This window comes from Dipodomys spectabilis, unplaced genomic scaffold (genome assembly GCF_019054845.1).
Source record: "Dipodomys spectabilis isolate Male_0828 unplaced genomic scaffold, ASM1905484v1 ptg000053l, whole genome shotgun sequence".
NCBI classification, from domain to species: Eukaryota; Metazoa; Chordata; class Mammalia; order Rodentia; family Heteromyidae; genus Dipodomys; species Dipodomys spectabilis.
In genome coordinates, this window is record NW_024870730.1 from 4507009 (window position 1) to 4651187 (window position 144179).

Consider the following 144179-nt stretch of genomic DNA (forward strand, 5'->3'; position numbering starts at 1 on the left):
GCAAGGGTGTGAACCCAGGTCCTGCTTAGTGCTCTATAATAGGAGTGATGGCATGCTCTCAGAGAGGCACTGGACATGGGTATATAGTGAAGGAAGTCTTATTTCCTGCAGAAGACAGATGAGAAGGAGCCAGCCAAACAAAGAGAGAGAGAGAGAGAGAGAGAGAGAGAGAGAGAGAGAGAGAGAGAGAGAGAGAGAAGAGAATAGATGCAGGAAGAGGGCTTGCCTGCAAGGACAACTTCAGAGGTTAGAGAAATATATATACACATATGTATATATGTATATATAGAATTCATTAAGTCTGTCTTTTTAGCATGTTAGGGATTCCATGAGAAAGTACTACACACTACAGACCAGGGTCCCTAAACAATCTGAAGAATTTATTTCTAACTGTTGTGGAGACTAAAAGTCAGTTACACTGATTTCCCCTGGGGCCTTTCTCCTAGGCTGCAGATGGCTGGCTTTCCACTACTTTATGATGTGGTCTTTTCTCCATGTACATTCATGCCTAGTGTCATTTTTTTGTGTCAAAATTTACTTTTCTATAAGAAAATCAATCAAATTGGATTAGGGCCTCCCCCAATAGCATCACTGTAACCTGATCGTTATTTTCAAGGACGCGTCTCAGTGGTGGAGGCATGGCTCTTGTAGTAGATTGTCTGCCTAACAAATGCAAGATGCTGAGTTTAAACGCTAATACATCAGTTTAAAAAACAACAAACAACAACCCTATCTTCAAACACAGTTCCAACATATTCCTTTTGGAAAAAGGGTCACAATTTAGCCGATAACAGAGCATAATGAAAATTCATTATTAGCCTAACCCCTATAGACAAACCACAATGTCAAAAACACAATGTCAAAAATAAGAATGTCTTATTTGAAAAGTAACTGTGAGACTAATTCTTCTCCTTTCTAAATTGCCCTAAAGACAAGATCTTACCCACATAAGTTGAAGATTTGGGCTTAAACTATCTCTTGATTACCACTGTCAAGTAGCAGAGTTTGTAATATTTGTCATCGAAATAAGCAAACAAACAAAAACCTCTGTTTTTAGCACATGATACTGTTTTGGGTTTCTGGGCAAGAACCGACTACAGTACCATACAGAACTCTTGTCCAAACATATCACTAAAAGACTGGTTTGCAAGAGTTGATCTTGTTACTTGATGACACGGTGTATCATTTCTATTAACATAAAAATGAATGCATGCCTGTGTGAACATGTAATCATAAAGGTATGCACAAATAAGATTTTGTCCTTTGAGAAACATAACGATGGTCTGATAGATGATCAAATGAAGAAAATGACCACTGTGTAAGCTGTCAAGAAACTTGGATACCAGTACAAGCTCCACTGTGGTCCTGACATCATTTCTAGCACTAACATTCCAGGATTCCCTGTCTCTAGTAGACCAAATCATGTCTGAAAGGGATCACAGCTAAAGAGCTAAGGCTGTACTTATTCTTTGTCAACATCTTCGATCATAAAAGATGATTCAATGTCAGAAAGGTGTCCTCATGCGCCCCTAGCCCTGAGATTGTGAGGATGGCACTATTAATGGTAGGATGCCTGCTCTGCTTTTCTGGGCCTCTGGGCACTAGGCAGTGAAATCATGCAAAACTTGGAAAGCTCTTGCCTGCATGATTTATGGCTATAACCATTTCTTTATTCCCTTACTTTCATAAGTACCAAATTCCGTTAGAAAACTTGGGGGAGAAATCTGCCAATCCTGGGCTATTTTGGGGTTTCTTCATCATCTCTTGACCTTTGATTTGACAAGCCAAATAACAAAATGAAAAATGGGCTGTGTCGTCTTGACCACGATTACCAACCATAACAGGCAGCATAAGGGAAAAGAACAAAATTGCTACCCCATTTGGAGTATAAGCTCCTGAGCTAATTGCAAAGGAGAAACTTGAGATTTTTGGACACACCATCCCAATAAAGCAAATTATTTTAAGTATGACAAATTATGCTTCTAATTTGCATCTATCTTTGTGAGATAGAAATGGAAGCTTAAGAGATTTCCATGCCATTTTAAGTGGTTGCCTGTATTGGGCACATCTTGAATGGAAATTTTGACATCCTTAAAAACTGTGAAAACTTGCAAAATGGTGGCTAAAGGGTCTATGTTATCTAATCCATTCTAATATAGCTGCAAGATAATCTGCAAAGGTAGTGTTTAAAAATGTTTGCTTCCTGATGGTCATGATTTCCCTGGATCGTGTTGTAATCTGATATGCACATCGAGGAATTTCAGTATAGTTGCTAGTTTTCCATTCTGGCTATATAGAGCAGTGTCTAAATTTGAAAGTGAAAGCAAAGTAACGAGGAAATCTGTAAAGCATAGAAATCTTTCCCACTTATCCCCTTCTGAATTTCTCCTTACAGGTAAGGAAGTAGATGCAATATGCAAATTAATCTATTTAAATGAAACCATAGCATTTTAAGATTTGAGGGAAAATATTTTCTACGGATGTGTATATGCATAAACACTCTATGAAAGTTAAACTTAGTCATTACAATCTACCTAGATCTTTAGAACATGCGCATGCATTAAAGCCATTTCAAAATTAATAAAACTCTCTAAATTATGCATGGTGCAAAGGGTGAAAAAAGTTGGTAACAGGAACTGCTGCCTGTCTAATGTTATGAACTTGATGATTCAGAGCTGCCCTATGGCTATACACTAGAGGAGATCATAAGGTTTAATTGTTGCTTGTTCATTTGTTTGAACTCTAAAACTATATCAACTAGCACTTAATTATACAGGTAGAATACCACTACAACAGAGAACTTGCACTTGAATGGCTCAGTATAAGTGAGGACATTTAATATTATTTGGCTTTAATAGGTGCAAAAAAGGATACAAAGTAGCAGCTGCTAATTAATTTGAAGTTCTAGGTTTGCAACCCCAAAAGAAAAATCTAAAGAATATTTCCCCGAGTTTGAATATGTAAAGTTTTAACTGCTCCATCTGGCATATGCCCTCTGATTACCCAGAATGTTGGCTGGCAGTTTGAGGGACCCATTTGATAGCCAGCCAAGTTTAAAGGTCTATTGGAGGTAAAACAATGCCCACCCTACAACAAGAGCAGCATTGTTCCTGAACAATGAAGCTCTCTGGCTTATTTGAATGTCAACAATTCAGAAAAGTTGATGTTTGGAGCCATCAAATAAAATGTTTTTGTGAAACAGTTTATTATTTCAGTGGTAATTATTTGAATCATTCATGGTAAAGGATGTTTGCTAATGAGAGCTTGGCTGCTGTAAATTCCAGAGAGACTGAATGCTCTTTGTGCTGACAAAAAGACCCAAATCACTGGAGAGCGACTGACTGGACAAATCATTCATCTATGCAAATGCCAGCCGAAATGGTCAGATGCATTTATTACCCTCCTCATTATAGTAAACAAGGCAGGAATCGTGACTGGCAGTTATCAACTTGCCCTGAAGTATGATTTGTTCTCCTACCACTATTTAAATGAGAGGAAAAAAGGCATGCCACCAGGGACTTTGTTGGTTTATAAAAGAGTAAATGTCACATAGCCCAGTGCTTAAAGACTTTTGATTGACAAATGTTTTATTTGACATATCAAACAATGATGGCTTTCATATCAAATAGTCCATATTTGTTAGCAAAAATCTTAACCCCTTGAAGTTTGGCCAATGCTTTTAACTCATTTCTGCCAGTGCTCAGAAACTAGAACACAGATGGCAAGTTACATTAAAGGCAATACCAAATATCTCTACACATAATGTGCAAAGACCTAAAAATACTCTGCATTGGGTGACAGAAATGACACAGTGTTTTATCACAACACATATAGTGTAAAATGTTCTTCTGAACTGATAATGCAAATTAAAGTGATGTTGACCTACTTGCACTTACTAAGTATTCTTCTGCTGTTTAATGCAAGATAAGCTAAACATTAAGGAATTTATACAGCATATGTCACAGTGAAATCTAAATTGTCTGGTGTAACTCTTCTTAAATGTCACAACAGTGTCACAATACTAGGTTTCGAAGCTTACAGTTAAAGCCACAGTACCCTTATATAACCCCTTACACTTATGTGCTCAAAACTTTTCCCTTCTTGTGTTTCTTTGACTTATATTTTGTATGTATGCTTCATCTCAGTATGATTAGTACTTGCAAGTATAAGGGACTGGGGATGTGGCTCTGTGGTTGCACAAAGTGGTATATCAGAGGCCCTGGATTCAATCCCCAGAACCATAAAGGAAGAAAAGAAGGAAAGGAGGAAAGAAGGAAGGAAGAAAGGAAGACACGGAGGGAGAGGAGGAAAGGAAGAAGGGAAAGAAGAAAAAAAGAGAAAATAATTACAAGTATATCTTAGAATAGTGAAGCATGACAACATTTACTTGAGCTGATAGAATTTGTAACCAAGGTTGTGATTTGATAATCCTCATACATTAATTTGCCTTGAGACACTTAAGGTAATACATTCCCATATATCTTTTTCTTCTTTTGTTGCTATATTATTAGTCTGATATTATTGCTGGCATTTCGTTCTTTTTCTTTCTCCAAAATGAGATGAAACTGCTCATTTTGAAAAGCCAGAAGCAACTACAATCACTAGAGGAATGTCTCAATAAACTCCACATTATCAATCCGTTGTATTTGATTCAGTTAAGTTGGCATATTTTCAGGTTTGAATGGTATTATCCAACACAAGAATAAATTCGGTCATTTTTACTGGTATAATTTAAGCATTTCAATGTGTATTTTATTAAAAGGAGTAATAGCGTGTTTCCTTTAAATGTATGATTATAAAAATTTGCTGGGTTCTTAAGTAAAAGCATATCACCTTATCTAAATTTTCTCTGCAGAGACACTTGCAATGTTACGAGAAGTTATAATCCTAGAGGAGAATGCTATCCCCAATGCTGCAACTTCTTTTCTACGGGAGGCCATCCATTCAGAACTGTTCCTTCTTTTCTTCCCCAACACTGTGGGCCTGCTGAATTTCTGAGTAGTGTCCTTGAGCTGAATCCCTTTCTCTAACTCTCACTTTGGGGTGCATCTGCCTGGATAAAACACAGGCTCTGATCTGTGCTTAGAAAGTTGGGTCTTCAGTTTCTCACGAGACAGTAGATGGGTTTGCCTGGTTCTGAGTGTTGCATCAGAAGAGTACAGTTGGTACACGGAATGGTATAGCTTTCAGTAGTTCTTTCAGAAGTGTGATCACCATCGCCTTGACACCTCTATTGGTAGGTTTAGAACTTAGATGAACAATGAATTTGGCGTCATTGACCAAACATCAAGAAAACATTTCTTCTGTACAAGACTGTACAAATACACTTAGAAACTCTGGACTCAGAGGGATTTGGTAATTTCAAAGATTTTGAAAGTAAACTAGGAAGAGATCATGAAAAACAGTAACACAGAACAAGCTTTATTGGACACTGATTGTGTATGAATGCACAAGAAAAAAAAATGTTCTTTCTGACAAGGGACATTTTAGAGACAACTGCATGAGAGCAATACCTTAAAGTGGAATGAGGAAACAGAATCCCCAGGAGGGAAAGGAGCATCAGAGAAGAGCTTCTGCACTTAGGTGATACTTCTTAACATGTAGGTGGGTATTTCTGGTTCAGGCAACTCTGAAAGCCAACAGTGTTTGTTGTCTTATAATTACAAGCTTTGTCTTATGCTAGCAGATGTTGGGTGCAGTTTCATGGGGTATATGGAGCAAGAAAGCTATAAATTGAAAATATGTGCACTTGGACTATATTTAAAGCCATTAGTCATGGGAGATTTTGAGTTTGACATGGATAGGCTTTGAGCTTACTGTGAAGAAGTAAATATTATGTGGGCCATTTTAGGATAATAAACAGGAACTGTCTCTGGATTGTTTACATAACACTGATTTAGTCAACTTTCATTCTTTTAGAGATAAATATACATATAAAAATAGAAAGTGGGTCTGGGAAGGTGGCTCAGTGGTAGAACGCTTGCCTTGCATGCCTGAGACCCTGGGTTCGATTCCTCAGCACCACATAAGCAAAAAGAAAAAAGCTGGAAGTGGCGCTGTGGCTCAAGTGATAGAGTGCTAGCCTTGATCTGAAGAGCTGAGGGACAGTGCCCAGGTCCAGAGTTCAGGCCCCATGATCGGACCCAAAAAAAATTAAAAAAAAAAAAATAGAAAGCACTTAGCCTAGTGCAGGTGGTTCTGAGATCTGAGGACTGCAGTTTGAAGTCAGCATGGGCAGGAAAATTCATAAGACCCTTATCTCCAATAAACTGCCCCCTCAAAAGTAGAAAGTAGAACTCTGACTCAATTGGTAGAGCACTAGCCTTAAACAAAAGAATCTCAGGGGCAGCACCCAGCTCTCGAGTTCAAGCCTCAGGACCCACACAAGTGTGTATGTGTGTGTGTGCATGTGCGTGCAAGCAAGCGTGTGAGCATGCACCAGTGCACATGTGTATATGAGTAACGCAGCAGGGTTTTATGTTTGTTTTTATATACACTTAACAAATTTTAATTTATTTAAGTAAGCAAAGTGTATGTCCTTACTGGATAAACCATGTTATAGGAGCTGAGGAGCCTGATGAGATTGTGAAACTACATACATATTATCCGAAGAAGGGTATCTGCTTCTTGTCTTAATGTTGATTTTTAAATATAACTCCAATTTCAAAATCAATTCAGAATTATTTTGATCGAGGACATCTTGGAACTGTCACACATGTAAAAAACTTGACTCTGAGAGCTTTTCCTACTCCTCTCATCACAGGTCCACTGCACAATTCCCAACTGCTGCAGAATGACGTTGCCCCCAACAAAGAGAAATCTAGGAACTTAGTCCCAAGACCACTAGCACTGTGGGGGGTTTGCTTGGCCTTTGATGTATAACTACAGCTTTTGGTGCAGGTACGAGGGCAATCAAAATGCATGAAGAAACAGTTCAGTAAAGCAATTCTTGTTTGTTCACAGTAACAGTTAAAATAAACAGTGATATAAAAAATAATTAACAAACCAAATAATCAAATACCACTTTGCATTTCCAGAACTTGGTTTTAGACCTGCACAGTGTCCTGGGTCAACCATCTGCTGACATTTTCTGCACCCGTATGAAATACTTTTCTTAAGTCATTTAAAAAAAATGCAGTTTTGACCATAAGTCATGTACACTTTGATGACTAGGAAATCGATTTAGTCAGTTATTTACACTGCGCAGCATATTTGCCAACCTACCAAATAGAGAGGAATTAAAAGCGGCATAGAAGAAGTCTTGCTCTTTAAACTGGTCACCAGTGTTCTCCAAACCATAGAAAAGAAGAGGAGGGGAGTTTCCTGGCATGGTGAATGCTAGACACCACACAAGACAGTCTCATTGTTTGGTCAGAACTTAGGAACTCTATTTCCTCAAAAAGTTTTTTTTTTTCTTTTTTAAATCTAACCACTGCCAAAGTGGTGCAGTGAGTACAACACTAGGTGCACTTCCACAGCAGCCACTGGTGTTCACAGGGATTCTGCCCCAGGGATGTAAGCTCAGTGTTGCCTCCCAGGCCAGGGGTTCTTGTCCATCCCTTCACCTCTAGCTGCAGACAATTGTTTCCAACTGCTGCTGGGCCTCGGCCGCTATGAATGTGGCCTGCAACCATATGTCTTGCTCTGGAGGACACTGGAGTGACTTGCTTCCTTTCACTGTGCATGTTGATCTCGTGCCTCTTCAGATCTGAAGCCCTGGCCAAAGGCCTTGGTGCAGGAGCCACACACAGAAGACTTTTCCCCTCTGTGCCTTGGTCTCTGAGGTGAGACATGTGTCACGCTAATGGCCTCTCCTTACGGTTATCTCTCTTATGCTTCTCTTAAGTCCGGGCTACGGATAAATGATTTCCCACACACCTGACAATGGTAGGGTTTATACCTAGTGTGGATTTTTAAGTGTTCTTGCAGGTAGGCCTGTGTGGTGAAGCCTTTGGTACACATTTTACACACAAATAGACTATCAGCAGTGTGGAGTTTTTCATGTCTTCTCAATCTGCCTTCATCGGAAAATGTCTTACCATTGGCTTGGCAGGCGACATGCTCCCTGTTTTGTTTGTGTGTCCCTACCCTCCGCTGCCCCCCCTCATCCCCTGCCCCTGAGTCCTAGGGCTTGAACTCAGGGCCTGGGTGCTGTCTCTGTACTCTACCACTTGAACCACAGAGCCACTTCTGGCTTTTTCTGAGTAATTTATTGGGGATAAGAGTCTCATAGACTTTTCTGCTAGGGCCAGCTTCAAATCGCAATTGTCAGCTCTAAGCTCTCAGCCCACTGAGTAGCTATGATTATACGCACCAGCAACTAGCTAGGCTTTTTTTTTAAACTCACTGAAATTTTTCTAGGGTAGGAGTTGTTTTATTTTTTTTTAATTTTTGGTTGCATTGTGTTTGAACTCAGGGACTTGTACTTATTAGGCAGGTGCTCTACTGATGAGCCATGTCTCCAGTCCGGTTTTACACTGGTTATTTTTGACATAGGTGTCTTACATCCTGCCCAGGTGCAGGCCCAGTTAGCAACCTGCTTATTTTAGGATTGGGGTCCTAGCTGGGTGAAGAGCATGAGTACCACACCCAGTTTTTTTCCTGATGAGACAGCAACAATGATGCTCACTAGACACTATGTTGGAAATGAACTTTTCAACTTGGGGAGGGGAGAGGGCTGGGCAGTGGTAAGCGGGGAAAAAATGAGGGAGGGGATTTAAAAAGAAATGTACTCATTACCTTACCTATGTAACTGTAACCTCCCTGTTCATCACCTTTACAATATTTTTTTTTAGAAAGTTGGTCTTTTCTGCTTAGACTGGCCTGAAACTGTGATCTTCTCAATTTAAGTCTCCCACATAGCTTAGTATGACAGTTGTGTACCACCACAACTAATTATGGGTTGAGAAGGGGGGGTTTCTCAAACTTTTCTGTGCAGGGTGGTCTCAAAGCATAATCCTTTTGAGCTCAGCCTTCCAACCAGCTAGGATTACAAGTTTGAGCCACCAGCGCCAGGCTTGAGAAGCACATTTTTTGATAAGGGGCCTCCCGAGAACATTCCCCTTCAGAGTGATGACCTTTGTTTTGGCTTCTACTATTAAATTTGCAGTTTTCCACATGCAAATATGACTAATCAAACCTGGGTTTGACTAGGTTTCTTGTTGCCTACAGTCTAAATCTATCTTTTTTGTGCATAGAGATAGTTACCCCTTGAAGGCATTTTGACATAGGACTTTTGCTGAAGATCTTGCTCCTTCTTACATGGCCATTTCTGTGTATTGCCATTGATGATAAATGTGATACGGTATTTCTCTTCTGGTCTGCTTCATAAATTTGCTCCTTGTTTGCTAGTGATAAGCATGTCTTTGTGAAGTAGACTCTACTGACTGGATTTCTGCCCTCTAAAAATTTAACTTCATCACTTTTGGATGATAATATTATGGGCAATGTGATTACTTGGTTCTTTAGCGTTGTTTCTATTGTCTTTGTTCTTTACCCTATTTGTTTTATAATTAGGAAAAAGACTGTGCAATTATAAATAGAAAATACCCAGATTCAAATACTCATATTCAGTTGCAGTGTAGGTTATCTTTTTCTTCACTTAATTTTATTTTCAAGGTGATATACAGCGGGGTTACAGTTACATGTGTAAGGTAGTGAGTACATTTCTTGTCGAATTTGTTACCCCTCTCGCATTTTTCTCCCACTTTCCCTCCCTCTTAGTCTTCCACTCAATAAGTTTTCTTTCTTTATTGCTGGTCTGTGCTTTACTGCCATTGACTTTTGTTCCCAGCTTTGCACACTTCTTGTGGTCAAAACATGGCTGACATGTGCCCATGGAGTCATGGTCTTTCCTGGCTCATGCCCAATAAAAGTGTTTAAAAACAGTTTGTGCCAGCATTTTCATCAGAAGTCCAGAATTTTACTTTGATTGGACCAGTTTAGGTCATAAGCCTAATTATTATAGTCATGAAATTTGACGCAGTGATTGACTTGAGCTTCAATCGATTGCTTAGGGCTAAGTAGGAACCTTATGCCAGTAGCAATGAGAACTAGGAATGAGAGAGTAGTGTATCACTAACCAGAAGTTATCCATGCATGAAAAAACCAAATGTCCACCCTGTATGTCTGGATGGGTTATCATCTCCATATGAAGTGACCAAGAGAACACTTCTTAAAGGTACAAGGTGGGCAGTAATCTTGCAACTCTTTTAGCACATACCTAAGTCACCTTTTCTTATTGGATGCTGTGATTTTTGCCATAAAGATTTTTGAAGTGTTCATTTACTAGAAATTTTATTTTAATGAGCAGCATATTGAGTTCCAGTTATAGTTTCTCATTTGTTTCTTTTTCATATTCTTTGAGAGTTAGGGACACAAGGTAAATATAATGGTATGCATTGCTAGTTCTAGCTACTTGGAAGGCTGAGGTAGGTGAATCACTTGAGTGCACACATATACATGCACACAAACATACACATATTCACACACACACACACACACACACACACACACACACACACACACACACACACTGGTCTGCCTAAATATCCAGAAGAATAACAGTAGAACAATGTAATCATAAAGTCTTTAGAATCTAACTTTTCTACCACTCATATATCATCTATTAATTCAAGATGGAAATTTTAGGTCACATTTGGAATATGTAGCTGAAAGAAATTAACTCAAATTATTAATATGCACATTTTAACAAAAGAAAGTCTTTTAAATAGTGTAAAGAGTTTGGCTCTACAACTAACTTAAAAATAGCTGTTCATTAAAGCACATATAAAGATCCTAAGTTACAGACACCCACTAAATCAACAGTGGATAGTGTTTAGTTATAGGGTACATACTCAAATAGGCAATGACCAAGCATTATGTAGAAATAAAACTTGTAGCACAGTAGCACCCACCCAGAAAACCAATTCATTATCGCAATAACCAGACCAGGCAGTGAGCACACTGTATTCCAGACTTGTAAACATTCAGAGCACCAGCACTAGCAACTGATCAATAAAGCAAGCCAATAATCTTTGTAGAAATGGCCCCAGATGGCCAGAATTTGGTTAAGTGCCTCTAGTAATAATAAGTGTCTCTAGTTTTTGTTTCTCTTCTCAGCTTAGGACCTATTAGAGAAAAACAAACATATTCCCTTATATACTATTTGCATATGACATCCCACTTCTAGTCATTCTACCTACAGCTTCTGCATGCCAATAACCATCCATCAGGACATACCTGAGAATTCTCCTTTTACTACTACAAATTTTTCCCATGCCTCTATCTTTCTTTGAGTCTTTGCCATAATGAAAACAATGATGGCCAACTCTCTTACTACAATATACAGGAATCTCTGAAAAAGAAGTCTTGATTTTTCCCCATTTGGATGGCCTTCCTTTGTTTCCCTAACAGTTCCTTGAGAGGTCATTCAATAATCTAACACAAGTTTCCTATAATTGTGTGTGTGTGTGTGCGTGTGTGCATGTGTGCACATATGCATGAACACACTAGTCCTAGGGCTTGAACTCAGGGCTTGGGCACTGTCCCCAAACTTTTGTGCCCAAAGCTAGTTTTCTACCGCTTGAGCCACAGCTCCACTTCTGGCTATATTTTTGGTGGTTAATTGGAGATAGGATTCTCATAGGTTTTCCTGCCTAACTGGCTTTGAACCATTATCCTCAGATCTCAGCCTCCTGAGAAGGCAGGATTACAGGTATGAACCACACATGCCTGGCTCTATAGTCTCTTGTGTGAATGCAGAGGAATCTATAATTTTTTTCACTAAACTATTTTCAGTCATACATATATTGGTACTTTACCATTGAACTGTATCTTAGATCAAAATGTTCAAAATATACAGTAATTTTTTTAATTATTCTGCCAGTGTGTTCATAATGGCATCTCTATTTTATAAAGTAAGCAACTAAAAATCACTTAATTTTAACCTGACATTTTCATTTCCTTACTCATCTTCAAACAAACATATATTAGAAACTGTAACAAAAATATGGCTACAGCTAGATTTCATTTTTTTAAGTCAGTCAGGAGAGACAAGATTGAAGTTTATAATGAAGAAATGTGTGTTTACTATGGGTGTCCTCTGCTATTTGAAAGTCAACATAAAGACAAATGAAAGAAATCACTATTTTATTTAGCTGATATAGAACATTTTTTTTGCTATATTCTTGGGCTGGTAAAGAATAATAGGCAAGTAGAAAAAATTGTACAGGTAAGCAAAAGCCAGAGGTATGGATCCTGTCTTGGGAATGATTCTATCCACCTCAGCAATTGTTGTCGGTTTACCTTTGGACTTTGTTTAACTCATCTCCCTAACATATAACTTCTGTCTGCCACACTATTATAAGGGTTGACACAAGGTGTTGTGAATATGCTCAGGAATTGGAATCTAATATAAGTTAGCTCCCTTTGTTCACGATTCACTATCAGAGTCATACCTGTACGTTTATTATCTAGGTTCATCAAAATTGAGTTACCAGTCATTCTGTAGGGATAAAGATGGAAATCTTCCTCATCTCTGTATAATCAGTGGCTGGCCTGACATGTATACTTTGCGTAGATCCGCTTATACAGATGAAGTAGATGTGGATTGCGACTTCAGGAAGATTCTATTCTAAAAGAAAAGGGTAAGGTATGATGTAACAAAGTAATGATGATATATGATAGCAAGTTAAGTAAATTGTAACAAACGGGTAAATAAAGTTGGAGAAAACATCACTGGAGATGGATGAGGGCTGGGAAGGTGACTCAGTGGTAGAGTACTTGCCTTGCATGCATGAGGCCCTGGGTTCGATTCCCCAGCACCACATAAGCAAAAAGAAAAAAGCCGGAAGTGGCGCTGTGGCTCAAGTGGTAGAGCGCTAGCCTTGAGCTGAAGAGCTGAGAGACAGCGCCCAGGCCCAGAATTCAGGCCCCACAACTGGACCCTCCAAAAAATTGGAGATGGATGAGGTCTAAGGTAGACCTTGGAAAAGAAAATCATCTTGCCATCAGGAGGAAAGTATAAAACTGCAGTGCAAGATGAATATGCAAAGGCACTGAGAGAAAGAGACAAGCCTATTTGGAAAAGATGGTGAAAAAAATAGCTTATCCAACAGAACATTCCTTTGAAGGGGGAATAAAAGAGGATTCCATATTTAAGGTTAGATTAAAAATGACCTGAAGTTTGTCAACATGTGTGTCTGAATATTTAGAAATTCTTAAGTTTGTGATCACTTACTTATATCTTCTGCTAAGGCAAAGTATCCACAATGAAGACCTTTAAAACACTAGAAGCAAAGAGTAGCCAAATACTTGGAGACTGATTGATCTATATGAGTCATTAAAGAAAGAAAGGGAGAAAATAAACACATTTCTAGAAACAAATGAAAGGAGAAGCACAACATACCAGAACCTGCAGAGTACAATGAAAGTGGTCGTAAGAGGGCTATTCATAGCTAAGAGTGCCTACCTTAAAAAGTCAGAGCTATTTTAAATGATCCCGAGGTTTTAAGAAAACATGAGCAAGTCAATCTAAAAATCAGTAGAAGGAAATAAAAGGATCAGAGATGAAACTAATGAAATGGAAATGGAAATAGAATCAACAATAAGAAAGATCAATGAAAGAGTAAAGGCAAAGTCCTTGCGATGATTCACAAAACCCGGCTGCGTTGTACCTTTCCTGCTTTCCTGATACTTCTCTGACCTCTTTTGCTACCATCTCTTTTTTTTGTCCCTTTTCCTTCTAGTCATACTGGTCCATTTGCTATTTCTGGATTGTTATGGGCACTAAGCTGCTGTAGAGTCCTTACTTTTGCTGCTTCATCTGCATGGCATGTTCTTCATATACTTTTTCTTTTAACAGGATCTCTTTATTTAGCCCAGGCTGACCTTGAATACTCCATCGTCTTAGCCACCCAAGTGCTGGGATTACAAATGTGTACCACCATACTCTGCCCCCTGAATATCTTTTGGGCAACTTCCCTCACCCTTCAGTTTTTTCTTGTTTTCTCACCTTCTCCCTGAGATCTGCTTGACCTTAATACTTAATATAGAAGCTCCTCTCTGCACCTCGCTTTGCCTTATCCTTACTACCCTGCTCAACATTCCCCCCACCCCTTGGGCAGCTAATCACCTGCTCTAAATACCATTCACTTACCTTTTTATTGTAGATATTGTTCTACTTGCCACATTAGTGTACTTTCATGAGTAAAAGATCTTGAATTTGTTTGCTGATGATTTCTAACCACTTGGCACAGGGTAGACCCCAATAAGCAGTACAAGAAGACACAAGTGTTCAGATTCACTAAAATGAAGACAAGAGTGAGGTTCCAAATCAAAGGAAACTCCTCCCCGCTAGTGTTAGGATTAGTGAGATCTAAATTCCAATGTTATGGAGGCTAGAAGCGAAAAGGGAAAGTAATGAATGGTCAAAACACTGGTGTTGGCTGGAGCAAAGGAGGCAGATGCTGAACAGAAAGCCCTCAATCAATGAATTCAGTTTCAAATGTGCATTAAGAAAATCCAAAGTCTTAATTTCCTTTCTCAGAACTGCAGAAAGGTCAAGAACCTTAGTGACAGAACTTTGATCTTTTAGCCAAAGTTTCTAAATGTTTTTCAGGTATTTAAGTGTCGATAACAGGTCAAACATCTTGAACTAAAAGTTCAAAGGTTTTAAATCTCCTTGCTTTATACAGTAACACAAACAAAATCACCACAAAGAGCAATGACAACTTATACATAAAAACTATGGCACTTAAATATTGACAGCACAAATGGTAATTTGGCAATTGGTTTGATTCTGGGTAAGAAAACGATTCCCCTCCTCCCCCCTACCCTATAGGGATACCAGTTTTAATATAATGAAAATTTTGTGCCAAATGGATAATTTACCAGCACACTAATGATTCAAATACATATTTCTTACTAGAATTAAAAACATTACTTGTTTATAGTACTATAGCAATTTACTGTAGTGTTAAAAGTTTGAAACACACCATCTCTAGTTCATTTTTTTTACTTAATACATTGAAGTCTATTAATATGGATTTTCTTTTGCAAACTCATTAGTACAATTCTTATTTTCCTTGTCATATTCTCACAGAGATCTCTGTAGCTTTTTGTTTCTCCTTTATCCAGTGCCTATTACTCATTACTTAGAATAATCTTCTTAAAACTCTTTTAATATTTAGTTCAGTAAAGATGTACAACTCCTTGAATGTGTCCTCTCATGCTAGGTGTTGCTCACTCGTCTGGTTTCTCTTCTAGAGGCACTTAGCCATGCTTTCTCTGTCCTTCTTTTACCTAGCTCAGAATATGGGTGTCATGGTAGATTCTTTCTAGCAATGTCACTTTCACTTGCTGAATATTTTTAAATCTAAATTTCTTTCTATTTCCATGGATACAGAGTTAGCTCAGTCAGTTTTTCTTTAATGAATGTAGCAGTCTCCAAAACTAGTCTATTCTTGACTCTTGCATTTCTTATTGTATTTTGAACATATTTTGAAATAAATCTAAGCTAGCCTTGGTCCATGTCACTTCTTTCAATAGCATCTTGTTGCCTTGAGAATGAAGTTCAACTTCTTTAACATGGTGTGGTACTGTTTTTCCTTGTCTGGCCTTGTCTTAAGCTGTGAAAGTAGGTTCTTGAGTATCATTAGAAACAACATCATTCTCTCCTCAGTCCTCTCTATTCCAGACCACAAAATCCTGGTGATGAGAGAAATGGATTGTTGCTTATCTACAACATGGCTTCGTTCTGTAGGGTAGAATTCCAGTCTTGTAAAACATTGTCTCCAAAGCAGTCTAAAGTTCCAAAAAAAAAAAAAAGGACCTTTGGATTTTTTTCCTCCTAATCAAATGGATACCTTCACAAAAACTCACGCTTGCCAATTATCCAGACAAGTTTTATTATGGGACTTAGTCTCCATCTCTCTAGGAAAAGGGAAGTGGCATAAAAATAAAATGTAGAGGGGCTGGGAAGGTGGCTCAGTGGTAGAACGCTTGACTTACATGCATGAGGCCCTGGGTTCGATTCCTCAGCACCACATAAGCAAAAAGAAAAAAGCCAGAAGTGGCGCTGTGGCTCAAGTGGTAGAGCGGTAGCCTTGAGCTGAAGAGCTGAGGGACAGTGCCCAGGCCCAGAGTTCAGGCCCCACGACCGGACCCAAAATAAATAAATAAATTAAAAAAATTTTTAAATGTAGAGCTTAGAGTGCTAATTATTCCAGAAATTATTCTAAAATCAGTATAATATAGAAGGTTTAGTTTCTTGTCTGATTCTCAGTCTACTTTGTGAGCTTATCTTACGCTCAATTCAAGGAACGTTTATAGTGTTTCTTCTTGGCTAAACATAACAGTTAAAAAAAAAAAAAAAGCAGTAAATATAAGTATCTGAGCAATAGTTAGTCATGTAAGAAGAAGGGGAAAGACCTGTCAGGCAATGAGGAGAGCCTGAGCCAGAGTACAGATTTGAAACAGTGAAGTATGGATGAGGGCTTCAAAGAGGTCAGTATTGTAGAGTGGGCTGAGTGGGAAATGACAGAATCCAACTAACAAGTAGGTCACATTTGCCTTTTTCCATCACAGAGAGTAGAACAATTATCCTTATGGGAATAGACGATTATTCCGAATTTGGATTTGCTTTTCCTGCCCAGTCTGCCTTTGCCAATAACTCTTTTCACTGACTCACTGAATACCTTATTAACCTTCACTGCCTCCTACAAAACATTGCGTCCAATCAAGAAGCTCACTTTATATCATTAGGGTTCATGGGAGTCACTGATATCACCTCATCATCCCGAACAGTTGTTTATATGGAATAAGAGCATGGCCTACTGAGGACTTACATACAGCCCATCTGGCTGTGCTTTGGGGAATAATACTGAAAGCAGATGCCATGTCCTAATGATATTTTGACTTTTTGTCTGACTGTCCCCTAAATTTAGATTAAGCATATGGCATTAGGTTAATAGTAGATGAGGAAACAGTTGATAATACTATAAACTTACATGAAAAGATAGTATTTGAAATCAAAATTTGTGATCCATTTTTAAAATTTTACTCTGATCATTTGTCTGCATAAGAACCTGTGTCAAGAGTCAAAATGCTGTTTTACTCAAAGTTATAGTTAATTGTAAAAAGAAAGATCAAAAAAGTGAAGAGACATATAAGGTAACTGAATAATCAGCCACAAGCTGATAGGTGCCATCTTTGCCTTACTGGCATTGCACAGGGACACACTTCTATGTCCTAGCCACAGTGCTTGGCAACACATACAAAGCATGACCAAACAAGCAACTTCATTGAATGTTGGGGGGGTTGTAATTAGCTCACTCTGCTTGTTTCCCTACAGCAAAACTACCACAAACTGACTAGCTGATAAACAATAGTAATTTCTGGAGTCTCATAATTTCATCATGAAGGAACCAGCAGATATGGCATCGTGAGAGAGTTCATAGATGGCACTTTTCAGTATGATCTCACTGATAAAAGAGGCCAGTACATCCACTGCTCCTTGTCTCTGGGGTGTCTTTTATGATGGTTCTCTATTCATGGGGATTCCATTTGGATTATGGAGAGAGGGAGATAAGCCAGCAGAAGATTTTTAGAGTAAGGATATGATATATGCTGTGTTTGATGACATTTATGATGTAGAAGCCAAGGAAGAGAGGGTTAGGGAAAAGGGGAGAATGGCTTATCAGATGTTTCAGCTTAGGGTACTGAATTGGGCATTGCTCTCAGATGAACTCCAATTCCACATTTATATCCTTTAGTTTAACAATTCCAGCGAACCAAACAGCAGCGTCTCTACTAACGACGCCAACTAGAGAGCTAATTCTGATTATCACTGACTCTGGCCGGCCAGTCACTACAGAAGAGACTAGGTCAATCCACACCCAGGGGTCCAGCCCAAAAGTTTGGAAGTGGGATCAGCACCTCAGAAACCCTGAGATTGTGGGAGGAAATACTCTAAAGAAAGTGAAAGTAGCCTGAACCGGAGTGGCAGTGGCGATGGCCACAGCTTCAGTGGCGGACCCGAGACCCACGGTGCGTGCCTGCAGAAGCAGCCTAGGAGGGAACAAGCAATCTAGGCTGCTGGTCCTTGACTGAAGTCGGGAACTGCCTGGAATCTCCAGTAGGCAGTTGAAGGAGCCCTACCTGTGTCCCAGGCAGAAACTCGAGCTTTCTTAACCGCTTGTCCCTGACTGGTCAGGATCTGAGTGCTCACTGCAGCAGAGGGTGGAGTGTGTCTGCCAAACAAACAAGCCCTACCTATGTCCCAGGCGGTAGCCCAAGCCGTCCTAACCGCTTGTTCCTGACTGGTCAGGATCTGAGCAGACACCCCAGCAGAGGCCAGAGTGTGTCTGCCCACCAGATTCTCGCAAGAATAAGCCCTAGGTGGGTCAGACCAGCAGCTGGAAAGCGGCCCCTCCCCCAACAGAACTGAGGCCAGGTAAAGTACTTTCAACCAGCCTACATCAATTCATCCAGGAACAAATCCAGAATCTAGCAAAGGTAGCCATCGACTGACCAAAACATTCAGAGTCTGGAATAGGTCTCCAATAATCCCCGAATCCACATGAGAAAATTACAGCGAAAAATTACAAGATTCAGCAACGGCCAAGACAGCAAACCAGACCCAAAGGCCAGCAACCACCCAGGGAAGAATGCCAGTGGAAGCAAAAAAGAAATGAAAGACAAACACTACATCCAAGAGATGATAGAGGCAATGACTCAAGAATTAAAGAGATAAATAGGCCAGAAATTTAAAGAACAAAGGAACGAAAAATCAAGAGATCTAGGATTTCAAACAAGAAATGCACTCAAAAATAGATGCGGGACACACCTCACTTAAAGATTGGATTAATAAAATCAAAACAGAACTTAGAAAATGGGAAAAACTCCCATGCTCCTGGATTGGAAAGATTAACATCGTGAAAATGGCAATACTTCCCAAGGCTATCTACAAATTTAATGCGATACCTATCAAAATTCCAACCTCATTCTTCAAGGAAATAGAAGAGGCAATCCAAAAATTCATATGGAACAATAAAAGACCCCGAATAGCAAAAACGCTCCTCAACGGAAAGAACACTGCTGGAGGAATATCAATACCAAATTTCAAACTCTACTATAAAGCCATAGTAATCAAAACAGCTTGGTACTGGCACAAGAACAGACCTCAGGACCAATGGAATAGAATTGAAAATCCAGAAATGAACCTACAGACCTATAGCCATCTAATCTTTGATAAGGGAGCTAAAAAAAATAGAATGGAAGAAAGACCCTCTTCAGTAAATGGTGCTGGCAAAGTTGGTTAACTACTTGTAGAAAACTAAAGCTAGATCCTTATATATCACCCTGCACCAGTATCAACTCCAAATGGATCAAAGACCTTGAAGTCAAAGCAGACACTCTGAAAACATTACAGGATGAAATACGAGAAACCCTAGGTCTCCTTGGTGAAGGTGGAAATTTTCTCAATAGAGACCCGGAAACACAACAAATCAAAGAAAGGTTGGACAAATGGGATTGCATGAAGTTGCAGAGCTTCTGCATGGCAAAGGACATAGCTAGCAAGATCAAGAGAAAGCCCACGGATTGGGAGAAGATTTTCACTAGCCATACAACAGACAAGGGTCTCATATCTAAAATATACTTGGAACTCAAAAAATTAAATCCCCCAACAACAAATCCTCAAAGAAACAACTGCCCAATAAATAAGTGGGCTAATGATTTAAAGAGAAACTTCTCTGAAGAAGAAAGAAGGATGGCCAATAGACACATGAAGAAATGCTCAACCTCCCTAGCTATAAAAGAAATGCAAATCAAAACAACATTGAGATACCACCTTACCCCAGTTAGAAGGGCAAAAATCAAAAACTCTAATAACAACAGATGCTGGAGGAGATGTGGACAGAAGGGAACCTTACTTCATTGTTGGTGGGAGTGTAAACTTGTTCAACCACTTTGGAAAGTAGTATGGAGGTTCCTCAAAAGAATCCATATAGAGCTCCCCTATGACCCAGCAGTCCCACTTTTGGGCATTTACCCAAATGTTTACAAACAACACCACACTAAAGCTACCAGCACAACTATGTTTATTGCAGCATTATTTACCATAGCCAAGATCTGGAACCAACCCAGATGTCCCTCAGTAGATGAATGGATCAAGAAAATGTGGTATATATACACAATGGAATCCTATGCCTCCATCAGAAAGAATGACATTGCCCCATTTGTTAGGAAATGGAAAGACTTGGAAAAAATTACATTAAGTGAAGTAAGCCAGGCCCCAAGAAACATAGGTCCCATGGTTTCCCTTATTTGCTATAACTAGTATATGTCTGAGTCAAGCAGAAAAGGTCAGATAAGGTGATGTTAGGAAAATGAACCCTAAGATATGTATTTTAAATGTTTTTTTTCTTTCATGCATTTGTTTCTAATGCAATTATAAGATTATTTCTTTGTTGCTTTGTATGTCCCTCCCCCACAGTATAACCCCTGCTTTCACTGTATTTGATGTCGGTATAATTTGAGGAGGGGAAGGGGAAAAACAAGTCGTTTAAATGAGGATATAGGTGGACCTGTTGCAACAATGAGAAGTACAAGTTGTTATGTCAAAAACGAACTTTACAACTTGGGGGGAGGGAGGATTGGGTGAGGGGGAGGGAGGATGGGAAGAGATGGGAAGGGTAAACAAAGGAGGAGGCTACAATGCTTGATAAGAAATGTACTCACTATCTTGCCCATGTAATTGTAACCCCTCTGTACAGTATTTTCACAATAAAAAAAAAGAAAAAAAAGATTGGATTAATACTCTGAGAAAAGACATAGAAATTATAAATGGCTCAATTTCCTCCATGCAAAATTCAATTACCTCTATATATACCACAATGGAAGCCATTCATAGAGTGAATGAAATGGTAAATAGAATATCAGATACTGAAGACAAAATGATGGCACTGGAAAAAAAAGTTAAAGATATGGAAAAAACACACAAAATATGCCAAAGGGGTATCCAAGAACAAGCAGATAGTGCCAAAAAATTTACCCTCCATATAATTGGGGTGGATGAAGGGGAGGAATACCAGAATAAAGGAATGCAACACTTATTCAATAAGATCATCACTGAAAATTTCCCGTCTTAAAAGAGAAAATCTTACATATATAATAAAGGCCTACAGAATACCTAACAAGCAAGATCCCAGGAGGAACACTGCAAGGCACAATATAGTATAAATGCTAGATTTTAGCAATAAAGAAACAATCTTGCACGCAGCAAAAGCAAAGAAAGAGGTATATATACTACAATAGGAAAAAATTAGAATCACTGCAGATCTCTCCACATAAGACACTGAATGCAAGGAAAGCCTGGGAAAGTACCATCCGAGCCCTGAGAACCAATAACTGCCAGCCCACACTGGTATATCCAGTGAAGCTAGCATTCACATTTGATGGAGAAACTAAAATTTTAATAGTAAAGAAAAACTGAATGAATTCATAAACAATAAATCAGCATTACAAAGAATATTAAGAGGGGGATTACAATTTGAAGAAAACGATCAAAATCAGGGATCCATACCAGATAGATATCACTAGGAGACCAACTTGGTAAACACAGGAGGAAAGGAAAGAAGAAAGACTTAGGAAAGTAGGAAAATGACAGGAAGTACAATACACCTCTCTAGAATAACTATAAACATTAATGGACTCAATTCTCCAATCAAAAGAAAAAGAGCTGCAGTTTAGATCAGAAAACAAAATCGATCAATTTTCTATCTTCAAGAGACCCACCTCACAGCCAAAGGAAAAAGCAAACCCCGAGTGAAAGGATGGAGGAAAATCTACCATGCAAATGCTCCCAGGAAGAAGACAGGAGTTGCTATCCTGATATCTGATAAAATAAACTTTACATTAAAATCATTACGAAAAGACAATGAAGGCCACTACATATTAATACAGGGAACAATCCAGGAAGAGAATATCACCATTGTCAATCGATACTCCCCAAAGACCGGTGCACCCAAATATGTTAAGCAAATACTCTCAGACTTACAGGAAAAGATAGATCCAAATACAATAATATGAGGGGACTTTAATACTCCACCATCACCAAAGGACAGATCTACCAACCAAAGAACTGGCAAAGATGTCTCCAAATTAAGTGATGCCATATCTCAAGTGAACTTAACTGAACTTAACACCCAACAACAACTCAATACACATTCTTCTCAGCAGCCCATGGAACTTTTTCCAAAATAGATCATATCTTAGTTCATATAAGGAATTTAAACAAATAAAAGAGGATTGACATAATCCCCTGTATTCTATCTGACCATAGTGAAATCAAGCTAGTTCTCAATAACAAAGCATACAGTAGAAAATACTCAAAAACATGGAAATTAAACAGCACACTTTTGAGCAACACCTGGGTCACAGAAGAAATCAAAGAAATTAAAAATTCCTACAATTCAATGAAAATGTATATACATCACAAAGAAACCTGTGAGATACAGCAAAAGCAGTCCTGAGGGGCAAAGTTATTACTCTCAGTGCACACATCAAGAAAATAGAGACAGACCAAGTAAACAATCTCATGATGCAACTAAAATTGCTAGGGAAACAAGAAAAAGTTGAACCTAAAGTTACTAGACAGAGAGAGAGAAACAAAATAAGAGCTCAAATTAATGAGATAGAGACTAAGAAAACTACAAATAAAATTAATAAAACAAAGGGCTGTTTTTAAAAAAATCAATAAAATTGAATGACCTCTGGCAAGGTTAACTAAATAAAAGGAGACCCAAAATCAATATGATCAGGGATGCCACAGGAAAAATTACAACAAACATTCAAGACATCCAAACAATTATAAAGAACTATTTCTAGACTCTATACTCACTAAGGAAGGAAAACCTAGCTGAAATGGGCTAATTTCTAGAGAAATACAAATTGCCAAAACTGAACCAAGAAGAAATAAATCAATTAAATAAGCCAATAACCTACAATGAAATAGAGGAAGCAATCAGAAGTCTTCCAACAAGGAAAAGCCCAGGACTATATGGATTCACTAAGGAATTCTATAAGACCTTTAAAGAGGAACTAATACCCATACTCCTCAAGCTCTTCCAAGAAATAGAAACAGAAGGAGCAATCCCAAACTCATTCTGTGAAACCAATATCACAAACCAGGCAAAGACCCAACAAAAAAAGAGAGAGAGAGAGAAAGAACTACAGACGGATCTATTTGATGAACACAGATGCAAAGCTCCTCAAAAAAAAATTAGCCAACAAGAAGCATAGTTGTGCTGGTACCTTTAGTATGGTCTTGTTTGTGATCATTTGGGTAAATGCACAAAAGTGGGATTGCTGGGTCATATGTGGAGTCATTTGAGGAACCTCCATACTACTTTCCAAAGTGGTTGAACAAGTTTACACTCCTGCCAACAATGCAGTAAAGCTCCCTTCTGTCCACATCCCCTCCAGCATCTATTGTTATTAGAGTTCTTGATTATAGCCATTCTAACTGGGGTGAGGTGGTATCTCAATGTTGTTTTGATTTACATTTCTTTTGCTAGAGAGGTTGAGCATTTCTTCATGTGTCTATTGGCCATCCTTCTTTCCTCTTCAGAGAAGTTTCTCCTTAAGTCTTTAGCCCACTTATTTATTGGACTGTTGTTTCTTTGAGGATTTGTTGTTGGGGGATACCAAAGCTAAGATATGGAACCAACCCAGATGTCCCTCAGTAGATGAATGGATCAAGAAAATGTGGTATATATACACAATGGAATCCTATGCCTCCATCAGAAAGAATGACATTGCCCCATTTGTTAGGAAATGGAAAGACTTGGAAAAAATTTTATTAAGTGAAGTAAGCCAGGCCCAAAGAAACACAGGTCCCATGGTTTCCCTTATTTGCAATAACTAGTATATGTCTAAGTCAAGCAGAAAAGGTCAGATAAGTTGATGTTAGGGAAATGAACCCTAAGAGATGTATTCAGATGTTTTTTTCTTTCATGCGATTGTTTCTAACACATTTATAAGATTATTTCTTTGTTGCTTTGTATGTCCCTCCCCCACGGTATAACCCCTGCTTTCACTGTATTTAATGTTGTTATAATTTGTGGAGGGGAAGGGAAAAAACAAATGGTTTAAATAGGGATTGCAACCATGAGACGTATAAGTCGTATGTCAAAAATGAACTTTACAACTTTGGTGTGGGGGAGGAGGGTTGTGTAGGGGGGTGGGAGGAGGATGGGATGGGAAGGGGAAACAAAGGAGGAGGTTATAATGCTTGATAAGAAATGTACTCATTATCTTGCCATGTAATTGTAACCCCTCTGTACAGGATTTTCACAATAAAAAAAAAAACAAAGCTAGCTTGGTACTAGCACAAAAAGAGACCTGAAGACCAATGGAATAGATTAGAGGACCCAGATATAAAACTGCATACATACAGACAGTTGATATTTGACAAAGGAGCCAAAGGCATACATACAGTGGAAGAATCATAGCCTCTTCAACTACTGGTGCTGGGAAAACTGGATGGCCACATGCAGAAAAATAAAAGTGGACCCTAGTCTGTCACCATGCACTAACATCCACTCAAAATGGATTAAAGGCATTAACATCAAACCTGATGCTCTGAAACTACTGCAGGACAGAATAGGAGAGACACTTGATCTTAGAGGCAAAGACAGGAACTTCCTAAACAGAGTCCTAGGGTCACAAGAAATTGGAGAGAGACTCGAAAAATGGGACTACCTTAAAATAAAAAGTTTCTGCACAGATAAAGAAATAGCAACTAAACTAGAAAGAAAGCCAACTAATTGGGAAAATATATCAGACAAGGGCCTAATATCCATTATATACAGGGAACTCAAGAAACTAACCCTTCACAAATCTAACAAACCAATCATGAAATGTAGCTAAAAGAAACTTCTCAGAAGAAGAGATAGAAAAGACAAAGAAATACATGAGGAAATGTTCATCATCCCTGGCTGTAAAGGAAATGCAAATACAAACAACACTGAGATACCAGTTTACCCAAGCCAGAATGGGCCACATCCTAAATTCATCCAATGACACATGCTGGAGGGAATGCGGAGAAAGAGGAACCCTACTGCATTGCTCTTGGGAATGTATACTAATACAACCACTTTGGAAAGCAGTCTGGAGGTACCTCAAAAGCTAAATATAGACCTTTCCTATGACCCAGCCATACCACTCCTAGGCATCTACCCTGAGCAACAGGAACCAGTGTACAAGGACACATGCACCTCCATGTTTATTGCAGCACTGTTCACAATAGCCAAGATCTGGAAACAACCCAGATGCCCCACTACTGATGAGTGGATCAAAAAACTGTGGTACCTATATACAATGGAATATTATGCAGCCATTAGAAAGGACAAAATAATGGCATTTGCAGGGAAATGGATGGAACTAGAGCAAATCATTTTGAGCGAGGTAAGCCAAGAACAAAGACACAAATGGCACATGGTCTCCCTGATATGTGGAAGCTAAAGCCAAAATGCAAGGAGATATGACAAAGTAAACAGGACTCTAGAAACAAAGGACTACTACTCATTTTGTTGTATAATTGCTAAATGACTCCATGTTATTGACCACATATAATGGTATGTATAGTGTGTGTGTGTGTGTGTGTGTGTGCACGCACGCAACAGAGGGAAGCTAGGAGGAGGACACAGAATCAGTGGGAAATGGGAAAACATACAACAGAGAGGCCCATCAGCTACACTGGACATAGAAGAAAATGAACTAAGCAACCCAAAGACAGTAATGGGAATGGAGGAATGAGAGAGAAAGAGGGAACAGCTTACAAAATAAGCAAAAAGAAAGAAATGTAAATATCACCTGATGTACAAGAAATAATTGTACTGTCAAAGCTCATAGAATTCACAAATTTTATAGACCATGATAATGACAATTTGCCTTGTGAAGGTTAAAATGTGTTTGCGACTTTAAGTATCACTATTCCATAATACTGTGAAATATGTGAAATTTATGTAATCACCTAATCTCAATTTAAAAAAAAAGAAGAAGAAAAGAAAAGTGAGAGAAGGGATGGGTTAGGAGCGATGGGTGACAATGTTATCAGACACTGTATTCATATACTGGTTTGTAGAATGGAAACTTCTTTGTATAACCACTTAGAGATAATAAAAAATTAAACAAAGAAGTATTAATAGAAGAATAAAAAAGTATATCTGCACTTGGGAGTTTGAGGCAGGTGGATGACAAGGTGGAAAGGCAGATGCATCATAAGCCAAAGGACAGCTTGGACTACCATGGAGTTCCAAGCTAGCCTGGCCTGCATTGTAAGACTGTCTCAAACAAAACAAAACAAGGGAAAGTAGCAGCAGTAATAACAACAACAAAAAGCATGTATAGAAATTAAGGTTACTGGACTTTCCCCCATTCTTTGTAGTTTTACTGTAGAGCAGGAAGACTTAGGTCTGCAACTGTGCTTTTGTTACTATAGCCTTTTTCCTAGGTCTTCTTGTAAAAATAAATAATACTTGTTATATATACATTGAATTTTGATATATGTAGTTTGATCAAGAATTCTGAACTTCATTTGAGCCTGCTTCCTAAGTTGGTAGGGACCTAACAACTGATCTTAAGTCCTCTTATCTCTTATTCTTTAGACTGAAATTGGTTTTTTTGTGGGTTTTTTTTTTTTTGTTTTTTGTTTTTTTGCCAGTCATGGGCGCTGTCTCTAGGCCTGGGCGCTGTCCCTCTGCTCTTCAGCTTGAGGCGAGTGCTCTACCACTTGAGCCACAGCGCCACTTCCAGCTTTTTCTGCTTATGTGGTTCTGAGGAATCGAACTCAGGGCCTCATGCATGCAAGGCAAGCACTCTTCCACTGAGCTACCTTCCCAGACCTAGACTGAAATTCTTATGATCTTCTTGCTTCTAATTTTCTCTCTCTCATACATACACACACACACACACACACACACACACACACACACACACACACACACACACACACACAGAGTTTAGTTCTTTAATAGCTCATCACCCTAGTCTCTCACTTTTCTCTGGTCATTTCCATGCTACTTTTACTTGATACATCCTCCTGCTACTCACAGCTATCTATAGATTGTTCTTCCTTCTCTGATTGATATCTGCCTATGTGGTATGCAATGTGAGGACAGGAATACCTCTATGGAGAAGTATAGTAGTGATAAGCGAGAATAGTTTCTTTTTATTGTTATTATAAAGATGATGTACAGAGGGATTACAGTTACCTAAGTTATATAAAGCATACATTTATTTTGGACAATGTCACCCTTCACCCCGACTCTCTCCCAGTTTTTCCCTTCTGTCCCCAAAGAGTACATCTTTATGTTTCAAAAATCATTGTGCTCAGAACAAAACTTGTACTGGTAAGAGATGGTTGACTCTGCGGGTTTGGCACAGTTCATGGTAATACCATACTCAAGCAGGGCTTAGTTCCACTTCAATGCCCTTGCTTCATGTAACAATCTCTTCTCCAAATGTCAGTGGCTAATGTCAGAGAACTGGAAGCCTATGTCAGCTTTGAAGTAGTAAGGGACACGATTCAGGAAAATCCAAGGAGTGGTTATAGTCCTCAAGGCTCTTAGTTCTTCAAGGAATAACATACACTACTTTTCCCCTTCAGATTGTACAATAACCTTACTAGAAATAAATATCTAAAACAATAGTGCATGCCCAGGGCCGGGAAGGTGGCTCAGTGTTAGAACACTTGCCTTGCATGCATGAGGCCCTGGGTTCGATTCCTCAGCACCACATAAGCAAAAAGAAAAAAGCCGGAAGTGGCGCTGTGGCTCAAGTGATAGAGTGCTAGCCTTGAGCTGAAGAGCTGAGAGACAGCGCCCAGGCCCAGAGTTCAGGCCCCACGACCCAACCCAAAAAAAAAAAAAAATAGTGCATGCCCAGTTCAGATCCAGATGTGGCTAAGAATTCCTTCCCTGCCCCAGCTTGTTGTTCTTTATCTTTTGAACTGGATTAATGATTTCCTTTCTTGGTCCCACACTGTTTAAGTTCCCTATCATCTGTGTTTGGTGATTGTTTCTTCACACCACAGGTGTTAATGCCAGCTCCAGCGTTTGGACAGTCTTTCCATCAGCAATTGCTTTTCCACTGGTTGTATTTCTCTCTCACAATGTACTCAGGGAAATGCTTGCTGTGGGTGCCTGCTTTCCTAGGCGTTTTTACATCTGTGCAATGTTCTCTGCTCTCCACCCTGTCTGTTTGTGGTCTATCTATAACTTCTCCATTCCAGGGTATTGCTGTGGGAAAATATTGCATCTCACTCTGCATTTCTTAAAGAAGGGAGTGAGTAGAATGGAGTAGACTCCGCCAACATACAGAAGGTCTGGAGTTTTTATATCTATGGTGCCTCAGAGTTTATTATATAACATCTCATATCATTTTAGAAGAAGGTATAGTTACAAGAAAACATATATAAGTTATAAGAAAACATATATGTTTATCAAAACAAACTGTTTTTGTTCTGCAGCATGCTGTGTTGATATAGTTTTTCCTCTTCTGCTTCATTAGTAAGTTTTCTACTATTGAATGATCTTTGTATTTTTGAAATTAACTTATTCAGACTTCTTTAACACTTGATATTAAAAGTAATTAGAATTCTCTTTTATTTAGAAGTTTTGTGTTTTTCTTCCTTCCTGCCTTTCTTCCTTTCTTTCTCTCTTTCCCTCTCCGTCTGTCTGTATGTCTCTGTCTCTCTCTGTCTCCCCCCTCCTCCTCCTCCTCCTCCTCCTCCTCCTCCTCTTCCTCCTCCTCCTCCTCCTCCTCCCCCTCCCCCTCCCCCCTCCTCCTCCTCCTCCTCTCTCTTTTTCCTCTTGCTGGTCATGGGGCTCAAACTCAGGGTCTAGGTGCTGTCCCTGAGCCTTGTGCTCAAGGCTAGCACTCTACCACTTGAGCCACAGAGCCACTTCTACTTTTTTTTGAGTAGTTTATTGGAGATAAGAGTCTTATGGGGACTTTTCTGCCCTGGCTGGTTTTGAACCACTATGCTTAGGCCTCAGATTTCTGAGATCTGAGGATTACAGGCATGTTCGTTTTCTTTTTTAAAGAGTGGTCAGACTGAAGTTTATGCTTATTATATTAGATGGATACTGACTTTGAAACAGGAATACAGTTTCCTTCTGTATCTATGTTCTGAACAAGTTTATATAGCATAGAGACAACTTGTTCCTGGAAAGTTTGAAATAATTCATTTCCAGAACCATCTGGACCCTGCACATTTTTAAGAGTTCTTCTATGACAACTTTTTTTTCTCATGAAAATTGATTTATTTAGGCTTTCTACCTCTTTGAAGGCCAATTTTGGTAATTTATATTTGTTTAGACTACTGCTCATTTCTTTAAGATTTTATTCATATAGATGTATGCAAAGTATTTTGTAGAGCTTCTTTAAATATTCTCTGTACTTTTTTCATTTCTAGCTTTGTGTATAAGATATATAGGACTTCATGCTTTGTTCTTGTGCCATACAAGCAAGTCAGGTCATGCTTAGACAAATTTTTTCTATCTTATAGACACAATGATATAAATTAGAGCTTTGATCTTCTATATGCTATAATAATACCAACAGTATTCTTAGAAGTAAATGTAAGGAAAAACAGACTATGCCTGCTAACTAGAAACAAATATTTATAAATGCATCAATGGAATATTTAGAATAAAATAAAGATTTCAAACATTCCTCTTGAAGACTTTTTCCCTCAGAAATTATACTAAATAAATTTTCTTCAAATGAACTCAGAAAGTTTAGATCAAAGTTGTTTAGGAGATTCTTTGAAACAAATAGAGACGCCCTACATTGATCCAGCGGTGATTTCTTCTTCCTTGATCTTCTATTGTGCATGCATTAAATAATAAATTCTGGGTGGTGGAGTAATTTTGGTGCTAATTCTGTATCTGAAATTGCAGGGGATGGAAAGTAGAGTTGAATCTGGAGACAGGGGCAGAAAGCAGAACACAATGTGTCATGGGTATTATTGTACCATCTGTAGAAATTAGGGCCATAGTTTTAGAAAGGTTTTAGTCTTTGTGGAGCAGGGTCATATTGTACTTTGTAAATACAACTATGGTGGTGAAGTGAGGTGTAGATTAGAAGGCAGAGAACATGAAGGCAAGGATACCTGTTATGCGATTAGTGCAAGGAGTTTGGAGGACAGAAACATCAGATTAAAAATTACTTTGAATGATACTTTAAAAGAAGAAAAGAGAGATAGGTAAAGGGTGATATTCAGATTGGTTTCTAGATCAAGTGTTTTCTGAATCTTGAGGTGAGTAATGGCATCATTACTTAAGATCATTTGGAAAAGGAATAGGTGGTAGTAGGAAAATGATTAATAGCTTTTAACAGATTGAAAGTTTCATTCTATGAGCATTCTATGGAACATTGCAAGAAGGTTATGTTTGAGAGTCAGCTGTATATATTAAAATTTTATGGAGAAGTTGGAGCTGGGTTAGACACTTTGGTATGATTAGAATCTGCTAGCTGTATTCTAACTTATATATGTGTTTTAGACAGGACAGAAAATGGGTTTAGGGTCAAAGACGTAGAAACATTGAAGTTAGAAAAGAAAAAGGAAAAACTATATTAGACGGGTGTCAATCACTCATGCCTGTAATCCTAGCTATTCAAGAGGCTGAGATCTAAAGATTGAGGTTCAAAGTCACCCCACGCAGGAAAGTCCAGGGCACTCCTATCTTCAATAATCTACCAAAAGAAAAAGCTGAAAACGGAGTTGTGGCTCAACTGGTAGAGCACCAGCCTTGAGCATAAAATCTCAAAGACAACAACCAGGCCCTGAGTTCAAACCCTACAATGGCGCAACAACAAAAACTCTTCATTTAAATAAAAGCATTTTTCTAAAATGCTTAAATAAGGATACAGGTTGACTCATTGTAACAATGAGATGTACAAAACACTATGTTGAAAATGAACTTTACAATTTTGGCAGGGGGTGGAGGGAAGGTGGTGGTGGTGGTGGTGGTAGTTGTGGAGGTGGGATGGAAGGGATGGTAGGGGGAAAGCAAAGGAGGAGGCAACAATGCTCAATAGGAAATGTACTCATTACCTTGCTCATGGAACTGTAATCCCTCTGTACAACATTTTTACAATTAAAAAACATACAAAAATATAATATATACACATCTGAAATATCATGATAATGGAGCATCTTGGTACAATTAATGCATACGACAAAAATGAGTGATAAGAAATTAAAAGTTTTTGTTGAATAGGTACAGCAAGAAAGGAGGATGGTGAATAGAGTGGATGAATGAGAAAGAATATATCTTTATATGTGTATAAATTAAAATATATATTTCTATTTCTGTATTAGAACATAAAGAAGATTATTTGCACATATGAAAATAATACATGTTAGAATTGTTTTAGAATAAAGAGAAGGTAAAGGGGCTGGGAAGGTGGCTCAGTGGTAGAACGCTTGCCTTGCATGCATGAGGCCCTGGGTTCGATTCCTCAGCACCACAAAAGCAAAAAGAAAAAACCCGGAAGTGGTGCTGTGGCTCAATTGGTAGAGCACTAGCCTTGAGCTGAAGAGCTGAGGGACAGCGCCCAGGCCCAGAGTTCAGGCCCCACGACCGGACCCCCCCCCCAAAAAAATAAATAAAGAGAGGGTAAAGGAGAGAGATGGAAAGTGTGAGTTTGATCTGTTTATATATAGATAGTTTATATGTATGAAAATATCACTCTGATAACTCCCTTGTGCAACTAATATATACCAATAGAGATCATTTACAAAGAATTGTTATCCTAGTAGTAAAACTTTAATCACGACCTCTTTTCAGGGTCGGCTCAGATCCACTCTGGTATTTTTTTCCAGTTCTATAATATTTTGGTATGCGTTAGTTTACAACAGGGTGGGGTTATTGAACATTTTTGTACATGCATACAATTTATCTTGATCAAATTCACCCCCTCAATCATTCTTTTTTTTCTCCTTCTACACTGCTTAAAAATGTCAGCAGGTTTCATCGTTCTATTTTTGTACACTTTTATATATTCATCTTCATTTCTTCCTGTATTGATACTTTTTCCCCCCAACACAGCCTGTTTTAACTTCCTTTCATTTTCAGTGTGTATCAATTGCAGCAGGTTTCTCCATGGTATTTCAGATTAGCATGTATTTTCATCATAAAACCTTTTCTATTGCTTCCTCTTTCTCAAATTCCCCCAAACCTCTATTGATCAACAGTTTTTATTGAGATTCCTACATACATAGTTATAATGTATTTTATATTTATCCCCCTCCACATTTTTCCTCTCCTCCACCACCATTCTCCTAAATAGTTCCAGTTAGCATTATGTTATAAATACATCTATCTATCTATCTATCTATCTATCTATCTATCTATCTATCTATCTATCTATCTATATGCATGTATAGGTATATATGAACATGTTTAGAATATGTGCCTCTGAGGTCAAGCCACAATTGAATGAAAACTTACATTTGATCTTTAAAGCTTGGCTTAGCTATCTTTAGATGGTATTCTACTAAATTATCCATTTTCCTGAAAGTAACATGATTTTTTTTCTTTATGACTATATAATGTTCCTTAGTATTCAGGTATATTCCTTACAGATCAGAAAGCTATGATCTGGCTATTGTTAACAATGGAGATCTACTCTTTGCAGTATAGTAACTGATGTAGCTTGCGACTAACAACTTATACCATGGCAAAAAATTGTTATAATGTTAGAATTCCTAACTTAAAAAATTATTTTTTCTACAGTTGTTTTCAATTATCCATCCTTTCAAATAATTCTTTTCTCAGGCAAGAAAGTAAATCATCTGTATCTGAGGTTTGTTAAGTTCTAGCAAATAACTACACAAGAATTTGATTTTCTAGATTTAAATACCAAAAATTCTCAGTGTCCAAATTCTTTGTCCCAAGTTCAGTTCATTTCACTATTAATAGAAAAATTTCAGAGGGGAGGAAAAAGATGCAAGGATCTATATTTTTAGTTTCTTGAGCTGTATAAAAATGATCATGTTGCCTTGAAGCTAACTTTCCTTGGTAAGTTTTGCTATACTTTCTCATGACCAATAATGCCATGGAAAATTATTGATAGTCATGACACATATTTTCTACAAAACATTCTAATGAAACACATGGATAAAGTTAGATTTGAGAATTTAAGTTATTAGAAATCTGCCTTTGAAGTCTTTGTTAACCATGTGTGGAAAAAAATAAAAGTGTTTTCATCATTCTTTTTCAAACTGGGGCCTCCTTTCTGATGAACACCTTTTCAATAAAGTATCGTTGAATCTGTTAAAGTATTGTTGAATATTTTTTCAGCAACTCTTTCTCCTTGCTCTGACTTTCCATTATCCTTATCTTTGTCTTCTATCTACAAAATCATCCACTTGCCCTGAACCTTCAAGACTCAGAAGACTCTCTTATCCAAGGCCATCAGGACCCATGACTGGTCCATTTTGTTTTCAGATTTGGGAATTACAACTCCCTGTTTTTCATCAGGAAATTACAAAAATCATAACACATGTACTTACTTATAAGCACATTAATTGCATTCTCTTGTTTATCTTTTACTAGAACTATAACTTTTTCTGGGCTCTTCACAGTTGTTTATTGGCATTCCGCATTTTCCTTTTTTTAAAAGTCATATCTAGAATACATAACAATAACAGCTTTTGGATAGCATTTTCTATTTGGCAGATAATCTCTTATGTACTTAAACATTTTAGCTATAAATCTTGCCTACATATTACAAAGTTGCTAGTATTAGTTTTGCAGATAAGAAACTGAGGCACATAAAGACCCTGGGAGAACAGATGATAGACTTGGACTTGGTTTCACTAAATCTAGTCCTATGGGCTTTAACCATCTGCTCTAATTGTATTACTTATTCTAAAAGCATTACTATTATGAAATAATTCTTACAAAGGTCCAGAGAATCCTACTTGGTCTTCATTTTTTCCCTTAATTTTTGCCCTTGTCTCTCTCAATCTTAAACCTACTACAATTATTAAACTTTTTTCCCCAAAGGAGGTAGTTTGATTTTCTCAAAAACAACCATCCTCTTTCTTTTGCTTTTAAGATTTTTAATTCAACTATGTAAGTCTAACTAAAGTTGATAAACATATTTGGGAATAAATATCCTGACCATTGGTAAATGAATGAGTCACCTGAATGCAGCAGGAATTCAAGGAGTATTGAGTGTCTTACCATCTCAGCAACCAGAGGTCCTTATATGGTAGTCTGTGGATTTTAGTTCAGTTTTTGTCTGCTGTTTTTGTGACAGGATGTTGCTATGTATGCCAGGCTGGTCTCTAACATACAGTCCTTCCTCCTCAGCCTCCTAAGTGTTGAATGTATGCATATGCACCATGACAGGCCTAGTCTGTATATTTTAGCAATAACATTAAGAACAGGGGCCGATAAGACATTTCAGTTAAGTGGAAATCAGTTAAGAGAAGCTCTACTGTTTTTTGTTGCCAAGCTTTCTGCTCTGATTCATCCTGCCCAGGGCCTTCAAAATGAGGCGTTTTCTTAAATGATTATGTCATGCACTGATCAAAGACATGCAGCCATTCCTTCACTGCCACAGAACAAAGTCCTGAGGCCAGTTACAGACTTAAATTCTCAGCATGGCATTTAAAGCCTTCAATGATTTATCACAAACCACCTCTCCAAAGACATTTATCACTTATCTCTTCCATGCTTCAAGAATATTAATCTACATTGAGTTTGAATTTTGAAAGCTATAATAAACTTTATTAATAATTTTCCTAAGCAGAGAATAGGCTTCTTGTTAAATCCCATTCTCTCCTCATTCAAGAACAAGAGATACAAAGAATGTGTGAGAGACAGAGAAAAGGAAAGAAATAGATACACATAGTATTTGCTTTATAAGTCCTCCAGTAACCTATAACAGATTGTATTTTCCAAATATAGCTATTATGGAAACAATTCTGGTTCTACATATATTTCAAAACCTTAGCATGCTTAGTGAGGTATATATTTTCTTGCCGTGACTCTGGAACTTGTAAACATATTTTCATAAGAAATATATGACAGAAGTAGCACTAGATGACTTCCAGAAAAAGGCCTAGAAAAGACAGGGCTATTCCCATGGCCCTTATGCTTTGAATTCTGCTACCTAATTGTAATGAAGTCAAAATGGAATTTTTGGAAAGAACACCAAAAGGAAAAGGCTACACAGAGAAGAATTGAGGCTCCTAGCTGACAGTTCCCAGTGAAAGATGTGTGAGTGAATTAGCCCTCAAGTGAGCTCAGCCATTGGCTTTCAAATCTTCCTGTTCATAATCCAGGCAGTCTTATTTGCAATAAGTAGTATATGTAGTATATGTCTAGGACAAGCAGAAAAGGCCAAAAGCTATGTACATATGACCATATCAGATGATCTTAAGCTAAATGAACCCCAAGATGACACAAGTGGTTTTTTCTTTCTTACTGTTGTTTTTGATGTATTTATAATATATGTATTTATACTATGTTTTTTTTGTTTCTTTTGTATGTTCTTCCCCCACAGTATAACCCCTGGTTTTTATTCTGGTGCCCTGCATCTTGTATATACATTTTTCTAATGGGGGGGTGGATAACAAAATGCTAAAAGAAGGATACAGGTTGACCCATTGTAATAATGAGATGTACAAGACACTATGTTGAAAATGAACTTCACAACTTCGGGGGGGGGGAGGGGAAAGAGTTGGTGAGGTGGGGAGGGAAGGGAGGATAGGGGAAGAAGAAAGGAGGAGGTGACAGTGCTCAATAGGAAATGTACTCATTACTCATGTAACTGTAACCCCTCTTTACAGTGTTTTTTTTACAATAAAAACATATATATAATAAAAATTAGAAAAAAAAGAATCCAGGAAGTAAAGTACAAAGACAAAAACCAGGAAATGGTGACTCACACCTGTAATCCTAGATAATTCAGGAGGCTGAGATCTGAGGATGGAGGTTTGAAGAAATGTTATTTTAAGGTAGCTTCCTTTAAGAAATATGTGAACATTTTGCTATTTCAAAGTATTTGCTACATATATCAAGTAGCTTCTACTTTGGATGTAAAATAAACTACAGCAAATTACTATTTAGAACAAGTACGCATGAATTATACCTTACTGACAATATGTTATATACCTTCCATTCAGGGATATTAATATCAATCCTTTTATTATGCAAGATTTTTTGAGCTACAGCTTTCCAATTAATATAACCATTTATTTCCATATGAACTGGAATCTGTGCTAATTTTATACTAATTCCTAAAATGAATAATTGAGGTATTGGATGCAATGACTCAAAAACTGAATCTGGTTTGGTACTTGAAGTAATATCCTGAGCCATGAGTTAATCAAGAAAACTATACATAGGTCTTCATTAACATACCAAGAATCAGACACCAGTAACAAAATCAATGAACATGCACATTTAATGGTGTAAAATTCAATCACACTTAACTCAGTCTGAAAATATCACTATCTTAATAATACTTTCTGTTTACATAGACTAGAACCTTCCCTGTGGAGAGAGCACAGTTCTTTTGCATATTTTCTTTGATTAACCACATTTAAGAGCAGATATCATTATCCACATTTGACAAAATATCAAAAAAGTGAAATAATTCAGCCAAGGTCACACTACCATGCATAGATGTAAATCAACTCCAGACATCCTGGCAGCAATTAGCACTCTCCTGAATCCAGAAATATGCAGAACAAAATATCCTTCTATACGTGGACATTTCCAAGTAATGCAAAGGTCTCAGGGGTGTTTTTACCAACCTCTGCTTCCTTCCTGATGACATATGTAATGAATGAGACAGAATAGAAAGTGAAAGATGAGATAACTCTGCAATAGTTTTGGCACCCCAATTCTATAAAAGGATATAGAAGGAAACTTGGGGCTCATTTTTGTATCCAACCATTTTGAGTGGTGGCTTGATAATAAACATTCTAAAAAATTGATGCAAAGGTTTCTAATCCATGGTAGTTAGAAACACTGAACATAGGCACAGAGTACTCACTGGTAATATAGCTTCTCTACAAAAATGGGAGGGTAAAAGTTTTGATAGATGCTATTTCTGGAAGTCCTAGGTGCTTGCCAAAAATGAAATAAGGGGTAGAGGGTGCTGACAGTGATGTAAAAATGACAGAGTTGTCTAGGTTCTTAGCCTAGACAATAACTTTGGTGTCTAGTGAGTTCTTGAGAGGAGGTGCCAGATCAAGATAAGAAAAGGAATACATATGCTATAAGTCAGAGTTAGTATTAGACCTGGAATGGAAAATAAAAGGCAAGCCCATCCAAATAATTCTGCCCTGGAAAAGCATATCATTTGCCATCCTGGACTAGTTGCATTTTAGGTGTCCTACCAGTTATATATTGTTACCTTTCCCTACTTAAGCAACGAGACTTTGAAAATGACAAAAGAATATTTATTTCCTCAATGCTATATTCTGGTCATCACTTTTCCTGAATGCACAAAAGTATAACTGGTCTTTTAAACAGAAAATTAAGAGAAGTAAAAGTAGTACAAAGTCATATCAACAGCAACAGGTAAGGGAATAAGACACCCTCTATTTAGATATGTAAACAGCATAGCTTACAAGGGAACGTGAACTGACTGATTCAACATGTTTCCAAAAGATGAAGGCAAATTAGATTCCTGAAGGAAACAAGACTGAGAAAACTTTCCCCATAAATCAGCAATTACTGGTAGTTAGTCAATATCAAAGGTTTGACAAAGTGCCAGAGCCCACTAATGGTATGAGAACATTAAGTCTTTGGTCACAAAGTCACAGAAAGACCTTGCTCAGATTTACTTTAGAGCTGTCTGGACTTTGAGCTATTGCTCTGAATAACAATTCTAATGTTTTTCTTTTGCCCTTATTTCCAAGGTATTGTGCTTTACTCACACTTGTTGAGAACAGAGTCAGGCCAGACTAGAAGAACAGCTGAAGATGTGACAGACTGCTTGGAACTTTGACATATAGAAAATTAAACTCATCAAGCTCATGCATTTCTAGAACCTGAAAAAAGTCTATCCCCTAATCCTGCTCCTATGGACTATTGGATAGCTCAAATAATTGTAAGATTGGGCCATTGCTAGTCCTTTGATACTAAAGAGATGGACTTGTGCCATCATTTTGTAGATTTTATCTTGCCTTTGTAGTAAACTGGAAATGGAATACAACTTACCAGTTCCACTCCCAGGGAAATCAAACTCTAAAGGAATCAACATAAATGTTCAATCGTTTATTCATCTGTCTTGCCTAGGTTTCCAATTAAAACTTCAATTAAAGTCAGCACTTGCTCATTATAGTCTTTTTGTACTTCAGATATGATTCTGAAAGTGAAAGGGCCTTAAGCTTTTGGGAGATAAAATTACAGTTGCATCTGTATCATTTGGAAAGTTATTATAAACTCAGAACTCAGGACCTAACTAGAATCAGAATCTTCATTTTTAACTTGATCTGCAGCAAATTCATAAGCACATTCAAGTCTGAGATATGTTGGCCTACAAGACTTTTACTCTTTCTACTACATATGATATTTTTTCAGGTATTTCCTGTCACAGAATATCAACTTAGATGCATATCTATAGATAGAGACAAAACTTGGAACAAAATACTCCACCAAATAATCTGAAATGAGATCCACAGCTCAGTGTAAGTAAAGATAAACTCTCATTAGTAAGAGACTAAATGACTGATGTTGTAATGATCAAAAATTACCTATCTCATACTCAAAATATGATTTTTAAGGAAGTAGCTCAGATCTTTATTCTTCTGAATTCTAAATCTTTGTGTGGGCTTCCTGAAGAGGTACTTTTGGATGACTGCATTGAGGTGTTCCTTTAGCTGCACTAAAGGCTATGGAAACATATTCATCATTAGGGAAATAAGATACACATAAATAAAATTAGCCCAAGGCTTTTCATCCTATAGTCTAACAATATATTAATGGTAATGTATTCAGTAAGTAAATAAAGTGCTTGATTCCATAACAGATTGATCCCAACTGACCATTGTTAAACCTTGTCTGGTCCATTTCCAAGTTGTTTGTACTATCAGGGGATCTCTAGGCACTCTAAGGGGCAGGAGGCCAGGAGGCACGCAGAAGTGGGAATGCTGCCCGCAGCCCATCCTGGCTTCTCACCCTTTCCTTCTATTAGTGGCCTGGTCTGTGAGTCATTTGATTTGAAGGGAAACATTCTTACTCCAAAACAATCAAATTGCTCATGCGATGGAAAGCAAGACCAAAGTAGCAAGAGAATAGTGTATCAGAAAGGAGGTTTTTCCTTGGCAATATTTGGATAAAAGAATTAAAGTGAATTTTTTCCTAAAAATTCTAGCCACTTTTTACCAATTTATAACCAGGAAGTAGAAAATTATGTAGTGTTTAAAAAAAATCACTTTCCAATCATTTTAAATGACTTTGAAATAAGAGATTTTGGTTGTTTTTCTTAAATAAAAACAAGGCACTAAAGTGACTGATTAAGAAAGAAACTGAACTGTTGTAATATCACCAACAATATTTGGAGATGTTCTTTTTTTCTTTTTCCTTTTTTTTTGTTGGTTGTGGATCCTGAACTCTGGTCCTGGGCACTGTCCTTCAGCTCTTCAGCTCAAGGCTAGCACTCAACCATTTGAGCCATAGAACCACTTCGGGCTTTTTCTGCGTATGTGGTGCTGAGGAATTGAACCCAGGGCCTCATGCATGCAAGGCAAGCATTGTACCACTGAACCACTGAGCCACCTTCCCAGCCTTGGAGGTTTTTTTTTGTCGGTCATGGGGCTTGAACTCTGGGCCTGAGCACTGTCCCTCAGCTCTTCAGCACAAGGCAAGCGCTCTACCACTTGAGCCACTGCGCCACTTCTGGTTTTCTGAGTGGTTTATTGGAGATAAGAGTCTCATGGACTTTCCTGCCCGGGCTGGCTTTGAACCGTGATCCTCAGATCTCTGTCTCCTGAGTAGCTAGGATTACAGGCGTGAGCCACCGGTGCCCGGCTTGGAGATGTACTTTTAAGGAAGCTCTTTGTCAAGTTATTGTTGTCCCTTCACCAAGATTTCAGGAGAGATATGGAGAAATATATATATATATATATATATGATTTCATTTTATACTTCACAAATTATTGGTCATTTATGTTTACTGTATAAATTCTATATAAAATATTCATGGCTCAATAACAAAAACAGGATGCATTTATTCATTTTTAGAATAAGCTGGAAAATTATTATCACCAGATATTTGTTTTAGAAACCTAGGCTGAGTTAGCATGAAGAAAGAACAGTAATGGTTGTGGAAATGTAAATAGGTAATTTAGCCACTTAAAATCACCACTGATGTGCTGGCATGTAGTTCAGCAATTGAGTCTTTCTCCACTATATATAAGGCCTTGGGTGTGGCCCAATACATTAAAAAAAAAAAGTATTCATTGAGAATAAAAGTTAACATTGAAAAGCTTTTATTACATGGATGATTTGTACTGAAACTCTCTGATAGTCACAACACTTTTGGTTTGCCTGTATAGATGCAAAATCTATGTTTTTTTGTTTTTGGGGGGGTTCTTTTGTACAGTACCATGTCACTGAATAGACCCCTAACAGTTTTTAAAGAAGCTTATACCTTTCAGAAAGGAAAAAGTAGGAAGGAAAATAAGTGTACCTCACTGAGACCTGAGTTTCTGACCATGAATAAACTTTCTATTTTCCTCGCTTTGGGTTCCTTCATTTTAGAAATGAAGTCACTCAGAAAGATGACTAGTCTATCCTCTATCTCATTGTGATAGTTCTTCCATTATTCCCACCAGACAAACTTTCTTATTGCTCATTTATCAAATATATGATCCAAACAACAGAAAAAGAAACTGCACAAATGAAAACAGCACCAAGAGAATTGGTTACATGTTCATTTATTTAACTATACTTCAAGATACTCTGCAGGCCTTTAAAATCATTTTACTATTTTATCATATTATTTTAAGCCAACTTAGTAATTTTATTCCATATTCACTAATTGAAAAGATTGGAAATTGCTCATTGGAAGCTATAGGAGACTTGCATTCAAGTTTTGGCTTTGAAAGTCACTTGCCATTTATCTTTGGATGAATTATCCAGTCTTTCTGGGCTTCATTCTTTTCTGGTGATAATTAAAAGTTATACTCACATGAACTTGAAGGTCCTATTCTGACATTTTGCACTGGAAAGGTTCAATTACTGATCTTCGACATGTTTTAATAATCTTCATACATTTGCATACTATTTTATCACTCATAAAGTACTTTCACATACATGATTTCATTTAAATCTCTTCAGTGGCTGTGAGTTAGGCATATTTCATAGAAGTGCCAACAAGCTCAGAGAAGTTGTAACTTATACAATATCACCAGCTTATTAACATGGCAGGCTAGATAGACAGATCTTCCTACGATCAAGTTCAGTTTCCATATACCATACTCAGTTCTTTCAAAGATATGGTAATATAAGAACATGATTAATTTTTACTGAATTGTAAAGTAATGCATTATGATTAAAACAAAACCCTCTGATTTAAAAATGGAGAACTGAGTTTGCTTGACAGCTCTAACTAGGATTTAAGGAATTGGCTCAATCTCTTCTTGAATCTGTTTCCTCGTTTGCATAAAAAATGAGGGGGAGTTTGGATTTCATGAGTGTGGGCCTTTGTACCTGTTTAAAATTTGGATAATTTTTGTCATCAAGGCTGTGACTATTTTTAGAACAATATCATGAACTATTAACGTTAAAATGAAAATAAATAACTAAATAAAATTATGGCCTATAATGGGATCAAAAAAGAAACTCTGATCAGCTATTGTTTATGCTCTTTATTAATTTCTTATTGGCCATTATTTATGCTTTTTGCCTATTGGCATGTCAAGATTTTTGAACTCTACTTTCCATCAAAGTAGTTCCTTTGAAAATTTCTTAGAAAGGTCGGGTATATTGGGTGAGTTAGGTTGAAAATGTATGGAGTTACTTTTTCTTTTTTTTCATTTTTGGTGGTCATGGGGTCTGCACTCGAGGTCTGGGCACTGCCCCTGAGTTCTTCAGCTCAAGGTGAGCATTCCACCACTAGAGCCATGTCATCACTTCCAGTTTTCTGGTGGTTTATTGGAGATAAGAGTCTCATAGACTTTCCTGTCTGGGCTGGCTTTGAACCATGGTCCTCAGATCTCAGGCTCCTTTGTAGCTATGGTTTACAGGCATGAGCCACCGGTGCCAGGCTTGGAGTTAGATTTTCTAAGAAGTCTTGAGTAGAGACTAGAGAGAAGAACTTATTGGGAACTTACGGGAACTCACTGTGAAGACGTTTTTAGGCTTCTGCAGTCTTCTGAATGAGATCTCAGCCCTTTTGATAAGGTACTTTATTTTCATGCAGGCTCATAACCCTTAAATCTTACAACTTATAGATATGTCATTCTAAGATAAAGAAAAATCACTTGAAAATAGTGAAGGGGTTGATATGTTTCAAGAGTTTGGGACAAAGTATTGAACCTGCTATTTCTTTGCCCACCTCTTCATTTAAGTAGCACATTGGGACTTTTGAGGCTAACATAAAATGGATCATAACCAGGTTGCTGAGTTGGTGACTTTAGGCACAATTAAGCCTTGTTGGGGCTTTCTTTATTTGTAATAGTGCTGATACAGTGTGGGATGCTATTCAGCCCCAAACAACATTCCATTTAATAACTAGGCATTAGTTCACCCATTATATCAGGGCCATTTGTGAGATAGGCATCACTCTTTTCTTTGGGCTCACTTGGTTTTCCTTACCAGCAGAACAAGTATGTCCACAGTGTGGACCTTAAAATAAAAAGGTTGGAGGAAGGGCTATTTGGGCAGTCATGACTAACCTTTCTTTCATTTGTCACAAAAATGGAACTTTTCCCTAGGCTTTTTCCTTTTTTAAAATAAGTATTTACTTTCTGAGCAGTTAATATGTGTCATTAAGAATAAAAATACTTGAGGCCTCAAGTTCAAATTCTAACAGCTCAAACAAACAAGCAAATAAACAACAACAAAACCACTGACCAAAATGAACAAGAGCACTTGTTATGCCTCTTAAACACTGAGATGAAAGTATATAGAAATCTTTCAAAAAAGATGAACAAGAATGTGAAAAGCAGCAGCATATGCAATTTTAGAAACTATTTTTTAAAAAAACCCAGCTCACTGTACATCAAAAGCAGAATAAATTTTGGCTTAGTAATAGAAACTGAAGAAACAACTTCTACCCTCAATAATGTGAGTGACTCTTATAAACATAATTTGATAGAAAAAAGACAGATTCCAAAGAGTGGATAATATAAGATCCCATATACTTAAAGTCAAAACTTAGCAAAATTAAATTCTAGTGTTAAAAGTCAGGATCATGGTTAATTTGGAGAAGGAGTATTGGGAAGAATTTAAAGGGATCTATAAGGGACTTCCCAGTGCTAGTAATTATCTTTTTCTTAGAAGAATGCTGAATACATAAATATGTTCCCTTTTCATCAAAGCCTATGCTCATATTTTGTGTCATATTCTGAGTATATTTAATACTTCAGTAAAACATTTATTTGGAAATTACATTAGGAATGAGAAACTCCTGTAAACAGGATTTGAGCTCCCCATAGCCAGCAATGCAATTAGGCCTCACTAGCAAGTATTAAAAGGGTCAGTTTTATTTACTCATTAATAAATCAATTTATTTTAATCAAATTTCTGTTTAAAAATAGATTCAGATTCACAGAAAAGTTACAATGACAGTACAGAGAGTTTCCCATTACTGCTCATTTGTTCCCCTTACTGCTAACAAGACAATGCCCTTTACATTGCACCATTTCAGGGTGCTTGCTATTGACATATCACTGATGGTGTTAACCTTTGTCTGGCCAGAGTTGTATTTATGTGGTTCCCCCCATAAAGTTGCTCTTTTCCCCTCTCCAATACTCTATTCTTAAGAAGCAAGTAACTAAGCAATAGCCAACTCAAAATTGAGGGATATGGATTAAGTTCCAATTCCTTTATCCGTATTTCCATTTTTGTATATAAACTACCTTGCACATCCTATATTGGCTTCATCTATGTGCTTGTATGTATATAATAAACATTTTTACTATTTTGCCTCTGTGAGCAATTAGACAGGACATAATGTGACTCGACTTTTTTTTTTTAAGTTTTCCATTTTAACAGAAACCTTGTAATAAGATGAATATGATTTAGCCAAGGAAAGGATCATACCCTACCTACTCAAAATATTTAACCTTAACTAACAGAACAGTGGTGGCATCTTCATCAGATGTAATAAACGGTCTTGGGCTTTCGAATGTTAGATAGAAATGCTCCTGAGGGGTGGCTTTGTATGTGAGGCTGCAGTGGTTCGCTACAGTGCTGAATTATGTCTTCAGAGCGCATTAGGCACATGCTCCATAGTTTCTCTGCAGAGGGGTCCCAGGCCATAATCCACCACCTGAGTCACCAACTTTGAAGAAGCCTCAGCAGAGGACTACACTGCAGCTGGCAGGCTGGTGCTCAGAGGAGATGAGGCAGAAGATCTGCAACCAACGCCGACTACAGAGTAATGAGGCCATTTACAGAGTACCTACCACTGGCTCAGCACCTTCTAGAATAGGGCTGCCTTCGGCCTGGGCGTGCCGCCTTCCTGGACTCGCCCACGGCCGCCCCCAAGGCAAAGCCCCGCCCACCTTCCAGCCCCACCCACTGAGAAGCCCCGCCCCTTCCATCCGTCCCGCCCCTTGGCCTCCGCTTCTTCCTTCCGGGTCGCGCCCGTCCGGGCTGGCCGCCGTGGTGCCGCCGCGCCACAGCCCGGCAGCCGCCCTCGCGCCCAGGCCTTTCCCGCGCCGCCGGGTCAGGGCGGGGTGAAGCCCTCGGCGCGCGCCTCTCCCGGACCCCGCAGGGTACGGCTCATTATTTCCTTCTCCCTCCTGAGCGTCTGTCTTCCTCCGTCGCCGCGGGGGCGGGGCCGGGGCGCCGCGGTTTGGGGAGCCTGGGAGCAGGGCCGAGGCCCCCCCCACCTCCCCCCTGCGGGCTCCTTCCCCTCGCCCGCCGTGCTGCGCCTGCGGGGCTTGCGGAGGGGTTGGTGGGGGCCGGGGGGGGTGCCTGGGCCCGGGCGTCCGCTGGGCCCGAGGTCCGGCTTGAGAAGGCGCAGGGTTGAGGCCCGCGGGGCCCTGGCCGCCGCCGCGCGTGCGCGTGCGCCGCTCGGGGCCGCGGACTTGTTGCCCGGTCCCTGCTACGCGGGGACCCACGTGACAGCTGGGGCGCGCCGTCCGTCCTTCTTCGGGACTGCCACGGCGTGCTCGGCGGCGGCCTCCTTCCTGGGTTTAGTGAGGAGGACCATCGATCCATCCGGGTCAGCCTGTCTGCAGTGGGGGGGGTGGGGGGGGTTGGCAATTTCCAAAGGGACGGTGGAGCCCCGGCGTGCAGTCGCTCAACCGAACTCGGCGAGTACTCGGGAAGATTAAGGAATAGGAAATCGTGGTTATCTGTTGCCTTCGACTGTTCCTTGTATGTGACTTCTGGTCCTTGGAGAGCTCTCGGCCCGCAGGTTCAAAGGTCTCTCCGGTTCTAATCTCTTTCCAAACCACAGTTCCATTTTCGGCGTGCAGTCCTTGGTTTAAATTCAGGAAAATGGATACATTTCCCCCCCCCCCCCTTCATGCTTCTGTGGCCCTATTGGTAGAGTAGAGGGGCACCTCTTCTTTATCGAACGCGACGTTCTAGGGACAAGGAGCACTGTCGTTGTCCTTCCAGTTGGCAGTGTGGGTCGCCTCAGAAGATGCGCACTCTTTAAGTGTTGAATTGACTTCTCCCCACTCTTCTGCGTACTAAATTAAAAACAAACAAACCACCTGCCGTCCCCAAATTTGACTATTCTAAGCCCTGCACTTTCATGTTCTTCCTTTCAGTCACTGACTTGACAACCAGAGGGGTCAACGCCATGTACAAATGATCATTTCTTTTACTGTATCGTGATCAGTCTAGGCCCCATACAGTGGTAGTTTAAAATATCATTTCCTTTACAGTAGTAATCCTATTGTGCTCATCCTCTTTAATTTTGCCCTAGTCAACATATGCCAAGCTAACCATGGATCCTTTGAATAAGTGGTTTGTGAATGCCCTCATTTTTTTTCTGGTACTATTAATAGTCTTAATCAATTTTGGTGTGAGATATGAGGTAAGGTCTACCTTTTTGTTGTAGTGGTGAGCAACTCCATCATTTGTTAAATTCTGCTTTTCCCTGGTATAAGGATCTATCTAACCCTATAATCTGTCTGTTTATCTGTCTGTCTATTGTCTATCTATCGATCAATCCATCTATCCATCTACATACTACCCCCACCTACCTATATCAGGAGCACTAATTTCTGTAATTTGAGGCTCTTTCTGAACTATTGATCAGTTATATCTGACTTCTTGTGATGATACCATACTGCTTCTGTTACTGTATCTTTATAATATGTTTTAATGTCTACTGATGTTTTACAATGTCAGGCATTTTGTAGAAATCACTAAATACATTTGGAATGAATATTAGTGAGCACAATTTGAATCACTTTCTCACCTGGTGTCTTGTCCTCCACACCTCTGCTTAGGTTTTGTACCTCTTCATTAGGTTTTGTACCTCTTATTTATTTAACCACTGTTAAATAAATAAATCCCCTCTGTTACTTACTCAGAACTACCCATGTAGAGTTGCTTCCCAGCAGCTTAGAGAAGCTACCTGATTTTGTGTGTTGTGTGTGTAGTGTGTGTCTCTTCCTCAGCCCCAGTACAAGTCATTCTGTACTTGTTTCCAGCACTGATGGGAGATAAATGTCTATTGAAGTGATTGGTCAGATGAGAGCCTCTTGCCCATTTGTATTTTACCATCCTAACTGGATATCTCAGATATAAATTTTCAGATATTGTTAATTGAGTTAATTGACACAGATCTTACAAATTCATGAAGTAAGTGTATACATTAACTGTGTGAAGCAGAAATTGTTAAAGGAACAAGGGAAGGTGTTACGTGCCCATGAATCAGCAACTCAGTTTCACAAAGATCATCACTGTATGAACTAGGTGTTGGTGGCTTGTACCTGTAGCCCTAGCTACTTGGCCTGGGAGTGGGAGGGTTGGGAGGGGGAACCACTTTTCCAAGCCAGCTTAGGCAGAATAGTGTGACTCCATTTCTACAAAAGGAAGCTGGATGTAGTGGTTCATCCCTGTGATCCCAGCAAAGATAGGAAGCCTATAGTAGGCAAATCATAGCTCAAGAGTGTATATAGGTAGAAAGTGAGATTTGATGTCAAAAATAACCCACAAAAAACAGGACTGGAGTCATTGTTCAAGTGATCAAACCCCGTACTGCCATTAAAAAAAAATCATGATAACTTTCTCACCATCCAGATGTCAGTATGTATAAATGTACATTTGTTTCATAAATGATAGTTTACCATATATCATTTTCTGCAGCTTCTATTCACCACAATAATTGGTGAACATCTCTTCACATCAGTGTAAGTATATTACCTTTTTGAAAGTTCTTTTGGTGTTTTATTATAGGAATAGCCTACAATTTGTTTTCTTTTTTTATTTTTATTTCTATTTTTTGTCAGTTGTGGGCCTTAAACTTTGGTCCTGGGTGCTGTTCCTCAGCTCTTCAGCTCAAGGCTAGCGCTCTACCACTTGAGCTACAGTGTCACTTCCGGTTTTCTGGTGGTTTATTGGAGATAAAGAGTCTCACAAACTTTCCTGCCTGGGCTAGCTTTGAACCATGATCCACAGATCTCAGCCTCCTGAGTAGCTAGGATTACAGTTGTGAGTCACTGGTGCCCAGCTTTATTTTCCTCTCTTGATATTTAGGATACTTCAAATTTGTTTCTATAACAAATGAAATTCTGTACAAATGAATTATAGAATCATTTCTGTTTGTTCAATCGTTTCCCTTGTCTTCAATTCTTTCTATGATTTTTCTTATCTATAATCAACTTCATTTTAAAAATATTAAATAGATCCCAAAGCTAAACAATTCATAAATTTTAAATAGTGCACTATTCTGTATAGTATATGCATTGTCATACCTTTATGCTCCATGAATCACATATTGCCCAACATATTCATATTGCTTTTGCCATCTACCTGTCACTTGGGAGACACATGGTTATCAGATTAACTGTCATGATTTTATAAGGCTTAAGTGAAGTCTCCCTTATTTATAAGTGGATCCAAAGTTCACAAGTAGTGATGCTGGAAAGTCAGATATGCTAAATACAATTAAAGCTGTCAAGTGTTTCCTTTAAGTGAGAGGTCAAAGTTTAGGTATATATGTACAGTAGACCCTTGGTATCCATAGGTATATGGTTCCAAGGAGACCAATGAGGAAAAGTCATGAATGTTCAAAGTTCAATGTTCTAATATTACTCAAATTTACCTATGCCATACATCTGGCACCCATAACTTGGAACCACATGGAGTAGGCTACATTATTGTCACAGAAATTACTATTGTATACAGAAATTACTTCTGTATACACTGATACTGCTCACCATGTTTTTATGCCCAACACTGAAGATATGTGATTCGTTTTTCCCCATAACATGGCCCAACTACTGCTAAAAACATAACTGCCTTTCAAGAAATCTAAAAAATTCACTTTATCACCTTAAGCCATCATAAAATATGGGTTTGGGAAGCTTGCCATAACTTTTACTTTGTTTTTTTTCGGGGGCACATTTACTTTTTGGGAGGCATTTTTACAAAATCAAGGACAAAGAAATATCACATGATAATTTTAACACAACAGATGATATTGTTCATATAACTTTGAACTCTACATCAACTGAGATGCATACTGTGTACATTCAAATTAAAATTTTTTGTTTTAAAATGTTTAATTTTTTTGACCATGTGTGTTCAAAGCCAGTTAGTCAATGAATAATGTATGCTTATAGACTTCCCTACTAACCCCTACTTCAGTCATCCACAGATGGGGGGGTGTTGAAATATATCTCCTGGAGAGGAAGGGTGAACTGCTATGTACTACTGTACTTGCATGTTTGTTTGTTGTGTTAATGTAGATACTTAAATTGCTAGGTCAAAGGCTGTATGTACATTTTAAATTTTCAGAAATTCTGCCATAGTTCTCTTTGAGAAAGATAGTTTCTAGGAGTAAAGGTTTACACAATTTGTAAGAATGCTGCTTTTGCCATATTGCCATAATGGTCAAGAGTTTGAGATTGTATACTCAGAAAATAAAAGAGATTCATGGATGTTAGCAGATGTGAGAACTCCTAAGTCAGAGACAAGTACAGCAAGGGCAGTAACCAGAGAATATCATCTTCTGAACCCTGGAGCCCATTTTCCACAGAGATGGCACAAGGGCAAGATAACAGTAGCACATGAAGTAGGTTGTATTACAAGAGAGGGATTTCGGGGCTGGGAAGGTGGCTCAGTGGTAGAGCGCTTGCCTTGCATGCATGAGGCCCTGGGTTCGATTCCTCAGTACCACATAAGCAAAAAGAAAATAGGCCAGAAGTGGCACTGTGGCTCAAGTGGTAGAGGGCTAGCCTTGAGCTGAATTTATGAGGGACAGTGCCCAGGCCCAGAGTTCAGGCCCATGACCAGACCTCCCCCCCCCCAAAAAAAAAAAAAAAAGAGAGGGATTTCGAATTTAGGGAACTTGAGTCTTCAGTACTGAGCTTGCTATGGGTAACCTGTCTGACATTGCCCTAGAGGGAGACATTTTCCTGTATAGGAAACAAGCCTGCCTTCTATCCAGAGGGAGACCATCTAGTGAGGTTTTGTGATTATGTATGTGTGTGTGTGTGTATATATATATATATATATATATATACACAATATATATACAATATATATATATATACACACAATATATATAAGGATATATATATAATTGAAAAGATAATTTGAAACAAAGATGGTCAGTGGCTCTGTTTATAAGACATGCAGAAGTTGTAAATCCTTTTCAGTACATGTAATGTATTGTCTTACAGTTACTGCTGTGAAGATATGGCTATTTTCTACATTTTGTAATTTTAGATATGAATGAAAAATGCTATCTTATTAATGTTTTAATATCACATTTGCTCGCATATTGATGGATTGAATACCTATTTTTATTGGCCATTTGTTTTTTTCTTGTTACATGATCATATCCTTTGCTTATTTTCTATTGAAGTGCTCCTCTTTTTCTTATTGATTTGGTACAGCACTACTATTGTGGCTATTGAGACTCGGCATAACTATTGCTAGTGTGCAGCAGGGTACATTTTTGGAATGCAAATTGTACCTCAAAATTAGTTTAATAATGTTCCATCATTTTAGTTAATTCTTGTTTTAGCTATAAAGGCTAACCACAACAGATCTGTATATAATATTGCATTTGGATTTTTGTTAGGCAACATAAATGAATCCTCTATATTTCATTTAATAGATGTTCTCTATGTTAGTGTACAGAAGTGTATAGACAGTATTTGGCTACAGTAAATTCACATCATTACTATGGCTTTAATAGTTGAAGATACTCTTTTTGTTTGGCATGGTATTTTACTCTTTTAGTTAAATGTAGGCTATTGGTCTGGAAAAGTTTTAAACGTATAGTTCTTTCCAAAAACTGGTTCATTCATACCCAACATTAAACAGTGAAGGAAAAGGCAAAATGAAGGTAATAAAATAGGAAGGTATCTGTATTTAAGATAGTTTGTATTATTTGCGTAACTAGACATCTGTCCACTTTTGTCACTGGGTGAGATAGCACCTTGGGCAAGAAACGGGTTTTCAAATGCCTCATATCAAGAAATCACCAGTCCCTTCATCTTACAGTTCTGCTGTAGGATGTTGATTCATCTAATTCATTTTTCCTGTTTTTCTTGCTACCAAAATTTGATGGGAAAATATTTCAGAAGTTTATATATTAAAGAAATTTAGAGAAAGGAGAACAGTGTCTATTAAACTAATTGCCAGTTCCTAGTTTTAAATTCTGAGTACTAGTCCTTGTTTTTTGATAAATCCTTTGTATTCTGGTTTTATAGACACCTCTTGCTTAGTGGCTACCATTTGTTCTTTGTTACAATACTAGTTTTTGAAGAGTTTGCTGTGTTCCAGATTCTCTATCACACTTTTGCATTTTTGAGGGCTGTGTTGCTAACTAGAAGAGAGTACTATTTTCATATGATTTTCAAAATTTTTCCTTTACCTTTACTTTTTTTGTTGTTGATTGTGGGGCTTAAACTCTGGGCCTGGGCGCTGTCCCTCAGCTCTTCAGTTTAAGATGAGTGCTTTACCACTTGAGCCACAGTGCTACTTCTGGTTTTCTAGTGGTTAATTGGAGATAAGTCTCATGGGCTTTCCTGCCCAGAATAGCTTTGAACCATTGTCTTCAGATCTCAGCCTCCTGAATAGCTAGGATTACAGGCGTGAGCCACTGGTGCCCAGCTACTTTTTTTTTTTTTTTTTAATCTTGGTTGGTTCCTTTACTTTCCTCTGCTTCATTTGGCCATATTTTCAAGAAATTGTGAAATTGGATAAGAGTCAGTTCTTCATGTTGACCCATAGAGTTCAGTTAGAAACTCCATTTGTGTTTGGGCCTTTGTTAGTCAGCTTCCTGTCATTAACAAAACTCTGGTGATAACCAACTTAAAAAGGACTTACTGTTCAGGGTCCCAGAGGTTTCAATCAGGGTCAGTTGGCCCTGTTGCTTTGGGCCTGTGGTGGCATAGTACATTGTAATGGGAGCATGTAGTAGACTAGGACTGTTCACCTCTTGATAGCCAGGAAGCAAAGACAGAGGAAGAGAGCCGGAGTCCTGATGTCCCCCTAGAGAACATGACTCTCCCTTCTTCCATGATCCAACTATTTCCCACTAGGCCTCACTTCTTAAAGGTCCTGCACCTCAAAATAGTGTCATGGGCACACAACCAAGCCTTCAACATTGAGTCTCTGGGAGACATTACCAAAACAATAACAGTCCTTGTGTAAGCATTAATAATAATAATGCTTAACTAGAGAATTTACTTAGAAGAAGAAAAAGATATAATAATGTTTTAAAATATCATGCCCAGTGTTATATTTTTCTACAGTTACATTTTTCTAATCTGTTAGTTTTAAACATGTAGTACAATTGGAATGTAAATAATTGTAATTAAGAAAAGGGATGCTTATTTACTATAGCTAAGATATGGAACCAACCCAGATGCCCCTTAGTAGATGAATGGATCAAGAAAATGTGGTATATATACACAATGGAATTCTATGCCTCCATCAGAAAGAATGACATTGCCCCATTTGTTAGGAAATGGAAAGACCTGGAAAAAATTATATTAAGTGAAGTAAGCCAAGCCCAAAGAAACGTAGGTCCCATAGTTTCTCTTATTTGCAATATGTAGTATATGTATGAGTCAAGCAGAAAAGGTCAGATAAGGTGATGTTAGGAAAATGAACCCTAAGATATGTATTTAAATTTTTTTCTTTCATACATTTGTTTCTAACTCATAAGATTATTTCTTAGTTGCTTTGTATGTCCCCCACAGTATAACCCCTGCTTTCACTGTATTTGATGTCGGTATAATTTGTGGAGGGGAAGGGGAAAAACAAGTCGTTTAAATAAGGATACAGGTGGACCCATTGCAACAATGAGAAGTACAAGTTGTCATGTCGAAAACGAACTTTACAACTTGGTGGGGTGGGGGGGGGGGGAGAGGAGAGGATTGGGTGGGGGTGGGGGGGGGGAGGCTGGGAAGGGATGGGATACAATGCTTGATAAGAAATGTACTCATTATCTTGCCCATGTAATTGTAACCCCTCTGTAGAGTATTTTCACAATAAAAAATAAATTAAAAAAAAAAGAAAAGGGATGCTTTTGCTAATACTGGGTCTTTGCTCCCCTGTAGCATATCTAGTACAGAATATTATTAATCTTTTTACTCTCAGTTGCTATAGGCTCACTTCTTTTCATAATCTCTCATCGTTTAGATTTTGCTTTTTTTTCCCCCTCTTTTTGTAATTTTATGGAGGCTGGGTCTCTATATAGCCCATGTTGGCCTAGAACTTGCTATCCTCCTGCATCTGCCTCCTCCTAATTGTGGTTATTAGTTTTTAAAAGAACTTTTTCATCTGTAGTTTTCCTAGAAAACTGTAATCAATGGTCTTACAAGTTAGGAGTGATATATATATATATAGTATTTGAGAAAATGCGTTCTTTTACCTCTCCAATCATGTCTTTCATGAATCTTTCTTTAATTTCAATCAGAGTTTCTTTGTGGTCATAGTCAGTTTTCTTTTATATATTCAAGGGCTGCTTTTGTACTCACAGAAATCACCACTTTTTTTAACCTTCTCTTTCAGTAGTAAAATTTCAATATGGATACTATTCCATCTTGGATGGCTTCAAAGAAGTTCATACATTTGATTCTTACTCATTGTGTTTCCATTTTTACCATCCATTTTCTTTCTCTTTTTCTTTGTATCAAGATACAGAAGTTTTTTTCCTACATGTACCTTGTCTTCAGGAGTCACTGGTTTCATTTCTATGTTTATTTTAAGTTTATTTATTATGATTCTTTTGGCCAGTTTCCACAAAAGAAAGAAGTGCTTATTAAGCGTTTATTAGCATGCTCTGGGCCCTGAGGGTATAGTTATAATTAATTAAGACACATTTCTTAATTTATAAATACCTTGGCTGGTAAGAAATAGTATTGATATCTATCTAATAAAATACAGAGAAATGATGGATGATGGATAACCTCTGAAACTGGTATTGAAGTCCAAGCTAGAGGGTATCGTATAGGAGGGGAGAGGGCATTACAATCAGCTTTGAGGTAGGTGCCAAGGCATGAAGTCACAGTGCTGTTGAGGACATGGTTGGAGTTCTGAGGGGTCTACAGTAAGAGTTGTGCACACATCGAAGTGCAAGGGAGGGGGCAGAGAGAAGTGAAGGTAGCTAGAACTTTTTACACTGTGTTTCCTTGAGAAGAATGAGGAAGAAGTAGATCCAGGAGAGGAGACTGACAGGTACCAGGGAGGCAAGGTGTATGAGACTATGTGTTATTGTGGAAGTATCCTGGGAATAGGCAGGAAAGAGGTGAGAGGTGGAACAGTTTTTAATATAGTTCTACCTTTTTCCCATTCCCATGTATTTGTGTGTTTTTTCATTTTGTTTTGTTTTGCTTTGCTTTTTTGCCTGTCATGGGGCTTGAACTTAGGGCCTGGGCACTGTCTCTGAGATTCTTTGGCTCAAGACTAGTGCTTTACCACTTGAGCCACAGCACCACTTCAGGCTTTTTTCTGTTATGTGGTACTGAGGAATTGAACCCAGGGCTTCATGCATGCTGGGCATGTTCTACCACTGAGCATGTGGCTCAACCACTAAGCCCCATTCCCATATATTTGGATTTCTAAATTTGACCAAAGAACTTAAATGAAAATAGTCTTTTTTTAGCTAGTATCAGTACAAATAGAAATAGTAAATGTTTAAGATTTTGAGGGGTTTCACTATATTTTGTCACTCTATTTTGTTACTGTATTTTGTTTGTTACTATATTTGTTACTATACTTTGCAGTCTACTGAGTTTCAGTCTGTGCCTCCTTTTCTTCTCTCACTTCATTGACATGTTTCTGTGGTTATTTTGCAAGTATCTACGGTGCTTTGAATTGTCTGCAATGTGGCTTATTGTTTATCATTTTCACCTTTTTCATGTCTTATACTTTAAAGTTGAGAACCCTCTTTTGAGTTTTAAACTTGTTTTCCAGATCTTCTATCACACTATGAGCCCCTCCTTTGCTTTGCTCCAGCTCTAAATTGTTCAGTTGCTTCATTTTGTTTATTTCATGCCATCCTTTTCCTTCCTCTTTCTCCCTCTTCTAGTGAGTGCATTCTCTGCAGTGCCTGCCATCCTGCTTTTCTCCGCCTCATCGACTCCCCATCTCACTCCAAATCTCAGTAGTAAACATATGTTCTCCCTTGTCTATACCTCTTAATTTTGCTTTTCCACTGTTACTGCTTTCTCTGTAATTGTATTATTTAACTTCGTTAAACATTTTATAAAATGAAAGATGTGGTTGAAGCTGTATTATAATAAAAATCATGTCATATAAAGCAGGTTGTTTCCCAAGGAATATGAAAGTCTCAAGACACAAGTTAAAATTGCTGTTGTTTGTATTTCTTGATTGTGTGTGCATATAAAAGTTCAGTGTGTCAGTGGAGAATTTCCCACCTCATAGTCACTGTTGACAAGTGATTGGTTAAGCCACAAATAGACTATTTTTATCTGTTACTTTAAAATTTAGGTAGCTGTTTAAATGAACTAGAAAAGAAAATGTCTCCCTAATGCTGTATTTAATAATCAACCTTTTTGGAAAACCTAGTGTTCCAGATTAATATTTGTTTGTCCAAATGGGAAAAATTGTTTGCTTTTGAATCCTATTTGCTTCATAAGATCAAATTATTGTATCTTTTGCAGTTGGTATATTGCCCTTTGGAGGTTTGTATTGCCCTCCAGAAGGTTCATCGCCTCCTTGAATGTTCATACCACCTCTGTGCCTTGGCAATGTTTCTGATAGTCAATGGAGAGTGCTGACTTCTGCATTGGTGGAGGCTACCACACAAGTCCTAAGACTTTTCCTTTCTTAGCTTCATTCATTTCTCAGGGAAAAGTGGAAAGAAGCTGTCCTTTCTTTTGCATGTGTTCCTCTCTATGCCTGAAACACTTTTATGTGTCATCTTAGTGTGTTGGAAAGGGCTTTAGAATCAACTAGGTTCAATAAGTACATTGGCTTTGACATTGTACCAAACATTACTTTGTTTCTTTAAAAACACATTTAAAGCTGAAGAGCTGAGGGACAGCGCTTGGGCCCAGAGTTCAGGCCCCACGACCAGACCCCCCACCAAAAAACAAAAAAAAACACACTTAGAACCAGGTGCTGGTAGCTTATACCTGTAATCCTGTCTACACAAGAGGCTGAGATTTTAGGATCATGGTTCAAAGCCAACCTGGGTAATAAAGTCCTTGAGACTCTAATCTCCAATTAAAAGCCAAAAATAGAGCTTTGGCTGAACTGGTAGAGTGCTAGCCTTGAGCAAAAAGCTCAGGGGCAGCCCCTCGGCCTGGAGTTCAAGCCCCATCACACGAACATGCGTATTATGAGCTGGGGGTGTAACTGTTTTACACTTGGAATTCTAACTATATAAGAGGCTGATATCTGAGGGTTGAAATTTGAAGCCAGTCTGGGCAGGAAAATATATTAGACTCTTACCTCAAATTAACCAGCAAACATCTGAAAGTGGAGCTATGATAAAAGTGATAGAGTACCAGTGTTGATGAAGAAGCTAAGGTACAAAACATTGTCCTGAGTTGAAGCCCCAGTACTAATTGGCACAAAACTTAATAAATAAATAAAAGATGTTTAATCATTTTAGTTTTAGTTTTCCAAGGATTAAATTATTTTTATTTAGTGTTGGAAAAACAGCATCCATTTTACTTTGTGTATGAACAGTTTTTATATATGTTTTCTTAATTTTACTTAACTTTAATACATCTTAAAAAATAAGATAGGCCATATGACAGACTTGCTGACCTGCCATGGTGAAAACTTGTTAACAAACAGTTAAAAGTTTGTGGCTTTGTTACTTCACAGCTTGCTGTGATCTTCTTTTTTGCCAAGAATAGTTGTGATGCTCACATGAGTGATAATATCTTATTTTGAAGAGGTCTTTTGTTTTATTAAACTGTTTCTGCTTTCTGATAAGTACTTTTTTTTTTCTTTGAAAGTAGAAAGATTTTTTTCCCTTAGGTCTGAAAGATTGAATTTAGGTCCTGGGTGCTATTTCTAAGCTTTTTGCTCAAGGCTAATAATGCTCTACCACTTTAGCCACAGCTCCACTTCTAGCTTTTTTGAAAATTTATTGGAAATAGTCTCAGGGACTTTCTTGCTCAGGCTAGTGTCTCACCTTGATCTTCAAATCTCAGCGTTCTGAATAGCTAGGATTACAGGTGTGAGCCATTGGCACCCAGCTAGAAGGATCTTAGTTGTTGAGTGAGAAGTGATGTCCAAAAGTCATACAACTCCATCTATCCAATGTCAGTATGCAGCATGTTGATAGTTTTAATAAGTACTTTCTTTTCTCCAGAAATTCCAGGTTCTTATGTTTCTTGTTCTTTGGGATATAAATTCCTCCCTTTGGTCCATCTATCGAGTGACTTCATTGTAGTTTATTTTTGTAGTAGTATGTGTGATGAATCTTTAGTAAGGGTTTGATCTATTAAACATCCTTGCAAAGAGGTTTCACATTTGTTCCTACTACATCCTAACATTGTACCAACTAAGTACTCAGTTCCTTTTTCCATTTTTGGACTTCAGAATACAGTGATTCTAAACCACAAATGTAGTGTGAATTTTGGCCTCAGAGTATCTAGATATTCTCTGGTGATTTTCCTTGGATTGTTTTAGTTAATATCATACCTATTCAGGCTTCCTGGGAGTGAGCTAAGTTTTCACAATCTAGGTTTTGTGGATAGGGTGATCTTTGCTGAGTTTTAGCTTTATGAAGGTCCTTCCAATATACCCTGTGTCTTGAGATAATACCCTGTATAGATTTACTTGAAACCATTATAACTATTACTAATTCGATGACTCAGGTTAGCTTCTGCTCCTGTTTCCTGCTCTTGACTTTCCTCTTCTTATAACTGTGTGTTCTTGTTTCAATCTCATCCTTTTACTTACAGTTTCATTCATATGTTTTTAGCATATTAGTGTGTTGGGACTTAGGTGGCATTGAAAGGAAGAAGGATGTAGATTGTAAAAGTAAGACGCATACATTTTTTTTTGCTTTCTCACTGATATTCTATCAAGCCAACTAATTTGCATCTACACTATACAGAGTGCTTGAAGAAAGCAGGGTGCCAGTGGCTCATGCCTATAATCCTAGCTACTCAGGAGGCTGAAATCTGAGGATCACAGTTCAAAGCCAGTCGGGGCAAGGAAAATCCATGAGACTCTTATCTCCAATAAACCACTAGAAAACCGGAAGTGGCTCTGTAGCTCAAGCAGTAGAGTGCTCACCTTGAGCTGAAGAGCTGAGGGATAGTGCCCAAGCCCAGAGTTCAAGCCCTACAACCGACTGACCGACAAAAAACAAACAAACAAACAAAACAGAGTGCTTGAAGAAAAGAAGATGTTTCACTGGACTCTCCTTAATCCTAACATAGAATTTGGTAGAACTAGGTCTGATACAAATGCAGTGTCATTTGGTGCAGTGTCATTATTAATATAGAATGAAATGGTTCAGAAAGAAATAATAGAGCAGGGCTGGGGAGGTGGCTCAGTGGTAGAGCACTTGCCTTGCATGCATGAGGCCCTGGGTTCGATTCCCCAGTACCACATAAGCAAAAAGAAAAAAGCTGGAAGTGGCTCTGTGGCTCAAGTGGTAGAGCTCTAACCTTGAGCTAAAAGAGCTGAGGGACAGCGCCCAGGCCCAGAGTTCAGGCCCCACGACCGGACCAAAAAAAAAAAAAGAAAGAATAGAGCAATAGAAACTTAAATTAAAAATGTGAAGGGTTGTTGGAACTTCACTGGGTTTTCTGGGTTGGGAGAGGCTTAAAATACCAAATCAAGGAATTTAGATTATATTTTGTATGTCAGAGAAAACTATTGTAGGTTTTTGAGTGGTAGAGGCATTGATGGGGGTAACAAGTTTTGTGCTAAAGTTTTGAAGTTGAACCCTGCTTTGCTAAATAATTTTCTTTTTTTATTTAGGAAAAGTTAATCCCAAAACTTTACAGATACCAAAATAAGTATGCTTAATTTCCTTCTTTATGTTGACAGGAGTTTGCCTACTTAGGGCAGGGCCCAGGCCTGCGCTGTGAATGAATGGAACAGGCTAGACAGAAGCGCAGCCTGTGGGGAAGCTGAAGTCTCCTGGGGGTCTTCTTGATTATCACAGCTTACAAAATAGATCAACTCAGCAAAAACTCAACAGAGAAACTGCACATCTAAACCAGAATTTTTTTTTTGGGGGGGGGGTCCTGTCGTGGGGCCTGAACCCTGGGCCTGGGCTCTGTCCCTCAGCTCTTCAGCTCAAGGCTAGCGCTCTACCACTTGAGCTACAGTGCCACTTCCAGCTTTTTTCTTTTTGCTTATGTGGTGCTGAGGAATCAAACCCAGGGCCTCAGGCATGCAAGGCAAGCGCTCTACCACTGAGCCACCTTCCCAGCCCCTAAACCAGAACTTTAAAAGCACTCTTGGCCCCAGAAAATTTTGTCTATAGACATACTTTGAAACAAGACTATATAGGTCTAAAACCTCTTTAGAGACAGGATTTATTTTTGTATTGTATTCTATCACAAAAATGTTTAAATACAAATGTAAGGGGAAAAAATAGCTTGTTTGATTTAAAAATTATGCATCTTATAAGTGTTAGTTTGCTATAATATTTGGAGGCATGCTTGGCTTTCAGATTTAGAAACTAAAAAGGTGTTTTCTAAAACTTTTGTCTTATAGCTAAAAGAATGCCACATTTCAGCATTTATACCTAAAAGCAGCATGCAAATTTCAGGTCACATGGATGAGTGCCAACTTCTGTATTTCCCCTGTGTATCCCGTGACCACTCTATCTGGGGTGAGTGATTTCCAAGAGTTGCTGGCAACCAACCAGATGCCAGCCAACCGAGAACTGCCCTAACAAATAATGCTAAGAGTTATAAATTAAATACTGTCTGGTGATCTGTGATGTGTAAGGCAGTTAATTTAGTTGGTCTGAATTAACTGTCAGCTCACAAAACTCTTTTCCTATAATGTAGAATCTGTACTTAGCATGTTGGGAAGAGAAGAATAATTAAGAACAGGGAATCATTTGTTAAAATAGGAAGTTATGACAATGCATAAGATTTTGTTTGGATTCACAGCAGTAATTTGGTGATCTGCCACATAGTTTAAATAATTGTAACTTTCAAAGTTCAAGGACTTGATGGTTCTTGAATAGTTGTTATAAATTTGTATAATATAGGGCTTTGGGGTTCATACATCTTTCATTGCCTTAGAATATCACTTTTGTTTTCCTTTTGGCATAAAATTAGATAGATATTTAATATTTAGTGTATTAAACATCTATTAGATAAATTGTTCCATAGAATCACCTTTATAGTTTAACATTTTTTTTTCAAAGTTTCACTCTGGGAAATTATATTGGGGATTAAGCTGCTTTGTTAGCTTATCATGCATTTTTCTGCTTATTTAAATCATTTTACTTCACCACACCATTCATTTTTTTAGAACATCCTTCAGAGTTCATGCGTCTTACTGAGGACACCTGACCTTTTGAAGCTTCATAATTCACGACTAGATGTCACCAGTCTTTCCCATGTTAACAGTTCTGACTATGTTTTATTATATGTGCCTTCGGCGCCGAGCCATGACAGCTACAAGAGGAGAAATGATGAACAGCCATAGAACTATAGTATCAAACAGCCGGACTTCCCCTCTTAATGCAGAGGTGGTCCAATATGCCAAAGAAGTAGTGGATTTCAGTTCCCATTACGGAAGTGAGAATAGTATGTCCTACACCATGTGGAACTTGGCAGGTGTTCCGAATGTATTCCCAAGTTCTGGTGACTTTACTCAGACAGCTGTGTTTCGAACATATGGAACATGGTGGGATCAGTGTCCAAGTGCTTCCTTGCCATTCAAGAGGACACCACCCAATTTTCAGAGCCAGGACTATGTGGAACTTACCTTTGAACAACAGGTGTATCCTACAGCTGTTCATGTTCTAGAGACATATCATCCTGGAGCAGTCATCAGAATTCTGGCTTGTTCGGCAAATCCCTACTCTCCAAGTCCCCCAGCTGAAGTAAGGTAAGAGTCCTTTATCAGTAACCTAGGTTATATGGCTTTAAATGTTTTGGTGATTTTAATTTTTGTTGGAAGCATTTTCTTAAGTTATTAATCAACTTTGGTTTTGAACTTTTCCTTAATTTTCCAAAAGGGAAAATATAATAATGCATTCTTTCTACCCTTAACATCTCACATTATAGTATTCTCAGATTGTTACTTGTTTGTCATAGAATTTACCATAGGTCAAAGCACAATTTGAGTTAACAGGGCCATAGGCCAGTCTGAAATGTTAGTAAAGAATATGACTTGTAAAATAGTTTGAAATAGGAATCATGTTATTTCTTTTATATACTTCAAACAACTCAAAATTGGACTGTTGAATGATACTTTAAAGGAGGTTATAGAAAGCTTAGTTTTAGTGCTAAGTGGATGATTCTGTAATAAGCATATGTATTGAAAAAATAAGTATTCCTTTAAGTAATTTATGCATTCTTCCTATAAGTTCATTAATTTGCATAACAGCTTCCCCCTCTGTCTCTTGTTTTTGTAGTTCCATATTACGATTTAAAAAAATAACAGTATTTGGTTAGTTGATATCACATAGGCCAATAATCTAAGTACATAATGCAGCATCATACATACCTTGTTCTTTGTCTGCCTAGGACCTAAACTTTTCCTCAAGAAATTGCTTTTATCAGCTTCACTTTGTTTTTTTACAGTTCCTTGATACAGATGTGTCTATTTTTTGTTTCATTCACAAGATAAACATATTATTCACATTGTTTTGTGCCTTGTTTGCTTCTGTTAGTAGTATATATTGCATCCAGTCCTATAAATATAAAAAGAGCTTTCTCATTCTTTCCTATAGCTACACCTAATATATAGCATGGGAAGACCCCCATTTATTAACTAGTCCCCAATCGATTGGCACTTAGCAGTTTCCAGCCTTTTGCTATTATAAACATTAATGCAGTAATCACCTTAGCATAGGTCACTTCACCAGTTCTCGAAGCTTATCTGTGAGATGAGCTTCCTAGGAGGCTTGCTTGGCCAATGTATGCACATTTGTAATTTTGATAGATAGTGCCAGATTTCTCTTCCAAGTTTCTGTACCAGCTTATGTTCTCATTGATAATGTAAGGATGTATGTGTTTTGCTAAAGCCTCACCCACGGTGTATGTTAATTGTTATTTTTGCAAATTATTTGGTGAAAATTGTTACATTAACTTCGTTAAATTATTATCTCTTTAAGTTACTAATATTTTCTTTTCCTTGAACTATCTGACCGTGATATTTGCCCATTTTTCTATTGTTAATTGTCTCTGTTTTTAGATCTTTTATCATCATAATTTACTTATTTGTTAAATATTGTAGTGTTCACTACGTTCTGGGCATTGTAGATATTGAGGACACATTGATGAATAATGTATAAAAGAAATAACTCTGTCTTTATGAGCTTATTTAGCCATGGGCACTAACAGATGCCCATGAACTATGGGACCCCAGCTGCCAATGTAGGAGGACTCAGTTAGAGAATGACCACCACTCCTAGGGCACACTGCTTCTTGGGTGTTTCTGTCCTCAGTCCTAAATGAACATCTGTTTAGCTTATCAGGACAAAAACACAAAGTATAGCTCCACTCAGCTTTGAGACTGTTTACTTGTTCCTTTCTGAACAACTTTGATAATTTATTGTGCATAGTGTTATACATGAGGAAAAGCACAACAAAAACCAGTATCCTTCAGTATACAGATTTTCCCTCCAGAGGAAAATTGGACAGTATCTTCTCTTATATGAAAATTGTTTTAAAAGCACACTACATTTTTTTGATTATTTTCTAAAAGAACACACACTTTTTTCTCCGAACTGAACAGATTTGAGGATGAGAGCTGTGAAACATGTAATGTTTTTAGTCCATTCTTAAACTTAATGACCACGTAACTGATTTTGCATATAAATCATGTTTATTGGTTTGTCAAAGCTATTAACATATGATTGTGATTAATCTTAAAATATAATTTACAGATGTGTCTCTAATTTGCTTTGATGATTTTTAGCTTTATTTCCTAGGAGCAATTAAATTTTAAGAGAAAAGCAGTGTAGGGAAAGGTATATATAAATTTCTGATTATGAATTGTATGATTTGGTATTGTGAACAATACCATATATATGTATATATATGTGTGTATGTGTGTGTATATATATATTTCTTCTGCCCAGATTCAGTAATTGTTAACATTCTGGTGAAGTTATTTAGACAATGAGAAACATTCATTGAAATCCTTTCTGACAATTCAGTGTCGGCAACAAAACAGAGAGTAAGACAGAGATGGCTCTTGTTTTCTACACTCATAAGCCAGCCTGGAAAAGAACTGTCAGATTATGGTGAACATGTGCTGGCTGAGGGCAGAACTTGATCTGTGGGGCACAAGGGAGAAATAATTATTCACTGAAAATGAAGGAGGCTCTAGTGTTGGTAAGAAAGGTGGAAAAGGTGAGAGCATCATGTTCAAAGAAGTGAGAAAAATCCAAGAGCATAAAGAGTAAGCTATGAGGACTGCAAACGTGAGAGGATCTTATTAAGGTCTAAACTAGTGGTTTTTGTGAAAATACTACACAGAGGGGTTACAATTACATGAGCAAGGTAATGAGTACATTTCTTATCAAGCATTGTTGCCTCCTCCTTTGTTTTTCCCCTACCATTCCTTCCCTCCCACCTCCTCAACTACACTCCCCCCCTCCGCCCCCCCCTCCCCCCGCCCCGCCTAAATTGTAAAGTTTGTTTTTTAGCATAGTGTCTTGTACATCTCATTGTTGAATGGGTCAACTTGTATCCCTATTTAAACGTTTTGTTTTTTCCCTTCCCCTCCCCAATTTATACCAACATCAAATACAGTGAAAACAGGGGTTATACTGTGGGGGAGGAACATACAAAGCAACAAAAAATTCACATGGTCCCTTATAAATACCTTAGAAACAATAGCAAGAAAGAAAAAAACCACTTATGTCCCTATCTTGGGGTTCATAAAGACATCTTGCATCTAAACTTTTCAGAAGCAGAACTTGAAATTACCATTCCTGTGCAGCTATTTATTAAAGTAATGCTTGAGGAGAATAATGTTATTACTTTGTTGGTAAAGCATAGTAGTAGAGAAAAAGAAGTCAGACAGAGATGCATTTTTCATTTGACATTTTATTCTCCTATACCAGTCTGTCTGCCCATCAGCTTTAGGCTACTATGGGCTTGAGGGGTAATAAGGGGAACTAAAAAGCTTTAGACACATATCACTTTCTAGATGGAGAAGCTCTAGGAGCCCAAGGTAGTTCTGTGAACCATGTTGCAGCTGCCAGCCTCAAGGAGTGAAGCAAGCCCTTCTAGAGAGTGGGCACAGGAACTTACAAGGGGATACAAGTGAGCAGGGAGCTGAGCCAGCCATTATAATCTAAAAAATACAGTATTGTTTACAAAATATAAAAAAAAAAAAACTTAGTAAACTTGTTGTTTACTTTGCTAATAAATAAGCAGACATTAAAAAGACAAATGAGGGCTGGGAAGGTGGCTCAGTGGTAGAGCACTTGCCTTGCATGCTCGAGGCCCTGGGTTCGATTCCTCAGCACCACATAAGCAAAAAAAGAAAAAAGCCGGAAGTGGTGCTCTGGCTCAAGTGGTAGAGCGCTAGCCTTGAGCTGAAGAACTGAGGGACAGCCCCCAGGCCCAGAGTTCAGGCCCAGAGTTCACGACCAGACCCAAAAAAAAAAAAAGACAAATGAAATAGTAACATCTCTTATTATCACTATCATTTCACAAAAGAAACCTCAGTGTATATCAAGAAATTAGAATGGTCAGAGTCTTGAATAAACAGTTGGAATTTTTATAATAATGGGTGTGTACATGTGTGAATGTGTGTGCCAGTACACATTCCATTTTCATATTTAAGTATGAAAAATTCCACCAGGTTCACTGTGTAGGAACCAGTGGGCTATACTGCCTGTCATTTTAATTGAGCCTACAGTTTTCTGCATGTTTTAGGAGTTATCAAACAAGTGTGCTCAAGAATTTGTTTGCAGGAAAAGTATTTGTTAGAGTCCCAAACATTCAAAATTTAAACATCATTGTTTCTTTTTATGTGATTGTTGAGCCACTGAAGTACAAATTACCAGTACTATTCTTCCAAGAGTGTATCTATACTGCTTTCTTGGTCTAATGACCATTAGGGTAATTGTGTGTTTAGTGGCTTCCACTGTTTCAATTTGTTTCTTGAGTTTCACATTTTTTTTTTTAATTTCAGTTTCTAAATTCCTTACTGTAGTAATCAATTTTTATTTAGATCTCAGAAGGTCATTTTGTCAAGGAAATGAGCCGGTAGTTTTCTTGGGTAAAAACCTCATTATTATTAATAAGTATATAAAAATTGTAAAGCAGAAAAAAATAAGACTTCCATGAGCACTTACCTGGCAAGCGCAAGGCCCTGAGTTCAATACCTAGTACTGCCCCACTTCAAGATATCATGAAAGTTTTAAGTTTGTGTGAAACCAGTAACAGGAATGAAAAAGCTGGAGTAGGAGATCTTTGTGAGGCATACATGATCAGTTTTGTTTCTAAAGTTGGTTAAGGATATGCTGCACATAAGAGAGCTTTATCCTGTGCACTTAGGATTTACTTTGGCTTTCTCACTTAGAGTTTACTTATTCTGTCAAACTGAATGCTATTCTTCAGGTACCTCTGCCTCTAGTCTTGAAATTGATGAATGTAAAATGTACAAAAAATGAGATTATATTTTGGGGGGAAATTGTAAAGTAATTTAAATAATAGTGTCTTTGATACTTTGCTTTTTAAATATTTTCTTATCTTAGAAACGATTCTTGTGTTTAATCTGTTCACCTTATTGGTGCCTTTGTTTTATAGTGTAATATATTAGGCATAGGCCATCACTCTAAGGTACAAGTAGACCTCATTTTAAACTATATTATAGGGTAGTTTCTCTTTTTGGCAGATGGGAGACCCTTTGGTCAGAGAGACCTACGAAGGTGAATGCTTCCCAGGCTCGCCAGTTTAAACCTTGTATTAAGCAGATAAATTTTCCCACAAATCTTATACGGCTGGAAATAAATAGCTCTCTTCTGGATTATTACACTGAATTAGATGCAGTTGTGCTACATGGTATGAAGGACAAGCCACTGCTTTCTCTCAAGACTTCACTTATTGACATGAATGATCTAGATGATGATGACTATGAAGACAAGGATGGTTGTGGAATGGACAGTCTAAACAAAAAGTTTAACAGTGCTGCCCTAAGGGAAGGGCCGAATAATGGATATTTTGATAAACTACCATATGAGGTAAGCCAAACAGTCAGATATAATTCAACAGATTTTTAAATTTTAGTTATTGTATTTTTGTTTGATATCAGGAATAGCAGTATTGGTAAGGTGTGTGCAATCTGATGTCTTGCATATTTTGGTGCTCAGAAAAAATAGACAAAATTATGTTAATTAAGTTCACCACTTTGTATTCCACTGATGTTAATTATTTGGGGTAAACTATGAAGTATACACTATTTTATTAATAATAACCAAATATGCAAATAGATAACAAAACCTACTTCAGTTGAATTCATAATTATACAGTGTAAGTATAGGCAGTATTTATATTCTTTATGTTAAAGAGTATATGCTGCTAAAAATGGAGAAATAATATTATAAAATGAGTGCTCATATTACTTAATAGTCTGTAGTTTTGTCATTTGTTCTTATAACTTTTTTACTTAAGTATTTGTACAAAAGGATTGCTATTTAACAAAACAATATATGAATACAATACATCTTTTTTTTTTTTTGTCAATCGTGGGGATTGAACTCTGGGCTTGAGCGCTGTCCCTCAACTCTTCAGCTCAAGGCTAGCTCTCTACCTTGAGCTACAGTGCCACTTCCGTTTTTTTGGTGGTTTATTGGAGATAAGATTTTCACGGACTTTCCTGCCCAGGCTGGCTTTGAACCACAATCCTCAGATCTCCGCCTCCTGAGTAGCTAGGATTACAGGCATGAGCCACCGGTGCCCTGCTACAATGCATCTTAATGTTACCTCTTTCAACATTCTCACCCATCATTTTCTTACCCACCTCCTCCCTTACTCTTCTTAATTTTGTAAGATAGACATTGAATTCTCTTAGAACCAATGCTAGTCTATATTTGCTTAACTTTAATTTTTGGACTAGGCCAGTACTGAGTGCCTAGTCTGAAGTCTTGTTTTCAGTGTGTCTCTATGGAAGTGCTTCAGTAGTATATTTATCACTCCTGTCTCCAGGACATCAAATGTCAGTAATATTCCTTAGTTATGTGTCTCCAAAACCTCTCCTTACCCTTTCTAAATATCCAGGAAGGGGCAAGGGGAAAAAGAATCAAGCATTTATGTCTCCCACTGAAAACTACCGTGTTGCTATAGATGATATAATCTCATTTTTAATGAGAAATTTATCCAAATTTTAACCAACCTAGAAATCCCCTTCACATTTTACTACAGTAACAGTACCTTAACTTGCATGAAATGATAACAGTTTGGACACTTAATGGGGAGGAGGAAAGAAGGAGAATTGGGAGAGAGGATTATGGGACACTGATAGTGTAGTTTCTTGGGGTCTAGGATCTAGCTTAGAAGTAGTAGAAACAGATCACCTGGAGAATGGATCACTTCTTTGGAAGCTTAAAAATTTGTTAAGCAGTAAGTCGTACTATATGCCCTTCAGTAGCAAGACACAGTAAAACAAAAGTGTTAGTTTTCCTTAAAGTAACTGTATATTCAGTAAGTTCCAGATTTAAACGCTAGCAGAATTTTTATTGAAAAATTAGCCTAAAAAGTTAAAATAATCAAGAAAATTCTGGAAAAGAATGATAGCGTGGTGGTGGTATTAGTCATGATTCTCATTTGTAGTCAATCAGCATATTCCAATAAATACAATGTTAAAAATTTAGAAATTTATTTTACATAGATTTTGAAATGGTAGAATTAATTCAGGCGCTGGTGGCTCACGCCTGTAATCCTAGCTACTCAGGAGGCTGAGATCTGAGGATCACAGTTCAAAGTCAGCCTGGGCAGGTAAGTCCGTGAGACTCTTACCTCCAATAAACCATTGGAAAACCGCAAGTGGCGCTGTGGCTCAAGTGATAGAGTGCTCGTCTTGAGCTGAAGAGCTAAGGGATAGTGCCCAAGCCCAGAGTTCAAGTTCAAGCCCCACGACCAACAAAAAGGAAGGAAGGAAGGAAGGCAGGCAGGCAGAAAGAAATGGTAGAATCCATAAATAAAACAATAGAATTGTGTAATAGAGACTAATAGGGAAATTTTGGCAAAGGCTAAATTTCTGTAATCTAGAAAAAATAAAAATATTAAAAAATAAGGAGCAGAAGGGGAAAAATGGATTTATACATTTCCCATGTTTTTTTTTTTTTGCTTTGCCACCAAATGATAATGTTTTGATGTCATTATTGTCTAGTATGTAGGTGAATGGCAATTTTATATACTGATTGCTGAAAGATAAATTGATGGAATATTTAGAAGAGCAATTTTGTGCTTATGTCAAAACGTTTAAATGCATATAATCTATTCTAAAGATATATTTTCAGTTTTCTGAGATGAACATATATAACTAATACATACACAGAATGATAGTACAATATTATTTGCAATAGGAAAAAAGAAAATACATCAATAAGTTATGTCACATTAGCAAAATGGAATGAGGTGGGTCTGTTTGTGTAGATAGAGATCTACAACGTGTATCATTAAATGAGAAAAGAAGGATGTGGAACCAGGTACATTTTCTTTTAGTGCATATCTAAGAATAGATACGTGTCGAAGAAATTCACAAACATTTATCAGACAATATTACGAAAACTGTTAATGGTACTTATCTGTGGGGAGAAGGAAGTATTAGAATTGAGGGAAGAGAATAAAAAACTTGTTTTTTACCTTTCTTCAGTGTTTGGTCTTCTTTTTGTTTGTGCAGTATTTTACATGTCAACAGGGTTATGTGGGTGATAAGATTTATTTTTTAAATAGTTGTACAGATAGAGACCATGGAATGGGATTTTGCACTTGGAGAGAAAGATTGGTCTCAACTGCAAATACATCATAGACAAGCGGGAACAAGTCAGTGAACAGGTTAGGGGTCAGTAGATGGAAAGTTACTACAAAGAAAATTTATAAGAGGATTTGGACTAAACTGAGCTGAGAAAGCAAACTGAAGATCATTGATATTAATGAGCATAATTGTAGAATAAAAGCTAAATGCCTACATTAAAATTTTAACGTCTCTTACTTGATACAAATATACTTGATTTCCCTTACTTAACAAATATACTTTATTTGCCTTGAATTCTAAGAATATTGAGAGTGGAAAGTTTTCTTCTGTGTTACCAAAGTTTGCCGTATAGTAAATATTGAGTCTAAAAATAAATTATTATTTAACATATTATAAAAATATCTTTGTATCCTAAGAAAATGAGTTGTCAACATGAGTTGAATATTTCAACCATCTTGAATGCAGTACAGTCATGTATTTATGGTTTCTTTCCATTTGGATAATTTTGGTGAATGTTAGTTTAGTATATGAAAATATTATTAGAAGTGGCATTGTTTTTTATTAGACCATACTATGCGCTTAATGAAACGATACTGTTTCACTCATGATTAATTTTCTTTCTTTCTTTTGTGTAGCTTATTCAACTGATTCTGAATCATCTTACATTACCTGACCTGTGTAGATTAGCACAGACTTGCAAACTGCTGAACCAGCATTGCTGTGATCCTCTACAATACATCCACCTCAATTTGCAACCTTACTGGGCAAAAGTAAATGACACTTCTCTAGAATTTCTGCAGACTCGATGCACTCTTGTCCAATGGCTCAATTTATCCTGGACTGGCAATAGGGGCTTCATCTCTGTTGCAGGATTTAGCAGGTTAGTACAAAATGTCTACATTTTGTAGACAGTGCTTTCATAAGCAGACCATACTTGTTATATGAGAGTTTTCATAATAAAAAAATTTTAATTGTGTACTATATATTTTATAGAAATAAGTAAGAAATACAGCTACTACTTAAAATGGTACTGCTGATAAAATCCAATGAGTTTTTCTGTCTTCTCCTGTTGAACTTCATAATTACAAGAAGTGAAACTATACATTCACCTCTTATTTTTTAAATCTCAAGTGACTTTCAACAGAACTCCTTTTTTCCTTTCTCATCTTTCTAGCACAGATGATTAACACATTAAACAAAAAACTATTTTCAAATCAAAATCTACCTCTCTAATGTGATTTGTCAGAAATGGAAAACAATTTATTACAGAACATTTTTAATTAAATCTTAATTACATGTGCAATACATCACCCAAATTTAGAAGCTCATTTAAACTAATTATGTTGAAAATGCAATTGCATGCTAACTAGACGACCACACTTGCAGACCTGCCCAGGTGTTTTCTGCTCCTTTCTATTTAAGCATTTAGTTTCCTTACTATTAAATGTCACCTGTTAAACATTTGAAAGCTTGCATAAGTGCATATTCATTTAGTAATGCCACAGTAGTTTTTCTTATGATACAAACAGGTGTTTTTCTCTTAACCTTGATGGTAGTGATTCTCATTGTACATTTTTACAATCCCATAATTTTCATGAAGTTAGATAATGAACTAGAAACTTTGGGGAAATTACTTACTACTTAATTACTATTTTATACTGTTTTTACAAACTGAAAGTGAACAACACATATTTCTGATTAACTCATTTTTGTGTAGTTATCTATAAATTAGAAATTAATATATGGATCTTTATTTCCTTGTGGCTCATATAATGAAACAAAGATAATGTTCTAGAAAGAAATAACTTGAATGAACTCATAATATGTGCATTGGTAACAGTGTGTTCAATGCATCAACATTGACATTCAAGACAAGATATTAACATGCATCAAATTAAAACAAACACAAGCAGGAATGGCCCACAGCATATCTTGGGTGTGCTTGGTTTCTTTTCTGCCAGAAATAGATCCATGGGACAGGATATATTGCTAGAAAAGTGACATTTGCCCAGTGGAACACTTTTGTAGGTTCAGAGACATAGTGACCCCTTTCCTGTCTATCATAAAAGTCATGGCTGAAACCCCTATATCAAAAGACAGGTTAACAAGAAAAAAGGTTAACAAGTTTACTTAATCACAGTTTTACATGGTACAAGAGCCTTCAGAATGAAGACTCAAGGATAAAAGAGAAGTTACCTGATGTTACACTTAGGTTTGGTGAAGCAAGGACAGGCAAATAGAGATATGATTGGACCAAAAATGTGTGATCTAATAGTATAGACTGAGTGGAGAAGCCTAGCAAGAGTCATCTTGGCCACTCTGTAGCAGCATGTCTTCCTTCTGAATATGGGGCAGGATTCCTCTGGATAAGGGCCTTATGACCTATTGGGCAGTGATCAGTCAGAATTTCTTTATTGCCAGCTCTTAAGCACAAAAGCAAGTGAAGGTTAAAGTATGTTTAGGCTTTGTTGGAAACAAAGATCTAGTTTTTATGACCTGTCTTTGAGGAAGAAGAATTCTCATATCTCAAAGGGATTTGAGGGCAGAAAAGTCAAGGAAACCTTGGTTCTGAAGCTGCTTTGAGACCATTTAGTGTCCTTCAGTTCAAAATACTTCAAGTCAAAATACATTCCGTACTATGCTATCATCTGAATCCCACCAATTAGTCCTTTCTACTTCTCTCCACACCAGGACAAACACTTTAACTACAAATTTTATTCTAATAAAACCAAGGAGAACTGAATTTGATTATAGCTGAATATTAAGAGTATGTCTATTGATTCATAAACCACAGCAAAATAAATATGAGACAGAACAAGTGATATCAGTGAAAATTATTTTTCATTTTATATTATCACTTGCAGACATTTAACTACACATAGAGCTCTTTCCCCAGTGTTTTCCACTGTTGAAGAATTTACTTGTCTTTTGTTTGTTAATTTATTATTTGCTTTTATGCTTTTACATATCCCGTGGACCATGTAACATATATTTGAGTTATATTATGCAGTTCCTTGTTTGTACAGAGAAGATAAAGATACAAAGATAAACATGTAAACATTTCCTTTACATATTTTTATAAGTAAAATAACAAGGTAGCAACTAACAGTTAAAGCATTGGAAAGTGGGAGAAAAATGGGGGGTAACAAGTTTGACAAGAAATGTACTCACTACCTTATGTACATCACCTTGACAATAAAATTAAATTTTAAAAATGTTAGAAGATTAAAAGAAAAAAGCATTTGTAGTGAATGGCTGAAGTTCAGCTTCTTGGACAAAGTGCCATGTAAAATCATGACAGCAATGAGGAAAATGTCAAAGATTCATCCAATTAAAAAAAAAAACACTTGTATGTGGCTTACTCAGATGCATGTGAAGAAACAGTATGAGAAGATACCAATAGTGCTGTCCTTTAAATTTTAGAATGGTAATGGATAAAGATCTTCTTTTGCAAAGTTAGAGCTCCAATTCACTAGCAATTCCTCTTCCACTTTTCAATTCACCCAGGTTAGTCGCTGTGGGGCTGTTTGAATAATCACAAAAGCACATACATAAATTTAACTTTTCCATATTTTGCTGTAATATATCAGCCAGTAAGACCATAAATTTTGCTAGCATTCATTTAAGCATAGTCACTGTTTTTATTAAGAAGAGAAAGTTTAAAGAGAGAGAAAAAATTTAGTGGGTGGGGGAATATTGGAATTTTGCCTGCTGATTGCTGTGGGCCCCTTGACTTGACTCTGAATTGACAGTCATTATGGCTTATAGGCAGCAGTCCCAGAATAAACAATAAATATTCATGGCTTGATTATTAATGAATAATCTATGAATAAGTATGGTCTATTTATGCTCATTACTGTGAAGACTTATTTATAATCCTTAAAAGAAAAGGTATTTTAAAACTAGAGACCAATGATGATAAGCTGCTTGTTTTTGAGCAGGTCTTTGGGAAAGTTTTATATAGTTTACTTTCACTGCCTAAAAAGTCTTATCCTTACAAGTTAGAACTGTTTGACTGGATTTTAAAGAACTTCTTAGACATTTGTATTTTTGGAATAGCCAAAGAGTAGATTCAATTGGAATAAAGAGAACTTAAAACTTTTAATCTGTTATTAAAATCCTATAGCAGCCACAGATTTGTGACTTGACTATTCACTGCTCATATATTTCATTACTCTTTAAAATCACATCAATTATAATTCCTTTTTCATAATACATTTCTCTTGGATATGTCTTTGCCTCCTTGCCTGCTTGTGCTAAGTCACATAATTCTGTTCAAAAAGTCTTAAGTCCACTTTAACAGTGCCATTTTTCTTCACAGTGTTGAATCACTCTGAGCTCTACCTCAGTTATATGTGGGTTTTTACCTTTGACCCTTCTACTTACCTTAAGTAGTTTTGATTCATTTTTTTCAGGAAATATTCCTGGATTGTTTCTAGACTCAAGAACATTATTAGATATTTTTGTCAGTTTTGTAGTGTAAGGAATTTATTGCCCATCCATATATTTATTTAGTTGCCTGCCTATCTTTTATATTTTGTATATCAGATCGTCAACTCAAAGAAAATAGAAACAACTGTAAAACTTTCTTTTACCCTCTTTCTAGCATTGCTAGATAGTGCCATAGAAAAGCAAGGAGTTTTTTAATGGCTCTATTATGGACCACATATTAAATAATGTTCCAAGTTATTTTGAATTAAAATGACTTAAATACACTGTTTTGTAAAACTCAGTGGGATCAGGTCACAAAGTACAAGATTAGGAATCAGAAGCCATGGATATTTACATCTAATTCTCCCCTTACCTTTATGCTTGAGGCAGGTTGTTAAGGATTACTATTTGTGATGAGTAAACTCAGATCAAATCACTCATTCATGTGATGTTAAGTTACCATTTAGTAAAGTACTTCTTATGTACTTGTATTCCTTTGGACAAATTAATTTACCTCATGAGGATAAGTAATTTATTTCTCTCTTCAGAGACTCCTTTTCCTCATAGTAGAAGATGTAGTTCAGGATTGTTTATCTAAACTTAGGTCTCATAAAAACTTCAATATCAGGAAATACTTCACGAGAATTTATAGTGTAGAATGACTAGGCTTCAGAAAATATAGAAGCTATAGTTTTTCTTTTGAGAGACATCATGGTTAAGATGAATTACTAGTTGAATAACAATACAACTATGTATGTAACTGTGGTCCAATAAGGAAAGAAATGGTTTCTACACAGTCAACTGCTAGTTCTGCCTTCTTGGGATAGAGATATTATGAAAAGGGAAGTAGTACAGAACTTGGAAGTTAGGAAGAGATCATGGACATATATTGACCAAATAATCTTCTCAGAGTGAAAATGCACACTATTCTTCTTTCCTGAGAGTAAAGAAGAAAAAATGAGAAGGCAGTATGGTTATGGTCATTGTCTTTATTGTACTTTGAAATTCTATCATTCATTAAATCAACTTGGAAGTTTTCTTCTGTCTCTTAACAGTTGGCTTCCTGGTGACTAGCTTGACAGTACTCTATAAATTCTTTGCAGGAGAAAAGTTCAATAATGAAAGCAAAAAGGAAAAAGGAATTTCAAGTCATTCTAAGTCAGATATGAAAAAGAAATGTAGATCAAAGTGCTTTGCCAAATAATAAAGGCCATAAAGAGATAAGATGCCTAAAGCTTTCAATTCTAAGAGTGTTAATATGCTCATTTAACTTTTGTAATATATAAATAAGTTTGAATTATCAAATAAAAATAGGGCATTTGTTAACTCTTATAACTGTATCCATTTTCATATTTCTAGCTTATAAATAATGAACTCACCACAATTACTTACATATTAAAAGTAAGATAAAAATGTTATTTTCATCATATTTCTTGAGAATAGATTGACCCTATTAAGAAAAAAATAGCTTTAATCACTAGAACTTTGCGCAAAAACAGAGGAAAAATAATTTATGAATGAATTTTGAACCTGGAAAAGCTCATTCACTCAACTGATTATCCTCAAATGGATTATCTGATGTCATAGAAAGTCTGTGTGTAGTGAGGATCTCTTTCAATTGCCAAAGGCGTTGAAGCAGCTTATAAACCAAATATAAAATAATGATAAATAAAGAAATTCAGGCTAAAGGAAAATTATAATGAGATAATACTAGACTTCTATTCAGTATGTGAGAGATATGTCATATTTTGGTCCAGATCCAGACAGTTTACTACCACATTTGGTGCTATCAGTTGGTCCAGGGTCCTATCTTCTACCCTGAACGTTGAAATGATTCCCCTAATTTCATTCTTATTGCTTTAAATTAGTTTACACAAAAACCCAGGGTGATTCTAACAAAACACAAGGAAGTGGTGTCCTTGCTCTACTCAAAACCTTTTGTGATTCAGAATTCCAGGTCTTCTTAGTGGTATTGAACTTCCAACCAGCCTCTCTGATCTGTTCATTCCCCCTCACATTGTCCCTTCTGAATCAGCTTCCTTCCTCTTCCTTGCTCTATTTGTCATCCTGTCAGGAGGGTACTCGCCCTTCCCTTTGCTTGTAATGTTCTTCCTCTCAACATCTGCTTTGCTCATCCTTTCACTTCAGGTTCTTTTCACCCTCTCACTGTCACTATTTATTTTACTCATTTGTTTCTAGTCTCCCTCTTTCACCAGAATGTAAGCTTCGTGAAAGTTGGGACTACTTTTGGTCTACTGCTATATTCCCAGTACTTGTATCACTGCTTGCATAAGAGTGGAACTCAATAAATGAGTGGCATGCCTAAATGAATGAATGTACTCCATGTACAGTGCCTTTTAGCTCATTCCACAGGCACAGGAAATGGTGAGAACTCATTGATAAGATCAAGGAGTGCGAATCACAGGAGTGAGAGCCATCAATCACCTTTCGTTTTTGTTTTTTTTGGGTCCGGTCCTGGGGTCTGAACTCTGGCCTGGGCGCTGTCCCGCCACTCTTCAGCTCAAGGCTAGCGCTCTACCACTTGAGCCACAGCGCCACTTCCGGCTTTTTCTTTTTGCTTATGTGGTGCTGAGGAATCGAACCCAGGGCCTCAGGCATGCAAGGCAAGCGCTCTACCACTGAGCCTATCAATCACCTTTCTAAGGAAGGCATAGGCAGTCATGTGAAATGTCACAAATAAATCACATAATATAAATACTGATGAGGAGAGTCCATTGACTTTAGTAGTTAAAAGTGAATTCAGGGAAAACAGAACACAGGCTGCAAATAATTAAAAATAAGTGTTCATCTGGGCGGGTTCTGGTAGCACTAGCTACTCAGGAAGCAGAGATCTGAGGATTGTGGTTCAAAGCCATCCAGGGCAGGAAAGTTCACGAAAGTCGTATCTCCAATTAATCGCAGAAAAAGCCAAAAGTGGTACGGTGGCTTGAGTAGTAAAGTGGTAGCCTAGAGCAAAAAGAGCTAGGAAACAGCACCCAGGCCCAAGACCGGTTTAAGACCCAGGACCACCCGCCCCCCCCCCCCCCAAAAAAAAAAAAAAGCTCAGCTGTAAATAAATATGTATGATCTACTATGTTATTTGCAGTAATTGAACCTATAACAACTAATTTTGTTATTGTTTACATTTATGCTAGTTAATATTTAGCCTATATTTGAATATGTTTGGGCACTTTGACCTTGCAAACTGCTTCCACATACTGTTTGATAGTGAAAAACCACAAGGCTGGTGCTGTTCAGTGCTGTTCAAGTCTGACTTTTACAGCAGGGGAAATGCTGAGACAAGGGTGAATGTTTGTTCCCACATCATTGCTAGGCAGAGGTAAGGGGGTGGGATCCATCTTTTGACTTCTAGTTTAGTGTTCCTCTATTTACACAAGTGATATGATTTATTTCAACTATATTTTGTATATCGTTGTCAGCTCTTCAAATTATGTGAGAAAAATGCTACGTCATAAATTAATAGTGTTAATATTGCTGACATGGCACCAATATCAAGGTTATGTCAAGAGACCCAGGCTGGAATAATTGGTACATTGTTTGCAATTTGACTTGCTTAGTTAGCTAATAAAAGTTCATAGATTTAAACACTCCTAGATTCATGTTTACTTTTAGATTGTTTTCAGGTGATAGTTTATGGACAGAACTGTTTTTCTTCCAATTGTAATTATGATAAGTACTCTGGTTTCAAGCATTTTGTGTCCTTCATTTTAGAGTATTCTTACGTATTTTATGAGAAACTACAATCGAATGTTTCATAATGGTTTCAACAGCAAGCAGGTCAGTCACTAAATGGTAACGGCATTTAAACCAATTAGAAATTTTCTGAATTGAGTGAAAGCTAGTTGAATGTTTTGAGATCATTTAATTAAAGCTGTCATTTTGTATGCAGTATGCAAAATGCATTACCCACTAACGAGTAGGGACGTTTTAGGGGGAAGTTTTCTTGAAGAGTTTACAGTTTTATTTTTTCGGTTTACCAACTCAGGAGTAAGTTACAGGTAAGTAAAAGTATGTATTTTGCTTTTTGAACTTTCCAGTTAGCATTATCCGACTTTATATAATGCGAATCCATTTTATCTTCTCAAGTTGATTTATTTTAGCCTAACCATAAATCTTTCAGTATGCAGTGAATGGAAATTTAAGCGAAACAAGTTATATTTTCTCTAATAGAAATACATTTTTTCTAAACATGTTTGCTAAGAGGTGATGGAATTTCAGAGTTCTTAGAAAAATATGTTTGAATTTTATGAAATTCACATGGAGTATTGTTTTCACAGGTTTCTGAAGGGTTGCGGATCTGAATTAGTACGTCTTGAACTGTCTTGCAGCCACTTCCTTAATGAAACCTGCTTGGAAGTTATTTCTGAGATGTGTCCAAATCTTCAGGACTTAAATCTCTCATCATGTGATAAACTGCCACCTCAAGCTTTCAACCACATTGCCAAATTATGCAGCCTGAAGCGACTCATTCTTTATCGAACAAAAGTAGAGGTAAGAATAACTCATTTGCAGCTTTCCAAGTCTAACAGTCAACTGAATATTAAGTTGCCTTTCATTGTTTCTAAGGTGGTTTCTGATTTTTAAAATAAAAGTTGTGTTCATTTAGCTACAAGAAAATATTAGAGCTGGTTCTGTCATTTTTTAGTTAGAATGTATTGTTTTTAAAGTATAAGGAAATGTTTTCTTCCCCTCATTCAAAATGTTGGTGACACTGTGCTGTTTGTGTGTGAATAGGTGAACTGAGCCAGCAGGCTGGGGTGAGCTGAAATGATTGCAGGGAATGAATTAGAGAAATGAGAGGATAGTGTAATATATCCATGACCAGACATTGGGGTTAAAATTTCCCATACCTGGAAGTGGCACTGTGGCTCAAGTGGTAGAGCATTCACCTTGAGCTGAAGAGCTCAGGGACAGCACCCAGGCCCAGAGTTCAAGCCCCACGACCACCACCAACACCACCACCACCAACAACAACAACAACAAATACCATTGTTGTTTTGTTAAACTGTTAATTGTTCAAAGGAGTGACACCATGGAATCTCACCCCTGCATATATCTTATTTTATGTGTATGCATGTATATGTATATAGCCCTGTACATCAGTTTTTTTGTTTTTTGTTTTTTTCTGTCTGTTGTGGGGCTTGAACTCTGGGCCTGGGCATTGTCCCTCAGCTCTTCAGCTCAAGGCGAGCACTATACCACTTGAGCCACAGTGCCACTTCCAGTTTTCTGAGTGGTTTATTGGAGATAAGAGTCTCAGGGATGGACTTTCCTCTTCAGGCTGGCTTTGAACTGCAGTCCTAGATCTCAGCCTCCTGAGTATGTAGGATTACAGGCGTGAGGCACCGGCGCCCAGATTTACATATTTTTAAATATGCAGGCTATCTTTGTAGAATAAAGTCCTAGAAGTGGTGTTGTTGGGTTCGTATATGTACCTCTAGTAAGCACCTACTTCCTTTCACATATCTCATCCTTGGACTCCAAGAATGTTGACCTATTCCGTACTTGGTTCCAGCTCAGGACTTTTCTTTTCTGCTTATCTAGAATGTTTTCCCAGCTTAGTTTTCATAATTTATATTTAAATATTTTACTTTTCTAGCTCATTCCATTGTTTAAATGGATTCTTGAATACTCACAGAAAGTGACTTCTCTCCTAGTTTATTTTAATTCCTTTTTCTCATCCCTCTTGCTTTGAAGTTACTTTTAGTTTTTGGTTGTATTCTATCTCCTAATATTAGGATGTATAATGTTTATCTTTTTCATTGCCACATTTCCATCTGAAGTAGAGTTTAGTAAAGATTGGCTATCTGTTGAGTATTTATTAAGTGAATGAATGAGGAATACTTTTCCAGAATGATATGCCAATGACTTTCCCACTACAGCAGACCAATGCCTGTCTAAATGTTTTTTTGATAAAGGTATCAGTATCTCCTTGTTTCTAAAATGAGGGTGATAAAGATACAGATCTCATTGAGTCATTTGTGAAAACTAAAACTACATGTAAAATTATATCTGCAACATAAACTAAATACTAATAGGTAGTAGTGATATCAAGGGCAGTTTTCTAGAGTGTTTTACTATATGAAGTGAAAGGTGGTCATTCTTTCAAAGTGTCTTTTAGCAAGGAGTTTACTTAAAAGTGCATTCATTGCATTTCATTTTGCTCTCTAATATGTGTTTCATCTGCTCATACAGGTTTTATTTTACATCTAAGAACATGTTGAAACAGTATTTTCACTTAGATCCTAGATCTTTCTAGTTAAAGTTTTCTATTGCATGTTACAGTTTCAGGTGTTTTTCCCTTTCATTTTATTTTAATTAAAAATAATACACCTGTTTCTGCTTACCATAACAAATGCTTATAAGTATTATAATAGTTTTTCTTTTATTTATGTCTTTTGGATTTTCTTATCAGTGTTACTCCTAATGTAGCAGGATTCTTTATTTATTTTATATTCATACACTAAATATCTGAGTACCTGTTAAGTGCCAGGCATTGTTCTAGGTACTTGAAATTCAGTAGTTTACTAAACAGATAACTCATATAGCTTACTGTGGTGTTTTTTTTTTTCCTATTTATTTATTTATTGTGAGAATACCGTACAGAGGAGTTACAATTACACGGACAAGATAACGAGTACATTTCTTATCCAGCATTGTTGTCTCCTCTTTGTTTCCCCTTCCCATCCCCCCCTTCACATACTCTCCTCACACCCCATCTGATCCTCCTGCCCCCACCAAAGTTGTAAAGTTCGTTTATCGACATAACGTCTTGGACATCTCATTGTTGCAATGGGTCCACCTGTATCCCTAGTTAAACGATTTGGTTTTGCCCTTCCCCTCCACAAATTATACCAACATCAAATACAGTGAAAGCAGGGGTTATACTGTGGGGGAGGGACATACAAAGCAACATAGAAATCATCTTATAAATATGTTAGAAACAATTGTATGAAAGAAAAAAAACATTTGAATACTTATCTTGGGGTTCATTCCCCTAACATGAACTTGTCTGACCTTTTCTGCTTGATTCAGACATATACTAGTTATAGCAAATAAGGGAAATCATGGGACCTATGTTTCTTGGGGCCTGGCTTACTTCACTTAATATAATTTTTTCCAAGTCTTTCCATTTCCTAACAAATGGGGCAATGTCATTCTTTCTGATGGAAGCATAGAATTCCATTGTGTATATATACCATATTTTCTTGATCCATTCATCTACTGAGGGGTATCTGGGTTGCTTTCATATCTTAGCTATGGTAAATAATGCTGCAATAAACATAGTTGTGCTGGTAGCTTTAGTATGGTCTTGTTTGTGATCATTTGGGTAAATGCCCAAAAGTGGGATTGCTGGGTCCTAGGGGAGCTATATATGTGGAGTCTTTTGAGGAACCTCCATACTGCTTTCCAAAGTGGTTGAACAAGTTTACACTCTCACCAACAATGTAGTAAGGTTTCCTTCTGTCCACATCCCTTCCAGCATCTGTTATTAGAATTCTTGATTATAGCCATTCTAACTGGGGTGAGGTGGTATCTCAATATTGGTTTGATTTGCATTTCTTTTATGGCTAGGGAGGTTGAGCATTTCTTCATGTGTCTATTGGACATCCTTCTTTCTTTTTCAGAGAAGTTTCTCTTTAAGTCTTTAGCCCACTTATTTATTGGGCAGTTGTTTCTTGGAGAATTTGTTGTTGGGGGATTTAATTTTTTGAGTTCCAGGTATATTTTAGATATGAGACCCTTGTCTGTTGTATGGATAGTGAAGATCTTCTCCCAAGCCATGGGCTTTCTATTGATCTTGCTAGCTATGTCCTTTGCCATGCAGAAGCTCTGCAATTTCATGCAGTCCCATTTGTCCAACCTTTCTTTGATTTGTTGTGTATTAGGGTTTCTATTAAGAAAATTTCGAGCCGGGCGCTGGTGGCTCACGCCTGTAATCCTAGCTACTCAGGAGGCTGAGATCTGAGGATTGCGGTTCAAAGCCAGCCCGGGCAGGAGAGACTGTGAGACTCCTATCTCCAATAAACCATCAGAAAACCGGAAGTGGCGCTGTAGCTCAAGTGGTAGAGTGCTCGCCTTGAGCTGAAGAGCTGAGGGACAGCACCCAGGCCCAGAGTTCAAGCCCCATGACCGACAAAAAAAAAAAAAAAAAAAAAGAAAATTTCGGCTTGTGCCAAGGAGACTTGGGTTTCTCCTATTCCATCCTGTCATGTTTTCAGAGTGTCTGCTTTGACCGAGGTCTTTGATCCATTTGGAGTGATATATAAGGATCTAGCTTTAGTTTTCTACAAGTGACTAACCAATTTTGCCATCACCATTTACTGAAGAGGCTGTCTTTCTTCCATTCTATTTTTTTAGCTCCCTTATCGAAGATTAGATGGCTCTATAGGTCTTTAGGTTCATTTCTGGATTTTCAATTCTATTCCATTGGTCCTGAGGTCTGTTCTTGTGCCAGTACCAAGCTGTTTTGAAATTTGGTATTGATAGTCCTCCAGCACTGTTCTTTCTGTTAAGGATCGTTTTTGCTATTCAGGGTCTTTTATTGTTCCATATGAATTTTTGTATTGCCTCTTCTATTTCCTTGAAGAATGAGGTTGGAATATTGATTGATATCGCATTGATTTTGTAGATAGCCTTGGGAAGTATTGCCATTTTCACGGTTGATCTTTCCCTGTGTTTGTTATATATGGTATTTGGTGTTACTTTCTGATAAGTAGGCTTTATTATCATTATTTAATAGAGAATACTTTATAAAATGTATGTTAAAATTTTAGACCTTGGCTGTGTGTTGGTGGCTTACACCTGTAATTTTAGCTGTTCAGGAGGCTGGTATCTGAGGATCATGGTTTGAAGCCAGCCTGTGAGACTCTTATCTCCAATTAACTACCAAAAAGCCAGAAATGGAGCTGTGGTCTAAGTGGTGGAGTGCTAGCCTTGAGCACAAAAGCTTAGGGATAACACCCAGGCCCTGAGTTTAAGCCCTTGAACCAATGTGTGTGTGTGCATATGCACATGTGTGCGTGCGCACACACGCGTGCACACACACACACACACACTGTTTTAACTTAGCAACAATAAAAATAAAAGTGGCAAATGTATGCATTATCCTGCCCATGTAATTGTAACCCCTCTGTACAGTATGTTCTCAAATAAAATAAAATAAAATAAAATAAATAAATAAAAGTGGCCCTAGTAATTTAAAAGCAAACAATGCCTCCCAGAAAATTCAATTTCATACATTCTGTTTTTCTTATTTCACTTCATTGGAGAAAGCAAAGACATTTAAAATCAGCTAGGGCCAGTTCTTTGGGAGGTTTAGAGAGAGACCAATTGCCTAAATCTTTCCTTCTCTTTCTCTAATTGCTCCTACTACTAATATCATTAAGTATAAGATTAAAAGTATGTAAAACAGTACTTGACTCATGTAAATCCTTTGTAAGGGTTTTTACATGTGCACTTTTGTTGTCCTTAATGAGATTGATCTATGTTTTCATTCTATTTTATCAGCTTTATGTTATACCAAATTAGCAAAGTGAATTAGGAAACTATTTGATTTGGAATAACTTGAATAAATGGGAAATAATATAAATTAAAATTTTTAAATATAATCCCCTTTTAAAAGTTCTCATGGCATTTTCCTTTTTAGTAGTAGAATTGACTTAAGTACCACTTAGCTAGAGTTCAAGAGATAAACTAGTTTGATGGGAAGAATACCATAGTATTAGTTATAGCCTTGTCGGTGACAAATCTGATTCCCAGGATAAAAGAAGTGTTCTCAAATACTGAATCAAGATTATCATCTTATTTTTTATTGTTCTGTGATCAAATGATTCACTATTCGTGGGGATATAAAATCTTTTTCTTGGGGCTGGGAAGGTGGCTCAGTGGTAGAGCACTTGCCTTGCATGCTTGAGGCCCTGGGTTCGATTCCTCAGCACCACATAAGAAAAAAGCCTGAAGTGGCGCTGTGGCTCAAGTGGTAGAGCGCTAGCCTTGAGCTTAAGAGCTGAGGGAAAGCGCCCAGGCACCGATTCAGGCCCCACGACTGGATCCAAAAAAAAATCTTTTTCTTTTAGGACTCTCCATTCTCAAATCTAAACTGGTAAGGCATATTGCATTTGTGATGATTTGTGAAAATGTGTCCAATAAGATACTTTTGAAATGTTACATATTATCATGATGGAATTGTCAGCTAGTCATTAGTCTGCATTTTCATTAATTTGCCTATTGAGACTTATGATATATCACTATATTTTTTTTAAAGTATGATTTATCAAGACTGAGGAGATTTTAAGTATCAAGAGTGGAAATGTATACATTTTTACCAAAGTGTAGATAATTTCCTTCAGTTGCTTACAGATAGCTGTAAAGTCAATGTGTGAATAAATTAGATAAAATTTAAGTGGTGTCCTATGATACTTTCTATTAAATATATAAGCCATCTGCTAGAATGCCATAAAAGTGATAAACAATGTTTCTAATATTAGTTGTGGTGAAAAGTTTATAGTATTGTTTTTCATTTATCTATAGTTGATGTACAATAAAATTTAAAAATAAAATTAAGTGATATAACTGGAAATTTTGAAATTGAGAAAAATTTAACCAGGCAGGGTTTACTTGTAATGCTTCCCACTGTGTTTGTTAGGTGTTCTCCCTAAACTTGCACTCATTTCTGTATTTTCCTTCTTGGATAATCATCCCAGGCTCCAGTGGGCACAAAGAAACTCACAGGAGAAAACAATTAGCAACAATTATCTGGCTTCTTTGAAACCAAGAAGAAGCGACTGCCCTGGTTTTCCTGTCAGTGTGTGAACAACTCCCCCTTGTCACTCAAGCATTTATTCACCTCCTTCTTCTTAAATCTTACACTTAATGATGTTAGTAGTAGGAGCAATTGGAGAATGAGAAACCAAGATTTAGACAATTGGCCTCTCTCTAAATCTCCCACAAAAGTAGCCCCAGCTGATTTTAAGTGTCTCCACTTTCTCTAAGGAAGTGTAAGAAGAAAAATAATGAATGAAATTGAACTTTCTGGGACGTATTGTTTGCTTTTAAATTACTAGTGCCACTTTTATCTTTATTGTTGTTATGTTAAAAGATTGGCTTCATGGGGCTGGGAACATGGCTCAGTGGTAGAGCGCTTGCCTTGCATGCCTGAGGCCCTAGGTTCAATTCCTCAGCACCACATAAGCAAAAAGAAAAAAGCCAGAAGTGGTGCTGTGGCTCAAGTGGTAGAGCGCTAGCCTTGAGCTAAAGAGCTGAGGGACAGTGTCCAGGCCTAGAGTTCAGGCCTCTCGACCGGACCCAAAAAATAAATAAATAAATAAATAAAAGATTGGCTTCAAACTGAGCTCCACTAATCCTCTGACTTCAGCTTCCTGAGTAGCTGGTGTACATCACTGGTGTATATGCAGGTGTATATCACTGTGCCCAGCTCCCAAAACTACTTTTACTCATTTGTCTTTTGTCTTTTCTTTCTTCCTTCCCTGTTTACTTTCTAGCTAGCTTCCTTCTTCCTTCCTTCCTCTTTCTTTCTCTCACTCTTTCTCTCTTGCTTTCTCTATCTTTCTCTCTCTCTTTCTTTCTTTCAACTAGAGTTGACCTCAGGTCTTTCTCTTGTTAGGTAAATGCTATACCATTTGAGCCACACTTTCAGTCTTTTTTGTCTTAGTTATTTCTTCAATGGCATCTTGTATTTTCTGTCTAGGTCAGTCTGGACTATAATATTCTTATTTGCATTGCTCATATAGTGGAGATTATAGGTATATTCAACCCACATAGCATTTTTGTTAAGTTTTTGCTTGTACATGTGATCCTCCTGATCTCGACCTCCTTAATAGCTGGGGCAAATATGGTCAGCCCACCATGTCTGGCTTATACATTTTCCTACCTTCTACAAAAATCTAAAACAAAAATTAGTGTTACAAAATATTGACTCTAGAATATTATGGAATATAAACCCAAGAGGTCAAATATATCTATATATATAATAGTGTTATCTTTCATAAACCTATTTTCAATTTATATTAATGAACATGAGACATCTTATTTAATTTTGCAAGAGTTAAGTCTGTGTGCATAATGAAAAATGATTTAGAGGACTTTGAAGGGCTGAAAGAATGGCCCAAGTGGTAAAACAATTGCATGTGAGCTCCTGAGTTCATACCCAGTATCACCAAATAATTTTTTTTTTAATTCTGTAGAGGACTTTAGAGACCTAAATTTTAGACTTAAGCTTCAAACTTACTGAAACTCAACATTTTGCATTATTATTTAATTCTTTAACCAGTCCAGTGAGAATAGATAACATTCTTATTTTATAAATGTTGAAATTAAGGTGCCAAGAGAGTAATAATTTGTCAAGTGGGCACAGAGCCCTATTTAGAATGGCTATGCTGATGTAATTAAAATTGTAAAATTTTTAAGATCATAGAAAAAAATGATATTGTAGTAGTTTGGCTGCCTCTGTCTAATACAGTGAATTCTCTTGCTATTATTCATTTTCTAATTTGCAATTGGTAAGGAAATACAACATTGTAACTAACGTACTGCACATTATTATCCAGTATAAAATACCGCCTAAAGGATGGTCTATGGCTGTTCTCATTTGGTAGAAGGCTTTGTTTGGTTAGTTCTAGTAATAAGCAGGACTCTGGAATGCTAGTGACAAGATCCCTGACAAATTCAGTGAGAAAGAATTCAGGAAAATTATTTGTATATAATAGGTCCCACCAAAAAATAATAGGAATAAACTTAAGATGAAAAAAACATTTTAAAAACACCTCTATAATGAAAATTGTAACAAACTGAAAAAAAATTGAAGAAGCCAATAGAAGGAAATGCATCCAACCTTCATGGATTGACAGAATTAATATTGTGAAACTGCCATATTAACAAAAGCAAGCTACTGCTGTCCTCATTAGAAGTGTAATATTGTTCTTCACAGAACTAGGAAAAATAATCCCAAAATTCATATGGAAGCACAAAAGACTGAATAGCCAAAGAGATCCTGAGCAAAAAAAAAAAAAGCAATCCTGGAAATGCCATAGTACCTTATCACAAGTAATACTACAGCGCTATGGTTAAAAATAAATAAATATAAAAAATAAAATATGGTACTAGTATGCACGCACACAAACACACACACACACACACACACAATGTGCAATAGGATAGAGAACCCAGAAATACACACACACACACACACACACACACACACACACACACACACACACACACACACACACACACACACACACACACACACACACACACACACACACACACACACACAATGTGCAATAGGATAGAGAACCCAGAAATAAACCTAAACTTTTGATGGAATTAGTGGCATGAGTTTTTAATTCCTGCAGTTGCAAAGTAGTAAATGTATGCCTAATAAGGAACATAAGATACTTTTACGTTAATGAGACAGAGAGTGAACTGGTACATAAGCTCCAAGTGCATGCCGGACCAGAAGCACCTCTGATCTGTGCTTAGTTAGAAGATGTCCTGTGCTGGGAAGCCCTTGAGCTGAGATTTAGACTCTGCTTATTGTGTTCCTTTGTTTTAGTTGTTTTAACTGATTTTGTGAGTCCTTTCCGGTGAATAACTAGGAAAAGATGGAAATTTCAAAGAGATACGAAAAAAGTTGTGATTTCTTTTACTTTGTAGAAGGAAATAATTACAAACTTCGATTCCATCTCTCTGGTCATTATTTATTCATAACATTCTTATTATGATAAACATTGATTGCAAACATTTCTTGAACCATTAGGATGATACATTTTCATGAAAGAAGGCTTTCATTTCATCTATTTAAGGTAATTCATTGAACTCTGAAAATCTTAAAAAGAAAAAAAACCTTATTTTGAAACAATTTCAGACTTTCAAAAAAGTTGACTTCATCTAAAAGAAAAGAAAACCAGAGACAAAGGGAGAGATCATTTCCCATATGCTTTTACCCAGATTTCCCCACTATAAGCATAATTGTTTTTCTGAACCATTTGAAAATAAGTTGGAAACATAATGACCCTTTACTTAGGAACATAAATTACCCCTAAATGGACAAATATCTGCAATCTATTCTTAACTAGTGTCTAATGGGCTGAATTGTAACTCCCTAAAATTCTTATGTTGTAGTACTAACCTGCTGTGCCTCAGAATGTGACTGCACGGGGAGACAGGATCTTTAAAGATGTAATTAAGGTTAAATGAGGTCCTCAGGGTGAGTTGTAATCCAATATGGCTGGTGTCTGTGTCAGGAGAGATTAGGACACAAACACAGGGCACACAAAGTGAAGGCACCCATGAAAAATGGCATCTGCAAACCCAAAAGAAAGATCTTAGAAGAAACAACTCTACTATACCCGATCTCACACTTCTTGTCTCCCATGTGAGAAAGTAAATAAGTTTCTGTTACAGAGGTGGGGAAACTTTTCTGCCAATGGCCATTTGAATATTGATAACATTATTTGCATACCAATGGCCATTTGAATATTGATAACATTATTTGCATAGTATATACAATTATGAATACAGGCAGTCAGGTATGGGCAGCTGGCTGGAAATATTACAAGTCTGTCCCATTATGGTTTTTCTGGCCTAATATGGCCCATGGGCCTAAATTTCCTCATTCCTACCTGGCTGCCCTAGCACACTGATAGAGCTTTTAAAGGAGGGCACAAGAATTGCTTTTTAACAAAGCATGGAAGAAGTGCCTTTTAAGATTAAGCCCTCTGGGCTGGGAAGGTGGCTCAGTAGTAGAGCGCTTACCTTGCATGCATGAGGCCCTGGGTTTGATTCCTCAGCACCACATAAGCAAAAAGAAAAAAGCTGGAAGTGGTGCTGTGGCTCAAGTGGTAGAGGGCTAGCCTTGAGCTGAAGAGCTGAGGGACAGTGCTCAGGTCCAGAGTTCAGACCCCACAACCGGACCCCCCACCAAAAAAAAAAAAAAAAAAGATTAAGTCCTCTGTATTTACCAGAACCGTCTGGGTTAGTCTTAAAGTTTGATTCTTGTTTACCTTTGTTTGGGGGGGGAAAAATGTCTGGAGTAGGGAGAGTGGGGCGTGACAAGCATCTCAGTGAGAATGTCATTCTGTTGCTTAGCAGCAGACAAGAAAACCAAGAGTGTTTTTTAAAAGTTGGAGTTACAAATGGAACACCTGCATCCAGTTTTGATTGCCTCACTTCAAGAATGATAGAGCATAAATTGAAAGAATCTGAAGAAGTGAAAAAACTGATTATAGGTATTGTGGGGGCCTAGTATATGACAGTAATCCACAAGTGTGGCTCAGCAACTGTGTTTACTTGTCCTACAAGGCTGTGACGACAGTTTCAAGTCCCCCCTTACCTTAATCTTCATGAGCTAGCACATGACAAAAGCAGGGGATCTTCATTGTTGTTGGAGAGCAGAACAGAGCAGAACTCCTGTTTTTGTTTTATTCCAGAATGCATAAGTAAGCAAACATTCACACAGCCCTGTCTATTGATGTACCTAGATTTTCCCGCAAAAGATAGAAACTGTCTTTTAATTTCATGCCATGAATTTGTTTTCTGAGATTCAGGTTGGTGGTCTCCTTACTGCTTTCTTATTTTATTTGATGTAAAAAAAAAAAATCACATTTTGTACTGTTACAGTGGTGGCCTGTGCTTTAATAGAGCCAATGTAAGTAATGAACTGAGACTGTAAGACCAAATGAAAGGGAATGGCCTCTTTCATAATAGCCAATGCTGATTATTAAGACCAAGAGGAGAAACAAAATGGGAAGAACTGACTGTAGTCACCTCCATTGTCTAACTCAGGCTGTCATTAGCAGTCATTTTATTATTTTAGTTTATTTTTAAAAGATTAATACAGCTAGGGAACATATAAGATAGACATATGTTGTAATGAATTTATTCTTAGATGTAAGATGAATAACCGACCAAGTTGAATTTACCAACATATGATCAAATGAGCTTTCTTAAAGTTTTTGGTATATTTCTCTATGCTACTCTGTCCTGATTGGCCTTATAGGAGTTCCATAGGAAATCCTTGGCTTTTGGTGGCAGTGGGTGAGTGTGGCCTCAGTGAGTAGTTCGTGGTTCCATCAGGGTCACAGGACCTGACTTGTCAGCAAAGTTGTCACCTCTCAGGAGGTAGACTGATTACCAACTGCAGTCATAACTCTGATGTGTGAATCAGGCTTAAGATATCCACATGGGAAGGACACTGTACATTAGAGATAGCAACTAACTTATCCTCTCACTGTTGCCACGTCCTAGGGCAGCCAAATTATAATTACAAGAATTGTTTAGTGAACATAAATGAGAGCACTGAGAATCAGTTATGTGACTGAAATGCTTAAAAGTGTCAACACAAAACAGGTTGACACCATCATCTTACCAGAGAGGCAAGAAGTGCTTTTGGAAGAAATCAGACCAGAACACTTTCTGAGCTGGACATCATTTAGATGGACTGTGTCAAACAGCGTATGTCTCAGACTTCTCTTGCATGCTTCTATGACAGCTTAGCCCTTACCCCTCTGATAGAAGCATTCTTCCTTTGTACATTCAATAAGGTTACTGACAAGTCCAGCTGGTGTGTAAACTGACAATGTCTCTTTGACTACAAATCCATGCTACCATCCATATGGCTTGTTAAAGAAATTGATCAGTCTAGTCATCTGTGAGGAGAGATGCATTCAACTCCATTATTGTAGGAGAGATGTAACCATGAAATAAATCTGTTCTGAAATGAGACTGCAGGGCAAGGCAAGGGTGTAAAATTTAGTCTTAGATTTTGTTTCATTACACTTATGCATTATTGGAATTTGTATCTGAACTTTATATTGAAATTGGTACTTTAGAATTAAAAGTCTGGGTCTGTGGTGTAGTGTACTTATAAAACATCTATAGTTAACTTTAGATAGTTAACTACTACTTTCCCCTCAAAGACATGTTTAAAAAAACTTTACTTGTGTCATTTTAGACAAAAGTTAGAACCCTAAATTTTCCAATTCAATGTGAGTCTTAAAATTTAATTTGTAAGCAACAATATTTTCAAGTTGTGATTTGGCACCAGTGCATAATCTGTACAGTATTATATATGTACACTTTGCAATAGATGGTTCATAGCAAATCTTTGTAAAATAATCACTTAAATATTCTTGAATGATGATTATTCTACATATGATTCGTTTTATGTACTTTAAATAGTTCTCCAAATTGTCAGCTTTTATACTGTTCTACATATTTATTGAAATTATAATACCAGGGCATATAAATTATGAGAAGAAATACTTCATATGTATGGGTATATTTTAAATTCCAATAGTTGAATGACAATTTGTAGGATTTCTTTGGAGATATTTTTACTTAAATTCATGAATTTTCACTTAGTGAATATACTTTTATAAAATTATTACTTGGAGATAGTGCTCTCTCATGTTTGAAATATATTGTGATCAGTGAAATTACATTTGTTTGTGCTCACATGATACCACTGGTTATATTTTAGATTGACTATAACATATAAACTTGTTACAGGTCCCTGTGTCAATATCCTTTCAAGAAATCATGCTCTAGATTAGAGAATACTAACCTGGAATCCCAACCATTTGTATTGAGAATATAATTACAAGTTTCACTCCTTATTCAAAATAAGTAACAATTTTAACAGTGATCAAAACAAATTATAAACTAGGTATAACAACTATAAATGTATTTTAAGAAAGCAAAGTGTACCATGTACATTGGTTATACATGATATTAGTATATTATAAAATATACACAAATAACTGTTAAAGCATAACTCTGGACTATTCAGTAGTTATATGTGAGTATACTAAATATCAATTAGTGTTTATGCTTAGGACTTTAGACATCTACTGGATGGGAAATTTTGAGGTTTATGGGTAGCATTTCTTTAAAATACTTTCAGGGGACATTTGAATTCATACCTTTTTGTCTATTTGTAACAAGAAAAAATATTAGTAGATATTAGTAGTAGCTAATGGTGTTTCTTACCTGTTTACCCCAAACTTTCACATTTCTTGTCTATCACACTGTTAACAAGGTTGAAATTTAGAAGTAGTCATTATAGCATCTGAGTATTTGGCAGCATCAATAAGGACATTATGAGAAAATTACTTTTTAAAAAAAAGGCCACTATGAACAGAGGGTGAAACAGTCTTCTTCCTTTTTTTTTTTTTTTTTTTTTGTCGGTTGTGGGGCTTGAACTCTGGGCCTGGGCGCTGTCCCTCAGCTCTTCAGCTCAAGGCGAGCGCTCTACCACTTGAGCTACAGCGCCACTTCCAGTTTTCTGGTGGTTTATTGGAGATAGGAGTCTTACGGTCTCTCCTGCCCGGGCTGGCTTTGAACCGCGATCCTCAGATCTCAGCCTCCTGAGTAGCTAGGATTACAGGCGTGAGCCACCAGCGCCCGGCTTCTTCTTCCTTTTTATAACCATTGAAATGTATGCTCCTGCAGTTGTTTTTGTTTTTTCCTAATTGCAAAATCACTCACACTTAGCTTGTCTTTTGCTTTTCTCCCTATTCGCAAGTTGTTATATTGCCATTTACTCCTTCACTTTTTTTGGTATTTCATTACCTGAGTATGGCTGAGTATCATGTGATTGACAGTGAAACATTTAGTTATGTGTATGGTACTGGCTAAAAGCCCTGTCTTCCTCTTTACCCATGGGGAGGATGGAACATTGGATGGTTTTTACAAATAGTTATCCATTGGGGTTGAAGCTGCTGAAAGTGTTAGTAGGTAGATTTTAAGTGGAACATAAAGTAATTCTTCGTTATTCCAGATGGCAGCATACACCTAGCATGCATTTTGAAACTGGAGTATAGTTGAAGAAATTGTCGTGTATCCTGTCATTCCTTAGTTCTTTCTAAAATAATTGAGTACAACTTTTTTTGTGTTTTTATTTTATTTTATTTTATTGTAAAGATGCTGTACAGAGGGGTAACAGTTACATGAGTAAGGTAATGAGTACATTTCTTGTGTGTGGGGGGAGGTAAGACTGGTTTTTATTTGATAATTACAAACTCATTTGAAAATGTGCTACCTTACATTACAAAAGGTATTGACTGACTTATGTACCACTCTTGTGCTTCCAACTGAATGAATTTCACAGAACTATGCAGTAGAATTTGTAGATTTGGGGACCTAAAAAAGTCTAAAACAAGAGGTTTATGAAGTTTTAATTTCAATTTTGGAGTGAATTTTTCATTGTACACTTAGTACAGTTTTAATTCATATATTTGTGTTATACATGTGTTACAAGTGCTCATTATAGTGAATTGTTTTCTTTGCTTAAGTAGGGATCTGCAAACATTTTCTGTGAATGGCCAGAGAGTAAATACTCTAAACGTTTTTGGTTTCTGTCATAGAAACTCATTTTTATTGTTGAAGTTCAAAATCAGCTATAGACAATATTTGAATACATTCTAATAAAATTGTCTTTGTAAAAATAGATAGTACAACTGCAGGACAGCGTAGGAGAGACACTTGAACTTATAGGCACAGACAGGAACTTCCTAAACAGAGTCCCAGGGTCACAACAAATTGGGGAGAGACTCGAAAAATGGGACTACCTTAAAATAAAAAGTTTCCGCACAGAGGGCTGGGGGTTTAGCCCAGCGGTAGGGCACCTGCCTGGCATGCAAGGCCCTGGGTTCGGTCCTCAGCCCTGGAAAAAAAAAAAAAAGTTTCTTCACAGATAAAGAAATAGCAACCAAACTAGAAAAAAAGCCAACTAATTGGGGGAAAATATTAACCAGCAATATATCAGATAAGGGCCTAATATCCATTATATACAGGGAACTCAAGAAACTAATCCCTCACAAATCTAACAAACCAATCATGAAATGGGCAAGGAAGCTAAAAGAGACTTCTCAGAAGAAGAGATAGAAATGGTAAAGAAACACATGAGGAAATGTTCACCATCCCTGGCTGTAAAGGAAATGCAAATAAAAACAACACTGAGATACCAGCTTACCCAAGCCAGAATGGCCCACATCCTAAATTCAGCCAATGACACATGCTAGAGGGGATGCAGAGAAAGAGGAACCCTACTGCATTGCTGTTGGGAATGTATACTAATACAACCACTTTGGAAAGCAGGCTGGAGGTACTTCAGAAAGCTAAATATAGACCTCTCCTATGACCCAGCCATACCACTCCGAAGCATCTACTCTGAGCAACAGGAACCAGTGTACAAGGACACATGCACTTCCATGTTCATTGCAGCACTGTTCACAATAGCCAAGATCTGGAAACAACCCAGATGCCCCACTACTGATGAGTGGATCAAAAAACTGTGGTACCTATATATAATGGAATATTATGCAACCATTAGAAAGGACAAAATAATGGCATTTGCAGGGAAATGGATGGAACTAGAGCAAATCATTTTGAGCGAGGTAAGCCAAGAGCAAAGAGACAAATGCATATGGTCTCCCTGATATGTGGATGCTAAAGCCAAAATCCAAGAAGATATGACAAAGTAAACAGGACTAGAGAAACAAAGGACAGCCACTCATTTTGTTATATCATTACTAAATGACTCCCTGTTCTTGACCATATATATGGTATACATAAGCATGCAATGGAGGGAAGCCAGGAGGAGGATACAGAATAAGTGGGAAATGGGAAAACATACAACAGAGGGTCCCATCAGCTGCATTGGACATAGAGGAAAAAGAGCTAAGCAACCCAAAGACAGCGATGGGAAGGGAGGAATGATAGGGAAAGAGGGAACAGCTTGCACTAAGCAAAAGGAAAGAAATGTAAACATCACCCGATGTGGAAGAAATAATTTATATTGTTAAAGCTCATAGAATTCACAAACTTTATAGACCATGATAATGACAATTTGCCTTGTGAAGGTTAAAATGTGCTTGTGACTTTAACTAAGTATCACTATTCCACAATACTGTGAAATATGTGAAATTTAGGTGATTGTGTAATCACCTAATCTCAACTTTTAAAAAGAGTGAGAGAAGGGATGGGTTAGGAATGATGGGTGACAATGTTGTCAGACAACCTTATATTCATATACTGTTCTGTAGAATGGGAATGTCTTTGTACAACTACTTAAGGATAATAATAATAATAAATATTAAAATGTTAAAAAATAAGTTGAGGTCTCAAAAAGCAAAAAAATAGATAGTACACTAGATTTGGCTTATGAGTCATAGTTTGTCCCAACTCCTGCTCTGATCTATTGAGCCTGTGGCCTCAACAAAATCAGGCTGTTTTATACCTGGAAAGGAATACCTTGTTTCTTCATTGTTTCTTATATTTACTTTGGTATCATTAGCAGTGCCTTAATTGTGATCAATAACTGCATAGAGAATAAATATTCAAAAATATTTTAAAGCTGGGTGCCAGTGGCTCAGGCCTGTAATCCTAGCTATTCAGGAGGCTGAGATCTGAGGATCATGGTTGAAAGCCAACCAGGGCAGGAAAGTCCATAGGACTCTTTTTTTTTAGTATATATTTTTTATTGTAAAGATGCTGTGCAGAGGGGTTACAGTCACATGAGCAAGGTAATGAATCCATTTCCTATCGAGTATTGAGACTCTTAAAAAACCAGAAGTGGCACTGTGGCTCAAGTGGTAGAGCGCTAGCCTTGAGCTGAAAAGCTGAGGGACAGAGCCCAGGCCCAAATTTCAAGCCCCCACAGAGGAAATGGGTTAACTGGGTTTAGAGGAATAGCAACTGATATCATAGGTGTATATATGGGTATTCTCTTTTTTTTTTTTCCAGGTTTTGCTGTAAGTTAATTGAACTTATTCTTTTTTTTTTTTAATTTTAATTTTATTTTTTGTGAACATACTGTACAGAGGGGCTACAATTACATGGGCAAGATAATGAGTACATTTCTTATCAAGCAGCCTCCTCCTTTGTTTACTCTTCACATCCCTTCCCAGCCTTTCCCCCCCTGCCCCTCCACCCAATCCTACCCCACCCCCCCCCCCCCACCAAAGTTGTAAAGTTCGTTTTCGAAATGACAACTTAAACTTCTCATTGTTGTAACAGGTCCACCTGTATCCTTAAACGACTTGTTTTTCCCCATCTCCTCTACAAATTATACCGACATCAAATATAGTGAAAGCAGGGGTTATACTGTGGGGGAGGGACATACAAAGCAACAAAGAAATCATCTTATAAATGCGTTAGAAACAAATGCATGAAAGAAAAAAACATTAAAATACATATCATTTTCCTAACATCACATTATCTGACCTTTTCTGCTTGACTCATACTAGATATTGCAAATAAGGGAAACCATGGGACCTATGTTTCTTTGGGCTTGGCTTACTTTACTTAATATAATTCTCTTAAACTGGGTATTCTGGTGGTCTCTGGATTTTAACCAATAAGCTTTACTTGAAAAAGCCATGAAACAATTGTAAGTTATAATTGTTCATTTCAGTGCTACCCATCACTCCTTTTATTTACCTTTGATTCTGTTATACCTCTCATAGCATCTCTTCCATTATCCATCACATCCATTCATTTTATCTCTAATCTCTTATTCAGCAAAGATGGGTAATGTCATTTATCATGAATATTCTTTTGTTCTTTTTTAAGATGGGAATAAAAAAGGTACTTCTCTTGACTATTAAATTATTTATCTAATTCTTAATTTAATGTAAAGACTAACTTATTCTGAAATACTTTCCAGTGTAAATGTATTTAGGTATGAAAAAAAGTATTTTTTAACTAAAAATTCTCCCAGAGAAAGAATACACCTATTATTACTTCATTGTTTTTTAGATGCAACTGATTAGACCTTTAGTTCAAACATGAGTGAGGAAGACATGCAGTTAGGCCTGTGCCTTAAAAGTTACAATCTTTAAGAAAGACAATAAGAACAGAAAAGCTTCCTCTGAAGTACAGTCCAGGAAAGCTAATAATGGTATTCTTTACAAGAAATAGTTCAGTCTTCTTTTTAATTAGAAATACTGACTTATCAAGGAATTCATTTCAGACTACATCAAGAGAACCTAGGAATGGATAAACAGTTTGAGTTAATTGTTAGTATTGTATGGCTGTCTAGGTCATTCCAGAGGTTTGAATGAAACTCATTAGAGAAAGGAGGGATTTGGCCTAGGTAGATAAACCACTAAGGACATAGTGACTTGGCTGATCTTGGTCGTGCCTCATGCTCAGAACTAAGGTAAGCCTTCTACTGCTTCTGCAGTATCCCCAGGGCTTGAGCAGAGTGGTCTGGAAAAGGTCTGTAAGACCCTTAGACAGGGATGAATAAAGCGTGTGGGATCAGGCGGTGCATGTTCAAGGAAGTGAAAGAAATCATATTTTTAAAAAACAACTAGCAACAATTGAACATAAGTAGACTAACCAACAAAACAAGTAGTTAATAAAAACTTATTAAAAGCTAGAAAATGAATTAAATTCCTTGGAATTTTAAGTGTCAATATATGGGATAAATTCTAAGTTAAACAGAAAGAGTGAATAGCTAAATTAGAAAAGAAATTTGAAGAGTATATTCAAGTGTGTAAAGGTTTTAAATGCCATAAGCTTGTGTGTGTGTGTGTGTGTGTGTGTGTGTGTGTGTGTATTACAAATGTCTGTACTTAATAGGCTTTTCAAATGAATGCTATTCATTTACTTAATGCCTATGTAGCACTAACTATATATACTAGTGAGTGTATCATTTATCTCTTGTTTTATATCAATTACTCTAAAATGTAGTGATTTAAAACAAACTACATTTATTATCTCACAGTTTCTGTAATTCAGGAATCTTGATTATTTTAGATGGGTGTTTTAGCTCTAAGGAGACCAAAAAAGGCCTCTAAAAAGGTTGGAGCTCCAGTCATCTCAAAGCAGGACTATCTCTGGAAGATCCTCTTCCATACTCACTCATATGGCTATTGGCAGAGCTGTTTTTGAGATCTTGGCCAGAGGCCTCTCTTTTTCTCTATGTGAGTCTCCATAGGATGGTTTAGTGTCCTCATGACATGGCAGCTGCCTTTCTCCAAGTGAAAATAGGAAGGGGAGTAGCCAAGGCAGGGAATATAACCCTTTTATAGCTGAGGTAGTTATGGTTCTCTAGAGAAACAAAGCTAATGGAAGACATCTTATTAAGATGTATTATAAAAAGTGGTTCATGTGGAATGAGGCTGGCAAGTCTCAAGGTCTGCAGGATTGAGGCAGCAAGCTAGAGACCCAGGAGGAGCTGATGTTCAGTAAGAGAAAAGCCTATTTCCCAATTTGAAAACCATCAGGCAGGAATTCTGTCTTACTTGGTGAAGGATCAGTCTTTAGTTGATCTGTTGAGTTGGATGAGAGTAGGACACATTATCGAGAGAAATGTACTTTAATCCATTTCCTGATTTAAATGTTAATACTGTCCAAAGACACCTGTACATAAACAGTCAGAATAATATTTTGGCCAAGCATCTCCAAACCCTGGAGCCCACTGAGGCTGACACATAACACTAACTATCAAAATTAACTAATACTGGAAGTGGCTTGCCATTAACATCTGGTGTTAGCCATATGAATATCATATTGGATCCTGTACTTACCCTTATAGTTGGGATGCCTCAATAAATAATTTCAAATAACTTACCAGGCAAGTTACATAAATTATTTAAGTGTGTGAGAGAGCATATTTTTTCCAATGCTGGGAACCAGGGTCCTTGCTCATGGTAGGCAAACAGTCTATCACCAAGCTACAGCCAATTTCATTTAGGATTTCTTATAAGAACGTGGTGGGTGCTGTTTAAAAATTCTCTAGTATGTCTTAGATCTTGCTTATAGGAAAGTATTAGGAAGTGGTTTTATGAAGATCTGATACATTAATAAAAATAAACCCAGTACTATGGTGCTATTAGTAATATAGCTACATATTATTATGGAGAATCTCAAAATTCACTAGACTTACATATCCTTGTAATGGTCACTTTCTGAGAGTTACATTGTCTTATACATGTTATATGATGTTAAAATTTAAATATACAATCAATAAAATCATGGGGCTTTTTTCCTTACATTTAAAGAAGTACTCAGTGGAGAAATGAACTGAAGTCTAGTAGTATCCTTTAGGGCCCATTGTAACAGTTATTTTATTTTTGCTTTAAGTAACCTTATTTTATGTGAAATACTTCATTACTCTATATTCCCAGTGAGAATCTTATCTCGGATTTGGCCAGATGTTTTGTATTGTCATTGGCATACTGCTCACTCACCCCTCTTTCAACTGTTACTTTTCAATTTCTGAATACTTGGAAGATTTAACAGGTTTCATAATAGCTAAATTTTGTTAAGCAGGATTTATTTCACATGTTCAGATAGACGTTTTGCATGTGAGTGGACAGTTTCATCTTGATCAAAGAAAAACCTGGAAATATAATATTTTACATTGCTTTATCTTTTACAGTTTTTTTTGTGTCAGTTGTGTAATCAGATGAAATGAGGACTTATAAAAAATACTTATTTAAAAACTAGTTGCGGGCTAGGTATGTAGCTCAGTGGCAAAGCACTTGGCCTAGCAAGTGCAACATCCTGGATTCGATCCCCAGTACCTAAATAAATAAAAATAGTTGTCATGACTTTGTAATGCACTATGCCTTTGGGTTTCTTTAGTGGTGAGACCGTTCTCATTGCATTGGGTAGACAGGTTTAAATGGCAGGAACATGAGTAGAAAATGCATGTTATGTATATTTCAGCCAGCATGTTGCTACTGACAGGTGCTCAATGACTATTGGTATCCTTGTCAGCAAAGAGAATCCTTTGACATTAAAGTCACAAGCTCAGATCTGATTTGGGGTGACTCTATTGGCAGTTCCATCAGGTTGCAGCTGATCAGTGAATGTTAGAGCTGTCACTGTTCTTCAGGAGTGTCACTAATCCCTGTAGGTCTTGGTTTCTCTTTCTCCTATTTTCTCTTCTTTTTTTTCTTTCTTTCTTTCTTTCCATTTTTGTTTCTTTTTTGAGGAAGGGTAGGTTAACTTGTCTTCTTAACTAGACCTTCAAATTTTTTACCTCTGAGAAATAAACAGAGAGATCCTATAGGAATAAAGGTATATTCACTGTATGCAAAACCATATACAAAATGACAAGCTACATGGAAACTAGTAATGATTATCTTGACTCCAAGCCAATCAATGGTGGGCACTTGGGGACTCATTAAGTGGCATTTGTGGAATCTGTAGCCTCGGTTTTGAGCTATATTTCAGAAAAAGCAGTGACAGCCTTTAATGTCTAATTGACCTCCTCTCTTTGCTTCACTTTCATTCACCTTCCTTATCCGCCTGTGATGTGGTCCCTGATGGCAGCAAACAGCACTGCTCAGCATTTTGAACTTCTGCTCGGAGCTGCAGCACCTCAGTTTGGGCAGCTGTGTAATGGTTAGTATATGAAAGTCCTCTACACTCAGCTTGCTTGTTCTGTTTGCTTCCCCTGAGTGAATTTTATGCTGACCCATTATGATCCACATCTACTCATTCTTAGATTTATGATTAACAATATTGTCTCCCACATTTAAACTTTTTTTCTTAAGTTGGAGAGTGAGCCTTTATCTATGAGAGCAAGGAAAGTAAAATGTAATGAAAAGGGTTCAGTTCTGCCCCAGCCAGATGTTATCTCAGACAAGCCATTTACCACGCTTAAATTTTCTTAAAGAATGTCAGTCACATATTTTGCCTCATGGTTCAGTCAAGCTATAGGGGAAGATAGAAGATATACCATCTTCCCTTGAGGACCCTTTCTAGAGGTTGTAATGCCTTTTGAGGCATATTTCCTATTATCTAGCACTTACTCATATGACAGACTTTGTAGTCTGAAAGCAAAGTGCTCAAGCAAAATTTACAATAAAATTACTTTTATTGAATTGAGTTCTGTATTGCTAATCATTCAGTCCCAGGAAGGGGAAAGAAAAAACAAATGATCCCTTTGATAGTCTAAAAGAAAGAATCAAGGAACTTCATAATTAGCTTCTCAGATGGTGCTATCCAGTCTAATAGTTGATAACCACCTGTGGCAGCTGAGCCCTTGAAATAGAATGCTTAGTACAAAAATATGTGAAACATTGCAATAATTTTAAAACTTACAATGTGTCAATTGTAGTGTTATCAACAAAAAAAGATTGATAATTCATCTTATTTCTTTTTACTATTTAAAATGTAACCAGAAAAATTTTAATTCCATATATGATTTGTATTATGTAGTGCTTCTTCATGTATTTAAAACTAGAGAATTATAAGACCTTGTTTATATTTTCTTAGGTTTCCTGCTAATTATTTGATCCTAATCAAGTCACTTAACTTCTTGAGGATAGTTGCACAGAGACAGTTGTCATTTTTTTAAATAAGATAATAAGTAAGAAATGTGTCTAATGTATTCTTTTTAAGGGAAAAAGTTCTATATAACTTCTATAATTAAGAATGAGTTATTAGGGCTGGGAAGGTGGCTCAGTGGTAAAGCGCTTGCCTTGCATGCCTGAGGCCCTGGGTTCGATTCCTCAGCACCACATAAGCAAAAAGAAAAAAGCCAGAAGTGGCGCTGTGGCTTAAGTGGTAGAGCGCTAGCCTTGAGCTGAAGAGCTGAGGGACAGTGCCCAGGCCCAGAGTTCAGGCCCCACGACTGGACCCAAAAAAAAAAAAAAAAGAATGAGTTACTATTAATAAAAAAAAGACAGGTCACCATCACCACAGTAAAAATTATGTGGTTTGATTTTTATTTTCCCAGCTCTGAATATGTTTAGGCTTGATGTGTTTAATAATATTGTGAAAAGTTCTCAACAAAAAAAACTCTCGGCTCACATCCATAATCCTAGCTACTTAGGAAACTGAGATTTGAAGGATATAATGTAAAGCCAGATCTGGCAGAAAAGTTTCTTAGATTCCATGTTCAATCAAAAGTAACTAGCAAAAAGAAGGGCTAGATTAATAGCTTATATGGTGTAGTGCTAGCCTAACAAGTCTGAGGCCCTGAGTTCAAACCCCAGGTCTGCCAAAACTAAAACATAAAAAAACCAGAAATTCTTGCAGTTAATTCATATAGTATAGTATATTGGGCAAGAATACCACCAAGATTGTCATGGTACAAATTCAGCATAACTGGAATCATGGGTTTCAAAAATGTTAATATTCTCTCTCCTCTCTCTCCTCTCTTTTCTCTCTCTCCTCTTTCTTCCCCTCTCTTCCTTGCTCTCTTTCTTTCTCTCTCTCTCAGATAGATAGATAGATAGATAGATAGATAGATAGATAGATAGATAGATAGATAGATAGATAGATAGATAGATAGATTTAAACTGGGATTTGGACTCTAGCAAGGCACTCTATCACTTGAACCATCATGCCCCCAGCTCTTAAGTTTTTAAGGCACTAATTGACTGGCTGCACCAATCAGATCTACAGTTAGTGATGTTCCCACCTACCTTTAGCCATCCTCTGAACAGAAACCAGACAGGTTTTTTTTTTTTTTTTTTGGTGTAAATCATATTATATCACACCTTTGTTTAAAACCTTCTGTTGCCGTCCCTGTTACGTGGAATTAAAACTTCAGTTCCATTTTTTAAAAACTGGTTCCAGGTGCCTGTATAACTCTGCCCCCATAGCCTATCCTCTCCACCACCCTTGCCGGAGTGGATTCATTGCTGTTTCTTTAGAGCACCAAGCTCATTCCTGGAGATCCCAGCAACCACCATCTATCTGACCACTCCTGACATTCCTATGTAACCCCTTTCAGGTTTTCACACTGAGTGCTTCTTTCTGGATTATGTTTGCTCATTGATTTACTCCACATCTTTCCAACAATGTAAACAAATTGTCTGCTTTTTGATTTGCTGTTGTTGTATCTGTATGGTTCTGGTACATAGTAGGTGCATAAATATTTGTTGAAAATTGAATAAGCAAATAAAGGGAAAAAATAGTTGCAAATACTTGCTATTTTCTGTTCTTTTTGACTTCTGGTGACAACTTTCATACCTGATAGAACAAAACCAAATGAACCCCTTGAAATAACCATTATTAAACATTAAATATTATTAAAGCATACAAAGCCAAGAAGAGAAATGTTAATCCTTAATTAGGAGATGTCCTTAATTGGACACCTCCAATACTAACAGTGATTAAAATAGTAAAAGCAAAATTATTTTTGTGGTGTGTGTTCAGTCTGTACATGCCTCACTCAATCCCAGACAATTCTAATTAGCGCTGTCACAGCATTTCCACACAGTTTTAGAGACTACCAAAGCATATAGATTTATCAGAGATATATTACATATCTACCTAAATATATTAAGCATTTGGAAAAACTATATCCTATCAAAGAGTCACATCAAAATGATAGCAAAATCAGGGGCTGGGAAGGTGGCTCAGTGGTAGAGTGCTTTGCTTTGCATGCATGAGGCCCTGGGTTCAATTCCTGAGTACCACATAAGCACAAAAAGCTGGAAGTGGTGCTGTAGCTCAAGTGGCAGAGTGCTCGCCTTGAGCTGAAGAGCTGAGGGACAGCGCCCAGGCCCAGAGTTCAGGCCCCACCGCCAAAAAAAAAAAAAAAAAAAAAATGATAGCAAAATCAAAATGATAGAAATGAATAGCACATAATCCTCAACTGTTTGTGAGAGACTGAAGACCAGACTTCTTTTGGATTAAATTCATTTAGCTTACTGTTATGGTTTTTTTTTTTAGAAAATTCTAAAAAGGGTGACACTTACATATAAGTCAAACGAAGAGTTCATTTCCTTTTAATGTCACCCCTTCCCAGTTTTTCCAGTTTTTCCCCCTCATCCCACCCACAAATTGTATACTTTACTTTCAACATAGTGTCCAGTGAGTACTGTTGCTGCATTTGTTACCCTTTGTCCCTCCATTTCTGTGCTTCCCCCTTATACTCCAAAAAACATATAAACAAAACAAAAGCACCAAAAACAAATAAACACTAACAAAAATACCCATAGTTTCCATTTCCTGGATTTCATTTCAATAAATCTTTTTTATAGTTTATCTGGTTCATAGGAATTATTTATTTTATTATTTTTTATTCATTGTTACTGTAAAGGTGATGTACAGAGGAGTTATAGTTACCTAAGTCAGGTAATGAGTATATTTCTTTTTAAACAGTGTCACCCCTTCCCTCGCTTTCTCCCAGTTTTTCCCTCCAAGCCACTCCAAAAGTTGTACAGTTCATTTTCAACATAGTGTCTAGTGAGTATCACTGCTGCATTTTTCCACATTTTGTCTCTCCATTTCTGTGCTTGCTCTTTACCTTCCTCAAAGCAGATAAATTTACATACAAGACAAAAATGAGAGGCTCAGAAGGCTCAGTAGCTATGTGCATATGATACATAAAGTGATGTTTATCTAGATGAATTCCAAGAAACAGAAGCAAGATGTTTTTGCTATTTTGTTCTTGTTTGTTTTTTTTCTCCTTTGTCGCTGATAAATATTATTTTGTATGATCAGGTGTACATAGGCATTGTACCTTTCCGTTCTCTCCTGAGAGTGCTCTCCTTTGGTCTCATTGTATGTGAATTCCTAGAGATCTGTATAATTTATTATGTCCTAGTAATTTTTTAGGTCTAGCTTCCACATATGAGAGAAAACATGAGCTCTTTGTTTCTCTGAGCTTGTTACATCAATTTTAAAGTAAGTGGTCCTTTTGCTGTTTTAGGAAATAATGAGATGAGTGACTTGGGTGGACAAATCTGTCTGAACAATGATGGGTATTTTTACATGGAAGAAAAGGATAACTTGCTCTGAACACTTTGCATTTCTGTGCATACCACATAAAAGATTGGAACTGTTTCATTTCCAGATAGAAGACTATGATGTGATAGCTAGCATGATAGGAGCCAAGTGTAAAAAGCTTCGGACCCTGGATCTGTGGAGGTGTAAGAACATTACGGAGAATGGAATAGCAGAACTGGCTTCTGGGTGTCCACTTCTGGAGGAACTTGACCTTGGCTGGTGCCCCACTCTGCAGAGCAGCACCGGGTGCTTCACCAAACTAGCACGCCAGCTGCCAAACTTGCAGAAACTCTTTCTTACAGCTAACAGGTCTGTGTGTGACACAGATATTGAAGAGCTAGCATCTAATTGTACCAGATTACGACAACTGGACATATTAGGTAAGGATGCAATATATAAATTTCTTTTAAACTCTATTTCCTGACATAAAACTTAATCTCTCACTTTTTGCAAGGAAACCAAAACTGCTTACAATAAACTATTTGTGCTGATAAGATTACTTTGTTTGATAGAATGTGCAAGACAGATAAGTTGGCATAGGAATTCATTTTACATGTGTTTATACATATGTATATACATGTATTATGTTACATATGTTAGATACATATGTAATATAATGAGGACAGTCCTATAACTTTATAGTTCAAACTGTCAAAAACTCTAAATAATAATTACCAGTCTACTTAGAAAAGTAAGAATTTAAATGAGTTTTTTTTTCATTTTTATTAAGTATAGAAAAGAAGAAATGAATCCATTTATATAACGAATTCAAATTAGGGTTTTCTTAAGCTTCTTAATGTTAAACTCTTGATTAAGGATATTGTGAAATCTCCATCTGCAATAATTCTGCTTTTAGGAATAATCTACTCCAAGACAGATGTGTTGAAATGTTTCACAGTCCTAAATTTCTTGTGCTATTTCTGTACTAACTAGCCTAGAATACTCTGGTACTTAATGACTCATTCACCTTAGCCAGAAGTACCAATAAGGCCACTGTGGGCATAGCCCATGTAGTTGCTACTTTTTCACTCATATCACTTGAACTATAGTTTTTGATAATATATTAGAACTAGTACATTAGTCCATAAAGTACTTTTATATCCTAAACATTCACCCCAAGAAAAACTTGAAGATTTTCAATACCTGGGTTGGATTTTTAGTTAACATCTATCCACATTCAGGTTTACAATACATGTGTAGATGGTGTATATGTAGTTGCATCTGACTTATTCAAGCCACTTTCAACCAGAAATTCTTCCTTATGATATGTAACACTTTGGACTGAATACCAATGTGTATTGTATTTTACTTGATGTACAGTAGCTCAAGGAGTGGTCTCATTGCATTTTAATAGGTGAAAGCACTGTGTCTCTGCCATTATTAAGGGGCAGAACAGGAGCTCAAATCTAAGGTTTCAGTCCTACCATCAGTCTCTTTAAACAACTTACTCTGATTATTTCTCTTTTTTCTAGCGATCTTTGTTCTTGAGTTATCCTAAACTGCTTAGGAGAGATATATTTTGAAAAGTTTAAGAAAGAGTTATGAAAGTGAAGAACAAGGAAAAGTGACCAAGACCTTTTAAAATAGATGCGAGTTTCCCTCCAGAGGATAGTGCCATTCTTGGTTAAAGTCTAGTCCATAACTCTTTCCCAATTCAAAAAAATAGTCACATTAAATGTGAAAAGTAGTCAGTGTCAGGAGGAGATGCTAAAGAACCATGAATAATATGTGGATTCTTTTCTGTAGTTGTTAATTTTTTTATTGTCAAGATGGTATACAGAGGGATTACAATTTTAAGGTAGTAAGTACATTTCTTGTCAAACTTTTACCCCTACCCTCATTTGTCTCCCTCTTTCTCTCCCCCCCCAAGCCCCACACAATTGATCATTTCCAACATATTGACTCGTGAGTATCACTGTTGCATTGGTTCCCCCTTGTCCTTTCACCATTCTGTTGAGAAACATGGATTCTAAACACTGCTCAGCACTGAGAAGCACTATAATAGACTGTCAGGCAGCCCAACTTTGTCCTGTGAAATTTAAGAATGGCTTCATAGAGACATCAAGAAAAAATAAGAAGAATAATGACTCTTTTTATAAACATTGGCAGCCTTTATGGGGATAAGACCAAGGAAGTGTCATTCTCTATTATGTCATAAATAATTGCTGATAGAAGTCAACCACCATGCAAATATATACAAATGTTTCATATTAAATGTAAGAGCACAGTGAGCATTGGCAATCAGTGGTTAATTAATAACAATAACTGAAACATGGTAGTATGCTATATGTTCTGAGCACATATTAACTGATTTAGCCTTCACAACTGATTATTACCACACATGAAGAAATGGGCTCAGATTTGCTGACTTGGTCACAGCTAGTCAGGCTGCAGTCAAGATGTGAACTTCAGTCTATTCTAACCACTATACTGTATTTTCTTTACCTTTATTATTATTTGTTTTCCTTCATTCCTAAGTGTAAGAATCTTCTTCTTAATTTTTTTAGACTATACTTTTATTATCTTTAAGTAGTTGTATGAATGGGCTGCCATTCAATGAATCTGTTTATATGTACAGTTCATCTTGATCAATATCACCTCTTTCATCTTTTTTTCCCATCCTTCCCTCAGTGTTCCTAGTTTCATAGGATTAGAATCTTCCTTTTTTTTAAAAGGAGAATTCTTTGTTAAGTTTAGTAGTGATTCTTTTGTCATTGGTAGATTATGAGTGTCTAGTGGCGTAACTGCTTCACACTAACAAAACTGCTTATTAATACAAAGCCAAGTAAAAGCACATTGCTATCCTTAAAGATCTTAGTATCATCTTATCTGGTCATATGTATATAGCTACTGAGCTATTCTGCTCATCTGCTAGGACTATCCTAGACATATACTAATTATTACAAGTGAGAAAAACCATGTAATCTATGTTTCCTTGGATCTGGCTTAGTTAATATGATTTTTTTCCAAGAGCCTCATATCTAAATATATTTGGAACTCAAAAAATTAAATCTCTCAAAAACAAATCCTTAAAGAAATAATTGCCCCATTAACAAGTGGGCTGAAGACTTAAAAAGGGACTTCTCTAAAGAGAAAATAAGAATGTCCAATAGACACATGAACATCTCTGACCATAAAAGAAATGCAAATCAAAATAACATTGATATTATGACAGACAAAGGCTTCAAATCAAAAATATACCTAGAGCTAAAACAATTACCACCCCAATAACAAATCCTAAAACACCCCCATTAATAAGTGGGCTAATGAATTAAAAAGAGAGGGGAAAAATGTACTTATTTCCTCAGGAGAGGAAATAAGAATAGCCAATAGACACATGAAGAAATATTCAACATCTCTGGCTATAAAAGAAATACAAACCATTATCCTGCCCATGTAACTGTAACTCCTCTGTACAGTATGTTCACAAATAAAATTAAATTGAATTTAAAAAAAAAAAAGAAAAGAAATACAAACCAAGCCGGGCGCTGGTGGCTCACGCCTGTAATCCTAGCTACTCAGGAGGCTGAGATCTGAGGATCGCGGTTCAAAGCCAGCCCGGGCAGGAGAGGCAGGAGAGACCGTGAGACTCCTATCTCCAATAAACCACCAGAAAACCGGAAGTGGCGCTGTAGCTCAAGTGGTAGAGCACTCACCTTGAGCTGAAGAGCTGAAGGACAGCGCCCAGACCCAGAGTTCAAGCCCCACGGCCGACCAAAAAACAAAACAAAAAAAAGACAAACCAAAACTACATTGATTCCACCTCACCTCAGTTAGAATGGCCATTATCAAGAAATACAATAACAACAGACAGCGCCCAGACCCAGAGTTCAAGCCCCACGGCCGACCAAAAAACAAAACAAAAAAAAGACAAACCAAAACTACATTGATTCCACCTCACCTCAGTTAGAATGGCCATTATCAAGAAATACAATAACAACAGATGCTACAAGGGATGTGACCAAAAGAGATTACCACTATACTGTTGGTGGGATGGTAAACTTGTTCAACCATACTGGAAAGCAGTATGAAGGATCCTCAAAAGGCTACCTATATAGCTCCCCTATAACCCAGCAAAATCCCACTTCTGGGCGTTTACCCAAATGACCACAAACAAGGCTTTTTAAAGCTACCAGCACAACCATGTTTACTGCAGCATTATTTATCATAGCTAAGATATGGAACCAACTTAGATGTCCCTCAGTAGATCAAGGAAATGTGGTGTATATATTCACAATGGAATTCTATGCCTCCATCAGAAAGAATGATATTGTCCCATTCATAAGGAAATGAAAAGACATGGAAAAAATTATATTATGTGTAATTCTCTTAATGAAGGTCCAATCATCCTCCCTTCTTTCACATGGTATACATTTATTGAGCATACACTGTGTTGGGCATTGTTCTAAGCATTAGAAATACCGATGAAAAAGGTAGATATGACCTGTGTCATGAAGGAGAAAGCTGTCTGGCTGTGTGTGTAATAGTGGTAACAAGAGGGAAGTGTACAGGAGCTCCAAAGCACTGGACAGGGGAGTTCCAGACAAGTTACACTTGCAATCTGATTTCCTTCACAGCCATTGTCTTGGGTTTTAAGGAATTCATAACTTACCAGGAAACTCAGATATTCCTGTGGGCAAAACTAGCAAATAGAAAGCAATTAGAACCCTAGGTTAAAAAAAAAAAACTTAAGTGTCTAGGTTGAGATTCTCTGATCTTACTTTATAACTTAGATAACTGAAGGTAACTTAGTGGAGCCAGGCGCTGGTGTTGCACACTTGTGATCCTATTTACTCAGTAGACTGACATCTGAGGATTGTGGTTCAACTTGTCTATGAGGCTCTTATCTCCAGTTTACAACCAGAAAACTGGAAGTGGAACTGTATCTACTCCTTAGAGTGCTAGCCTTGAGCAAAATAGCTAGCGGATATCTCTGGCTCTGAGTTCAAGTCCAGAAGACCAACAACAAACAAAAGAGATAGTAGAAAGAAAATAGAAAATCATTGGTTTTGTAGTTTCCCTTGTTTGCAGTGACTAGTAAGTGTCTAGGACAAGCAGAGAAGGTGAAAGGCTATGTACGTATGACCATATAAGATGATGTTAAGTGGAATGTACCCCAAGACAGGGACATAAGTGTTTTTTTTCTTCCTTGCTTGTTTTTAATGCACTTACAATGTACTATGTGATTCTTTTGTTTCTTTTGTATGTTCTTCCCCCACGGTATCACCCCTGTTCTCACTCTATTTGATTCCGGTGTTCTACATCTTGCACATACATTTTTGTAATCTGGGGAGGGGAAGGGATATAATGGAATGCTTAAATGGGGATGCAGGTTGACCCATATGTTGAAAACAAACTTTACAATGTTGGGAGGAGGAGGGAGGAGCTGGAGAGGGGGAAGGGAAGGGATGGTAGGGGAAAAATAAAGGAGGTGGTACCAATGCTCGATAGGAAATATACTCATTACCCTACTCATATAACTGTAACCCTTCTGTACAGTATTTTTACAATGAATATATATATATATATATATATATATATATATATATATATATATAAAGAAAATAGAACTGTTATAAAGACAGGTATGTTTCTCAGATCTTATGAGTAGAAACTGCAGATCTCAGAAGGTCTTTCTTTTCCTGTTCTGCATGCTTGCTCTTGCACCTCTCCCCTACCCTACCCTTTGCCACTGTATAGTCAGTCACAAACACCTTTTCTTTGGTGGGAGTGGGGAGCAGTACTGTAGTGAACTAGGGCCTTGTGCTTGCTCCTTGACTACTTGAGACACAGCCCCCTTCCTTCCTTGTTATTTTTTGAATAGGGTCTGGAATTTTTGCCTGAGGCTAACCTAAGGCTATGAATTTTCTACCTGTCTCCTGTAGAGTGAACCACCACACTTTGCTTATTTGTTGAGATAGAGTCTTGCTAGAGTTTTACATAGATTGTCCTTGAACTAAGATCCTCCCAGTCTCCATATCACGAATAGCTGGGACTACAGATAGGCACCACCACATCCATCTCATCATCCAGTACTCCTCTCGTGCTTTACTGGTTCTTTTCTTCTCCTAATAACTACTTCTGCTTTTCTGAGCACAACAGTTCAAGCCCAGCTATCTATATCTTCAGCCAGAGATTTATAGGTAATGAAAGCTTTGCTGAATTCCAATTTTAAATTCCCTGGAGGAGTTTTAGTGTTGTTTGGGACAGTCACAGACAGACAGGCTGATACTATAGTTACTTCTCTGGAGCCCCTAACAAAGATGGGGAAAGAAAGGACTTCTCAGAGAATGAGAAGAATCCTAATTCTACACTGCTTATGTGATATGATTTTGTGATTGTTTCACCCCCAGAAAATCTGAAATTAAAGCAATGTATCTTTTATAACAGAGAATCTCTTAGAATCAAATGATTTTTTGTATTTATTTTTTTCCTTGTGCCAACTGCTTTATATAATTTATTTAATTTAGCTTCCAACTAAATATCCCATAATTACTTCAAATTTAACATGGCTACATTGTCCATCATTTATCTTCCAGTAATACCATTTTATACCTACCATTCACCATAAACCTTTTCAAACTGTGTTGTATTTATTTTCTTTCAGCCCTTCAATTCCTTAAGGCAGCTATGTGTCTTACCCATCTTTGCATCTTGAGTACCTAAAAAGATGCTCAGTACTAGTTACAGACTAGTTGCTTGGCAATTACACTTGCATTGGATTAGAAGTTGAATTACTGTAGGCATGGTTGTCTAATTTGACTTGTAGGTTGAGGAAAAGTGAAATGTGAGAAACATTCTTCACACTGAGTAACAGAGGTAGGGAAGCCTGGAGTTAACCAGAAAATGTGGAGGGCGGGAGGTAGGAATGAAAGTGATAGAGTGGTAGAGAGTTGACAAGATTCAGTTGCCAAATATACTGGCAATGTTCAGTTTTTATTTATTTTTAAGAGCTATTTCAATGTGAAATGTATCATTTTTTAAAATGCTTTTCTGCAGGGCTGGGAAGGTGGCTCAGTGGTAGAGCGCTTGCCTTGCATGCATGAGGCCCTGGGTTCGATTCCTTAGCACCACATAAGCAGAAAAAAAAAAAAAAATGCTTTTCTGCAGCCAGGAGCTGGTGGCTCACACCTATAATCCCAGCTACTCAAGAGGCTAAGATGTGAGGGTTGGGGTTTGAAGCTAGCCCAGGCAGAAAAGTCCCTGTAAGACCCTTGTCTCGAATTAACTACTCAAAAAATGGAAGTGGCACTGTGGTTCAGGTGGTAGAGGCTTGCACAGAGGCTCAGAGACAGCACCCAGGCCCTGAATTCAAGCCCCACAAGAGACAAAAAAAAAAAAGCTTTTTTTATTATTATTATCTTTTTTATTGTGAGAATACCATACAGAGGAGTTACAATTACATGGGCAAGATAATAAGTACATTTCTTATCAAGCATTGTTGCCTCCTCGTTGTTTCCCCTTCTCCTCCCTTCCCATACTCCTCCCCTTCCCCCACCCGATCCTCCCCCCACACACAAACCAAAGTTGTTAAGTTCGTTTTTTGACATAACGACTTGTACATCTCATTGTTGCAATGGGTCCACCTGTATCCCTAGTTAAACGCTTTGGTTTTGCACTTCCCCTCCACAAGTTATACCAACATCAAATACAGTGAAAGCAGGGGTTATACTGTGGGGGAGGGACATACAAAGCAACAAAGAAATAATCTTATAAATGTGTTAGAAACAATTGCATGAAAGAAAAAAAAACCACTTGAATACTTATCTTGGGGTTCATTCCCCTAACACCAACTTATCTGACCTTTTCTGCTTGACTCAGACATATACTAGATATTGCAAATAAGGGAAACCATGGGACCTATGTTTCTTTGGGCCTGGCTTACTTCACTAGCTTTTAAGCTTTAAAAGACCATTTCTTTTTAGTTTCAAGTAAATGATTATGGGACTTATTAGAACATTTTACAAACTCTGTATTTAAAGTTTGTGTTTGTTTTGTTTTTAAACAGGAACAAGAATGGTAAGTCCAGCATCTTTAAGAAAACTGCTGGAGTCTTGTAAAGATCTCTGCTTACTTGACGTGTCCTTCTGTTCACAGATTGATAACAGGTCTGTTCTCGAACTCAATGCAAGCTTTCCAAAAGTGTTCATTAAAAAGAGCTTTACACAGTGATTTCATATATGTCCTGTCATTAAAATCAGTGTGCTTTTGTAGGATTTTATTGTGCGATTGGCTTTGTTTTTTGTTTTATTTAATTTTTGTAATGTGAGAATTAAGACATTTGTAGATTTTAAAGAAAAATAGGAAACTGTCCACTGAATTTAGTAAAATGTAAAATATTCTCATAAAATATTGCAAGTACTTTTCAACAATGTGTTAAATGGCTAATACTTTCACATTATGTGAATCAGTGATATTATGTTTTGATCAATAGTTATATGTTAATAAAAGAATAATGTGGAAAAACTAACTTATTTTTAAAGGAATACTTTGAAGAATAAAGTGTCATATTTGTGCAAGAATAAAGTTGATTTTTCATGCCTCCCTGTAAGAATGCCTTATTAAACTTTATGGCCTGGCAAGTATTGTGTTTAGTATATGAGAATTGTCAATGTTCTTGGTGTGTTTGGATGGGGTGAGAGAGGCTCTGGGGATTTAGTGCAGAGCTAGAACATATGCCTATCATGTACAAGGACCTAGGACCAACCTCCAGCACCACAGGTAAAATATTTTAAAAGCTCATTGAGGCCAGGTATTTATTTGACCATCAAAAATTGTCTGTTTAAAATAACACATTTTAAGTCCAACTGCAAAATTAGTAGTCTTCCCATGTGGATTAGTATTATCTACTTTACTACTAGGTAATACCAGTAAAAAATATAGGCATAATAAAAGAAATGCAAATCAAAACAACATTGAGATACCACCTCACTCCTTTAGAATGGCTATAATCAAGAACTCTAATAACAATAGATGCTGGAGGGGATGTGGACAGAAGGGAACCTTACTTCATTGTTGGTGGAAGTGTAAACTTGTTCAACCACTTTGGAAAGCAGTATGGAGGTTCCTCAAAAGACTCCACATAGAGCTCCCCTAGGACCCAGCAATCCCACTTTTGGGCATTTACCCAAATGTTCACAAACAAGACCACACTAAAGCTACCAGCACGACTATGTTTATTGCAGCATTATTTACTATAGCTAAGATATGGAACCAACCCAGATGCCCACAGTAGATGAATGGATCAAGAAAATGTGGTATATATACACAATGGAATTCTATGCCTCCATCAGAAAGAATGACATTTCCCCATTTGTTAGGAAATGGAAAGACTTGGAAACAATTATATTAAGTGAAGTAAGCCAGGCCCAAAGAAACATAGGTTCCATGGTTTCCCTTATTTGCAATATCTAGTATATGTCTGAGTCAAGCAGAAAAGGTCAGATAAGTTGATGTTAGGGAAATGAACCCTAAGAGATGTATTCAGATGTTTTTTTCTTTCATGCGATTGTTTCTAACACATTTATAAGATTATTTCTTTGTTGCTTTGTATGTCCCTCCCCCACATTTAACCCCTGCTTTCACTGTATTTGATGTTGTTATAATTTGTGGAGGGGAAGGGAAAAAACAAATCATTTAACTAGGGATACAGGTGGACCCATTGCAACAATGAGATGTACAAGTCGTTATGTCGAAAACAAACTTTACAACTTTGGTGTGGGGGGGAGGATTGGGTAGGGGGGGGGGGGAGGATGGGAAGGGGAAACAAAAGAGGAGGCTACAATGCTTGATAAGAAATGTACTCATTATCTTGCCCATGTAATTGTAACCCCTCTGTACAATATTTTCACAATAAAAAAAATATAAGCATATTCAAAGACAAGTTAGACTCCTAATTGGAGTAGCTTTCCAAGTGTTAGACAGATGCCTTAAAAAGTTGCTGAGATGGAAGTGGTGCTGTAGCTCAAGTGGTAGAGCGCTCGCCTTGAGCTGAAGAGCTGAGGGACAGTGCCCAGGCCCAGAGTTCAAGCCCCACGACCAACAAAAAAAAAAAAAAAAAGTTGCTGAGATATGAGGATCATGATTTGAAGCCAACCTGGGAAGGAAAGTCCATGAAACACTTATCTCCAGTTAGTTAATCACCAAAAACCTGGAAGTAGAGCTGTGGCTCAAGTGGAAGAGCACTAACCTTGTGTACAAAGCTCAGGAACAGGGCCTAGGCCTAGAGTTTTAGCCCTAGGGGCAGCATGGGAAAAAAAGAAGAAAAATACCATAAGAGAAAGTTTTAAAGTTTCCGAATAGTATGTATCTTTTATACATAAAAATTATTTCTGTGGCTTTTATTTAATGTGTTATCTTGTGCCTCAATGCCTTAAATAATTAGAATTCTTCAGAAAGAGATGGATGAAACGTTAAAAACATTTTTTGTTAAACAATGAACTAATTTTGCTACTAGAAAATACCTTGTGACATTAAAAGGCAAGTCTGTTTTGAATAGGAAACTGATATTAACCTTGTAGTGTAATAAAGTTAATTTTTCCATTCAAGGCAAAAATGTTATATTTCCACATCCATATGCCCTACAGTGAAATTCAGAACTGCTATCCAATTGGCTGTTTAATTTTAGTTAGATTTAATTTAAAATGCAATTTCTTAGTTTGTACTAGCTACACTTGAATTTGCTCAGTAGTCACATGAGGCCAGCTAGTACTTAGCATTTTGAACACGTGGATATAAAACATTTCCATCATTGCAGAAAGCAATTTTTAGATAGAAATACTTTTAAATTCCCAGTGTATAAGATATATTTGTTTAAGAAAAAGCACATAGGCAGTTAACATATAGCTTTAGGCAATTTTTGAGGGATCTGTCCATTGTACACATGTGAAAGTACTTGAGTTCTTAAGCTTGAAAATTTAGACATAACGTTTGGTGCATATTTACCAAATAAATAAAAATATATTTTTTGTACCTGTTATTGAGTTGTCATATATCACATTGTCAAATGACTTATAAATTATTACTAGCACCAGTGTATTAATTCTTTTATAAACAAATATGTAAAAATTTAAAGTTTTAAAATGTTCAAAGATTAATACAATTTCCTCCATATAAAGCATGTGTATGAGAATGACTGTCCTGGTCATTGTATGCCTCACCCGTTCTTCTGGTTGATGAGAGAGGTAGCAAGCAGTTGGATATGGGCATGAGTTTTCTCTGTCTTCATGCACTGGGCTTTTCATCCCTGAAAACAGGCTTTATTCAATTGGTGGGAGATATGTAACATGATGACTAGATAATGTCTACTTTCATATCAAACTAGCAGCTCACATTAGATAAATACTTACTTTGTGCTCAGTTCTCACAGTGACACTACAATATCAATGCCATTACTTACTCGAATTTCCAGGTGAGGAAAATGAAGCAAAGAAAGATTGACAGATGTGCTGATAGCCAAATAGCTGCTAAGAACAGTAAGCATGCAAACCTAGGCCATCTAACTTGAGAAACAGGGTATTTGACTTGTGCTTTTAACTGTCTGTCATGATGGCTTCTGGCTCTAGATCACAGGTCAGAAATTGTCTTTTTCAAAGGACACGATAGTCAATTATGAAGCTTTGGGGACTAAGAGGCAAGACAGATTATCATATAGTTACTGAAATGAGGGAAAACCAGTGTCTACTGTGTGTCTGTCTGTGTGTGTGTTTGTGTGTGTGTGAAAGAGAGAGAGAGAGAGATGGGGTACTTGCTATATATGTAGTCCAAGGTGGCCTGTTTCTTTTAAGCCATTGCTTCAGCCTTCCTAGTGCAGGGATTATAGATATATGCCCTCAGTATCTGGTTTCACAACGTTTTTATGACAAAATTCAAAACATGATAATTGAGAACAAGTTTGTAATGTGGGTCTAAGAATGAGAAGAATTGAGGAGGATAACATCTCGCTTAATTTGGGTAACTTGGGTTTCCTGTCGTAAATGCTAATTAGAGGGTCTAGAGAGATGGCTGAGTGGTATAGAGGTTCCAGCTGAAGGGTTGGTGGCAGCTCTTCAATTTTAGGTTAAATGGATTTCCAGACATAAATAATAATACTTGGATTGAGGCCCTCAAACGCAATTGGAACTGTAGTTTCAACTGAAAATTTGTATGAGAGTGGAAATCTTACTGCTGTCTTCCCTTTGAGAAGACAGGAAGCTATAAAGAATCTTGATGGCACTTGTAATTCAAACCATGCTGTCAACCCAGTGCTTCAATGTGTTCACATATAAACAGTTCTTTTTGCTATGTAATTTTTGGTTGGATTCATTACAAAATGCTGTCAAGCCTGAAGCAAAGATGAAATTCCAAAGCCATTCTTGGGTCAACCTTGAGTTCAAAAATTCATGACCAACCTACTACCTCTAAGCCAATTATACTTGCTCTGTGGAGGGTAAATCAGGAAATTTAGTGTCCATGTCTAACAAAAGATAAAGGAGCTGATGATGATTGCATCAGGGAGAGCACATGAAGTTCACTACTGACTTCATTGGTTTGACTAGACTCAGTGATTTGCAGTCTACAGAGTGCTTGCTAAAGAATAAAGCAGAAGGACTGGGAAGTTGGCTCAGTGGTAGAGTGCTTGCCTCGCATGCATGAGGCCCTAGGTTTGATTCCTTAGCACCATATGCAGAAAAAAGCCGCAAGTGGCACTGTGGCTCAAGTGGTAGAGCGCTAGCCTTGAGCTGAAGAGCTGAGGGACAGCGCCCAGGCCCAGAGTTCAGCCCCCATGACCAATTAAAAAAAAGAAGAATGAAGTAAATAACCATAGGTTTTAAATGTCTACATTTTCATAAACTTGGCTTCATAAGTTTAACTAGGGTGAGTGAGCCTTTTCTGCACACATTTTTACTGCCACCTAATTTATAATACATCTTAGCATTCTGAATGATATTCATGGTTCCCTTAGAAAATATTCTTGCTTATAATGCTCCACACAAATAATTAACAGGAACTTAACTTTTTAGTCATTTCAGCCTTGGCATTGAGTCATCAAATAAACAATAACTAGGGAAAGTTAGCAATACTTGTTGACTCAACAAGAGCCAATGACAACCTTTTATTATTTTATTGACTATTGATGTTCTTAATTCAACTGTTTTTGCCAAAAGAGTAATTCAATAGTCATAAGCCAGTTATTCTGGATACATTTCTTCCACTGATGCAATCAAACACAGTTTAATTAACTTACTCTTGGTAAAAGGCTTCCTTCCCTTGGCTAACAAATGAGTCACTTACTTTGATTGTGGTTTTTTTTTTTTTTTTTCATTTTGCAAATTCTTCTGTGATAAGTTACTTGTTTTGAATTTTCTTGTTTTTGTAGGCACTGAATTCCTATGAATTGAAAGTATGAATAAGGAATATTCTTTCTGATAATCTTGCATCTTTCCTATATTTTGCCATCTCTTTCATAACAAAATAATCTTTTCTGTGCCTTATAAAACACTAGTTGGAAGTTTAGTTTTCTTTTTTTTTTCTGTTTTGACATTGTTGGGGCATAGTAAAAAATAAGAATAGTGTGCTTTAGCAATATATATGGCAGCCAAAATTCTCGTAGCTGTCAGTCCATCATTTCAGTTTGTAGTTTGCCAAACAGGAGAGCAGAATGATGATGAGAGTATAACTTGCACCTGGGATACGCTGGCGCTCTCTCTCTCTCTCTCTCTCTCTCTCTCTCTCTCTCTCTCTCTCACTGTGTTGTGAAAGCAGTCTTAGGCAGTGTATGGATGATATGGCCATGTTTTAGTAGAGTATTGTTTATGGACACTGGAAATTGAATTCAGATGGTTTTCATGTGTTATAAAATGCTATTATTCTTTTACTTTGCTTTAAAGTATTTTTTAAATATACCTCTAAAGTAGCAGCCTGGATTTGGCTTGTGGGCCAAATTTACAACCCCTAGTCCTTGGGTATTTTCAAGTCAGGTAGTAAATTCAGGTTTGTCTACTTCTAATTTTAGAAACCAGACTCAAACCTGCCCTTACCTATCACTTTTTCTCATTTTACTATTTAGCTTTTAAAGTGAAGAACAGTATTTTAGTCTTACAGAAAGCTAAGGAATTTACCATAATGAGAAAAGATTTATATAGCTTCTCATTAAAATCTGAGCCAAATGACTCATTATTTTTTACATAACTGACTTAAATTTGTGTATAATTATTGGTGTTTGGCTTAGGTAAATTATTTTCTTGAGCCTAATAATAGAAAAGATCTATCCCTGACCCTCTTTGAGAGCATAATGGTCTCAGTATAGATTGCTTTGAATAAGATCTTAAAATATGCACAATAGATAATCAGTAGTCTTTCCTATAGGGTGGTTAGTTTTAAGCCAATATGTACAGATGAAAAAAAACTGTCCATAAAAGTTTGGGGAAGAGGGGCTGTGTTCCATGGCACACAGCAGAAAATATACTCATTTATGTTGGCCTATAAATGTAAATTTTTGACTTAAATTTGTATATGTATAAATATGATTAGTGATTTATTTGACTGTATTTTGAAAGGACAAAAATAGCTTTGTCAAAATTGACATTTTCCAAGGGAGATTTTAATCTGCACATTTTGTAAAGTAAATGAAAGAACACACAGCTGTAAAAGCTGAAAAATGTAAAAACAACACAGTCATATAATCAAGTAAACTGAGTAGACTATGCCAAAGATAAAGCAAATAAGACTTTTACATACAAAAAACAAACAGGTTTTATATCTGATTGGCATAAAATATTCAGTGTATAATGACTTCTATGGTCCGTGTTATTCTGTACATTGGAATAATAAGATTGAGAATTTCAGCTCACTTTCAAAACTGATTATTTCGGATACTGCTGCATAGAATAGAAGGTTTGGGACAACAGGATTATCACAGATGCTGTGGACAAGATGAGAATAAGCTTCACCATGGTCTTAAGTGCAGAGCCCGAACAATCCATCTATACACTATAAAAATAACATCAGCTTGCATGCATTTTAAACTCTAAAATAAGTCTGCAATTAAAACACTTTTCCACATTCTTAGTGTTATCATTGTTTGACCCAATGTTTTCTTTCCTCTCTTTTTTTATACAAAGTATATTTGATGTTCTTTTTTTTCCTCTGAAGTTCCTCAAACTCAGAATGTTTTTTTTTATTGTGAAAATACTGTACAGAGGGGTTACAATTACATGGGCAAGATAAATATTCTTAAAACCCAGACTCTTCATTACCAGTTGTCTTTACAGGTGGTTCCACAGTTCTTAGTCATGCCCAAACTGTTGGTGATCCAGGAAAGAATGACTGGCATCAATGGGATTTATCCATCTATTTAGTCTGTATAGTGACAGCAAAAATATATTGATAGTTTTATAATGGGTACAGATTGGGGTAGAAGAATCTGGTATAGAGAATAAATATAAATATCTATCAGACAATTTATAAAATTGAAATGTGTCTAGAAGAAAAGCAATGAAGACTTCTGTCTCTCATCTTGTACTAATAGCAATTCAAAGGATCAAAGATCTTAATGTAAAATTTGAAACTTTAAAACTACTACAGAAAAGAATAAGGAAAACACTAGAATTTGTTGGCAAGGCAGTAACTTTCTGAATACAAGAAGTAGCAGCCAGGTGCTGGTGGCTCACACCTGTAATCCTAGCTACTCAGGAGGCCGAGATCTGGGGATCACAATTTAAAGCCAGCTTGGGCAGGCTTTATCTCCAGTAAACCACTCAGAAAACTGGAGATGGTGCTGTGGCTCAAGTGGTAGAGCACTAGCCTTGAGCTGAGGGACAGTGCCCAGGCCCAGAGTTCAAGCCCCACAAATGACTACCCCTCAAAAAAGAAAAGAAAAGAGCTCAGCAAACAGGAGCAAGGACTGACAAATGGGATCATATCAAGCTAAAAAGTTTCTGCACTACAAAAGAACTAGTCACTAGGCTGAAACAATTGCCTACAGGATGGGAGAGAGTCTTTGCCTGATATACATCTATCAAAGGATTGACAACAGGAATACAGAACTCCAAGAAAATACTAAAGAATCAGTAACTATTAATAAATGGGCAAGAGAACAGATACTTCTTAATAGAAGTACAAATTGCTAATAAATACATGAAAAAATGTTCAAAATCCCTGTTCATGAAGGAGATGCAAAGCAAGTGACATTGGGATTCCTTTTCTCTTCAGCCAGAAAGGCCATCAAGAACACAAACAGCAACAAATGCTGGAGAGGATGTGGGGAAAAGGAACACATGGTAAGAAGATAAACTAGTGCATCCTTTATGGAAGAAAGAAAGAAAGTTCTTCAAAACAAAAACCGGAACTACTCTATGATCCAGTGATGGCACTCTAGACATTCATCTAAAGGAATGCAAAACAGGATATAATAGAGGCGTGTAAACACCTATGCTCATTGCAAAACTGTTCATAATAGTCAAGCTGTTGAAATAAACCAAAAGCCCTACAACTGATGAATGGATATATAATATATGTGTGCGCGGACACACACACACACACACACACACACACACACACACACACACACACACACACACACACACACACACACACACACACACACACACACACACACACACACACACACACACACACACACACACACCACGATTCTGCCTGAAAGGGTCAGGGAAGTGTTTCTTTGCCTTCTTTAAAAGAAAAATGTAAAGATATTCTTGAGTCAGTTACAGAGTCCCAGTCAAGTATATCACCACCTCATTTAAATGAGGGAAGAAAAAAGAATTGAGTTTACATTGCTTGTAGGGAAATGGATGGATCTTGAAGTCATCTTCTTAAACTAAGCAAGTTTCAGAAGGAAAAAAGTCATATTTTCTCTCATGTAGATGCTAAATCTCGAAGATAACCTGTGTAAACATACACTATACTTCAATCTTTATATACTTTATATATACTTTAAATACCTTATATACTTTTTATAATCTTCATAAAAGCCCTTATGTGTTTATGTATACATTTATATGTGTGTATGACCAGCCTGATTATGATTTATTGAAAAACTATGTTGAAATCCTTGCTAATTAACATATATTAGGAAAAATGAATACTTGGAAGTTGAAATGTCATTCTTGGGGTTTACATATTAGTGGGAGGGAGGTGAGTAAACAAGAGGGTGAAAAAGGACATATAAGGTCAAATGCTTTTATTTGTGCCTCAAAAGCAATAATGATGCTTGCTGAGCTTGGAATGGAGGCGTTAACTGACCAAGATCCAGTGTGTATATAGATAGACACAAAACGAAACTCCCGGGTGCAACTAATTACTAATGAGAAAAGCAGTAGGGCACTGTAATCCTAGCTACTCCGGAGGCTGAGATCTGAGGATTGTGATTTGAAGGCAGCCATGGCAGGAAAGTCCGTCAGCCTCTTATCTCCAATTAATTACCTAAAACTGGAAGTGGAGTTGTGGCTCAAGGTGTAGAGTGCTAGCCTTGAGCACAAAAGCTCAGGGACAGCACTTAGACCCTGAGTTCAAGCCGCAAGACCAACCAAAAACAAGAAAAGCAAGAGAGAGGGGGAATAAAACAACTAGTGAAAAAAGCATCCTATAGAATAGTTTAAACAAAAGGCTGATGTCTTTACAGCTGAACTTCAAGACTTTAAGATAGTAGTAGGCACCATGAAGATGGGGTTAGTTAGAGTTTGTCCGCTTGCTTAGACTTCTGTGGAATAGCTGTTGGCATCTTGGAAACTTAGGTGTCCTGAGCACACTTTGGGAAATACCATTAACCTGCCTTCTATTCGATATTATAAAAGATATATTCATAAGGGTTACTTTTAGCATATTTGCTAAATATTGTACAGTACATTGCAATTTGTTTCTAATAAAAAAAACTTTAGATATTCAGAAGAGCTGAAATCGTTGGTGATTATGTCCAGGCTGGGGTGTAGCACAGTATGGTGGTAGAGCACTGGAAGACAAGTCTAATCCCCACACAGGGAAAAAAAAAAGCTGAGCGTGGTTGATTTTTCATGTTCACTAAATAGCTATGGCCAATTTTTACTCAAGTATTTTTAAAGTATGTGTATATTTTTTAGCATCCTAAAATGTTGTGACCTAAAATGAGTCTAGTAATATAGGAGCTGCTTGTGCCATCTGATGATTGTCACTGTCTGATATGTTGTACTAGCCCATAAACTATTCAAATGATCTATTGACTAGTAACAAAAAAAAGAAAAGAAAGTAAAAGTGAAAAGGTACCAATGACTTATTTTTAAATGTTTAACATATAATGTGTTTTTGTTTATTTATTTTTGTCCATTGGAGGCTTGAACTCTAGGCCTAAGCATTGTCCCTGAGCTCTTTTGTTCAAGGCTGGAGCTCTACCCACTTTGAGCCACAGCACCATTTCCTGATTTCTGGTGGTTAATTGGATAAAAAGAGTCTCATGGACTTTCCTTCGTGGGCTGGATGAAACTGTGACCCTCAGATTTCAGCCTCATGAGTAGCTAGGATTTAATGAGCCACCAATACCGGGCTATAATGTTTTTAAAGTATAGTAACAATAACTAGCATTTGCTTCATTAGAGGCTATGAATAAAAGAAAGAGATACTTTCTTCTTTTTTTTGTTGTTCTTTTTATTTTTATTGAAAAGGTAATGTACAGAGGGGTAATAGTTACATGCCAGGTAATGAGTACATTTCTTTTTGGACAGTGTCACCTTTCCCTTCCTTTCTCCCAGTTTTTCCCTCCTGACCCGGCCCCTCCTCCCCAGGTTGTAGTGTTCATTTTCAACATAGTATCTAGTCAATATCAATGCTGCATTGTTCACCCTTTGTCCCCACCATTTTTGTGCTCCCCCTTGCCATCCCCAAAACAAAGTTATATAAAAGACAAAAGGTACAGCAACAAAGGAGAGGGGGAAAAAGCCAAACAACAAAAATCCTCATTTACGTTTCTTGGAATTAGTTTTGGTTATCTTCTTTGTTTGTTTTGCTGGTCCCAGGGCTTGAATCCAGGGCCTGGGTTCTGTCCCTCAGCCTCTCTATGCTTAATGCTAGTGCACTGCCACTTGAGTCACATCACCACTTCTGGTTTTCTGAGTAGTTTATTGGAGTTAAGAGTCTCACAGACTTTCCTGCCCAGGCTGGCTTTGAACTACGATTCCCCAGATCTCAGCCACCTGAGTAGTTAGGATTACAGGTGCCAAGTGTGGAGTTCATTTTGATACACATCATTTTATTTGATCATATTCACATAGCTATTGAGCCTTTGTGATCTTCTTCTAATACTTTTAGGTGACCCCAATTTGAATATGTGTAATTACATATACCTAATTCAGTGTCTCCGTTAAACATGCTTGTTCTGTTATGCTGTTTGTAGTGAGGAATTCTATTTCTGCAATGCTTTCTATAGAATATCTATAAATTGTTGAGAAGATTACAGCAAAAGCCATTAATACATGAACTCTGACTCACTTTCTTACCTGAAATATTTTACCTGAGGGAAACCCCAAGTGAAGGATGGGTAGATTTTAATGTTGGTATCTTTGTTTAATAGTTCTTTTAAAAAAAAAATAAGCTAGGCTTGATGATACTTGCCTGTAATCCCAGCACTCAAGAGACTGAGACAGGAAGGTTCCAAGTAACCAGAAAAAAGCAGGGCTAAAGGTGTGGCTCTAGTCATAGAGTGACAGCCAACCAGGCAAGCTGAAAAAAACATGAGGCTCTGGCTTCCTACTCTGGCACTAGAAAAAGAAAAAGAAAGGAGCTAAAAATATAAAATTTCCTAATTTTTTTGAAATTAGAAATATTTACAATCTTGCAATGTATGTGCCTGGTGTATGTTATCCTCACTCTCAATGTGATCATTGAGTCCTTAAGTATGACCACAACTATGACCATATGCAATTACCCAGAAAGGAGAAATGCTATTAGAATGGCAGGGACTTCTGTTTCTGGCTTACCAAATGTCTTTCTGATCTACAAACACTCCTTACCAAAAGCTGAGATCTGATTTCCTGCCCTAACTTTACAAGGGTCTAGACTATGAGTAGAAAGTATGAATAGCTTCTCTGGCAACATGTCAGATTCTCCGTGCCAGACCGTTTAAAACTACTAGCAGCCACTAGTTTCAGTTTCATAACTATAAATCCTCCATCATAATCCAAATTGTTTTAAAATATTTTAAACACTAAACCAATGTTAAAGAAGGTGAACTTTTTCAGCCTCGTGGTATACCAATAAGTGCTTAACCAACTCATTATGGGAGACAAAAAGGTTGATTTGTATTGTTTTCCAGTTTTTGTTATGCAAATACCATGGATGATTTGAAGTTGTCAAAGTAAAGTCATTTAATTTGAAATTGGAATGAGACTTGCACACTTTTTTCTTCCTTGATTTGGCATGAACTGGCTCTAGGTCACCACTGCCAGATGGTTATGAAACATTGATCGTATAATTTCTGGGGAAAAAAAGATTCATAGTATATCTAGTTTTCCTCTAGTGGTGATACTATCTGAAATCAAGTAAGTCCTTCAAAACCTGTAAAGTTCTTCTTTGCCAATAGAAACATTATAAGAATGAAAATGAGTTCTACATATGTTATATAAGAACAAGAAAGATAGCTACACATGTAGAAAAAAGAAGAGAATTAAAAAGAAAAGCTTTGAAACACTAGTATATATGGAAAAGTAAAATGCTTTTGCTGATGTAAATCTAACATAAATCATGTAAGTTGATAGAGCATTGTATGTGGGCTCATACAGATTTTTAAGTCCCCCATATTCTCATGGACTTTGAAAATTATATCCCCAGATAAATTGTGACATTTTCTATATATATTGGCACAATTTTACATTATGAAATTGTCATGTAGATTCATTACACCTATTTCCCAAACATAAATGACCATAATTCAAATATGTATTGTATTCTGAGCTCTAAACTATATGTAAACAGTCTGTCCTAAAGTATCACAGTTATACTGATAAGATAATTACACATTTTTTTTTATGAGAAAGGTCTGGGAACTTCACAATTTTTGCTTTTGATATCAGAGTATCAGAGTTTTTTTAATAGCAAAGTTTTGACCCAGATGCAGATCCATTTACAGAAACATCAGTGATATCCCACATGTCTTTGTCAGTCATGCAACATGGGATGAGTGGTTTAAGTTCAGGTGTATTCTATTCAGAACTTCATCTGAAGGAAAAGGCTCTGGTATGTGCAGAGGGCAGTGAGCCTTGAGAACTGGCAGCAACATGAACTACGTTGAAAAGTGTCTGCTTGGATACAGTCCTCGAGTGTGCTTTCATTCTGTTGGCAAGAAAATATGTGGCTAAACCCAGTCATTACAGAGCAAGGCTACTCTTCCTATAAGGAGCTACTGAAAGAAACAACCAAAGATTTTGGGAACTAATCAGTCTGAACAGTAATACCCCAGGTGCTGCTAAGGTACTACAAAAAAAATATGTAAAGAAATAACATCTCATTTTAAAAAATGAAGTATATTAGTGATTACATTGGTTTAAGATTAGAAGTTTTAGAGGGGTCTTTAATTTTTGGATTTTGTAGGAAATAAAAATATTTTCCTAAATTGAGCACTTAGGCCTGTAATCCTAACTACTCAGAAGGCTGAGATCTGAAAATTGCAGTTCAAAGCCAGCCCTAGCAGGAAAATCTTTGAGTCTCTTATCTCCAGTTAACTACCAAAAAACTGGAAGTAGAGCTGTGGCTCAAAGTGGTAGAGCTCTAGGCTTGAGCGAAAAGGCTCAGGGATGGTGCTCAGCCCCTGAGTTCAAGCCCCATGATTTACCTAAAACAAAAACAAAAACAAAAATCACTATTACCTAATTCTGTAATAAATGAGAAATTGGAAAAACTAGTAGAAATAAGCTAGTCATTGGTAATGTTACAAAAGAAGGGATAGATGGGAAACATGTAGCACAAGAATCCATGATCTAAGGTGTGTTACTTAAGTTATTTCTCTTTGAGTCATCATTTCTTCATCTATAAAATAAGAAACTTGTCTCCCATACTGTCTCAGATCTCATTGTAGTGCAGCTTTATTGGCATTTAATTAAATCATATCCTTCAATTTTTATGATTATTTAACACATTGTTTTTCGTAGAATTATGGCAGTGCATTGGAATTTTAATTTTTCTTTATTCATATCCCACCTTATTAAAAGTAGATTTGAGATAATGTAGTAGAGCACAATACTTGTTTCTAATCTTAATATTCAACCTAACTAGGCTTCAAAACATACAAATCCCCAAACTACACTTGTTACCCTGAAGTTTGGTTACATCATTATTTGTAAGAATAACCTGGAAGAGTGTTAACCTGGAAGACAATATAACTTTCTACTCTATAAATTCTTGGAGAATCTAGTATTAGATCTAGCCCATAAAACTACTTGTTTTTTCAGGTTAGTTATTTTTTAGCACATTAATTGTACTAAATATAATAATACTAAATAAAAAATATATTTTGATCATGTTCTCTACCCATAACCCTCTCTTGCCCCCTCCGACTTTTTGGTCCCTTTTCCTCTTATCAGCAAGTCTTCTTTCTGTTTCCCATCCTTTTGTAAAGATCTAGATTCCACATATAAGAGAAACGTGATATTTGTCCTTTGAGTCTGCCTTATTTTACTTAACATGATGATCTCTATTCCCATCTACTTTCCTGCAAACAACATGATTTTGTTCTTCTTTATAATACTTCATTGTGCATGTATGCCATATTTTCTTTATTCATATATCTATTGATGAGCACCTAGGCTGATTCCATAATTTGTCTATTGTGAATAGTGTAGAAATAAATATGAATGTGCAGATAACTCTCTTGCATGTTCTTCTGAGTCCTTCAGTTATATATTCAGGAATAGTACAGATGATCATGTGCTAGTTTTTTGAAGAGCCTCCATATTGATTTCCATACTGGCTGCATTAATTTATATTAATTTATATTTCCAACAGTGTGTAAGGTTCCTTTGTTCCTCCTACATAGCATTGACTGGTTTTGGTTTTCTTTTCTTTTCTTTTTTTTTGTCATTTGTGGGGCCTGAACTCTGGGCCTGGGCGCTGTCCCTCAGCTATTCAGCTCAAGGCTAGCGCTCTACCACTTGAGCCACAGCACCACTTCCAGCTTTTTCTGCTTATGTGGTGCTGAGGAATCAAACCCAGGGCCTCATGCATGCGAGGCAAGCACTCTACTACTGAGGTACCTTCCCAGCCCTGGATTTTGGTTTTCTTGATGATAGATTGGGTGAGATGAGACCGCAATTCAGGTTTGGTTTGAATTTTCTTCATGGCTGAAAATATGGAACAGTTCTTGTACAGGCAAAAAGAATAGCGAGGTTTTTGTTCCATTTTTATTTGTGTACTGCTTGTGGATTTCCAGCTTTCCTGGCATGGTGGGATGAGGAGTATGTTTTTTCTCCAGTGTATGTTTTTGGCATTTTGTCAAGAATTAGATGGCTCTAATTGCTACCTAATTTCATTTCTGGGTGTCCTCTATTCTGTTTCAATAGTCAAGATGACTATATTTATGACAATATCATGCACATTCTCCTCTATGCATCAACCACTAGTTTTGGGGTTTTTTTTTTTCTTTTATTTTGGTCTGGTCGTTGGTCTGAACTCTGGGCCTGGGCGCTGTCCCTCAGCTCTTCAGCTCAAGGCTAGTGCTCTACCACTTGAGCCACAGCGCCACTTCCAGCCTTTTTCTTTTTGCTTATGTGGTGCTGAGGAATCGAACCCAGGGCCTCATGTATGCAAGGCAAGCGCTCTACCACTGAACCACCTTCCCAGCCCTCAACCACTAGTTTTTAAAACCTGCTATCTTTTCATTTAGAACACTCAGGACTCTCTGAAACATTGTGTGTTCATTTTATCCACCTCTCTATATTAAGCTATATAAACACAAAGACTTTGTTTAGTACACAGATTGCTAGGGCTTAACTTAGTACCTGGCATGTGATAGCTATTGAAGATTATCTTGGCCTATCCCCAGTACACATCAAGACTATTACAACCCAAGTTTTATAACTTAGCCAGTGTTTTTAAAGGTACTTTTATTTCCCCTTAACTTCCCATCGATTTTGAAAGCCATTTTATTACTTTCAGATTTATCATCCTTTTCACAAACTCCATTCTTTCCATCTTTTCCTAGTCTGTTTTTCAATTATATGTAACACTTTGTTTTGAATTATGGCAATTTAAAGTTGACATTTAATTTCAACAAGTTTTAATTACTTAATTGAAATATGAAACTCCTACTATGAATTCCATGTTAGTAAAAGACATTCGATTTGCATTCCTGTTAAACTGGCACTTACCTTCATGGAGCAAACATCTGGGATAGGTATACAAATGGGTAATAACTCAGGATTTCCTCTTGAAAAGCATACCTTTGCTCTTGATTAAAAGCACAGTGAGAGGACCGTTTGCTCCTCAGCATCCTCTGATACATGCCCTCTAAAACAATAGATGGTGACAGAGGTTTTTATACCATATAAATTGAAACTAAGAAAAAAAAATAGTGTTGAATGTAAGGGTATGCTCTTTAAAACAGTTGGCCATGTCTCCCTGACCTACATGTTTCTACTCATTACACACTATCTAGAAGTCCATGTGTCACTAGACTGTCCAATGACTTTCAGATTTGTTAGGTAAACACCCCTCCTAAGAAATTAAGCTTAACACCAAACACTCAGTCAAGGGCCCAGAAGATTCTGTAAATGATCATTAACTTAGTTAAGGTCAAATTTATTTAAAGGTTGTGGAATCTCTTCAGTTTAATCTAAGAAAAGTCTACTTCTCCCAAATCTTATTGGTACTCATCACACTCTATACCCAGTAGACCTATTCTAAATTACTGTGAACAACCCCAGCTGTTACTAACCATACCTGATGGCGTGTAGATGACATTCGACCCACCCAACATGGAATAAACATTTACTCCAGGTCTGGATTTACCTCCCCTATAACAATGTTTCTGCACCTGTAGTTACAGAATGTCTTGCCTCCACCACAATTAACAACAGAATATGCTTCTGATCAAGGGACTCACTTCACAGCACATGGTGTTGGGGTCATGGGATTTACTTGTCTTCTCATGTTTCAGCACCATTCTGAAGTAGCTAGTATGTTGAAATGGCCTTTTGAAGACTCCAGCAGAAAGGCAACACTGAATGTCTGGGGCAAGATTCTGTAGGAAACTGTCTATGTTCTGAACGAGTGTCCAATATTGGTGTTATTTTTTCCATACCTAGGATTCAGACCCAGGAACTAAGGATGACAATGGGAGTAGCATCCCTAACATTACTCTTAGTGACCCATTAGCTACATTTTTTTCATTTCCTGAAGCTTGACAAGGGGTGAACTTGGGGTGATTGATCTTATTTTTCAACTTGACTGAACTACCAAATATACAGATATTGGGATCAAACATTTGGGATGTTTCTGTGTTTCTGTGAGATTAACATTTCAGTTGAGCCATGCATGATCATATACTTAAAATCCTCATTACTCAAGAGGCTGACTAAGGTGGGCAGAGCATTTGATAATTAGACTTGGTACTGCTGCAAGACCCAGTCTCAAAAGAGACAAACAGCAGCAACAACAACAAATTTAAATTAGCAGATTGTGAGTAATGCAGATTGAGCATAAAATAGCTGGGTGTCATACAATCTTTTGCCAGCCAAACTGGCCTTCTTGGAGCAAGATGAAATTCCTTTAAACTTCATTTGCTCTTCCTGGTTCTACAGCACACTGCCTCCCAACTCTCGTTGGAACACTTGCTCTTCAACCTGCCTGCCTTCAAACAGCGCTACTGGGTTGGCTTTCCTGGATCTCCAGCCTGCCCACTAATACTGAAGATCTTGGACTTGCCAGTCTCCATAGTCATATAAGCCAATTCCTTATACTAAGTATCTGTCTCCAACATATACATCCTATTGATTCTCTTTCTCAGAAGAGCCCTAGCTCATACAATTGCTAGCAGAGATCTTTTTAAACCATATGAATTTCAAATTATAATGAGGAAAAATAAAGGCATTATATGTCTAGATTCAAAATACATGGTATGGCTAATGCCCATGTCATATGGTCACTCAAAGGTAAAAAGAATTTGTGTCTTTGAGATGTACCAGTCATTGGGGATTTTTTTGTTTGTTTGTTTGTTTTTGCCAGTCCTGGGGCTTGAACTCAGGGCCTGGGCACTGTCCCTGAGTTTCTTCTGCTCAAGGCTAGCACTTTACTACTTAAGCCACAGCACTACTTCCAGCCTTTTCTGGTACCAAGGAATTGAACCCAGGGCTAGGCCTCTACCACTAAGCCACCTTACCGTTGGATTTTAAATGTGCTGCTACAAACATCTAATTTTAAATAATTGTCCTTTTGTAGCACTTTTGTTTTCTGATTAACTTGAGATCTAAGTTATTTCAATTAAATACTTTATCACTGAAGTTATTTTAACTTTATAAGCTAACATAACACTGATGTACAATAAAACTAATATATATTTCCAGTAATGGAAACTTAATTTCTTCTAGAAAGTATGTTTGTGTATAATATCTGTAGGCTGAGTATCAAGCTAGGAAGGAAAATAAAAGATTTAAATATTTTGGTCATCACATTCATTCAATAAACTGGGCCAAAGGAAAAAGTACAAAATGGTATATTTTTAGCCATTTCTGAAAGTTCTGTGAGATATTGAGGCTCTATGGAGCTGTTTACAAATAAAAGAAATCACAGTATTGCATAAGTAGGCTTTCTACAAGAAAAAAAAAGCAATTTTTGAAGTTCCTTCAAGGACAAAAGATAATGGATGTTTTTATAGTTTGCATCTGGGCTAACTCTATTAGCATCATTAGTGGTAATGTATTTCAAAAGCCATTTAATGTAATTATGCAGATAGTATTTTTTGGTAAAGAATGTTGTGGAATTTTCAAGTAAATCAACTTTTTCAGCTAAAATCTTTTAGTCTTCTAGGAATAGTTTCAGAGGAAGGTATAATACCTCTATAGTAAGAAATAGTCCTTTTGTTTTAGGTCTGAGCCTAGAGATGTGTGTGTATATATGTAAATATATATGTATTACTATATTAAAAGAAAATTCAAGTCAACCTTTTTCCTCTTGTTTTTAATTTTCCAAATTCAGCTATGTTTTTAATATTTTTGAACTACTCTGACTCACAGGTTGTGCTGCTTGACCGAGACTTGATTCCTTGGTTCTCAGGATTGGCATGTGAATTGGCTGAGCAGAAACAGCACTGTACCACTACTACCACCATGAACAATAACAACAACAGCAACAATAATGCCCTCCCACCGTGATTATTTAAAGAGATGGGCAATAAAACTAATTCTGGGTCTCTGGTGAAATTCTTCAATCTGGAGCTGCTAGATGTACATAATATGAGCCTCTTATGAGCCTCTTATACCATCAAGCAAGCAGGTCACCAGAATGAATTTACCTTGTAGGAGATAAAAGAGATTACAGCCACATGATTCCATTGTCCTTTGGAGCAAGTCTTATCAGAAGTCTTTATCATACAATGAATTGCTTTTCACCGTGCTTTTCATGTGAAGGTGTTGGATTTTTGTTTGGGTTACTTGAAAAAACAAGAGCCCTAACCATCATTACTATTACATACAACTTTTATCCCAGGCTGTATCCCAGGCTAACCTTTAACTCTCAGTTGTCTTGCTTCAATCTCCCAAGTATTGGAATTACACACATATACCACCATGACTCATATTTTACTATTTTAATTCTTCCTCCCACCCATCTTCTATAAAGGGCAAGTTTCTTTTGTCTTTTCCATTTGTTCCATACATAAAGTGCTATCACACTTCTTCCTGCCAGTCTTCTTCCTCGTTTTTAGTAAATACTGCCAGATCCTTTTTATACTACTTATTTTAGCTTTCAATTCTCCTTCAACTAAGACCTTTCACCAAATTACCTTAAAAATAATATTCAAATACTTCTGTTCTCCTGAAAATTGGTATGTATTTATGTTCATGGATTAAATTCCTTGTAGCAATTATACGTAATGTTGATAATCACAGTCATTCACCATTTCCCAGACACTTAGCAATACATGTCAAACAGTGTTATCTCATCTTAGAAATTTTCTATTCAATGTAAAGTCCTTCACTCACATTTGGCATGCTTTAGAGTACTAAGCTGGCTGAGGACAGTACTCCAAGAACCTTTAAGTGTTGATTTTTAGTATGACATGTTCCTGGCAAGACTTCTTTTCTTGAAAATTTCTTTATGATTTTGTGCCTATGGTACAAATATGCCATATCTATAGCATAAAGTTATTCACATGTTACTTAGATTGTTTATTGTCATTGTAACTGAATCAAATTGTACAATTAAAATTGATGTTGGGGCTAGGAAGGTGGCTCAGTGGTAGAGCGCTTGCCTTGCATGCCTGAGGCCCTGGATTCGATTCCTCAACACCACATAAGCAAAATGAAAAAAGCCGGAAGTGGCGCTGTGGCTCAAGTGGTAGAGCGCTAGCCTTGAGCTGACGAGCTGAGGGACAGCACCCAGCGCAGAGTTTAGGCCCCATGACCAGACCCCCCCCAAAAAAATTGATGTATATTTTTTATAATTTGGTGGGGTTTGGCACTTCTTGTTTTTCTTGTCTAAGTGCATTTCCACAGCTCTATTTTCTTTAGTAAAATAAAGACTTAGGCAGGACTTCTGAGGGTGGAAATAGCCTAACCACTTGATGGGAGGAGTGATAAAACTCATGGAAAAAAACATGCAGGATGGGATACATGTGATTTTCTTTGGGAACACGCTATTAAACTGTTGGATATCTTTTATAATTGGAAGAAGAAAGGAATACACCATTTGATTCCCAATTCTGTTGTATAATTCTTTCTAACCATTTGATACCTGTGAAATACACACACACACACACACACACACACACAAATACTTTTCATTGGGAATTAAATATTTCTGATATGATTTTTAGGATGTAGTTATTGATAATTAAGTATATCCTAGGTTCAATCCTCCACATGGCAAAAAAGACAAAAACATAAATATTATGATTAGTATTCATTTTTATTTTTGTTTTGCTCTCTATCGTTGCAATTTTTGAATACACAAGTGACTTAAAAGAAGACCAGTTTTTGAACCAAAATATTGCATTATTAAAGTCTAGTAAGCATAGCAGTATAGGTGCTTCTCTTTTTGCACTTGAGAATTTAATTTTCTATGAAGTGTGGTTTACTTAAAGGTTTTATATCAGCCAAGTATGTATAATCCTAATTACTCAGGAGACTGAGATCTGAGAATTGAGGTTCCAAGCCAGCCCAGGCAGGAAAGTCTGTTTACTGTTATCTCTAGTTAACCACCACAAAACTGGAAGTAGAGCTGTGACTCAGAGTGGTAGAGTGCTAGCCTTGAGCCAAAAAAAAAAAAAAGAAAGAAAGAAAGTAAAAGCTCAGGGGTGGTACTAAGGCCCTGAGTTCAAGCCCCATAACTGATCCAAAAAAAGTTTTATATCATTTATATAAGGTTTTAAAATATAGAAGACGTTTAAGAATACAGATCTATATGGGAACATATAAGGAATGCATGGAAATTGTAAAAAAACAAAACAAAACAAAAAACCCTTCAGGTGGTTACAGAAGAAAGAAAGTGACCAACCAGGAACTATAAACTTTATTGAAGAGGGTTGAACCCACAACCTTACACATGCTGGACAAGTACTCTATCATTAGACATTACAGACCTGGCCCTTGGACCAAAGACTTAAAAATAAAACCTGAAGCAGTTGAACTACTGAAAGAAGACATAAGGAGAGAGCTTCTTGCTGGTGGGGTTTAAATACCCTTAAAAACATGTCAACAAGACAAAAATGCGCTAATGAATTTACATCAAAAGTAAAAACTGCTGTACAGCAACAGGGATTAATATCCAATATACATAAAGAACTTAAACAATTGTTAAGATTGTTAAAAATGGGCAAGGATATGAACAGACATTTCTCAAAAGCAGGAGGAATAACGTGTTGGCAATGTTTTAGTTCTTATTCTGTGTGTTAGGCATGCAGAACATTGTCATATTTTTCTTCACATCTTTTTCATGTTAAATGCTTCAAAAGTCTAAGGGATCTTGTACTTTTCATCTGGTTCAGATACTTTTCAAATCTAGGCTACATACAGATCTTTCAGAAATGAAACTTTTGCATTGGATTTTAAAATATTATCTAGATAATTTTCATCATTCAGCCTCCAGGTGGTTTTATTTGATAATACCTTTCTCTCTTCCTTCCAATTTAAAAGGTTATTCTAATGCCAGAAGAAAGGCAGGCAGCATCTGATGACTCCTCCCCTACAGATATATAACTTCTAATTCATACCAGTAGCCTCTCCAGAATTTCACTTGGATTTTTTTTAACATAGTACATTCGTAAAATGTGTAGAGAAGCAGTGTGCATATCTCTCAAAAAATGCTTACACAGTGACTCCCAAATTCTTCAATTTCCTTAACAAATTAGAACTAAACTTGAGCATGTATAATATTCCCTTTACCCATTCATCTCCATTAGGAGACACTTATGTTGATTTCATAACAAATATTGTGAGTAATAAATATGGGATGAAAGATATTTCTGCAATGTACCAACTATATTTCCTTTGGCATATATCTAAGTGTTTGTTAGATTGTATAGTAGCTTTGTTTATGCATGTATTTAGTTTAAGGAAACTCCATACTATTTTCCATAGTGGTTGAATTAATTGAAATTCCTACCAAATGTATGCAAGGGTTGCCTTTTCATTATGTCATTCTCACATTTATTATCTTTAGACATTAAAAAAAAATAATTGTAGGTCCTGGGGCTTGAACTCAAGGCCTGGGCACTGTCCTTGAGCTTTACTTACTCAAGAAAGTGTTCTGCCACTGGACCACAGGAGCCACAGCTCCACTTTGGGCTGTTTGGTGGTTATCTAGAGAAACAGCTTTTCCTGCCTGCCTTGGCTTTGAACTATGATCCTCAGATCTTAGCCTCCTGAGTAACTAGGATTATAGGCATTAGTCGCCAATGCCTAGCTCTTTTAATTTTTTGGTTATAGCCATTTTAGCAAATCCCTTTGTGGTTTTAACTTGCATTTTCTTGATAATTAGTGATCCTGAGCTTTTATTTTCATGAATGTGTCAGACATTTGTATGTGTGCTTTTGAGAAATGTCTGTTCATATCCTTTGCCCATTTTTAACAATCTTAACAAGTGTTCAATTTCTTTATGTATATTGGATAGTAATCCCTTTGCAAATATAGGGGTTCTAAGTGTTTTCTTTGATTATAGAAGTTTTCTCTTCACTCTGCTTATTGTTCCTTTTTTCTGTATGGCAGTTTTTACTTTTGATGTAAATTCATTAGCGCATTTTTGCTTTGTTGACATGTTTTTAAGGGTATTTAAACACCACCATCAAGAAGCTTTCTCATTATATCTTCTTCTAGTAGTTTAACTGCTTCAGGTTTTATTTTTAATTCTTTGGTCCAAGGGCTGGGTCTATAATGTCTAATGATAGAGTGCTTGTTCAGTATGTGGAAGGTTGTGGGTTCAACCCTTTTCAGTAAAGTCTTTGATTCATTTTGAACTGAGTTTTGTGTATAATATGAGATAATGATCTAATTTCATTCCTCTCCATCTGGATATTATTTTTCAAACTCCATTTATTGAAGATATTTTTTCTTCTCTTGTGTTTTTTGGTGATTTTATTGGGGATCAGTTGACCATTAATACACAGATTTATCTCTGGGATCTCTATTCTATTCCATCAGTCTGTATGTTTGTTTTTATGCTAGTACTATGCTGTTTGTATACTCAGAGTTAGAAATACAAAACTTATTTTTTGCTCAATTGCTTTGGCTAATGTAGAGTCTTTTATGATCCTACATAAATTAATTTTTCCTACAAAAATTTCATTGGTGCCTGAAATCCTAGCTACTCAGGAGGCTGAGATCTGAGGATCATGATTTGAATCCAGCCTGGGACAAGAAAGACTATAAGACTCTGATCTCCAATTAAAGACAAAAAAAAAAAAAAAAGGAGAAAGTGGAGCTATGGCCCAAGTTGTAGAGCTTTGGCCTTGAGCAGAACAGACTAGGAAGAGTACCTAAGCCCTGAGTTCAAGCCCCAGGACCTGCCCACCCCCTCTCTCCCCACACAATGTTATTGGAATTTTGATAAAGATTTCAGTGAATAAATAGATTTACTGGAGAGTATAGACAGTTCAACAACATCATTTCTTCTAACACAGGAATATAAGAAATACTTCATTTGTGTCTGTCTTTATTTATTTAGTTATTTTTGCAGCTTTACTTTCCAGCTCTTTTTTTTTTTTTTTGGTCATGAAGCCTGAACTCTGGGCCTGGGCGCTGTCCCTCAGCTCTTCAACTCAAAGCTAGTTCTCAACAACTTTAGCCACAGCACCACTTCTAGCTTTTTCTGCTTAGGTGGTACTGAGGAGTTGAACCCAGGGCTTCATGCATGCAAGGCAAGCACTCTACCACTGAGCCACCTTCCCAGCTTTGTTTTGTTTTTGATAATCTATTGGAGATAAGAGTCACATGGACTTTCCTTCCTGATCTGGTGTTAGATCTCAGCCAGCTGAGTAGCTAGGATTACAGGCATGAGCCACTGGCACCCAGTTCCGTTTGAGTATTTTTCAATTTCTTCTATGAATATTGAAGTTTTCAGTGTTGAAGCTTTTACCTTAATGGTTGGATGTAATCTTAAGTATTTACTGTTATATATTGTTTTATTAATATAATATAAAACAATGCTGTTCTATATTAACATTTAATATTGTTTTATTAATTTCTTTTTAAACTGTTAGTGTATAGAAATGCTATAGATTTAGGGATGTTGATTTATATCTTGTAACACTAATGCATTCAGTTACATGTTCTAATTGTTCTTTAGTGAAGTCTTTAAAGTTTCTTATAAATAAAACCATGTAATCTACAGAGAATTTTAACTTAGCTTTTAATTTGGTGTCCTAATTGTCTAGGTTAAGACTTATAGTATCATTCAAATACAATGGTAAGAGTGGGCATCCTGTTTTTAAGAGTGGGCATTCCTGATTTTAGAAGAAAAACTTTCACCTATTCTCATATTCTATATTCAAACCTAGATAGCATAAGTTACTTATACTGACATATTTATATTCAGCTGCCTTCTATGTGAACTACTTTCCTTTTCCTATCCCTAATTCAAAATGATCCAGTATACAATTTATATATAGTTTTATGCTAGTCCTGGGGCTCGAACTCAGGGCCTAGAAACTCTCCCTGAGCGCTTTTTTACTCTACACTTGAGCCATGAGACCACTTCTAGCTTTTTAGTGGTCTTTTTGGTAGTTAAATGGAGATATGAGTCTCATAGATTTTCCTGCCTGAGTACCTAGTATTATAGGCGTAAGCTACCAGTGCCTGGATACAATTCCTATATTTTAAACACTAGAAAATCTTGAGCTTTGTGTATGTGTGTGTTTTAAAATCAACCCTAAATGTTTTTTCTTCAAATCAAACTCTCATACTTTTAGTTAGCTGGACATTTTTTGAAAGAATATTTAGTAGTCATGTTGCTCAGACTAATCTCAATTTTCTGGCCTCAATCTCCTAAGTAGCTAGGATTCTAGGTGCGTGCTACCACATCCAGCTCTAAAAAAAAAAAAAAAAAAAATGGTTGAAAACAAAGATCTAGACAGAATACATGCGTCAGACAACTGGAAAAAAAGTAGAGATCTGGCTCAAGCAGGCTCCGTAGGAAATCATCAGAAGCCTGGCTGTGATTCTTCTATCCCAATATTGTGGGTATTGCCTCCTAGGTGTGGAAACTGCATGGTTTCTGGGTCGCTTGCATTTTCCTTTCCTTCAGATTCTCTGTTGTAGAGACTAGACATTGGACAGGGATCAACGTGGTAGGTCCTTATAAAAAAAATTTTTTTTTCCTAAATTGCCCTGCTTTGGCCTGGTGGCTCAAGCCTGTAACCCCTCCTACTTGAGAGACATAGACTGGGAGCACTGAGGCTTGAGGCCAGCCCAAATAAAAAGAAGTTTCCAAGTGTCCACTTCCATCAATACATGATCAAAGTGTCCTGTGCCTGTTATTCCTAGTGGCACAGGAAAGCATAAGTAGGAAGATGAAGCTCAGGCCTGCCAGGTACAAAGTAAGACCCTATCTTGAAAATTATCCATGTAGCAGGGTGGGAGGTGTGACTGTCAAGTGTGAGGCTCTGAGACCAATCCCCAGTACTGCAAGAGAGACAGACAGAGACAGACCGATTTGAAATAAGTTGTTTTTATTAGGAGTAAGTTTAATGAAAAAAAAAAATACTGTGTAACCCTGTTATCCTGATAGCTTTATGCTATGTGTGTGTATGACAGAAAGAGAGAGAGACAGAGAGAGAGAGAGAGGATAACAAATATAAAATTGAGCACCATTTCTCCACTTCCCTTTTTTTCTACTCTGTCCTTGTTCATTTGATTACCCCCAGATGTAATCCTGGTCTCCTCAGTCTTACTTCTCTTTGAAGCCCCTAGAGCACTGCTGTGCCTAGTCTAGAGCCTGTCTACCTTTTTCAGACTGTCCTCAGGGACCACCCTGAGTCAGGTGCGGCTTCCTTCCTCCCTCAGCTCGCTGCGCTGTTCCTCCCAACCCTTTCCCACGATCCAACGCACTGTGCCAACGCCTTATTCTCACCGGATCTGTCCTCTGCAATGCTCTTCATTGCTTTCTGGATCTAATTAAAACTTCTTCAAGACTTACCAATTAACTCCACATGCGCTCTCCCTTTAGCAGCCTTTTTCTGCCAGGCGCCAGCTCGTGTTCCCTGGCTCAGCCTGCTCACCTTTCTGCGCTGCCTTTCCCAGCTTCTGTGCTTTGCAAGGTGCCCGTTTCCCTTCTACCTAGATTGCCCGCTCAATTCTTTCGGCCAAAGAATTCGTTCTCTTTAATGTTTTCTTCTTATTAGTTGCCCCTCTGAGCTTTGTTTACCCCAATTTTTAAAAAAATCCAAGCAATTGAACTCAGGTGCATCCTTTGGAGTAGGCTAGGTTCAAATGTGAGGCGCCCAGGCCTGGTCAAGATGGGGAGCAGCTCCCGCATACCTGGCTCTCGGTGGTAAGTTGGCTGTTTGGGGGTGGGGAAGGAATGGTTTGACCTTTCCCTGTTATCCTCTAGTGCAAAGTCCTTGGCTCAAGGTGGAACTGTTTGCCAGGACGTTCTGGATCCTGCCTTAACTTCCCTCTGCCCCACCCCCTCGAACACCCCACTCTCTGAAACCCGGTGCTGTGAGGTCGCGCTGCGGCCCGCAGGTCCGTTTGCAGTAGGATTGCTGCGGTCTTCTCCGGGTGCCATTTCAGGACACCCCACCCCCTGGCTGGGGCGGGGGGGGGGGGGGGGGGGAAGAAGACTGCGGGGCTCAGAGCACCAGAACGGCCTTTCCCTCCTCCACGGGTACTTCTGAGGACACAGGATGGTTTTTATAACCTTGATCCCAGCACAGCCTCAGCCGGCCCGGATTACCAACACGAAAAGAGAGGAAGGAAAGGGTCGCGGGGCGGGGATGGGGTGGGGGGGACGGGGTCGGGGGAGGCCATGCTGTGCTGGCTCCAAGGCCTCCCTGCGCAGGCCAGGCAAGAGAGGGACTGGCCTGGCCTGGGTCATTGTTCCTCGAGCCAGATCCTCTAGCAGGATCCCCTGCTCAGCCCGCCGAAGGGCCTCTGGGGAGCTCAGTGGCATGGAAAGCACTTAGTGTGAAGGGCATCCCCGAGGTACCACTGTGTCCCTGGCAGGAGCTCCAGAACCGTGTCGGATCAGAACCATCCTGATTTCCGAGGCGAGGGCCTGAGACCAGCTCACCCCACCCCGCCCCCAGGGATGGCCCTGGGCTGCGCAGCTGGTGCTGCTGTAGATGTCCAGCTGCTGTAGATGTCTCGCGGGCGAGGATGGTTTTGAGTGTGCGATCTCAGGGTTCTCTTCTCGACTACCGCAAGCTGCTCTAAATGACACCCGGAGAAGGATGCTGTCAATATCAAGAGGCTGAAGATGTAAACGAAATGGAGCGCTCTGCAGAGCTCTGGGCTACTCGTTGCCCAGTAGCCCAACGACAATTCCTGGTGGGGGGGTGGGGGGGGGCGTCCCTGGCCCTAATGACGATTTCATCTACCTGCTAAGGCCAGAACAGCCTAAAATACCGACTGTGAGTAACAGCCCCATTTTAAAGCTCACTGGACTTGGGGGTGCCTCTTTGGATAATGCAATTGAGATGGCTATCTTCGCATGCCCTTTTGCCCACAGGGGTGGACACAAGGTTTATGGCTGTTTTTAACTTAACAAAACAAAACAAAGCATTTCTTGCTGGACAGTCTCCACTAGAGTTAGCAACACAGCACCTTCCCTTAGATGTGTGCCTTACTTAAAGCTTTCACTAGAGCCTCACTGCAGCCTGGGTGGAGAGAATAAAAAGTGGTATTCCCATGTTCTGCACATGAAGAAATGCCTAATGCCAGTCTAGTCTTGCTCTCTTCCCCCCCCCCCCTTGAGATAAAAACAGAAGGAAGGAAACACTGAAACACTACTTATGGGGAGTAGTATGGGAGAAGGACTAATTCCCCCGGATCTGGGAAAAGCAGCTCCAGCGGAGATGTCTTCCCTACTCTAAGAAGTTCTTCCATAGATCCTCTGTTCAATTGACCACTTAAAAAAAGAAAGCCGTCACTTTTGAACTGGACAGACCTACTCTACAGAAAGCAGTCTAATAAAGCCGGGACTGGGTTAAAATACTGCATTTTGGTGCTCTCATAATTAAAAGTATCCTCCTGCGGTTAACCAAGGCTTCTAAACTGGTCATTTATGCTCTGATGCCCACGAGAAGGAGGGCATCTTGAAGAAGCAAAATATTTGCCTGTTACAGTCCCAAGCTGTGGGAACTAAGGACTGGGGGGTGAGAATCTTTCATCCCGCCTTTCACTGGGAACTTGGCTGGTTTAGTAGGGTTCCCCTTCTGATGAAACTTTTCAGATCTCTACTCAGAAAGCACCTAAAGCTGGATGTATTTGAAACTGCTGTTTGAGTCACAGCCAGAGAGTCACCTTTGTAGTCGTCTGGCTGGGAAGGACTGGGGAAAGGATGTTTATAAAGCAAGGAGGAAGAGGAGAAGGAGGACGGGGGTGGGGGTGGGGGGGATCTGAAACAAAACATGTGAACCCACTTGACTATTAAAATCAGAGAGTCGTTTCAAGTTGATGCCACTGTGGGGCGCCAAAGTTCTACTCGGTTAAAGTGTGCAGCCTTCTTGGGGGTGAGAACAGATGCACGGGGCGGGGGTGGGGGGGGAAGAGGGGTGGGGCCCGGGTGTCCTTTATTCTCCAGTTAAACTAGCCTGGGAGACTTTGTTACATAACAAGTCTGTGCGTGGGGGAAGAAGACTTTGTTAGCGGGGCAGAAGGAGGGTGTGAGTGGGGGAAAGCTCTTAGAAAAAAGAAACTCTTGGCCTCCTCGGCTGACCCGGGCGCACCCACGGTCCTCTCCGCTGCAGAAAGGCTCTGGCTTCTCCTCAAACGGGGGCCACGACCTCTTTTTAAAGGGTGTGTGTGTACCACGAGGGGATGTGGGTGTAGACAGTGTCTGCTCCCCCGACACGCACCACACACGCACACACAACAGACCCTGTCCAATCCCCCTCCACCCCCACATCCCCTCGCCCCACCCCCCCAGGCCTGGTGGGGGGGGGAACTCCTGGAAGCTCGGCTCTTTCTCCTCCAGGGCGCCGCGGGGTAGCACGTCTCCATCTGCAGCCCCCCTCCCTCCGCACTCCAGGACTCTCCAGCCAGGATAAAGGGCGGTCTCCTCCCCCCCCCCCACCCCCCTTCCGCCCCATCCCCTCCCCTGCAAGCGCCCCGGCTGCTCAGCCCTCGGCTGCTGGGAGGCGCTCATTTCATTCCCGCGCGGCTTTTGCTGCGGGCGGGCGGGCGGGCGCGAGGGGCGGAGGGGCCGGGGCCGGGGGCGGGGCGGGGCGGGAGGCGGCGGCCGAGCGCAGCCGAGGCGGAGAGCCCGGCCCAGCCCAGCCCGGCCCAGCCCCAGCCCGGCCCAGCCCAGCCCAGCGCGCCCGCCCGCCCGCCCGCCCAGGGTTTATTACAATCCCAGCCACCCGCAAAGGTTAGGAACGCGCATTTGGAGACTGGATAATCCGAGTTTAAATATTAAGCGTAAAAGCAGAACCAGTGGAATATTTACCTAGAGTCCGAGCAGATCTCCTCTGCGAGAGGAGAAAGCTCCGAGGAGGCCCGAGCCGACCCGGGCGCCGCGCTTCCAGGGGGGCGCCGTCCGGGCTGCCAGGGCCCACCTCGAGACTCTGCTCCGCCCGGGTTCCCGGGGTGCGGAGGGACCTCAGACCCCGGGTCTTCTCCAGGAGATCGCAGCCTGCGAGTCGCGGTCCAAATCTTCTGCTTTGTCCTACTCTCTTTCTTTCTCTCTCTTTTTTTATAGGGCCTCCCCAGACTAACACAAAAGGTGGCGGAAAGTACGTTGGATCAATAGCAGAGATTGTTATTTAGATAACGAATTAATCTTCCTGTTATAATACTTTTTATAGTGAACTTTGTACCCCTTCTATAAGAAAAAGGAATTTAAAGGGGGGAAAAAATCTCAAACAGGATTAAGGTTTTAATTACAATTCCCTATCGAAATAGTATGTTTGATGAGCTGATCTTATCAATTAATAGTAACATTAAAGCTCAGGAAACAGATTCACGGAAAATATGCTTAAGGGAGTCTTTAAAAGAAAAAAAAAGTAATGGCAGTGAGGGAGCTGGCCGGGCGGCCGGCCAGGGCTGCGGGGGGACCCAGGGTTTGGGATCCGCATCTGCTGAGCCTCGGTCAGGGCCAGCGCGCGCGTCTGGGGTGCAGGGTGGGGTGTGGGGGAGCGGGGGCCCCCCTCGCGCTGGGAGACTGGAGGAGGCTGCACCGGTGGGAGGAAAATAATAAATAACGGGCGCTTCTGCCAAAGCCGAGGCCCACATCAAAGTTGGGGGGCCCCCTACAAGGGCCGTGGAGTTCACTGCGTTGGGGTCAGCGTGATATTCTAAGGGCAAAATAAAGTGATTTGAACATGCGTCAACAGTTTTCCATAAAATACGAGTTAAAAGAAGTAATAGAACTAATCACTGTCTCCTCAAATCAAGTAGAAAACATTTCAATGCACTAATTAGAGTAATTAGAATAATAAGCCTCTGCCTATATGTGGTAAGACAATGTGTACAAACAACTTTATTTAATGTATACTGGTAATCAGCGATGCGTGCCTGCTTGAATGCTTAGCGCAATAAAACTACCCTCCGTCCGCCCAAACAATCAAATACAAATTAGTTTAATGATTGTGCCTGCTGAATGTCTTAGAAATCCACCGACAGAGGCGAGTAAATAGAAGCATCCTTGTTTGCGGGCCGGCCCCGGGGCCCGGTGAGCGGCCCGCGGGCGGGCGCGGCGGGAGCCGGCCCCGCGCCAGCGCAGACCTGCGCCCTGCTCCTTGCCCTCCATCGCCAGGCTTAGTTCCAGCCTCCGCGGTCCCGCCGTGCACCCCAGGCCCCAAGCTATCCCGTCCCCTTTGGAACTCCCAGTGCCCTTTGGTAAGACTTTTAAGACCTGCTCCCCACCACCCCACCCCATCCCTCGCCATTGGGGGGACTTCTCCCGGGGTGAGGGTGACCATTTGCTCCCCACCCCACCCCGGGTGTCCGCGCCCCAGAGCGGAGATCGGGCCTCTTGCTCCTGGGCGGGACCCCTTCCTGCTGCTGGCCGCTTTCAGCTCTACCTTGTGCCCATCACTGCCCAGAGGGCCTCGAAGACGCCTGTGTCCGGGGGCACAGACTTTCCTCCAGCCCAAACTGACTTTGGGCTCAGCAGGGAATGATCTGAAAGGAGTGGGGGGGGGGCAGGGAGGAAACCCCTTTTCTCTACGCTTCCACCTTT

The 144179-nt window shown here is 37.8% G+C and overlaps 1 protein-coding gene across 3 annotated transcripts; it reads left to right on the top strand.

Moving 5' to 3' along the window:
• Positions 1 to 44868: 44868 nt before the first annotated feature.
• Positions 44869 to 112712, top strand: Fbxl4 (F-box and leucine rich repeat protein 4). Of its 3 annotated transcripts, none has more exons than XM_042679574.1 (9): positions 44869 to 44989; positions 59586 to 59703; positions 60357 to 60938; positions 65913 to 66258; positions 69629 to 69873; positions 77723 to 77936; positions 99759 to 99830; positions 104242 to 104554; positions 112183 to 112712. In XM_042679574.1, exons 3-9 carry the CDS (start codon positions 60427 to 60429, stop codon positions 112344 to 112346), a joined length of 1866 nt encoding a protein of 621 aa, XP_042535508.1. In that variant the 5' UTR covers positions 44869 to 44989; positions 59586 to 59703; positions 60357 to 60426; the 3' UTR covers positions 112347 to 112712. The 3 variants fall into 3 exon arrangements, with proteins under 3 accessions (XP_042535508.1, XP_042535509.1, XP_042535510.1); XM_042679575.1 differs by having other exon boundaries at positions 77774 to 77936; XM_042679576.1 differs by lacking the exon at positions 99759 to 99830.
• Positions 112713 to 144179: the final 31467 nt, after the last annotated feature.

What these genes read in the sequence shown, in the direction of transcription:
- Fbxl4 (XM_042679574.1), top strand. Translation starts at nt 60,427, where the DNA reads ATGTCACCAGTCTTTCCCATGTTAACAGTTCTGACTATGTTTTATTAT. An exon ending in GTTTGGGCAGCTGTGTAATG is followed by an intron (nt 99,831 to 104,241) that starts GTTAGTATATGA and finishes TTTCATTTCCAG; the next exon opens with ATAGAAGACTATGATGTGAT. An exon ending in ACGACAACTGGACATATTAG is followed by an intron (nt 104,555 to 112,182) that starts GTAAGGATGCAA and finishes GTTTTTAAACAG; the next exon opens with GAACAAGAATGGTAAGTCCA.